The sequence below is a fragment of the Scyliorhinus canicula genome, chromosome 9, assembly GCF_902713615.1.
Source record: "Scyliorhinus canicula chromosome 9, sScyCan1.1, whole genome shotgun sequence".
Lineage (NCBI taxonomy): Eukaryota > Metazoa > Chordata > Chondrichthyes > Carcharhiniformes > Scyliorhinidae > Scyliorhinus > Scyliorhinus canicula.
Window position 1 is genome coordinate 188,382,138 of NC_052154.1, and position 144,179 is coordinate 188,526,316.

Here is a 144,179-nt window from a genome sequence, read left to right on the forward strand (position 1 = left end):
CAAGTGGCACAGTCAATCTTACATTCCCAAGATATCGACGTGAAAGCTTTCTGCATTGCCCTTGACAATGTGCTGCTATCGGCAAGCACTTTATGGTACATGTACATTTCAGGTTACTTTCATCGTTAATTTTCCTCGAGGATCAACTTAATAGCAGCTAATGTTTGAGCACTGACGTCAGCTAATAAGTGTTGGTCCATTTGTATCTCCTTTTCCATTTGCCTAACTCATCAATTAGTGACACAGAAATAGACCATTTGCCCCATTGAGGTTGTTTCAGCATTTTGCCAGCTGGAGGAAAGAAAATTCCGAATGTGGTTCAACCAATCTAGCTCCAGTGATATTTTCTTCAATTTGCCTGGTGAGGGTCCTTCCTTTTTATTCCCTCATTTCCCCTTTCTTTTATTTCTGCCATTACATTTTTGATCCATGGATAATTCATGGACATGTGACTTTAATTCAAGCAGAAGAATTAAGCAGCGCGGGAGGTCCCTGCGCTAGCCTGTGCTGGTTTAAACTGGAGTTGTAGGCTGACCGGCATCAGTGAGAAGAGGTGGACTAGGACTCGGTTTGATTGATTTGGCTGGTGGCCAACGAATTGGCCCAAAATGCTGCACTGTGCCCAGTAAAGGGTGGTGATTGGACCTATTACCAGCAGAATGGTTCCGGGTCCCGGGGTTTGCGGTTTGGTTTCAGTTTGATGCCTGGTAGCCCCGAGGAAGGTTCTGCCATCCTCTCCGCTCCGTCTTTCTCCAGAGAGGCCTTGTTTCCGAACTTGCAGAGCGCCTGGATGAATCTATTTACGGGAGATTCATTACAGACGGTGCAGGCAAAGTTCAGAATCTTCTAATTCTCCACAGAAAATCTGATGTGAATCGAACATCTCCCTCTCAAGAAGGCCTGTTGCCTACAAGTGTTGCATTTTCTAAACTACAGGGGCCTGAAGTCAAATCACAAACTGAAGGCCTGGTTTGATGAAATAAAGACCTTTGTATCTCCAGGAAAGGTGCGAACATGCTATTTTTAAACCCTTTTTTTCTATTCATTTACGGGATGTGGGTATCGCTGGTTAGGTCAGCATTTCCTGCCCATCCCTAGTTTCCCTTCAGAAGGTGGTGGTGAGCTGCCTTTTTGAACCGCTGCAGTCCTTGAGGTGTAGGTACACCCACTGTGCTGTTAGGGTGGAAGTTCCAGGATGTTGCCCCAGCGACAGTGAAGGAACAACGATATATTTCCAAGTCAGGGTGGTGAGTGACTTGGAGGGGAACCTCCAGGTGGAGGGGTTCCCAGGTATCTGCTGCTCTTGTCCTTCTAGATGGTAGTGGTCATGGGGTTTGGAAGGTGCTGTCTGAGGAACCTGCAGAAAGATCAGTACAGGCTGCAAAACAAAGACTGTAACCTATAGGCTTACCATGAAGAAAGCATGCTGAGAACATCATCTGAAGCAACGACTCCTTTTCTCTTTTACTTATATTATTTTATCCCTTTCCACCCTTACAGGTAAAACATTGGAGAATGTTCTCCCAGAGCTGAAGCAGATGATTGGACACAGCTGTGACATTCTGGAGGAGGTGTCAGCGACAGTCCTATGAATACAAGGCCACCTGGAGGAGTCCCAAATCCTCCAAGCGCAGAAGATGGTGTCAACAATGCGTGGCACTGAGTTCAACATTGCTCGGGTGGTGACCACTGTGCAAAACATGGAGCACGATGTCCACGCCTTCAGTGGTTGTGTCCAAGACATGGCTCAGTCTGTGACGACCACGGCTGGGGGCCTCGAGGTCATTTCCTAGTTGCTGAATGACGTGTCCCAGGTGCAGTTGGGCATTGCTGAGGCACTCCAGAGCATGGTCCAATCACTGAGGAGCATCGCTGAGGGCGTCGACACCATGGTGAAGACAATAAGGTGCCTCCAGGACTGGCAGTGCCAGATGACTCAGAGGCATCTCGATCGAGTTCACTCCAGCTGCCTTTCCATCCCAAGGAATCCCTCAGGGCCTTTCAGGCACCTTCAGGAAGGAAGGAGTAGAGGAGCCTATCTCAAGGCCAGCCACCGAGGACACTAAAGCAGTCTTCAGATCTTTTGAATACTCATTCTTGACACATGCCATCTTAAGGTCAGCGTGCAGAACAGGGTGGCACGGTGATGCTTGTGACGCCGATAAATCAACTGGGGCCCTCTGGTTTCCAGGTCCTCCAGACGGTGTTTGCCAAGGGCATTAATGGCCATGGGGCATGAAAAGCAGCAGGCTGCCTCCACCTCTGGGGACACAACTAGACATAGCAGTAGGTCATGAATGATAAAGAGGATTGAGGATCACCAATTGGGCATTGGAGGCGGGGGTAAGTGTAGGGGGTCCATTTTAGCTCAGTTGCCTGGACAACTGGTTTGTGATGTAGAGCGAGGCCAGCAGCGCAGGTTCAATTCTCGTACCGGCTGAGGTTATACGTGAAGGCCCCGCCTTCTCACCCATGCCCCTCGCCTGAGGTGTGGTGACCCTCAGGTTAAATCACCACCAGTCAGCTCTCCCCCTCAAAGGGGAAAGCAGCCCATGGTCATCTGGGACTATGGTGACTTTACCTTACCTTTACTATCTGTAGCTCGGGGGAATGGAAATCTATCACTTGAAAATGTTCACCATTAAACCATTCCGTGACGTGTGAAGCCTCTGACACTTTAATCTTCACTTTGGGCCTGACTGAAACTCCACCCTGCACAGTGGCCCAAGATCAAAACTCTCCGATGCAGAAATCATCATGAGAATGTATGTGAGCTCGCTGTCAGCAGAAAGACAGGAGTCAGATTAATCAGGCCCTCACGAGAACCCGAGCATTCCTCACAGTGCGTGATCATCACGCTCCTGCTTTGTATAATGACCCACTGACAGTGCCGACACAGGCCCATCACCCAGTCATGTTACACAGACCCTTGGAAGTGGGGACAATGGTGGTCAGGGAAAGGGTGGTGTGATGGGGGGAAGGCGTTGAAGGAAAATGGGGTGGGGGGGAGTGTTGAACTGACGGACACTCCCTCGTCTCCGGAGAATCCGGGGATAATGAGGGCCTCCCTGATCCTCCTGGCATGACGGACTCTTGAACCCTTATCCTCCATCGACCGTCTGCACCTCAGGCTCGTCCTCCAACCCCTCATGGTCCGCCGCCTCCTACTCATCAGGCAAGGTCGCATGTCTCTCCTCCTCCAGCATGTTGCCCCACTGCTGTGCCAGATTGAGGAGCACAGCAGACCACCACAAAGTGGAAGCCCTTCTGTGGGTTGTCTGTAGAGCTCTACCAGTGTGGTCAGTCTTTGGAACTGAAATCTGAGCAGCCCTGCACCACTCAATGACAGCACTGATGTCTGCGTGGGCCTCATTATAACGGGTCCCTGCCTTGGTCTTAGGCCTCGGCAATGGCATCATCAGCCATGACCTCAGCAGCTATGCCTTGTCCCCCACAAGCCAACCCATCATCTCAGGATGGTCCTCAAAGACACCGGATATCTACAAGTGCCCGAGGATGTAGCTATCATGTACATGCTCCCAGGGTAGTGGGCACACACATGCATGATCCACAGGCTTGGTCGCACATAATCTGAACATTTAGGGAGTGGGATCCCTTCCTGTTAATATAGGGCACTTCATGATGTACCAGTGCTCACAGGCCATCGATCGCCCGCTGGACCTCAGGAATCTCAACAATGGCGGCAATTCCTGCAGCCTGGGTACCTTGGTGGGCCAGGTCCAGGCTGTAAATGCCGGATGCCCGGACATACAGAGCTCGTCACCTCCCAGATGGGCCTGTGGGCTGATGTCTGCGAAACGACACAGATTTAAATACATGAATAGGATGGGAATAGACGGATACGGACCCTGGAAATGGAGTAGATTTTTGTTTAAATGGGCAGCATGGTTGGCGCAGCCTTGGAGGGCCGAAGGGCCTGTTCCTGTGCTTTTCTTTGTTGGTCTTTGTTTTGTCCCCGTCGAGCCCTGGAGTGACCCAGTGTAATGAAAAGGGTTCCCTTTACTCCACAACAGGCCGGTATTGGGTGTCACAGATAACTGTGGGTGTCTCTCTCCTGTAGGTGTTAAAACCACGACGCGGAAGTGTCGCACTGGGACAGCTTTGCAAGAGAGAGGGGGGCAAGTCTCACTGTTTGTACCTAACCAGTGGGATTGCCCTTATGCCACACCAGTTACCGTGACTGCCACCTACGCCTGTGTGAGTCTCTCTGCTGTGATGGTGAAATGTCACCTGGAAGTGCCCCACTAGAGCAACTTCACAAGAGAGAGAGAAAGAGGGACCACTGTTTATTCCTGACCAGTAGCCTCTCTTGAGTGAGCCTGTTCGAAGCGCTCAGATTCCCTTTTCCGGCCCTTGACTACGGGTTATGTCCTGACAATTATTGTGACTTGACCAGAGCGGACAGTGAAAGGAAGGTGAGAACCACAATAATGGGAGTTTTAAAATAATTGATTTATTCAAGAGAAATTAAGTCTTCTGCAACTCAGATTAGCCCACACACACACCAATTATGAAATACTGTGTAAAACAAGAGAATAAACGGCACATCGAAAATTCTTACACTTTATACAGATGTACTTTAGCGACGCAAACACAGATACATTCACTCACCCACCCCAAACCTCAACAAGCTATACTAATTGGGAGTTTTCTGTGAGCTGGAGGAATATACTCACCGCTCCAGGGACTGGATAGTTAAAAAAAAATGTTGACAGATTTCTTTAGATCATCTTCCAAGCCGGTTGGTCCTTGCGGCTGTTGCTCCTTCAGTTCTCGTGGTCTCTTTTCAGCCAGGCGAAGCGTGTGTCAGGCAAGAGAGTAGAGTTTCTTTCAGGAGAGTAGAGTTCTTGCAGGATGGAGTAGAGTTCCTTTTTCTATTTATTAGAGTTCCTCAGACTTGACTTTTTAAGGGCAAAACCCTGAATTTTGGATCAAACACTGACCCTCCCACTGGTGAGTTCCAGGACAAAGCAAACCTTTCTGATTTTTGACAGAATGGAAGTGATCAAGTTCCCCAATCACAAGGTGTCATAATGTAATCAGCGCCCTTACAAAAACTTGCAATGTCTCTGGTTTCTGCTGGTCTCTTGGCAATGGTCGCTGGAGACAACTTTAATCGTTATCTCATTAAGGTATTGTGCTTCCGTCTGGCCAGGACAATAAGTGATTTGCATTTCAACTGCCCCAAGTCTCTTGATGAGATTGGGCTGTTTCATGACTCATGGCCTGTTTGTCTTGAGTCCGTTGTCTGCCTGATCTGCTCATTTAAAGTGGAATGTGCTGATCCAACATGTCCAGTTTATTTTGGTCCTTTGATGAGTTTCATAGAATTTACAGTGCAGAAGGAGGCCATTCGGCCCATCGAGTCTGCACCGGCTCCTGGAAAAAGTACCCTACCCAAGGTCAACACCTCCACCCTATCCCCATAACCCAGTAACCCCACCCAACACTAAGGGCAATTTTGGACACTAAGGGCAATTTATCACGGCTAATCCACCTAACCTCCACATCTTTGGACTGTGGGAGGAAACCAGAGCACCCGGAGGACACCCACGCACACACAGGCAGAATGTGCAGATTCCTCACAGACAGTGACCCAAGCCGGAATGGAACCTGGGACCCTGGAGCTGTGAAGCAATTGTGCTATCCACAATGCTACCGTGCTGCCCAAAGTTTGCTACAACCTACACCCAGTGGCATTGAAATTTCATGCAGAAGTGACCTTCACACCCATCGGGAGTGGGTGTCTTCCTCCACAGAGTGCCATGTGAAAAATGAAAATTGCTTATTGTCACGAGTAGTCTTCAAATGAAGTTACTGTGAAAAGTCCCTAGTCGCCACATTCCGGCGCCTGTTCGGGGAGGCTGTTACGGGAATTGAACCGTGCTGCTAGCTTGCCTTGGTCTGCCTTCAAAGCCAGCGATTAGCCCAGTGAGCTAAACAGCCCCATTGCTAAACAACCCCATGTCCGCGAGAAAGTATCACAGGTGCTGCACTGACTCCCTGTTGAGATGCAGTCTTCTGCGGTATATACTATCTGTCAGCTCATTGAAGGACCAACGACTCCTGTCCATCTTGGCCCATCACTGGACTCCCCTTCTGGCCCCCTCCTCAGCCTCATGGGCAGCCAGGTCTTCAGGGTGTGTGGCGGCCTCCTGCACCTGTGATGCCACCTCCAACCTGCAATGGCCTTGCTGCTATCTTCAGCGTCTGCCCGCTTCGGCTGCGACAGGCACAGTGAGGTCAGCCTCCGCGGGATCGACACTTCAAACATCTCGAGTCCCCAAAGACGTGCTTGTCAGGTGAATTGGACATTCTGAATTCTCCCTTGGTGTACCCGAACAGGCTCCGGAGTGTGGCGACTAGGGGCTTTTCACAGTAACGTCATTGCAATGTTAATGTAAGGCTACCTGTGACACTAATAAAGACTATTATTATTTGTATCTGGAAGGTATTGGAAAAGGAGAGAGACCGACATCAATTCGGGTGAGGAAGAAGATAGCCCCCCCCCCCCCCCGGATTGTGGGCGCCCGCCGATTGGTGGCCCCCAATCGCGGGCCTGGCCGTTGCAGAGACCCCCCCGGAGTCTGCTCCCCTGCCCCCCAGCAGAACGGGAAGCGCGGCCGCGAGTCCGAGCTCCCGCTATGTGGAACCAGTTTGGAACCATGACGGCGGAACTCAGCGGGTACTCGGACAGTCGATCACGGAGAATCGCCGCGGGGGCCTCTTTCAACGGCCCCCGACCGGCGCCGCGTTGACCACGCACGCGTAGCCGGTGGCAATTTTCCATTCTCCACACCCGCGCTGAGCGTGATTTCGGAGCGGGGGCTCGTAAGAATCGCGGCCTCGGAACATGAAGCACGATTACAACTAACATGGCGAATCCTCCCTTTGAAATAGCAAGAGGCTGTGAAGCTAGAAGCTGCTCAGTGAAAGGGAGTGAAATTGACATTCAGGAGAGAAGCCACAGCAGGGCTCTGACCTGGAAGTGTTCTGCAGGACAGACAGGCTTCATTTGTGATTGCCCCTGTTAGGGGTCGCCATAATATTTAAAAATGGCTTGAAGGTCTCACAGATAAAATGCCCCTCACTCCCCCGGATCTGATTTCTACTTGGCTTTATTATCCTATGGAGCCTCTCCGTTGAATTCAGGCTTATCTCCAGCACAAATGTTGTACAATTGTGAAATTAAAACAACATTAACAAAAATTCATATTGATGATCCGGATCAACTAGATGTTTTCAAGAAAATTAATCAACAACGTGGGAAACAACACAGTTACTAGGACAGGCATTCAAAGCCGCTAAAACCTCTCATCGCAGATGATGTTGTCAAAATCAGATGTCCTGATGGAGGATGGTCTGACATTGCTATTGTTATTAGGCAAATCTCATCAAGATCCTATCTAATCAAAACTGCAGAAGGTGGATTTTTTAGTAGAAACAGATGAGATATCTTAAAAGTTCATGTTCCTCAACCAATCTTTCCAGATCTGAATTTAAATCAAACAATCTGTAGAACCAGAACCGCAGAACATCAAAGTTTCTACCCCTCCAATCAAATTGAGAAGATCTACCAGATGTAGAAGTAAACCGAATCATCTGAATTTCTGAACTTTTGACTGATTAATTCATATTGACGAGACAATACATATCAGAATACTACATTTCTATGTACAATTTTCTTTCCAATGTATATGGAAAAGTGTAACACAAAAAAGGGGGATGTAGTGATTCCTGTATGTGTTAATATATGTTTAGTTAATGTGAAGTCAGTACAGATGAGCACTAGATGGCAACACTAACATGACCTATAAAAGGACTTTCCCGCTCTTTCTTTCGTTAGTGTGTGTGGAGAACAGCTAGAGTGAAGACGTGATCAGATCAGAGTGCAGTGTATTATCATAATTGTTAGTTTAATCCAATCTTATTTATTTGTTTTACTAGTCTAGTATTAAAGTGAAAGAACTCACTAGTTTATTATATTTTACTCAATAAACATCTGGAAGACTTCGACTATTTCTCATCAGAATTCAACACAACTCGGCAAGACAAAAAGAGTAATATTTATATTCCAATGAATTAATATAACACAGCACAGCATGACTGTGTCCTCAGTGTGGGAGTTCCTATTGTTTCTTACTCTTCCTCATCATCCCGCTATGTTAGGTGTATCCCCGGGATCCACAGCTGAGTCTGAGGTGGCCTGCTGACTTCCACCCCCGTTGATTGAGATTACCTTGACGGGCGTCCCCTTGTGGGCTGGGAGCCTAAGGGTTCGGACCTGCTTTCGGGCAGCATGGGTGTTGCAGTGCTGCCTTCCTTGGTGAGCAGGGCTGGAGGTGTGTCACTTGTTTTGTTATGCTCTTGACGTAGCATAAGCTGCTTCCTTGATGTGCACTCTGACAAAGGAAGGTTCAGACTTCGAGATAGCTTCAACACATTTATTGAACTGTTAACGATTCTCCTACTTGGATTCGACTCTCCTATTAATCCTGCTATAGCTACTCAGACTGATTAACCAGTCTGCTACAATCCACGTGGTGGGTGTGATGTGTTTCAAATCAACCCTGTGTACTCACTAAGAGTCTCAACTGGAAAGAGGAAGATCATGTGTGCTGTGTCCTTTTATATGGGTTGGTGTAGTGCCCTCCTGTGATAGTGTCACCTCTGTGTGTGTCGTGAATGCCCATTGGGCGTGTCGTATCTTACTGGCCTATTGGTTGAATGTTTGTGTGTCATGTCTCTGGTGCTCCCTCTAGTGTCTATCTAGTCTCCATGTATTTACATTAACCCCTTGAGTATTTACAGTGATGCATATCACCACATCGCCCACAGGGAGGGTGGACGCCCCCAGTATCACCTGGGTGGAAAGCCCTGGTCTGTGCTCCTGCCGATCATTTTCCCTATGGGTGTCAGTGAGACTCTGGCCCCCTCCATGTGTTGGAGGGGCAGCCGGAGTCAGCTCCAGAAGCTCAACCGTCCTCTGGTGCTGACGCTCGTGGATTCCCACTCGTGCTTGCACCGTGCAGTTGAAGCCCTCAGCCATGGAGGTCCTGAGCTAAACCATGGTGTGGACATCACCGGCCATGGTGTGCACATTCCGCACCAGGGTCTCCACGGCAGACACCATCCTCGCAGTGTCGGCCTTGTTGTATCGGAGTGATGGCACTATCTCGTCACAGATGATGATGGGACTCCTTCAGTCAGCCTTGCAGTCTGAGGAGAGATACTGACATCCCTTCTGATGCTTTTGACTCTGTTTTTGCAGCTTTAGCAGCTCTGGGATGATTGCACCCAGGGACACGTCATCGGATTCAGGCTCGGCAAAGTTATGGGCTCCAGCATTCCTCCGAGTGCTAGATCCCTGAGATGTCCCTTCCTCCACCTGCTGTGGATCATCAGGTGTGGGCTGCTCACCAGTGAGTAACCCAGAAGCCTGCCTACTAGTTACTCCCACCGAGGTGTGAGTACCTGTGATGGTGGAGGGTTTGGGTGACAGATATGATGCCTCTTCAATGCTGGTCTCTGAGGTGTCTATCTCGGAGCTGCTCAGGTCCAGGGGACATGTGGATGGTCCAGGTTGGTCTGCTGATGGACCTGCAATGGAAAGGAGTGGGCATTAGTGCAAGACTGGGGAACAGTGATAGGAGAAAGATCACTCACATGAGGCTGCGCCCTGGCTGGATGTGCTGAGGGTTCTCACTTGTATCTTTGGACCCGTTTCTTGCCCTCAGCACAGGTGCAGTCCTGCTCCTCGACGACCAGCTCAAGGGGCTGTTCATCAAATGGGATTCGGGTTGTGAGCTCCAGCATCACTCTGCCTATCTCTTACCACTTACGTCTGCTGTGCTCGAGTTTGTCCTGCAAGGTGAGGGACTCAGGAACGACTAAATGGATTAGTGGGGGAGGGGTTGGTGCATGACAAGTGCTGTGATCCCGTGAGGTGAGTGGGGAGTGAGATCACCGAGGAGGTCTGAGGATTTGGTGAAGGGGCGCTGAGGGAGACATGAGGAGGTGGACTTACCCTGGCTGCATGAAGAAGCTCATTCATATTCTTCCTTCACTGCAGCCCGATCCTTTTAGGAGTAAGCAGGCTCTCACAATGGTGGCCGCAGCCTCCCATGCGGGCTAGGTCGCTTTACTGGCTCAACGCCTTCCCAATCGTGGGTGGAGGGTCTCGCTTCTCTGCTCAACCCCATCCAGAGGTTCCCTCGCGCACTCTTCCCGAATGGACTTGGAACACATGCTTGGAAGGTGTTTCAATGATGCACCCCACTGATTGCAGACGTTAAGTTGCTGCGGTGTGAGGCAGGACACCACGCAGACGCCGTGGAACTCGGAAAAAAATTATTTTCCTCAGAGGGTCGAAATATTCGACGGGCTTTCTTGCAGGTGCGCCTGTGGGATTCTCTCCGGGTTTCTCTCCGGGATCAACACTTAGAAACAATATCACTGCTACCTGTGGCCGGCACGGTGGCACAGTGGTTAGCACTGTTGCTTCACAGTGTCAGGGTCCTAGTTCGATTCCCGGCTTGGGTCACTGTCTGCGCGGAGTCTGCACGCTCTCCCCGTGTCTGCGCGGGTTTCCTCTGGACTATCCGGTTTCCTCCCACATGGCCTGAAAGACGTGCTTGTTAGATAATTTAGACATTCTGAATTCTCCCTCAGTGTACCCGATCAGGTCTCTGAGGTCATTAATTAATCCTGCCTCATTGAACATTGCCAGATCTACAATAGCCTTCTCTCTGGTTGGCTCTGGAACTTCCTGCTCTGAGAAACTGTCCAAAAACTACTCTATGAGCTCACCTTCTGCGCCATCTTTGCCAGTCTGATTTGTCCAATCCATATGTAGATTAAGCCCAGTCCACTGAGTGCTTTCAAGTGGCAGAGGTGGCCTGCTATTGGCCAGCTATTGGGATCTTCCGTCCCCGCCTCTGTTGACGAGGATTCCCGGTGTTCACTCCCCCCCTACCGTCGGGGAACCTGACGCAGGGATTGCCATCAGCCTGGAGCGGAAGATGACTCCGGTGGGAATGGCTGGAAAATTTCGCCACTTATTTTCCCCTGTATGCCCCAGCTTAGAGAGTAGTCAGGTGGCCATTGGCTATCCCGACAAGCTACTTCTCACATTTACTAATTCACATCTCTCCCCAACCTGAATCTACATCTTAAACTTTAGAACTTTGGTAGTCTCCCTCTATTGTACTAATATCACCTCTAATTAAAAGAGCTACCCCTCCACCTCTCCATTGCACTCTGAGATGTCAGCTACACAGCTCTCACCTTCTACAATCTTGCAACTGTTTCTTTACATCTTCTTTTGTGGGAAGACAAATGATTCAGATTTATTAACAACAATCTGTTAGGATATTAATACTTATTCATAGGGATTTTGAATCTATCGAGTGTAGTACAGTATACTAAAGCAATAACGGTCAATTTTCATAACAATGTCAACTAAAAACTGACTTGGCACCTTCTGCAGCAGTCAGCATAAGGGTCAAGAAACATGTTCCAGTTCAAGGGCAGCACAATAGCATTGCGGATAGCACAATGGCTTCACAGCTCCAGGGTCCCAGGTTCGATTCCGGCTTGGGTCACTGTCTGTGCAGAGTCTGCACATCCTCCCCGTGTGTGCGTGGGTTTCCTCCGGGTGCTCCGGTTTCCTCCCACAGTCCAAAGATGTGCAGGTTCGATGGATTGGCCATGATAAATTGCCCTTAGTGTTGGGTGGGGTTACTGGGTTATTGGGATAGGGTGGAGGTGTTGAACTTGGGTAGGGTGCTCTTTCCAAGAGCTGGTGCAGACTCGATGGGCCGAATGGCCTCCTTCTGCACTGTAAATTCTATGATCTATGATCAACCAGGTTTCAGTGACCTTAACAGTTGTTCTTAAAACATAATCCACAGCATAAAGGTTTAGAAACATATTTTTCTAACTCGACCTAAGGACCAGACACATCTATCGGGCCTGGCACTAAGCAGGGAAGTTAGGGAGGGATACATAGAAAACTGAAGGGCAGATAAAGGTGGATGACACTCACTCTGCACATACATAACGTGTTTCACGTAAAACTTAAAAAAGACATGATCCAATATAAATAATATTCTTGCCCACGTAACCACACTCTGTGTAAATCTTTTCTGATTCTTTATATTGCCAGGAGTCGGGCAGCACGGTGGCGCAGTGGGTTAGCCCTGCTGCCTCACGGCGCCGAGGTCCCAGGTTCGATTCTGGGTCACTGTCCGTGTGGAGTTTGCACATTCTCCCTGTGTTTGCGTGGGTTTCGCCCCCACAACCCAAAGGTGTGCAGGGTGGGTGGATTGGCCACACCAAATTGCCCTTTAATTGGAAAAAAGAATTGGGTACTCTAAAATTTTTATTTTTTTTTAAATATTGGCAGGAGTCAGCTCTGGGTGTCTATTTCTGAAGCTTGGCTCTCGCAACACGTTGGTCAATAAACGATCGTTCTGTGCCTGAAATTTCTCCGATTATTTTGTGTAAAAGAGAAAAACCACAACAACGGAAGTGGCTCATACATATTTATTTATATTTGAGCTGCCAATTTATACATTTTGTTATAAATGGTTCACACATTCAGATACAGAGCCTTTAGTTCTGACTTTATTTTTTTTTTCAAACTCGAGCACTCTTTAGTTTGTAACTACCTGCCATGCCCTGGTTATTATTAATCTTATTGCTCCCTCGCCTTATCTTTTACCTATAATTTACTACATCTTCCCTCACTTGATCCCTTGCCCCCACTATTTTGTTTTAAGCCCTTAGGGTAGCACAATGGTTAGCACTGCTGCCTCATAGCTTAACAGACCCAGATTTGATTCCAGCCTGGGGTGACTGCCTTTGTGCAGTTTGCACGTCCTCCCCGTGTCTGCGTGGGTTTCCTCCGGGTGCTCCGGTTTCCTCCCACAGTCCAAAGATGTGCAGGTTAGGTGGATTGGCCATTCTAAATTGCCATTAGCGCCCGAGATGCGGAGGTTAGGGGGGATATGACGAGGAGAGTGGGCCTAGGTGTTGTTTCAGAGGGTCGGTGCAGACTCAATTGGCTGAATGGCCTCCTTATGCCTCCCTGGTATACTGGTCCCTGCAAGGGTTGAGATGTCGAGCCTCCCAATGGAACAGCTCCTGCTTTTTCCTGCACTTACAAAACTTTATCCCAGTTAATTGAACCCCATTTCCCCGATACCAATTTTATGAGCCACGCAATCAACTAGCGAATCTTTTTTTAAAAATGTATTTTATTGCAAACATGTATCAAAACAGGTGACAGTGAACAAACACGTCAGGAAATAAACTTCCCAACAATCAACTATACAGCCTGTACTGATTTTTTCCCTTTTTCACTCTACCCTGAGGGACTAAATGGTGAAGCAGAACCCGCCCCCCCCCCCCCCCCCCCCCGAAACCCCACCACCACCCCCGCGACGAACAGCTCCTCAAACACGGTCACAAACATCTCCCACCTATTCTCAAACCCCCCCACCCCCCGCTGATTCCTTTAACTCATGCTTTATCTTCTCCAATCGCAGGAAGTCGTACAGGTCACCCAACCAAGCTGCTAGCCCCAGCGGCGATGCTGACCGCCACTCCAGCAAAATTCGCCCCCGTGCAATCAGAGAGGCGAAGGCTACAACATCGGCCTTCCTCCTCTCCATGAGCTCCGGCTTCACTGAAACCCCAAATAACGCCAACAAAGGGTCCGGGTCCACCTCCTCCTCCACTATCCTGGCTAAGACCGCGAACACTCCCGCCCAGCATCTTCCCAATTTTTCGCAACCCCACACCACGTGCGAGTGATTCGCTGGCCCCACTCACACCTCTCACACTCATGTCCTACCCCCTGAAGGAACCCACTCATTTTCGCCCGAGTCATATGCACCCTGTGCACCACCTTAAACTGCATCAGGCTCATCCTTATACAAGAGCAGGTCCCGTTTACCCTACGCAATGCCGCACTCCATACTCCCCAATTGATCTCCCCTCCAAACTCCGCTTCCTATTTCTCCTTAATCTTCACCACCTGATCGCCTCCCTGCTTCCCCAGCCACCTATATATATCCCCAATTCTTCCCTCCCCTTCCACAAACTTGCTAAATTATTTCCAAGATGCTAATTCGCTCATGGCTCAGGTTATAATCCACAGATTTAGAGGTTCTGCTTCCCCATTTAGTCCCTCACTGCTCATACTCCCTCAACAGCCCTAGACCTACCTATGTCGGACTAAATAACGGGCGTATGCATGGACCCTCTCACTTAAAGCTCCTCTCCTCCCCATTTCTTTGGGAAATCAGGGCTATTTGTATTCAGGTGGATAATATTTGTTGACTTCATCCACTCCAGGTCGAATTCTACGTGTCGCGCAACAAACATTTCCTGCACAGATTTCAACAGATTTTGTACAGCACTGCAAGGTGCAGACCTCTCATCAGGAACCAGACAGTGGCTGTTACAATTCATTTTGCTTCTGACCCTTCACTTTCACAAACAAGACGTAACCCTTCACCCTTTCTCTGAGCCAGATTTAAGCTGTCTCCGTAGATGATCATTGGTAATGGAAGCCACTATGCTCCTCAATTAAGGATTCATGGAAATTCTAAGGGAAGGACACATTATTTGGCTGAAAAAATACAAACTGTCACCATTCACTGCTTCCACAACTTTGAAAGCTCGCCAGTTCACAGGGTGACTCATTCGCACAGATTTCTTTATCATAGAAGCAGCAAAGCGTCACAGGGTCTTGTACGTCAGTGTCGTGCAGGCAGAATTTTAATGGGATACTTAATGTTCACACCAGTCACTAGCTGCCGGTTTAGCACAGGGCTAAAGAGCTGGCTTTTAAAGCAGACCAAGGCAGGCCAGCAGCACGGTTCAATTCCCATACCAGCCTTCCCGAACAGGCGCCAAAATGTGGCGACTAGGGGCTTTTCACAGTAACTTTATTTGAAGCCTACTTGTGACAATAAGCGATTTTCATTTCATTATTTTAATAAACACATTCTGCAAGCATTGGCGGCTAGTAAATCTGCTCTGCTGTAAGAATTTATTTCTTTGTTATCTACGCAGGTTTTATGTGTCAGGAACTAATCTGTTTCGGAATATCTTTTCTCTGAATTTTCACCATTGGTCTTCTCTTGTTAATAAATCTCTTTTCCCGCACTCAATCTGGCAGAGATCAACTTGTTGTTTCCAAGATATGGGCGGCACGGTAGCACAGTGGTTAGCACTGTTGCTTCACCCGCGCCAGGGTCCCAGGTTCGATTCCGGGCTTGGGTCACTGTCTGCACGTTCTCCCCATGACTGCGTGGGCTTCCTCCGGGCGCTCCGGTTTCCTCCCACAAGTCCCGAAAGACGTGCTGTTAGGTAAATTGGACATTCTGAATTCTCCCTCCGTGTAGCCGAACAGGAGCCGGAATGTGGCGGCTAGGGGATTTTCACTTCATTGCAGTGTTGGTATAAGCCTACTTGTGACAATAAAGATTATTATACTATATTAAAAGAAAATTCAAAACTATTTCACATTTTTTGACTTCACAACATAAAGATAAAGGGTTGGATTTTTCGTGACTGACTCAGGGGTCAGGACAATGGCACATTCCCGAGTGCTGAGTGAACCGCATCACAAAACATGGTTTTTCCACCCGGGGAGTTGGGGGGTGGGGGGGGTGGGGGGTCAGGCTGTGGTCAGGGCCGCTGTTCCCCCAAACAGGCCCAAGGTGGGAACAGAATCATTCACCGGGATAATAAAACTTACAAGTGTCATTCTACCCCTCAACCCATACATACCATCCTCTCCTTGCCTTCTCTATGCCTCCTCATAACAATCATGCTCTCCCCCATGCCCCCTCTTTATCCTTCATACCTCCCCACCCGCTATCTGCTACGGACTGAACTCATGAACTCTCGAATAAAACTGGAAAGTCTTTGAAAGTAACATGAAATAAATAAACAGTCATTCATTCAAAAGGCAATGCTAAAAAAAGACTAGCTCATAAAACTGTCAATCACAGCCGTTTAACTTCCAGCTGAAAAATCTCACTCGTCTTAAGAACCATGCATTTGTCAAAATAAACATACCAGCCGTTCAAAAACCTCTTCAAAGCATATTGAGGGGAGACTCTCTGGCCTCTCTATGGCACGTTTCTTGGAGGTTGGAGGCAGCGTGATCTCCTGGTCAATGGGATTTTCCATGAAATTCACTCCACATTGCTGGCAAATGTACGGCGGGGGCGCGCCATCGGCCAGACTGGAAGACCCCGCTGGCGTGAACAGCTGGAAGATCTTGCCATAAGCCTTTGAACTACTCATAAAACTGTCACTCAAACAATGTCACAGTCCCCCTTTCAGTTGTGTAATCTGGCCACCATGGGCTTTTCACACACCCCCCAACCCCCCTCTCTGCTTTTCCTTTATGCATTACTAGATCCCCCAAAATCTTTAAATTAAAGTTTTTAAAGAAACAAATCTGGAGATTTAGAGATCTGAAAAGAAAAAAACGTGGAGGTGTATTGCCTGATGTGAATACTTCCGGGACAGGCATAACAGAAATGATTGTGTTTTGTTTTCAAAAGCAGCAAGCAATGATCCATATTAGATTGTGTACCTGATCTTGTAATTGTTGCTATTTAAAATTCTGAGCGAAAAGTATCTTTATTCTTTGTTTGTTGATGGAGCGAGAAAAGCCAAGGTGTCCTTCTTTTCTCAATGCTGTTCGAGCGATGTCCTGGTGTTACAATCCCTGTGGGAAGTCCACAAATTCAAATAACCAAATGTACTGAATGAGCACCAAGTGACAAAATGGCCAACAAGATTCTACTTTTTGTAGCTTTTACTTATACTTGAATCAGTATCAATGTAAGTTCAACATGAATTAACGGGCAAATTAAAATGCAACAAAAAAGGTACTGCACCGGGCCCACATGACTGGGACGAGGATGAGTAGGTTCTTTGGGGATGAAGACAGGTGTGTCAGGTGCTCGGGGAGTCCAGCGAACCATGCCCATATGTTCTGGGCATGCCCGGCACTGGAGGAGTTCTGGAAGGGGGTGGCGAGGACGGTGTCAAGGGTGGTGGGATCCAGGGTCAAGCCAGGATGGGGACTTGCGATTTTTGGGGTTGGGGTGGAGCCGGGAGTGCAGGAGGAGAAAGAGGCCGGTGTGCTGGCCTTTGCGTCCCTAGTAGCCCGGCAAAGGATCTTGCTACAATGGAAGGATGCGAGGCCCCCGAGCGTGGAGACCTGGATCAATGACATGGCGGGTTTTATTAGGCTAGAGAAGGTCAAATTCGCCCTGAGAGGATCGGTACAAGGGTTCTTCAGGCGGTGGCAACCTTTCCCCAACTTTCTGGCTCAACGATAGGGTACTGGGACAGTAGCAGCAGCAACCCGGGGGGGGGGGGGGGGGGGAACGATGACTATGTTTGTTTACTTTATTTAAATTTGGTGTATTTAATTTTAAATTATTGTTAAGTTCTCTTGTTGGGGTTGGGGGGGGGGGATGGGATACATGCATTGATACGGTTTGGGGGGTGTAACGGTTGTTATGGGGTATTTTGTTGTATTTTATTGTTTGTTGTTTTTTTTTAATATTTTCTGTAAAAAATTCCAATAAAAATTATTGAAAAAATAAATAAAATGCAACAAAAGCTACTCCTGCGATTGCAAGTATTTTTAACACTTCCCTGCACGAATGTGACAGCGTGTGCAATCTTACAGCATTTCCAATTCAGACCCTGCAATGCAGGATCCCTCGCTTTTCGCACTCAATGTATTTTGTCGCCAAATCACCACTCCATCCAAATCACCCCGGGACAGTTGTCATCCAAACAGCAACATTCCTACAGAACCTCCTTTGCTAGGTTCACAAGAGTTTGGATGGCCCATATTCACCAGAGACTCTTTTATCTGCCTCCTTGTATAAATTTTGTATAAAAGGTCTGGTCGGTTCTGGCAAAACTGAAGAATGGGCATCTCTGCTCGAATCCTGACTTGGTTTTCTGCCCATTTTAAGTGTATTCAGCTGCTTGTAAATGTGCCTTCTCTGTTCTTCCTCTGGTGCAGCTCTTATTTGTGTCTGCCGAAATGGCTTCTGTATCTTAACCTCCTTCTTGTTGGTACTGGTTCAGGTCAAGGATTGCCAGGTCACATGGACTAGCAGTTTCTGTTCTTCAAGAAAATTACAACTGATGCAAATCTTACATTTTGTTTCACAAAAATTAGCAATTTCCCAGCCATTTTTAAGGAATTACAAATGTTACTTAGTGTACTGATTCTGGTTCAAAGGTCATCACAACAGGCACTTTTTTCCAAGCTGCTCCTGGGTGAGTACAGTGCTTGTAAACATATGAATGGGGTTATCACAGAAAGCCCATCTGCTCGATTAGACCTTTCTAAAAGGGGCCAGGATGGTAGGCAGACTTTGGGAGCTGGAGGGTCAATAGGAGTGTTCCACCGGTCCAGGAGGAGCCACAGTCTGCCGAGGCAGGTGAAGGAGAGAGAGGGTCAGTCAGAAAACAGGAGTTTGGGCAGCACGGTGGCGCAGCGGTTAGCACTGCTGCCTCACGGCGCCGAGGTCCCAGGTTCGATCCGGGCTCTGCATCACTAAACCGTGTGGAGTTTGCACATTCTCCCCGTGTTTGCGTGGGTTTCGCCCCCACACCCCAAAGATGCGCAAAGTAGGTGGATTGGACATGCTAAATTGCCCCTTCATTGGAAAAAATGAATTGAGTACGCTAAATTTTCATTAAAAAAAAGAAAACGAGAATTTTCAAGTCGGCCATGGTGGTGAGAAAGGATGCCCCTACTTGTCAGTGGGGGGAGCGAGGGGCAGGGCAGGATTTGCATTTTGGGGGGGAGGGGGAAGGGGGCAAGCCGCCACACCTCAGCATCCACCTGCCTACTCAAAATGGAGTCCGGACCGATTGTGACAGAATCCCGCAAGCTCCCCGCCATGCATAGGTTTGCACGGCAAGGGAGAAGGAATCGCCCCTGAGCGCCAGTTCAGACAGGAAAACTTAGTCTCCCAAACATAGAATCCAGCCCCTGACATTTTCCATCTATGTTGTAAATGCCTAAGGTTCAAAATGAAACAAAATAAATGGCCAAATATTTTTTCATGGAAGAGCTGTTGCCAGAGATTCCTGGGCGGGGAATTTTGATGGCATTGTTAAATCTGACTGATGTTTGCGTATCATTTTCTTCTGAGTGATCTGCCAATGAAAGGCATCATTTAGACAGGATATGCCCAACCAGAAAACAAACGTGAGACCAGTGAGCCAGAGGTAATCAAACAGCTTGATTATCCACCTCCGGTCTGCTTTAACGTCCTGAAGTAATATTGATTCTTTCCATTTAACCGAACCTTTTCACCATTCCTATCAAATCAAAATGCTGCAGCTGCAGGAAATCTTAAATGACAACAGAAAATGCCGGAAACACTCAGGAGATCAGACAGCCCCTCTGACGAGGGAAATCGGGCGAACATTTCAAGTGAATGGACTTCCATCAGAACCTCAAAAGGAAGTCTTGGGTTGAGCAGCTTTTAAGCAGGTAACAGAGGCAGGAGAAGGTGGGGAGGGGAAAGGAAAAAAATGGAGGGGAAGGTCCGTGAGAGGGTAGGAGATGAGAGTGATTAAATGACAAAAGAGACAAGGCAAATGGGCAGCATGGTCGCACAGTCGTTAGCATAGTTCTTTCACAGCTCCAGGGTCCCAGGTTCGATTCCTGGGAGGGTCACTGTCTGTGCAGAGTCTGCACATTCTCCCCGTGTCTGCGTGCATTTCCTCCAGGTGCTCCGGTTTCCTCCCACAGTCCAAAGATGTGCAGGTTAGGTGGATTGGCCATGCTAAATTGCCCTTAGGTTAGGTGGGGTTACTGGGTTATGGGGATAGGGCGGAGGTGTGGGCTTCAGTGGGGTGCTCTTTCCAAGAGCCGGTGCAGACTCGATGGGTGAAATGGCCTCCTTCTGCACTGTCAATTCTATGATTCTATGATAAAATCTATGAAATGGAGTTAGAGAATCATGGAATCACTACAGTGCAGAAGGAGGCCATTTGGCACATTGAGTCTGCACTGACCCTCTGAAAGAGCACCCAACCTAGGCTCACGGCCCTAGCCTATCGCCGTAACCCAGTACCCCCACCTAACCATTGGACACTGAGGGGAAATTCTGCATGGCCAGTCCACCTGACCTGCACGTCTTTGGAATTATAATGGGGCAAGTAAAGAAGCAAGGTATGGGCTTAGAAGAGATGTTAATGGGAAAAGCAGAATAGCAGAGGGGAGGAGGGAGAGCATGGAAAATCTTGGAGAAGAGGCAAAGTCTCCCATGATCCGGGAATATGGCAGGGGAAAGGAAAGGAAAGGAGGCCCAGGCGATGCGGGCCGTCTCTCATCCATGTACTCAGAGGGAATTCCCTTCCCCACTACCCTATGCCTCTACTCCCTGCAGCTGTGCAGCAGGTCATCCCCCATTCCCACCTGACTCTGTCTGAGAGAAAATGGAGTGATGATTCAGATCTAAAGTTGTTGAACTAAAGCTGCTGAATTCCTTTATATTTGAAGGAGCATTGGGAGCACGGAATAATCACAACACGCGTATCGTTGGATGCCAGGTTTGTAAGGATATGATTCCAATGAGAGACTAAACAATTGGACTGCGTTCACTGAAGGAATTTAAGGGAGAATTCAGTCAGTAGCGTTCAAATGTCTCAAAGGGTAAATAGTGAAAGGTTATTTCCGATGGCCAGTGGTTCAGCAGCAATCAATTTAGAATTTATTTTTTAAAATGGTACATAAAGGAGGAAGCTGTTTCTGGCCCAAAGGTTTATAAGACTATGGAATGCATTATTGTGGTTTAAGTCAGATCATCATTTCTTTTGTGTGGGAATTCGGTAGTCATTTGGAGAGGAAGAATATATTGTAAAATGGGATTAGAGTAGAAAGAACTGATGTGGTATGTGTCCAATTGATCCACTGACATCCTTTTACAGTCACAGCTCGATATTGCACGATCACAATTACCCTATAACCAATGATCCAATGACATCTTCATCGTACGGTACACTTCAACGTGATTTGCAGCCGATCAGCGTTTGGCTGAAACAAGGGACAAATATTCGCTGAGGATTATTTTGATGCAATGGAAGTCAGATATACTTACATACACGGCAACTTCACGCTTGCCAGTCAGTGCCTCGTTCACTTTGTTTGTGGGTCCTTGTTTGAGCTGTCCGCCCCCACCTGTAGCAGAGGCCAAGAAAGGATTTAGGAGAATAAGCAAAAGACGAAGAGGGACCCGAGGATGCCAACACACTGCATGTTGAAAAATGAGAACGAGGAGCCAGATAAATGGTTCACTAAATTTTGAGAAAGTATACCATTGGTCAATGTAATGAGAAAGTTAATAGAAACCATTTATCTCTCCAGCAAGTTCATTAGCATTGGGGGGAACGTTTTTCCTTAATTGTGTTAACCGGGTGTGGCAGTTTGTGGGAAATAGCTGCTGGTTCTTGCACCTTTGCTGCACAAATCCAGAATGTCCTTAGATTAAAAGGCACGGAAATGGATTGCAGTGATGTTCTGTGGTTTGCCTTGGACTTGCATTGACTTAATTTCACAGAGAATTTGCAATAATTAGAGCCATGTCTTGTGAGAAACCTTGAGAGCTTTCATTCATGGCATATCGCTCAAGTTTATTTGATGTCAATTGCAGTCGTTGTACTCTGTGCTTAGCTTATAATTTAAATCTGGAGGGTAATTAAATGTCAGCGTAGGTGACAGCGCCGAATGTTTTTACTTGAACACATCGAGGCACGGCTGTGTTATTGATTCCAATACGGCTCGGAATTTTTAGCTAAATTCTTTCTTCTCTCTGGTAAATACCTTCAATTAAGTGAGCTCAGTGAAGCTGAGTCCAATCAAGAGCCACAATTAATTTTACTTTACGTCGAATACATAAGTGCCTTGCCAGCCAGACAGCGAGTTATTTTCAGTGGTTGGATTGCAGGTACACAGTTGGTAGAATATGGAATCATTCACGGCAGTGGCGAGCAGAGTTCATCTTTTATTGGGCTGAGGAGGTGGCAAAAAAGATCATACACCCCAAATATCATTCATTAAATTCTCCAACCCCTCCATCGCTTCTGAAAATTCTGCAATTACCTCTGGGTTATCAGACTTCCTTGCTGAATATCAGCAACGGGGGAATATTCCTGGAAAATTAAACCTGAGTCCAGGCTGGAATTTTCCTGGGATTCTCTTTTCCCGCTGGCACTGCAACCCCACCCGTGGGTTTTCTGGCAGCGTGCGGCTGGGGGTACAGAGAATCCCGCCCCTGGTCTAATAATCCATAGACATGAGTTCATGACATGCCCTCTGACCTCAGCTGGCCCACCAGCTGCACGGGCACACTCAGTGCAACCAGTGCCATCTTGTTGGCTGGGGAGTGTAATGTGTAGATGCGGCTGCAGCTTGTCAGCCTCCCGAGTGTCAATCATGGAGCCGACAAATCCGACACCATTTTTCATTGGAATCGATTGTGTTCCACGTGGCTCCGGTGCTAGCCCCTCCACAGTTGCTGAATCGGTCCAAGTGCAGCGCCAATTTAGTTGTCGTGAAAGTCCACAAATCCTGCGCTGACGTCAACACTTAGTGTCAGGAGCGGCGAATCCAGCCCCAGTGTCTGTACAGGGGCAAAACCTCTTCACACCCGTGCTGGACCTGTATCATAAATTCATCCATTGAGATAGATCCGTTGAGAGAGAAGTTTGGTGACTGGCGTACGTTCACTGTCATCAACCATGAACATACGGAAGGTGAAATTTCTTAACAAAAGCAAACAACATTTTCGAGCATATGCTCAGCGGGTGGATTCTGGAGTGTGGAAGAAGCTATTATTAAAAGTGCCGCAATTTATTTCAATGATGGGTGTAATATTTTTATGTGCATTACAACAGTAAAGAGGATAGTCATGCTGTGGAGTGCAATGCGCAATTATCCACACAATCAGGTGGTCTTTCTGAGTGTAGAGAGGCGTGTTTACAGTTTTATTGCAAGCTATTATAGTTATACAGGCCATGTACGAGGAGTTGAAAATATACTGTCTTTGCAATCAATTGGTCATTTAATCGGCTTCTGCACTGTTGAGTTTCTGGCAGAACACTTGGACAGTGCTGTGGTTTATGGCCAGATCCGTATTTATGAAGCCAGCCAGTATGTCTTCTATAACAACTCTTATATAATATAATGATCTTGAAATAATATTTTTGTATTCGGGTCCTTTGTATCCTTACACGCACCATAAATCTATTTAACACCCACTAAGTTATGGCATAATAATGTACATATTATTGACATCCTTTAGGAAACTTGCCATCCTTCTCCAATCTATGGGCTGGATTTCAGAGGCAGGTCAGGGTTTGGATTGGAGCCAGACAGGCTGTGAATATCTCGTTGCCAGGCACCGTGCCAGTCCAGCGCCCCATTCCTTTTTTCAAATTAATTTACGGGAAGTGGGCGTCGCTGGTTAGGCCAGCATTAATTGCCCATTCCAAGTTGCCTTTCAGAAGGTAGTGATGAGTTGCCTTCTTAAACTGCTGCAGTCCGTGAGGTGTAGGTACACCTACTGTGCTGTTAGGGAGGGAGTTGCAGGATGTTGCCCCAGCGACAATGAAGGAACAGCGATATATTTCCAAGTCAGGATGGTGAGTAACTTGGAGAGGATCCTCCATGTGATAGGGTTCCCAGGTATCTGCTGCTCTTGTCCTTCTAGATGTTAGTGGTCGTGGGTTTGGAAGGTGCTGTCTAAGGAACCTTGACAGGTTACTGCAGTGCATCTTGTAGGTGATACACACGGCTGCCACTGTTCATCGGTGCTGGAGGGTTTGAATGTTTTGGAAGTTGGAGCAATCAAACGGGCTGCTTTGTCCTGGATGGTGTCGAGCTTCTTGAGTGTTGTTGGAGCTGCACTCATCCAGGCAAGTGGAGAATATTCCATCACACTCCTGACTTGTGCCTTGTGGATGGTGGACAGGCTTTGGGGGGGTCAGGAGGTGAGTTACTCACCATAGGATTCCTAGCCTTTGACCTGCCCTGATAGCCACAGTATTAATGTGGCTAGTCCAGTTCAGATTCTGATCAATGGTAACCCCCAGGATGTTGATTGTGGGGGATTCAGCGATGGTAATGCCATCAAGGGCAGTGAGTAAAATTTGGAGAAACCAGGTAAGGGGCGGATCGGCTGCCTGCCAACCTGCAAGCAATGGGTAGCTGACCAAGTGCAATTAGGGCCAATTACGTGGCCTGTCAAGGCCCGTTGCCGTGTCGACTGGGCAGCATGGACAAGAGACATCCGCCTCAATCACGGCCAAGCAACCGTGGCGGGTTCCCATCTGGAGAAGGCAGCCATAATTAACTCCACAAGGGACAATCCCCCCACCCTTCCCATCGCCCACCTTCACCAGTCATGGCCATCGGGCCACAGCTGTGGCGGATGGAGGGATCCTAGCAGCTGTGACCATTTTAATTGTTAAAAAAATTGGACCTCTTCTCCGTAATCTCTCTGCTGTGACTGCAGCACCCACCTTGTTTGGCTGGGTATCGATAAGTCGGCGACTGGAGGGTCTCCCATTTTGCTGTCCAGCCTCGCGGGGGCTGCCTGAAGTCCTTTTCTTCGGAGAGCGAGCTGGTTCCCTTCCGTTAGTCAGCATGGCCCTTTAGAAATCCGGATGGGTGTAATTGCAGCACCCTCTGCGTGGTCTGCACGAAGGACTGAACCACAGGCCAGGTTATTGACCCAGAATTGAAAATTCCGGCTTGTGGCAGAGTCAAATCCCAATCCGACGAGGCTGGATCTTAACATCTCCCTGAAGTGAGTCAGTAAGTCATTCATCTGTATCAAAATGCTTTCAAAGAAAAAGACTGCTGCTATCTACTTCGGGCATCTCTGAATAATAAATGCCAAGGTTCCCAAACACTGTCCAAGTTTCTAACTTTTTAAAACCTGTATTCTGTCGGCTCAATTGATAATGCCCCAAATGCTGGCTGAATGTCTCTGAGGGGTGCTGCCATATTAGCCATTTCATAATTGCCCAGGTAATAATTTTGGAAAAGTGGCCTTGAATTAGCTTTGCTTGCTACACTAGCGTACCACCCCCCCCCCCCCCCCCCCCCCCCGGTCAGTCAGTGACAAAAATCTGAAGTTGCAGTCTGCTGCCAAACCTTGATGGATGTTCAGAGAACGTCTTTGAAATTTTAGTACTAATAGCAAACCTGAAATCTCCCAGATCTGTGTTCGTAGTTTCTTGAACTGAATTTTCTTTGCCGAGCTGAATCATTCCAATGGTTAGCGTTGAGGAGCGGGCGCCCGGATGTGTGGGGAGGCACTGGGAAGCAGGAATGAAAAAGCAATGCTGTCTTTCAGTTCAACGGGAGTCGCATGCTCCAATGACCCGTTATCTTTGCACACCCGTTCCAACGTCACCTTCCTGTGCTGTGAGTTCTTGAAGCTTTAGCCAAATTTTGTTGCTCAGCAACTGCGGCAAAGTGTAATTTCTGCCAATGATGGTTCACAGTACTGCAGGTAGCTGTATTTTTGTTGCAACCCCAATGGAGGTCCCGGGATCAGGACTTCCCCGGAATATGAACTTCCCCTTTAAGGGGGCGGGACTTCCCCTGTTAGGGGGTGTGGCTTCTCCTCTACAAGGAGAGCCCCAGCTGCCCCATGTGTAGGTCTATTTTGTATGTATGTTGTAATGATATGTGTAAACTAAGGAGAGTAAAGGGTTAACAAGATGATGTTCATGTATATTAACACTAGATGGCATCACCGAGTAGTCTTACAAAAGACTGCATCTCTAGGCATTCTGGGTGAAGCTGTGCGAGAAGCTGATGTAGAAGGATAGTGTGAGGTTTAGTTAGAGTGTTGGTTGTATTAGAGAGAGATAATTAATTACTGCAACATAGATTCAATATTATTATTTTGTTAGCTGTTATTCAGTAGAGTGTGCGAACCATTTCAAGTAGTGTAAAATAAACTAGCTTTGGTTTAAACATATAGCTCTATGTTCTTTATAAACATTACGACTTTGGAGAACAATACAAGGAACATAACATAAATCACTGAGTGTCTTTAAGACAGAGATAGATAGGTTCTTGATCAATAAGGGGATCAGGGGTTATGTGGAGAAGATAGGAGAATGGGATGAGAAAAATATCAGCCATGATTGAATGGCGGAGCAGACTCGATGGGCCGAGTGGCCTAATTCTGTTCCTATGTCTTATGGTCTTATGGTTTCTATGTATGTCCTTTCGTCTATGTCATTCATATAGATCGGAAACGGTTGAGGCCCCAGCACTAATACCTGCGGCATCTCATTAGTTCGTTTACTGACCCCCCCAATACGATGAACATTCATCTTGTGCAGTGTTGCAACCCTCACAGAGGTCCTGAGGTTTGGACCATCAGGTTCACCCCAGCTGAATATGAACTTCCCCGGTGATGGTGGGGGGGGGGGGGGGGGGGGGGGGGGGGAGAGAGGGGGAGGGGGGCTCCCTTCCCTTAACAAGGGTCGCCTGCATAGTCTAAAAATCCAGGCCTAAATAAAGGTCGGAGCGGGAGAATCCTTCGGGAAGTGGCACAGAGAAATTGTGTGAGTCATTAAACCCAGCTTTGTATCCTACCTACCGTTTTCTTGTGGTCACTCCGTGCGGGTTCTACGCTGGGACGAGGATGGGATGTGGAAACAGACCACGTGCTACCTGGAAATCTATCAAAACGTTAACCCTATTGAGAAAAAATGAATAATACTGAGAATGAAAACTAAAATTATTCTCTTTTAATTACCAGCTAGCTGTTCTGGGCTGGGTGTATTAAAAAAAATTGCTTATTGTCACAAGTAAGCATCAATGAAGTTACTGTGAAAAGCCCCTAGTCGCCACATTCCAGCACCTGACCGGGGAGGCTGGTACGGGAATTGAACCGTGCTGCTGGCCTGCTTTAAAAGCCAGCGATTTAGCCCAGTGTGCTAAACCAGTCCCAGATATATGTTTTGTTGTTCACACAGTGAAAATGGGCTGATTGTTTTTCATCATAAAATATAGAGATAAAGATAGATAGAGATGGAGTTAAAAAGAGAAAAGTGAAATCAGCACTTAACTGTGAACAGATTGGATGTTGAAGGATCCTCATTAAAGTGGGGATTTTGTTTAGTACAATTAGAGTTATTCTACCCTTGGAACAGCATCTGCTGTTCTGCTCCAACAAAATATATTGAATTACATCGCACGCATGCTTTCACCCAGGTTCAAAGTCTTTCACATCACCCACATTAGAACACCATCCTCTTCGAGTAATCTGGTATGAATGGCACTTGTGCTGGAAATATTTTTCATGTTCCAATTCTCAGCTGACAAATCAACAGGTTTGACAGAAAGGCACAATTTTGAAATAAAAGCAGGAAGTAGAAACATAGGAGCAGGTGGAGGCCACTCGGCCCTTCGACCTGGCTTCGGTGTGAGCATGGTTGCTTCTCTATTTCAACACCATAGCCCTGCAATCTCCCCAGAGCCCTTGACAGCTTTAGAGTCCACATATCTATCTAGTTGCTTCTTTTTAAAAAATAAATTTAGAGTACCCAATTCTTTTTTTCCAATTAAGGGGCAATTTAGCGTGGCCAATCCACCTAGCCTGCACCTCTTTGGGTTGTGGGTGTGAAACCCACGCAAACACAGGGAGAATATGCAAACTCCACACGGACAGTGACCCAGAATCGAACCTGGGACCTCGGCGCCGTGAGGCTGTAGGGCTAACCCACTGCGCCACCGTGCTGCCCTGTAGTTGCTTCGTAAATATATTCATTGACTTGGTCTCCACGGCCTCCTGTGTTAGAGAATCCCGCAATGTCACCATCCTCTGAGTGAGGAAGTTTCACCTCACGTCAATCCTAAGTGGCCTATCCTGTATCCTGAGGCTGTGACCCCTTGTTCTTGACCCCCCCCCCCCTCCCCAGCCAGAGGAAACATCATTCGTGCATCCAGTCTGTCCAAGCCTGTCAGAATGTTACACATTTCACTGAGATCCCCTCTCAATTCTTCGAAGTTCCAGTGAATTGAGGCCCAACCGACCCAATCACCCCACATACAACAATGCAGCCATCCCAGGAATCAGTTTGTGAACCTTCGCTGCACTCCCTCTAGAAACAATAGGAGCAGGAGGAGGCCATTCGGCCCTTCGAGCCTGCTCCGCCATTCATCATCATCATGGCTGATCATCCAACTCAATAGACTAATTGCGCTTTTCCCCATATCCTTCACCTTAAGTGCTATATCTAACTATTTCTTGAAACCATACAATGTTTTGCACTCAACTACTTCCTGTGGTAATGAATTCCACAGGCTCACCACTCTCTGAGTGAAGAAATCTCTGTCCTAAATGGTCTACCCCGTATCCTCAGGCTGTGGCCCCTGGTTCTGTGGCAGGTTTGTTCGATACGGAGAACTAAAATGCACACAGTTCTTTAGGTGTCATCTCCCAAGGCCCTGGACATCTTCAGTAAGACATCCTTGTTCCTGTACTCAAGTATTTGTGCAATGAACGCCAAAATGCCATCTGCCTTCCGAACTGTTGGCTGTATCAGCATATTCACTTTCAGTGGCTGCGATACTGGGACAGCCAGGTCCCTTTGTACATCAACGTTTCCCAATCTATCACTATTTTAATATTATTCTGTGATTCTGGGCGCGATTTAATTGGACAAAATCAGAGTCCCGTTCGGGGCACTTGTTGCGGGGTGCTTTTTGGCGCCTGCTACGTAGTTTCCTTCGTTAAGTATCAGGACCCTAGTCTCAGAATCAACCATGTCACACTCAACCTTGATGAAAAATAATATTATGATTGCTGATCGCCAAGGGGTCTACACCCTCCCCCCTCTCTTGTAGGACTTTCTACGTACTAGCATAAAAATCTCTCCTGGGTGCATTTTAAGAATTCCACTCCCTCAAAGTCTTTCATACTTTGACTATCCAAGTTAATATTGGGGAAGTTGAAATCCCCGACTATTAATAGCCAATTTTTCTTACAATTCTCAGAGATTTGCCTACATATCTGCCCTTCTATATCTCCCTGACTGTTTGAGGGACTATGGTACACTCCCAGAAATGCAATCGCCCCCTTTTTGTTACTAATGTCTACCCATATGGCTTCATTTGAGGAACCGACTAAGATATCATCCCTGAGTACTGCCTTGATGTTCTCCCCAATCAATGATGCAATTTCCCCTCCTCTTTTACCTCCCCCTCTACCAAGCCTGAAACTGATATACCCTGGGACGTTCAGCTGCCAGTCCTGCCCTTCTTTCAACCAAGTTTCTGTGATTGCAATAATTTAATCACAATTCCATGATCAACACTCTGAGTTCATCAATCTTACCCGTCTGGTTCCTTGCATCGAAATAAATGCAGTTTAGCCAACCAATCCTTCCCGTGTGCCTTATCTTACCACTGTCTGCTCTGCCCTCTTGACTTTCCTGATTTACCCGTTTATTGATCCCATCTTCTCACCCACTGCACCTTTACTTTGGATCCCATCCTTCTACCAAATCAGTATAAACCCTGCCCAGTAGCATGAACAAACCTCCCTGCTGGGATATTTGTCCCCCTCCAGTTCAGGTGCAACCCATCTCGTGGTGCTGGTTTAGCTCACTTGGCTAGACAGCTGGTCTGTGATTGTTCTCCAGTAGCACGGGTTCAATTCCCGTACCGGCTGAGGTTATTCATGAAGGCCCCGCCTTCTCAACCTTGCCCCTCGCCTGAGGTGCGGTGACCCTCAGTTTAAACCACCACCAGTCAGCTCTCCCCCCTCAAAGGGCAAAGCAGCCTATGGTCATCTAGGACTATGGTACCTTTACCTTACATTATACAGGTCCCGTCTACCCCAGTAGCAAGCCCAATGATCCAACTATCTAAAGCCCTCCCTCCTGCACCATCCCTCCAGCCACACGGTTATCTGACCTAGCCTCCTATTTCTATATTCACTCGCCCATGGCACAGGAAGTAATCCAGATGCCACAACATTTAAGGTGCTGTTTTTTAACCTTCTGCCTAACTCCCTAAATTCACATTGCAGTACCTCAACCCTCTTTCTACCCATATCATTTGTACCAATGTATACTGTGACTTCTGGCTGTTCACCCTTCATTTTCAGAATGCCCTGTAGCTGCTCCATGACATCCTTGATGTTCGCACCAGGGAAGCAGCATGCCATCCTGGAGTCTCATTTATGGCCATCTATTCCTATCTATTACAAGTAAATCCCCAATAATATTGCGTTCCCACACTTTTTACTCCTCCCCTCTGCAGCAGAACCAACCGTGGGGCCACGGGTTTGGCTGTTGCTGTTTTCCCCTGAGAGGCCATTCCCCTCAACAGTATCCAAAGCGGTATATCTGTTTTGCAGGGGAATGGCCACAGGAGATTCCTGCACTACCTGCCTCGCTCTCTTGCTCTGTCTGGTGGTCACCCATTCCCTTCCTGCCTGTGGAGTCTGAGCTTGCGGTGTGACCACCTCTCTGTACATGCTATCCACAACACTCTCCACCTCGCGGATGCTCCCCAGCCACCAATCCATCTCCAAAACCCAGGCTTCCAGGAGCTGTAGGTGAAGACACTTCCTGCACACCTGCTGGATTTCATGATTATCTATATGTTTTGGTTAACGGGGGGAATTATCCCAATAGCTGGAAGAAAAAAGTCAAGCAAGATTGACTCTTGTTCAACTTCAAAGATCATGGCCGTCTCCTGGAAGAAGTGTTCAGTATTGGAGGTACAAACATCCAGCTAAGTCAGTGGAAGTTTTTCATTCTTCGCTAAAATTACAGTTTCTTACCCTGGAGAAGATGAGACCGGATCTTCCCTTCCTGCTAGTGCAGCAGGGAGTTTGTGCGACACCAGTCTGAGGCCTCTTTCCTGCATTGGAGCATTAGCTTTGATATCTGTTTCCAAGCCCTGGAATGGGGACTTGGACCTGCCTTGTATCGCAGAGGAGAGAGTACTGCCAGATCACCATTCCCAGTTACCAGCTGCCATTTCGCAGGTTTCAACATTGACCACTCTCTTGTCAGCGACAGCGTGAAGGTGCAACCCTGAAAGTTTCACAGTTCAACATACGATGCCACGAGAAATGATGTTAAGCACCAGTGGTTAGCATCGACACTCAGCAATTACAAATTGCTAAAAGCTTGCCAGCAAAGGCCGATGTTGATAGCTGGGAAGTCACTGAGTACAGTTGTCTATGAAACTGTAGCAACAACGTTTGACAAAGATGGAACCTACGTGGCAATTTGTCACCAAAGCAGGCAACAAAGCTTACAACATAAAAACCCAACAGCGAGAGCACTCCCTGATGTGGAAGCAGCCAAGGCAGTTGTGCAAAAGACGAGGAGGAACTGCAAAAATAAACACTGGACCAACCGATGTCTGGAAATCCAAACTGCCTGTGACAACGTAAGCCTCTGTGCTGTGTAGAACGGCATCGATAGGGCAGTTGACCTTTCACCTGCCTAGCTTCCCCTCTGAAATCCGACCGCGATGCTCTAGCCTCCGACTGGCAGTGGGATCGGGTTTTACACTTGCATATAAGGGGGAGAATGTAAATGAATGAAAATGGGTCTTAATGACCCATCTTCACCCACTTAGCAGGCCCAGCAACCTATTCTCCGGTCCTCCGTGATTTTCCAGTCCTCTGGGCCGGGAATCACTTGAGGGGGGAATCACAACAGGTCTCACCAGGCATGAACCTGAGGTGGTGGACCTGGTTAAAGGGCATGAGAGTAACTCTGTGAGGGAGTCCATCCGAGGGCCACCAGCCCCCACCCCCCGCAATGCGCGACCTGCCCACCCATCCTTTGCCAGACATCCCCTCACCTCCTCCCCAGAGATCCCCTTAATAAGGAGACACTCCCCAGGGACACCTTAATGAGAGCGACCTCCCCCAGGAACCCCCGAATTAAAGGGACCCCCCACTGGGACCCTCTTATTAGGGACCCCCTAACTCTAGGAACTCCAACAGGGATCCCCTAACTCGAGGGACCCCCCCCCCTACCCCCCCACAGATCCCCCAGAAAAAAGACTCCTGTCTGGAAGCTAGAGAGCAGTCCAGACAGGGACAGTGACATAAATTACAGTTGTAACTCTTACTTATAAGCACAACATGTCCATTCCTGGAGGGAGAGCAGCTGTGACCTGTGTTGGTGGGTTGTGACTGACAGCTTCCACAAAGCAGCTGCAGCCTTGATTCATTCACCTCCCATCATGGGCAAGTGACTCTAGAAGTGCTGAAACCCCAATGTTATACAAACATCAACCACATCAAAGAGAGGTGAGTGCATTGCAAACACTAAGTGCATTCCAATCACTCAAGCGTAGCACCCGGAGAAAACCCACGCAGACACGGGGAGAATATGCAGACTCGGCACAGACGGTGACCGAAGCCAGGAATCGAACACGGGTCCCTGGCGCTGTGAAACAACAGTACTAACCACTGTGCTACCTTGCTACCAAGAAAAATTATTCTTGTCTGGAATCTAGAGAGCAGTCCAAATAGGGACAGGGGACTGGATTCTCCACCGTCGGGATGCTCCATTTTGCCGGCAGCCCAGGGGTTTCCCGAAAGCGTGGAGCTGTCCCACAGTGGGAAACTCCATTGACCAGGCGGAGAAACAGAGAATCCCACCGGCGTGCTGAACCAGAAATCTGGCGCAGCTGGATGGAGAAACCCGCCCAGGGAATTTATTTTACACCGGTGTAAATTCACCCCCTCTTTTTCCACTTACCTCACTGAACTTGAAGTGATATTCCGGATTCACCAATTTGCACCAGTCAGCACATAGAATTTCCAAAGGCTAAACAGTTAATGGGCTTAAAATGTAATCCTCGTGCAGCAGCTTAGACCTATTCAAGTATAAACCACATATCAAGATAGTTTTACAATGAAACTGTTTAATATAACGAGGAGTCACAAAATGGCTTGCAGTGAGTGACTGTCATGCTCTGAGATTCACCTAACACAACCCATAGTCAATTCACTGCTGAAAGTAGCTGAATATCCCTAACTGGGCAGCACAGTAGCACAGTGGTTAGCACAGTTGCTTCACAGCTCCAGGGTCCCAGGTTCCATTCCGGCTTGGATCACTGTCTGTGCGGAGTCTGCACATTCTGCCTGTGTGTGCGTGGGTTTCCTCCGGGTGCTCCGGTTTCCTCCCACAGTCCAAAGATGTGCAGGTTAGGTGGATTGGCCATGATAAATTGTCCTTAGTGCCCAAAATTGCCCTTAGTGTTGGGTGGGGTTACTGGGTTATGGGGATAGGGTAGAGGTGTTGACCTTGGGTAGGGTACTCTTTCCACGAGCCGGTGCAGACTTGATGGGCTGAATGGCCTCCTTCTGCACTGTAAATTCTATGATAATCTATGAACTTCCAGTGTATTAGTTCACATAAACCTGACAAATAGCAAGATAGCTTTAATGCATATACTCCAAATCCTTAACTGCCCTGAGGGCAATCAAACTGATTGATAGCACATTTTATAATTTATACTGGATGGTGTTGCTCGTTGTGCTTTACCTAATTTGCTCTGTTTAATCACCTTGCTCTAGAGTCGCCAGGTATCTTTATGATACCACCACAAGGTTCAAGTTCAAGTGCTGATCCATAACCCAGTTAGTAAGTTTCAAATCAAAACACATTTATTATACACAGTCAATCACTACTCATGCATAAAACTCTACATACTAGACTATCTCTAACACTAAAAGGCCAATACTTAGCTTTGGTACTGGCCCACCAGGTCAGGGGAACAAATGGCCTTTCGTTCGATTCTGAGTCTGCAGGCTTCAAAGCTGGTATGGGCTAGTAGCTAGGAGCGCCTACCTCGTAGCGTGCGTTGACTGGAGACTTTCTTGGTTAGTACAGCTGCTAGGCAGGTCACGGTCAAGGGTTGTTTCGAGCTGCTGAGAGACCCTGCCAAGAAGGACGAAACTGAACTTGGGGACTCTATTTTATAGTCCCCAGGGGTTTTGTGCCCTTGTGGGCGGACCCTGTACCTGGTTCCAATTGATTGGACTAAGTCCCGATCGCTTGGATCGATTTCTCCAATACTGGAGCTGCTCCCTGATCGCTGGGCGGTTCCCAAATGTCCGTTGACCTTCCTTGGTCTTGGCTCCTGCTGGTTTGGTCTTGATTACTTCAATGTATCTAATTGTTCCTGGGGATTGCTTATTAATATGTAGATGGCTTTTGGTTTTGGTTCTGTCTGTGTTCTGCAAGTCTTAATACACAGGAAACCTTGCACCTGCTTGTTTTCCTGTCCTTGGCCATTTCTCCCTGCATTCTTAGCGGATCTCCATTTTGGAATCGGGAAGTGGCCAACCCAGGTGGCTACAATGGACACAACATTTTTATAAAAAACAATGAGAGATCTTTCTTTAAATGCTGAGAACACTACTCGTCTCCTAAATAGGGATCTAAACGTTAGCTTGATGTTTCGTTCATGTACCTTTGGTGACTTGACGAGAGGTGACTGTTGCTTTAAAGTTGATAGAAATCAATGGACCCAACATGCAATGAAAATAAACGACAATTGTGTTGCAGATCAAATGTTGACAGAATTGGAAAAACTGGCTAAAGCTGTTTCTGCTTACTTAATTTGCGATTATTCATAAGTATAATAATAATAATAATAATAAACTTTTATTGTCACAAGTATGAAGTTACTGTGAAAAACCCCAAGTCACCACATTCCGGCGCCTGTTCAGGGAAGCCAGTACGGGAATTGAACCCGCGCTGCTGACCTTTTTCTGCATTACAAACCAGCTAATATATTTTACTTGCAGTACCCGAACGCACAGTCTTTCCATTCTTAATTTATTTCTTTTGCTCCAAACATTGATAACTTTCATCTCTGAACTGGGGGTCAACATTGATTGTTGTTAGGAATTCATCGTTGCTAAAAGATTAGTTTGATATTGTGGGAACGTACACAACTCAGTGCAATGTCTAGCAATCAAAATCAATTCACCCTCATTGGTCTGAATCTATGAATGAAAGTCTGGGACAGAAGCATTAAGAACATATTGAACATACAAATTAGTAGGCCACTAATTGGTAGACAAAGGAGTAGGCCACTCGGCCCCTCAAGACTGCTCCGCCATCCAGGAAAATCATGCCTGATTTGATTGTAACCTCAGCTCTACGTTCCTGTGTACCCCCAATAACCTTTCATCCTCCTTGTTAATCACATTAACGAAGCGTTTTTTCAAATTAATGTTAAATATACAAAGAGTCATGGCTCCAGACTCATGTATGCACATTTCTACTTGATATATAGCATTAGTACCTGTTGATTAGTAATGACTAATTAAAGGGTTGCAAGAACAACTGAGTATAATCATAATTACTGCAATGATTGATTATTGGCCGATGTCATTTCTAAAGAAAATCCTGGTAAGAATTGCAGAGAATATATTTAATATATTAAACACCTTTTGCCCACGCTTGCTGTCAACTTTTTCTATGAGAAGTTGCTAAGCCTATTTTATAATGAAACCTGCCTTGGGAAGGCTGTCAACCCATCCCCAGCCAATGGAAGTGCTGCAACACCATTAGTGACAGGAAGCAGAACCTTCACTGGGCTAATTGTGTGAGTCAAATAAACACGGAGTGGCTTCACGAGCAGGTCAGAGGTTGGGAATTCTACGGTGAATAATTCACTTGCTGACTCCCCCCAGCCTGACCACCGTCTACAAGGTCCATATGCTTGTAATGCAATTCTCTCTGCTCGCTTAGAAATGAATGAAATGAAAATCGCTTATTGTCACGAGTAGACTTGAATGAAGTTACTGTGAAAAGCCCCTAGTCGCCACATTCCGGCGCCTGTTCGGGGAGGCTGTTACGGGAATCGAACCGTGCTGCTGGCCTGCTTGGTCTGCTTTCAAAGCCAGCGATTTAGCCCAGTGTGCTAAACAGCCCCTAAACAGTAAGTGAGGGCGGCTCCAACAGCCCGTGACCATCAGGACACAGCGACCTGCTTGACTGACACCCCACTCATCACTTTAAACATTTGTTTTTACACCACTGGTACAGAGTGGCAGCAGGGTGCACCACCTGCAGGTTGCACTGGAGCCACTTACCAAGGTTCCATTGACTTCTACCGCCTTGAAGAGCAAGGACAACAGGCAGCCAAGGGGAGCACTGTGCCTCCAAATCTCCTTCCAAGTCACATCCAACCAGATTTGACACAAAATCACCGTTTCTTCACTGTGTTATGGAATGAGGTGAGATGATGGGAATAACTTTTCCCCTTTCCCCTCGCCCGTTGGTTGTACGTAACGAGATGTGCAATTTAAAGGGCGTGTTTAAAAGACCTTTTAGTGTTGTGACTTTTAATAATAGACAAGGGGCCACGCTCACTGGTAAGTTTAAGTTAGAGGAAAAGATAAATTTTATTCACACAGCACCCTGAGATGTAAATGCAACAAAACCCCGCGTTGTGTTACGCTTCTTCATGCAGCATAAGCTGCTTCCTTGATGTATGCTCTGACAAAGGAAGGTTCAGACTTGGAGATAGGTTTAACACATTTTTTGAACAGTTAACAATTCTCCTACTTGAGTTTGACTCTCCTGCTAATCTTGCTATAGTAACTCAGGCTAACTAACCAGTCTGCTCTAAGCCATGCGTTGGGTGTGATGCTTCCGATCTGCCTCGTCCTTCTCTCTTGGTGTCAACTGTGGAAAAGAGACAGAGCATGTGTGTCCTGTCCTTTTAGATGGGTTGTGTAATGCCCCATTGTGGTAGAGTCACCTCTGGGTGTCTTGACTGCCCATTGGTCGTGTCCTATTCTAAGTGTTCATTAGCTGTATGTCTGCATGTCATGATGTCTCTGGTGCTCTCTCTAGTGTTTCTTAGTCCTAGTGTATCTACATTAACCCCTTATGTATTTACAGTGATGCATATCACCACACCCACTCTCTTAAAACACGCACACATGCACACAGGAAAAGATGAATTCAAGAAACTTATTATGGAATTAGGTTATTAACGGAAAAACAAGAGGCAGGAAAACAATGTGTTTTAATCAGTCCTTTTTTAAGGTGCAGCACTGCAGACCTGGTTGGGTTCCTCCCAGGGATCTTCAAGGATAAACGTAAGTCTGACATCTCTGGGTTTCCACAGGAAGTTGTGGTTGAGTTTATGCACAGATGAATTCTTCCAATTAAGGCAAATTAGACTAAGCTCGCCGTTTGGGTTGATTGGTTGTATGAGGCAGCATTCCTTTACCCTTGTCAGAAGGAATGTCCCCCTTCAGTCCAGTTGGTTTCCCAATGGATTTGTCTCTGGCTGTTTCTTGGAGTAATAAACTGTTATATAAGACCATAAGACCAGAAGACATAGGAGCAGAATTAGGCCACTTGGCACTTCAAGCTGCTCCGCCATTCAATCATGGCTGATATTTTCTCATCCCCATCCTCCTGCCTTCTCCCGATAACCCCTGATCCCCTTAATAATCAAGAACCTATCTATCTCTGTCTTAAAGGCACTCAGTGAATTGGCCTCCACAGCCCTCTGAGGCAAAGAGTTCCACAGATTCACCTCCTCTGGCTGAAGAAATTCCTCCTCATCTCTGTTTTAAACGATCGTCCCTTTAGTCTGAGATGGTGTCCTCTGGTTCTAGTTTTTCCTACAAGTGGAATCCTCACCACATCCACTCTAACAAGGCCTCGCCTGTTCGGGGAGGCCGGTACGGGAATTGAACCCGTGCTGCTGGCATTGTTTTGCATTACAAGTCGGCGGTCAAGCGGTCTTGCATTTTGAATGTCTTCCAAGGAAGCATCTTGCACAAACTAACATTTACATTTTAATGACTTTTCAAAAGCACGCTCAGATGGGCGGGATTCTCCCGTACCCGGTGGGCAGGGGGTCCCGCCGGGACGGAATGGCGTCAAGCACTCCGGAGTCGGGCCGCCCCAAAGGTACAGAACCCTCCACACCTTCAGGGGCGAGGCCCGCCCCGGAGTGGTTGGCGCCTCGCCGGCTGGCGGGATAGGGGCTTGGTGCCACGCCAACCGGCACCGAAGGGCCTCCGCCAGCCGGCGCGAATTGCCGCATGCTCGGGAGCGCCAGCGCGTGCTGCCGTCAAACCCGCGCATGCGCAGAGGGATTCACTTCTGCATCGGCCATTGCGGAGGACCACAGCTCCGATGCGGGAGGAATAGAGTGGGCCACCCAGGTGGGCCCCGATCGCGGGCCAGGCCACCGTGGGGGCACCTCCCGGGGCCAGATCCCACTGTGACCCCCCAAGAAATTATGGAGCCCGCCCGCGCCACCAGGTCCCGCCGGTAAGAGACCAACTCTAATTTACGCCGGCAGGACCGGCACAGAACGGGCGGAACTTCGACCCATCACGGGCCGGAGAATCCAGACAGCCCCAGGGCCCAGTGAGTGTCGCCGGACACCCCGCCATTCTCCGAGGCGGGTACCGCGACTCACGCCGGGCCGGTTTTTGGGGGCGGAGGGAGAATTGGGAGGACAGCGGGGGCGGGATTCATGCCAATCCCCGGCGATTCTCCCACCCGGCGGGGAGTCAGAGAATCCCGTCCAAGTTAATCCTTGTCTGTCCACAAATCACAAAAGTTCGCCTGACTTTCGGTGGCCATCTTTGGAGCGCATTCTTCATTTTTTTTTAATGAAAAGTAGGTTTCAAAGAATCACATTGAATAAAGTCTGTATCTAGAAGTGTTCCACGGGACTGAATGGCGTGTGATTAGCACTTACATTGGGGGCGCTATGTGGTAAGCGAGTCAGGACATCCAAATGAGCCGGCACTCTGCCAGCTTGAATTGAGAGAAATTGGCCGCCCAGCGGGGGCCAGAGTTAGCGCCAAGGAGCCTGACAGCTGGAGCTGCCTTTGACCGCTCCATTTACCACACACTCACTGCAGCCACGATGATGGCTAACAGAAGGCTTGCCCCTCTGAGGCCGAGGGTCCAGGCTGGACCACAACTCCATGGCAGTGAAGGGAGGAGGAACACCCTCTTCTCCAGGGTGATCCAGTCTCATGCCTACCCTCCTGAACAGCGCATGGGAGGTGATGGCAGAGGGAGCCGGCGCTGAGAGCCTCTCTGGGAGGAGACAGCTGGTGATGCAGAGGGGTGGGGGTCACTGGTGCAGCCTCTTCCCCAAGAGGGGCAGAAAACCAGGGAGGATTCAAAAGGCCATGGTACAGGTGTCCTCTGGTTGGGTTGAGGCCTGCTGATCACCTGCTTCCTCTGCAATGGGGCAGCGCTTCTGAAGAGTGTCAACATCTGGTGGGCCCCTGATTGAGCTTGGCTGCGGCCATTCCCCTGATGAAACAGCTGGGGTTTGAGGGTGTCCAGAGGGGCAGCCTGAGTGGATACCAGATGATCCGATGCTCTCTGAGCTTTCGAAGGACACAGGCAGCACTCAGCAGTGTGAGCAGACGGGAAATAGACCAAACGGGTGTATTTAACGCACAGACTGCAGCAATGTGAGTCTGAGTCAGGTCACCCAATCCCTTGGGGGCCCGGGCAGCAATGCTCCAGCAAGCCCCACAATGTTTGAGGCTTGGTCAGAGTTTGTTTAGCCTGCTGCTCCCCCCCCCCCCCCCCACACCCCTCCCACCTCAGAACCACGACACACAAGCCCTGCTTGTAAATATTTGCACCAATTCGTACCCGTGAGACGTCTGCTTAAGAAAGGCGGAGCATCATGCAGGGGTGGAGCATGAAGTGTCCAATTCATTAATGATATTAAAATGCATGCAATTGGTTTTTCATGGATCCGTCGGCGCGGGGCACAAACCTTGATGTCGCCGCCAACAAGGGACCGAAGCATAACGTTGGAGTTGGCGCCGGATGTAAAAAAGATTTTTTTTTTTCCATTTCATGCGATTCTCCGCCCAATTGCGCTTCCCGCTTCCGTTGTGGTGAAGCAGAGAATCCTGCTTGTGATTTATTGTTATTGAGCATGGCAACCATCAGTGGGTCAAAATCCTAGAACTCTCTCCGAGATCACTGTGACGGTGCCTACATCTCGTGGACTGCGGCGGTTCAAGAAGGTGACTCGCCCACCGCCTTCTGAAGGGCAATTCGGACTATGCAATAAATTCTGTTCTTACCAGTGATGCCCCAATTCAGGATATGAGTGCAGAAGATGACAGATGTAATAAGTAAGTGCGACACTTCTACATAGAAAGTATATTCTTTAAATATGGATGTAGGATTGAATCGTGCAACTTAATAAGCAAGGACAGAATGCACAGCTTTAAATTGGGGACTGAATTACAACTCCCTGCTGCCCATAAACATTGTGGAGGCCTGGGATCAAGCCTTCTGCTTTGATCATGATTTTATACATCTGTGTCATGACTGCCACCGCCTGCTGAGTATACCTCCATCAGCAATAAGGCACCTGCCATAAATACACAGGATGCTTCATGGTAGTATTCATTTCAGAGCCTGTCAGTGCTAAACTCTATTGCCCACAGTTCTGACAAATAAGATGCCTGTCGTTAGTTTTCAAATGTCTGAAAGAAGCACACAGAATTGTTAGATGATGGTAAGACAAGCTATAGGTAAGTGTATTTTATCTAATTGTTCATCATTTTCTTTCTTATTCACTGCTTTGTTTCCCCAATTTTTTTTATTTCAAGAACTCAATTCTTTTTTTTTACAATTTAGCGTGGCCAATTCACCCGCATATATTTTTGGGTTGTGGGGGTGAGACCCATGCAGACATGGGGAGAAGGTGCAAACTCCACATGGACTGTGACCCGGGGGCCGGGATCGAACGCCGTGAGGCAGCGGTGCTAACCACTGCGCCACCGTGCCGCCCTAACTTTGTTTCTCAGTTGGCTTTCATTTACCCATGAGCCTTTTGTCAAATTGGAGGATCACAGAATTCCACAGCAGAGAAATTATTAATTTTTCCACTGTTCCCATTATGATTCTCTGAAAGTGCCTTTCATTAGGTTGCAACTCCCTCTCGTTTCTCCATCTATGTTAGAAATTCGGTGCACAATTCCTGTTGTCCTTATTTTTATCCATGCTTTTTATTTTAAAGTATAACGTGGCAGAGGTTTGTGCAATTAGATCTAATGGGAATCTCATATGTAAACAATTCTCAGTGATACTATAGATTCAGGCTGTGGGCCATTAGGTACTGTCATAATTTTGTTGCCACGGGAAATTGACAAGCCGCCATTCACATTTTTTATTTTACGATTTTTACCTGCTTCTCTTTTTAAAGCTTTTCTCTTTCCTCTCCGAGATGAATTCCCTCCATCCTGGTTTCAGTAGTTCTGAGATGGCTGACAAGTCCCACGTGTGATCTGCAGGTTGTGATTGAAAGGTATAAGCTATTCTGGATTCTGCTTCCGCCATTATTTCTCAGCTAAGATTCTGGGCGGAAATCTCCACCCCTGTATTATTATTATACCATAAGACCATAAGACATAGAAGCAGAATTGGGCCACTCGGCCCATCAAGTCTGCTCCGCCATTCAATCATGGCTGATATTTTTCTTATCCCCATTCTCCTGCCTTCTCCTCATGACCCCTGATCCCCTTATTAATCAAGAAAATTAATATTTTTAAAATACATTTAGTGTACTCAATTATTGTTTTTTCCAATTAAGGGGCAATTTAGCATGGCCAATCCACCTAACCTGCACATCTTTGGGTTGTGGGGGCGAAACCCACGCAGACACGGGGAGAATGTGCAAACTCCACACGGGCAGTGACCCAGGGCTTGGATTCGAACCCGGGTCCTCAGCACCATAGGCAGCAGTGCTAACCGCTTGGGTCACTGATTGTGCGGAGTCTGCACGTTCTCCCCGTCTCTGAGTGGGTTTCCTCCGGGTGCTCCGGTTTCCTCCCACAGTCCAAAGATGTGCAGGTTAGGTGGATTGGCCATGATAAATTGCCCTTAGTGTCCAAAAAAAAGGTTAGGTGGGGTTATTAGGTTACAGGAATAACGTCAACCGGTATGAGAGTTGAACCCACGCTGTAGGCCTCACTCTGCATCACGAACCAACCATCCAAGCAACTGAGCAAACTGACCTAATGACCCTTCAGTCTCTCTTTACAAGTGCTCTCAGTACTTAATTAAATAATGCCCCTCACCTGTTTCTCTTTAAATACAATCAACACACCATTAACAATAGTATCTTAGCGGATCTTTTCTGTACTCTCTCCACGGCTTCTCTTCCGAAAGCAAGGTGTCTATAATTGGTCATGATATTGCAACTGCAGGCAGGTCAATTGCTCCTATAATTGATGTTTTATTTCACTCCCAGTATCACTGCTGAGTTTTCCAATGGGAATTCTCCAACCGGGAAGAGGTCCAAGGCCTGTAGAGCAATGCTAGGCTTGTAAATGTGTGCTGTCTACCTGGCTATGCCTGCACACCATGGGCGAAATTCTCCGACCCCACGCAGGGTCGGAGAATCGGCCTGCGGCGGCGTTATTCCCGCTCCCGCCGGGTTTTGAATTTTCCGAGCGGCCAAAAACCGGCGTTGTGCAAATCCCACCGGCAGCCTCTGAGAACAGCTGGCGCCGGCGGGATGTCATTTAATTTTTAATGTCAACAAATCTCCGGCTCGGATGGGCCGAAGTCCCGCCGACGTGGCCACGGGTCACGTTGGCGAAAATCACAGTAGCTTTAAAACGTCGTCAACCATTGATGATGGGTGACGCTGTTCAGTAATCTACATCGAGTGTGGGGGTAGCGGCGTTGGAGAGGGGTGGATTGGGGGGGGGTTGCGGCGTTGAGGGGGGGTTGCGGCGTTGAGGGGGGGTTGCGGCGTTGAGGGGAGGTGTGGCGTTGAGAGGGGGGGTTGCGGCATTGAGGGGGGGTTGCGGCGTTGAGAGGGGGGGTTGCGGCGTTGAGGGGGGGTTGCGGCATTGAGAGGAGAGGGGGTTGCGGCATTGAGGGGGGGTTGCGGCGTTGAGAGAGAGGGGGGTACCGCTGTTGAGAGAGAGCGGGGGACGGCGTTGGAGGGGGGTAGGGGTGGTGGTGGGGAGGGGGGTAGGGGTGGTGGTGAGGGGGGTAGGGGCGTTGGAGGGGGGTAGGGGCATTGGGGGGGGTTGGGGTAGGGGCAGCGGTGTGCAGAGGGGGGGTGACAGATGCCCGGGGCCAACGTACCGTCGCCCCCCCTCTGCACGCCGCTGCCCCCTACCCCAACCCCCCCTCACCACCCCTACCCCCCTCCAACGCCGCTACCCCCGTCCAACGCCCCTACCCCTCTCACCACCTCTCTCGCAACGCGCCACTTCCGCAGCGGGTGAAACTGACGCGTATCGCGTCAGTCCGCTGCTGGCCCTTTCAGGAACGGAGATTGACGGCTTAAAAGAAGGCCCTGACGCCGGAGTCATCCGCACCGTTTTTGGCCGTCGGAAATGGGCGTCACGCAGGTCTTCAGAGAATTTTGCCCCATATCTGGAGGTAGAAACAAAGATCGTTCATTTGGAACAGTTTGTGCTGTTGGAAAGGACTCTGGGAAAAACGAACAATGGGCACATATGTAGATACGTAACTAAGTGTAATTGGTTGCTTCCTGCCCCACCCACAACATAAGGGGCTGCACAGTGGGCTAAATAGCTGGCTTGCAATGCAGAACAAGACCAGCAGTGCGGGTTCAATTCCCATACCAGCCTCCCCGAACAGACGCCGGAATGTGGCGACTAGGGGCTTTTCACAGTAACTTCATTGAAGCCTACTTGTGACAATAAGCGATTATTATTATGTCCTGCTTTCAGTGGTATTGGATGAGAGAGGGTTTGCTGGAGTGATCGAAAGCCAGTATTAACTGTCTGGTTCCACTCACTAAGATGGCAGCAACAAATGATGAAGGTCTCATTGAGGGAATTGTTTTCTCAGGGTCTAGATCGCCACACAGACCTGTGCCCAGCAGCAGCAGCCCTATCTGAAAATGAAAATCGCTTATTGTCACGAGTCGGCTTCAATGAAGTTACTGTGAAAAGCCCCTAGTCGCCACATTCCGGCGCCTGTCCGAGGAGGCTGGTACGGGATCTGGTCCTGGCAGCAACAATAACTTGTATTTATATAGAATAAACATTAAGAAAAAGGACAAATGACTTTGCACAGATGCAATCAAAACATGGAGGTATGATCAAAGTGTTGGTTAAAGTACGGGAAGGGCACCATATGACATAAGAATGACATGCATTTTCCAAAAGCCATACATTTACCATCAATATTGATTCTCTTTTCTTCAATTCTGATGCACTGAATGCTTTAGCTTGGGATAAAACATTTCCTACCATGCTGCACAATCCTCATCTTGCCGGCTGGTATACTCACGTTAAAGACCTGACCCTCAAGTTCAATGCTCTTTACACATACCCCTTGACAAGACCACAATTCAGAAGACCTGCCTCTACTGTGGTTAGGGAGGCCAGAGTGTTTTCATCCTCCTAATTTGAGTGTCAAAGTTGTCAGGGTAGCAGCTTTTACAGCTTTGATCTCCACTGGCAACTGGGAGTTTTGAACTCAGCCTTCACTCATCCTCTTCCTAACGCTTTGCCCCGACGAACTCCCTCACAAATACGGAACCAAGGCAACGGTGCTCGCTGACGCTCTGCACCAAGACCCTGCAGCAGCCCAGCCATCAAAATGGCTTATGCCGTGTTCTGCTTTCTTGTCTAGCAACGATTCAACAAAACTGCTGGTGACTAAGTGAGAACAATGTTTTATTTGTGTACATGATTGGGGCAGCACGGTAGCATGGTGGTTAGCATAAATGCTTCACAGCTCCAGGGTCCCAGGTTCGATTCCCGGCTGGGTCACTCTCTGTGCGGAGTCTGCACGTCCTCCCCGTGTCTGCGTGGGTTTCCTCTAGGTGCTCCGGTTTCCTCCCACAGTCCAAAGATGTGCGGGTTAGGTGGATTGGCCATGCTAAATTGCCCTTAGTGTCCTAAAAGATAAGGTTAATGGGGGGGGGGGTGGATTGTTGGGTTTCTGGTATAGGGTGGATACGTTGACTTGAGTAGGGTGATCATTGCTCGGCACAACATCGAGGGCCGAAGGGCCTGTTCTGTGCTGTACTGTTCTATGTTCTATGACGTTTAATAACAACATGAATCTTATACAGACCAAGTTATTACAGAGCTTCTCTAGACTCACCTGGAACTTGACTTATGTGCAACTGTGTACACCTTACAACCTTCTGGTGAGAGTCACTTGTCACATGACCACTGTCTTGAGACCGCATGGTGGATCTGTACCGCCACCTGATGGTTGGAGGTCGCACCAGCAACTATACACAATATCATCTGCAGGTATATCACCACAGGCCGGCTAATGCTTTGGCCTTTCCTTCTCATCTTTACAGACTCCATGTTAAGCATGAAGAAGAGGGAAGCCTGCGGCAATTCGGAGACGGCAGTGCTAATTATTCAGAATGTTGTTTACCTGTTTTTGTTTGACTTCCCTTCTCCCTGGAATCTACGTGTAACATCCCTCTGCAAGATTTTGAACACGCAGCTAATTAAATTTGTACCAGGTCAATAGATATCACAAGTGGATAATATGCAAATGAAACAGTATCTTGCCAATCTGTTACCTGAACAACAAGCTGACAGGTCAATGATATATCGGGTGACAAAGCCAATCGCTGGATAATTATCTAATTTCATTTTTTCTGCTCATTGCTTTTAAGAAGACTCCACAGGCAAAACCGTTGGGCCTGTCTGACTGTGGAGCCTCAGCAGCTCAGGAGAAAAGTGACTGAATCTGGAACCCAGAAGTAGGGAATTGGGCAGAGCACCGGGGGCCGCTGAGGGGCACGGGACGTGCAGGTTCCGCAACATACAAGCAAAACCTCCTCAGCTTTAACCTGAAACAAAAACTTTCAAGGAAACAAATTCCCGGATGCAGGCGTTCGTCTTTAAAATAAATTACCCCATTAGTGTACTTAATCTAACTTGACCATTAGTTGTTTGTGAAAGGGGAACATAAAATAAGAAACTAGGGGCAGGATTAGGCAATTCAGCCCCACTAGTGCGCTCAGCCATTCAATACGATCATGGCTGGTCTCATCTCGGCCTCAGCTCCACTCCCTTGCCCATTCTCCATAACCCTTCAGCCCATTACTCATTAAAAATCTGTCTATCTCCTCCTTAAAATTACTCAATGTCCCGGCATCCAACGTTCTCTGGGGGTAGTGAATTCCCCAGATTCACAACCTTTAGAGAGAAGTCATTTCTGCTCATCTCTGTTGTAAATCTGCTGTCCTTTATTCTAAAGCTGATGTCTCAATCAATCTGATCAGCATTTATTCATGTAGAGAAACCAAACCTTTTCTCTATGTCCAGCCTGGGAAAATACTTCCCCTCTGGTTATTTACCACGGCACTTTCAGATCCTCAAATCTAGCCATTGATCCATAATTCATTGTGATATTTCTGCAGCTACGTAACGCCCCCTCCAACAACTTTGTTGCTTTCGACCCCCCCACCACATGAAAAATAGTGGGTGGGATTCTCTGACCCCCCCCCCACCGTCGGGTCGGAGAATCCCGGGGGGCGGCACGAATCCCGCCCTGCCGCTCCGACGGCAGCTGCCGTATTCTTCAGTGCTGGCTTTCGGGCAGGGGCGGGGATCACGCCACGTCGATCCGGGGCCGTTGGCAGCACCCCCCTCCCCCCGGCAATTCCCCAGGCCCTGATGGTCTGAGCGAACGTCAGTTTCTGGCCTGTCCCGCCAGCGTGGATTGGACATGGTCACACACGGTGGGACCTGGCTGGTAGGCTTGGGGGAGGGGGGGGGGGGGCGCGGGGGATCCGGCCCCGGGGGTCCCCCACCGATCTGCGGGCGGGCCTGTGCCGTGGGAGCACTCCTTCCTTCCGCGCTGACCCATGTAGGGCTCCGCCATTGTCATCGTGGAGAAGTCACCCCCCTGCTCATGCGCTAGAATACACCAGCCGATCTGCGCATGCGCTAAACCACGCCGGCGGTTCTGCGCATGCGCTAACTCGCACAGTCACTTTGGCACTGGTTGGCGCAGCGCCAACCCCTCCGGCGCCGGCCTAACCCCCAGAAGTGTTGGAGAATTCCGCATCTTCCGGTTGGCCTGACGGCGGAATGGTTCGCGCTGTTCTTGGCGCCGGCGTCGGGCCAATTCGCCGATTGCGGTGAATCCCGCGTAGCATCCCTCTCATCCGACAAACGTCCTGCAGTTTACTATTTATTTCTGCTCCATTAAGTCCATCGAATGCAAATTTGAACATCTTTGATGGCTAATACATTGAACAATCCATTCTCAGATCTAGCTGGAGCACACAAAACATTATCGAGCCCTTCACTAAAACTGCTCACTATTCAAAGATTATCCAGCAGTACAAAGATAACCCCCGGTTTCTCTTCTCCACAAACCAACTTCTTAAGTCGCCATGATGTGGGCCATCAGCAGCAGCAGAATTTTTTACAACCACCATCTATAATCTTATGGCTCAGCATATCCCCAACTCCACCAATACCATCAAGTTGGGGAGTTAACCCTGGTTCAATGAGGCTGCAGGACGAAATGCTGGAGACGTACCTGAAAATGAGGTGTCAACGCAGTAAAGCTACAACTCAAGAATACTTGCGTGACTCACAGTGGAAGTAGCAGGCGATAGACAGCGCTAAGTCAACCCATAACCAATGGATCAGGTGTAAACTCTGCAGTCCTGCTATATTCAGTCATGAATGGTGGTGAAGAACTAAACAAGGAGGAAGCTTCACAAATATTCACATCCTCAATGATGGGGCAGCCCAGCGCATCAATGCAAAAAGGTAAGGCTGAAGCATTTGCAACCACCTTCAACAAGAAGTACCAAGTGGATGGTCCATCTCAGTCCCCTTCTGAGGTTCCCCGCATCACAGATGGCAGTCTTCTGTCAATGAGATTCACTCCACCTGATATCAAGAAATGACTGAAGGCACTGGATACCGCAAAGGCTCTGGGCCCTGTTAACATTCTGGCATTAATACTGAAGACTTGTGCCCCAGAACTGGCTGTGTCCCGAGCCAACTATTCCAGTACCAGGTATGTCTGGTTCACAGGAAAGACAAATCCAACTCAACTAACTCAAATGTGCTCCTTCGACAGCACATTCCAAACCAGCGACTAAAACCTAGAGGGACAAGCGCAGCAGACGCAACGTAAACACCACAAGCTGCAAATTCCACTCCACGCCATACACCATCTCGACTCGGAACTGGAACAATGTTCCTTCACTGTTGCTTGGCCAGAATGCTAGTACTCCCTTCCAGTCAGCATTGTCCATGCCCCCTGCACCACATAGACTGCAAACGTTCAAGGAGGCTCACTACCTCCTTCCAGGGCAATCAAGGATGGCAATAAATGCTGGCCGAGTCTGTGGCACCCGCAATCTTTGAACGGATAAATTAAAAAAATCCTCCTCCAATATCTCTCCTCCACTGTCAAGTTGAGTGGAGCTTCCCTAGTTTGTTTCCAGCTTTATGAGTTCAACCTTTACCAGAGAATTGTTTGTAGTGACTTCTGTTCTACTCCTGAATCCTCCAAGGAACTATCTTTGACCTCCTTCTTTCTCCTCCACATGTTGTGCTACGCCGACCTCAACGGAAACACGGTGACAGTTTCCACGTGCACACTGATGACACCCAACTTCACCTCACAATCATCGTTCTTAATTGTCAGATTGTTTCCTGACAGCCAGTGTAGGATTAGCAGAAATCTCCACCCACTAAATATTGGCAAGGGAAGCCATTATCTTTTAATTTTGCATTTTTGTGAATACATGTCATGCATATTGTGAAGGAGCTGGCATGCTGCTCATGATTTGCCATCCATTAAGTTGTGCCTTAATTGGTGGCTGTGGCCTAGATCCTACGTTCTAGAATTCCTTCCCGAGACTTCTCTCTCCCACTCTTGACATTCTTATTCTGAGGCAGTTCTTTGCTTCCGTTCTGGTTTGAAGGGTTCTGAGTGGCCGTTAAGTCCAATATGTGATGTGCAGACTCAGACACATGGCAGTTGGTGCTGCAACAGTCGGTCAGTCGATGTTCTTGGAGATTTGCCTATTCCCTCCAAAGCCTTGACTTTGCCTCTGCACATTCCCCTTGAAGTCTCCTGATGTGCTCGGTTCCTTCCTGAATAAACCTTTCCATTTTGACTAGTCACAAACTGGGGATTTCCATGAATTGGCGGGAATGCTTGATCTCTTTGGTGAGGCCTTGCGGATGTCCCTAAAGCTGTCCCCCTCGGAATCTCCAGCCTTGGCTGAGATCGGAGTATATGGGGACCTCATGTCAGGTCTATGGATGATATGTCCCACCCTGTGGAGCTGGTTTTGATATTGGGAAAGTTGGCTGAAAGGAGACATTGCTGTTTGATCATGTCTCTTGCCACTGAATTTGGAGGATCTTATGAAGACACCGCTAATGGTACTTCTCCACTGCTTCAAGGTGCCTGCTGTAAGTTGTCCAAGCCTCTGAAACATATTGGATTGTGGGGATTACAATCACCAGTAATCTCAGGTTTGAGATCCCAGTCCCAAATACTCTTAGAAAATCCCTTGATATTCAACACTATTCCCATTGTTGAATTCACCCTCACCAATATCCTAGTTGTTACCACTGACAGAAACCTAACTGGACTAGTTACATAAATACTATAGCTACAAGAGCAGGTCAGAGGCTGCGAATTCCGTGTAAAGTGACTCACTTTCGGACTCCCCAAAGCATTTCCACTATCTACAAAGTTTAGAGCAGGAGTGTCAGGGAATACTCTACATTGGCCAAGAGGAGTGCGGTTCCAACAACACCCAAGATGCTTAACACCACCCAGGACAAAGCAGCCCACTTGATTGGCACCCATCTACCACTTGACCAACACCCCAACCAACACATTAAACCCTCCATCTTGGCACAACGTGGCAGCAGTATGCACTGTGTACAGGACGCATTTCTGTAACTTGGAAAGGCTCCTTCGATAGTAATACCCAAATCTACAACGAGAAGAACAGGGACAGCAGATGTATGGTGACGCCACTTCCAAATGCTTCACCAGCCTGACTTGGGAATGCATTACCATTCTTTCAATGTTGCTTGGTCAACATCCTGAAACTCTCTCCCTAACAAGTGCAGGTGTACACACATCACATGGACTGCCGCAGTTTACCAAGTTTACCTTCTCAAGGGCAATTGGGGAAGGGTAATAAATTATGGTTCTGCTGGTGATGATCACATCCAGCGGATGAATAAAGTTTAAAATTCAACCCGTTCCTTTTTTCTCACTTGCTCTTCCTTGGTGACAGAATGCACATGTGAAAACAGAGTTGTAATAATGGGAGGCTTTGATTTTCCCATAGATTGGGTTATCGCGAGTCTCGAAAGCAATGAATTTTTTGAGTGCATCCAGGGAGTTTTCTGGGAACAATATTTTCCTGAAGCAAAAGGCCACCTTAGAATTATTAATCACCCTCAATCAATCAACAATCTAATAACAGGAGAACACCCAGCTCACCCAAGATCACCTAGTATTCATAACAACATTGAATTTTATCCTTGGTTTGCGAACGAGAAGGGTGAATCATGAACTAAAGCTTTAGAATTTGACAAGGCTGAATTTTTTTTTTTTTTATAAATTTAGATTACCCAATTATTTTTTCCAATTAAGGGGCAATTTAGCGTGGCCAATCCACCTACTCTGCACATTTTTGGGTTGTGGGGACGAAACCCACGCAGACACGGGGAGAATGTGCAAACTCCACACGGACAGTGACCCAGAGCCGGGATCGAACCTGGGACCTCAGCGCCGTGAGGCGGTTGTGCTAACCACTAGGCCACCGTGCTGCCCTACAAGGCTGAATTTGGTGGCATGAGGCAAACGTTGATGGCTAAATCTGGATCTGAACAGTGGGTGGAGTTCAACAAAACCTGTGGTAGGATAAAAGGTGTGCCCAGATAAAAGGTAATTAAGCAACGTTTCCAACAAAGAAAATGAGAGGCAATTATTTCGAACACGTGAGGAGGTCTGACTGACTGCAGGTCTGACAGTAACAGTTTTTTTGTGAATCTATAAGGACAGACGTATCAATTCAATGCCTGTGTTTAACCATTTATGTGCTGATTAAAACAAAATCAATCGAACAGATGTCCTTTAGTTTAAAATTCCAGGGGCCTTGTTTCTTTTATTGAGCTAAAAATCCACCCAGGTAAATATTTAATTATATTTTTATAAAAGTAAACCAATGCCCTGAGCTTTGCAACACACACACCCACACGCATGCAAGGTTACAAGGCATAAAGGAAGAAGTTTAAAATTAAATTTAAAATGTATAAAAATAGGGAGTTCAATGTTCACGAGTCCGTTGCTGGTGTCCGTGACTGTGGCAAAGCTTTGGCATGGTCTTGAAAAGGGGATGAGGGACAAAAATAAAACCTGTCAGCGAGAACCAGAGCATGACTAAAACGCTAAATGTTTCCAGCAATATATGAAGAGAATGCTAAGAATGTGATCCCTTTAAAGACAGATTTAGATGACAGTGTCACTAGAAATGGGACGATATACTTTGTGACTTCCTGTTGAAAATAGTTTGTTCACAAATTGTAGACTTCCTTTGCGTCTATGAATGTTTCCTCACTCCTTTCCCACTGTGTAATTTCCCACTGTGTCATAGAATCACAGAATTTACAGTGTTGAAGGAGGCCATTCAGCCCATCAAGTCTGCACCGGCCCTTGGAAAGAGCACCCTACCCAAGTCCACACCTCCACCCTATCCCCGTAACCCAGTAACCCATTTAACCTTTTTTTTTTGGACACTAAGGGCAATTTAGCATGGCCAATCCTCCAAACCTGCACACCTTTGGACTGTGGGAGGAAACCGGAGCACCCGGAGGAAACTCACGCAGACACTGGGAGAACGTGCAGACTCCGCACAGACAGTGACCCAAGCCGGGAATTGAACCTGGGACCCTGGAGTTGTGAAGCAACTGGGATAACCACTGTGCTACTGTGTCCTTCCACATTTCTTCCTGTTGGACACTTTGGGGGAGAGAGCGAATAACAGATAATACACCCTCTCTACCAGTCTGTTATACATCTCCACTGAGGGGGGGGAACTGGGGGAAGGGGAGGGGGGGGGGGGGGGGAACTGGGGGGGGGGGGGGGGGGGGATAAAAAAGTCAAGATCTACTCCAAATTCTTCTTCTTCCCCTTATCCTGTGAGGTTGTCACATGCATACTTTTCATCACGGTGTCTCTTTCTGCTCAGAGTCCTATTCTTTTCCTCCCCATTTATTCAATTGAAAAGCTGCTGACACCAGAAGTCGCAGTGATGTGAACCCAGTCCTTGCTGCTTTCATTACACGCCAGAAGCAACATCTCAGTGTTAGAATGAGGTGGCCCCACATTGTCTGATGAGATCAACTCACTCAAGCACAGGTGCAGACAGCACCTTGGAAGCAGTGGCATTATCAGACATCAATAACGTAGATTTACGTAGCCGCACGTCTGTGGAGTAAAATGCTTTTCATCTGTCAAACTGGCATGAGCCAAGTGAACCACCGAATGCTTTTTTTCTTAACAAGTTACCAGCCATTACAGTTTGATAATTGACCATAATACATTATTAATCTTTCCAATTTGCTATCCTAGAATTTTACAGCGTGGATGGAGACTAGTTACTCCACCGTGCCTGTACTGTTTCTTTTAAGGAGCTACCTAATTAGGGTCACACCCTCCCCCTCCCCCACACCGTTTCCATAGCCCTGTAGATTTTCCATTTGAAGTAATATCCAATTTTGTTTTATTTTTTTTTGTAAAATATTTTATTGAGGCATTTGTGATTTTATAACAGTCACAGTAAACTATATACAAACAAGTATAAGAATAGTGCAAAGATCCTGTACCACCCTCGCAGGTCCAAACTTCCTAAAACAGTCATCTAGATTAACTCTCCCCCTCCTCCCCCCTCCTCCTCCTCCCCCCCCCTGCTGACGGTTAATTTTCTCTGAAGAAGTCGGCGATTCCCTTTTCAACTGTCCGCTCCCTTCACCCTTTCAGCATTCCATTCCAGATCGTAACAATTCAGGCCGTCTAAAAGAAAAAAAAACCTCCTAATTTCCCCGACCGTAACCAGAAATACATTTAATTGCTTGGCAGCAGAAGGTTATGCAGTGGTGTGTCATTGCGTCAGCTCACTTCTCGAGTAGCATTAGAGGCAGCGTCGTTGCGCACGGGTTAAAGAGGGGCTTTTCATGAGTGAATGTACAGCCTGAGTGTTGTTTTTGCTGATGTAGTATTGTATAGGTTCTATGACTGCTGTGATCATTTGAGGGGAACAAAACTGATAAACTTCCCTTTACCCGCACAGAGTGATTTTAAATGTCTTTTGAGATGCTGAAAGCACTTTCACGGCAGCTGATTCACTATATGCTGCATTGCCATCATGATGTTCCATGCTTTCTGAGCTGCAATTTGTCTTCGGATTCTTTTGCAGTGATTTCTATTTATTTTTTCTGGCATTATGCTGATGTGAATTGTTTGTGTTGCATAAAGAAAGCACCAGACACAGCACTTTTGAAGGAATAAACTTTACAAAGGCAGAAATAATTTCCTATTTATTTATATATGAAGTTTCAAAATCATCATGGTGTATTGGGGCATGAATTTAATGCAAGTATGTGGCAAGACCACACCACAAAAGCATGCCAGTCTATCGTTTTGAAAGCTAGAGTCTATCCAAACCTGGCTACGGTGAATAATGGGAGCATTGTGCACCATCAGTGACTTTGCCAAGTCAGTGATCAGGCAATTGGATAGAGCGAAATCACTATATTGACTGGAAGCACAGGGGAGCTGTGTGGGCAGTTAATGAAACACCTGCAATAAGTTGTGTGCCGATGTGTGCAGAGTTTAGGAAGTGCAGACCCCCATGGGAGAGTCTGCATGATGACCCTATATGAGGGACCATGGGCTGAATTCTCCAATTTTGAGGCGTGGGAATGATGATGTTTTACTGCAGAACAAATGGCGTAAAACGGCCACCGATCCTCCGTTTGGCTGGGGGCTAGCTGCAAGGCAGTGGAGAACACCCGGCTCTAGCTGCCGATACGGCCCGGTGAATTTCCGGGTGCGTGGCTGTGCATGCGCATGGCTGCGGTCTGCAATGGCCATACCTTGCAACATGACGCCGGCCTTCGCAGACCCGGCCTGCGAAGTAGTGCCCCCTCTTTGGCAGGCTTGCCTGCCCTGGACCACCCTCCAACAGTGCCCCCAGCCCCTGGCAAAGTGACCCCCTCCCCTGACTGTGGTGGCGCTGAACTGAGACCGCAGCCGCCACGCCGAGTTCCCAACGGATGAGACCACGAGAGTCTCACACCATCGGGAACTCGGCCGGTCGGGGGGGAGGGGGGGGGGGAGGGGGAGCATCGGGGGGGGCGGGCCTCAGGCAACATTCTGAGCCCTGTGGTGATAACCACTGTAGTTATGTGTACTTGCAGTAGGGGGATGTATGGCTGTACCTGTAATACAGATTCCTCCGGTAAGCCCCTGCCGGCTAGCTCCGCGCACAGGGAGCTTGTGTATAAATATGCGTGTGAGTCACTCAGACTCCAGTCTACAGTTGCAGCCGGAGGAATAGCATCACACAGCAATAAAGCCTCGATTGAACTTGTCTCCCATCTTTGACTATAATTGTTAGCGCCACAATTTATTGCTGTGTGATTTTCCGTACACCATGGACATCAGAATCAAGCCTGACCGTCTGCACTGGATCCACAGTCGCCTCACGCCAGGAAAGAGTTCATTCACTGGCCTGCAGTTTTCAAGGCCTACATCTCTTCAGCGGACCCACCCCCGACGGAGGCTCAGAAATAGCAACTCCTGTACTCCAGACATAGCTCCAGTGTCTTTCCGCTAATTCGAGATGCGCCTGACTACACCAGAGCTATGGAACTGCTCAAGGAGAACTATGCACGGTCGGCGAACACCCTGTTTGCGAGGCATCTACTCTCTACTCGCGTCCGGCAGCCGGGTGAGTCGATTGAGGACTTCTGGAGGGCCCTTATACCTCTGGTACGAGACTGCGACTGCCGGGCCCTCACAGCCACAGAACACTCTGATTTACTCATGCGCGATGCCTTTGTTACAGGCATTGCATCGGACCCCATCTGGCAACGACTGCTGGAAGGGGCCGCCCTCGACCTCGCGGCCACAAAGACTCTGGCGCTTTCCATGACGGCCGCCTCCCGTAGTGCGCGAACGTACTTCGCTTGCCGCTCGGCCCACCCGTCCTACCCCTGAGGACCCCGCAAACGGCCCCCCAGGCTCACCCGTCCCACCCCTCGTGGACCCCGCAACCCCCCCCCCCCCCCCCCAGCAACCGCCCCCGCGCACTACGCCTGTGCTGCTCGCCGCACCGCACTCCCTGGGGGTCCCCACTGTTACTTCTGCGGTCAACAGAAGCACCCCCGCCAACGTTGCCCGGCCCACACCGCAACCTGCAAAGCTGGTTTAGCTCACTGGGCTAAATCGCTGGCTTTTAAAGCAGACCAAGCAGGCCAGCAGCATGGTTCGATTCCCGTACCAGCCTCCCCGGACAGGCGTCGGAATGTGGCGACTAGGGGCTTTTCACAGTAACTTCATTGAAGCCTACTCGTGACAATAAGCGATTTTCATTTCATTTCATTTTCATTCGACCGTTTCCGTCTGTACATTCTCCCCAACCTCTGCACGTCACTCTTACTAAGCCTGGATTTCCAGTGCAATCTCCAGAGCCTCACCCTCAAATTCGGCGGACCCCTACCTCCCCTCACCGTTTGCGGCCTCACGACCCTCAAGGTCGAGCCCCCCTCACTCTTTGCCAATCTGACCGCAGATTGCAAGCCCGTCGCCACCAGGAGCAGACGGTACAGCACCCAGGACAAGGACTTCATCAGGTCCGAAGACCAGCGGCTGCTTCGGGAGGGTATCATCGAGGCCAGCAACAGCCCTTAGAGAGCCCAGGTGATAGTGGTTAAGACCAGGGAGAAGCACAGGATGGTCGTGGACTACAGCCAGACCATCAACCGGTACACGCAGCTCGACGCATACCCCCTCCCCCGCATTTCTGATATGGTCAATCAGATTGTACAGTACCGGGTCTTCTCTACTATTGACCTGAAATCCGCCTACCACCAGCTCTCCATCCGTAAATCGGACCGTCCCTACACTGCCTTCGAGGCAGACGGTCATCTGTACCAATTTCTTAGGGTCCCCTTCGGCGTCACGAATGGAGTCTCGGTATTTCAACGAGAAATGGACCGAGTGGTTGACCAGTACGGACTGCAGGCCACCTTCCCGTACCTCGACAATGTCACCATCTGCGGCCATGACCAGCAGGACCATGACGCCAACCTTTCTAAATTCCTCCACACCGCATCTCTCCTTAATCTCACGTACAACAAGGAGAAGTGCGTGTTCCGCACAGACCGCTTAGCCATCCTCGGCTACGTAGTCCAAAACGGACTACTGGGGCCCGATCCCGACCGCATGCGCCCCCTCATGGAGCTTCCATTCCCCCACTGCCCCAAGGCCCTCAAACGCTGCCTTGGGTTCTTTTCTTATTACGCCCAGTGGGTCCCACAATACGCGGACAAGACCCGCCCACTTATCCAGTCCACACATTTTCCCCTCACGGCCGAGGCAGAACAGGCCTTCGCCCGCATTCGATCTGACATAGCCAAGGCCGGGATGCACGCAGTAGACGAGACACTGCCTTTCCAAGTACAAAGCGACGCTTCAGATGTCGCACTTGCCGCCACGCTGAATCAGGCAGGCAGACCCGTGGCATTCTTTTCACGCACCCTCCACGCCTCCGAAATTCGACATTCCTCTGTTGAAAAGGAGGCCCAGGCAATCATTGAAGCGGTGCGTCACTGGAGGCATTACCTGGCCGGCAGGAGATTCACTCTCCTCACTGACCAACGGTCGGTAGCCTTCATGTTCAACAACACGCAGCGGGGCAAGATCAAGAATGACAAAATCTTGCGGTGGAGAATCGAGCTCTCCACCTTTAACTACGAGATCTTGTATCGCCCCGGCAAGCTCAACGAGCCCCCAGACGCCCTCTCCCAAGGTACATGTGCCAGCGCACAAGTGAACCAGCTCCGTGCCTTGCACAAGAGCCTTTGCCATCCGGGGGTCATTCGCTTGTACCATCTAATCAAAGCCCGCAATCTGCCCTGTTCCGTCGAGGAAGTACGGACAGTCACCAGAGACTGCCAGGTCTGTGCCGAGTGCAAGCCGCACTCCTACCGGCCAGATCGCGCACGCCTGGTGAAAGCATCCCACCCCTTTGAATGCCTCAGCGTGGATTTCAAAGGCCCCTCCTCTCCACCGACCGTACACCTACATCCTTAGCGTGGTCGATGAATTTTCTAGGCTCCCCTTCGCCATCCCATGCCCGGATATGACGTCTGCCACCGTCATCAAGGCCCTGGATTCCATTTTCGCTCTGTTCGGTTTCCCCGACCACAGCCACAGTGACAGGGGATCCTCGTTCATGGGCGATGAGCTGCGTCATTTCCTGCTCAGCAGGGGTATCGCCTCCAGCAGGACGACCAGCTACAACCCCCGGGGAAACGAGCAGGTAGAGAGAGAGAACGGGACGGTTTGGAGGGCCGCCCAGCTTGGCCCTACAGTCCAGGAACCTCCCAGCCGCTCGCTGGCAGCAGGTCCTCCCTGACGCGCTCCATTCCATTCGGTCACTGCTGTGCACCACAACTAACAGTACACCCCATGAACGTGTTTTTGCCTTCCCTGGGAAGTCTACATCCAGGGTGTCGCTCCCGACGTGGCTCACGACTCCGGGCCCACTCCTTCTCCGTAGGCATGTCCGGCACCACAAGGCGGAACCCCTGGTGGGCAAAGTACGCCTTCCCCACGCCAACCCTCATTATGCCTACGTGGAGTTCCCCGACGGCCGCCACGACACAATCTCGCTCCGGGACCTGGCTCCCTCAGGTGCCAATCCCATGCCCACGCCCCTTTTCCCCCCCCGCGCCACCCTTTTCTTCCCCGGCGCCCCCCTATTTGACCCCACCAGGTCCATCCCTCGTTCCCCTGCCCACACTGGAGGACACGGAAGATTTTGGCTTGCTCTCGGAGTCATCCCGCCAGCAGCCAGCACCAACACCGCCAGCACCTGCACCGACGTCTCCACCACAGCTTCGGTTCGGCTCAACCTGTAACCTGCTAACCAGACGGACTCTTGGTTTACTTTGTTTGGGCCCTTTTGTAAATATTTCATCCTTTGTATCATAGATACACGTCACCCCCGCCGGACTTATTTTTTACAGGGGGTGAATGTGGTGATAACCACTGTAGATATGCATACTTGCAGTAGGGGGATGTATGGCTGTACCTGTAACACAGGTTCCTCCGGTAAGCCCCTGCCGGCTAGCTCCGCCCACAGGGAGCTGTGTATAAATATGCGTGTGAGTCACTCAGACTCTAGTCTTCAATTGCAGCCAGAGGAAGAGCATCACACAGCAATAAAGCCTCGATTGAACTTGTCTCTCGTCTTTGACTGTACTTGTTAGCGCCACAAGCCCGTCGATACATGGCGCGGTGCCCTCGGAGAGTACGCTGCTTTGGAGGGGACAGAGTATCGCAAAAGCGCGCCGCCCCCGATTCGGTCGTGAATGGGGATTCTCCGGCCAATCGCGGAACGCGATTTCGGCGTCGGCTACCAGAGAATCCTGCCCCCTGGTGTCGGCTAGCAGAGAGGACTGACTTTGCCACGCAGTCTCAACTCTCAGTGACATGTATCATAAGGAGGAAACAAAAATTGGTTCTTGGTTCTTTCGGGAACTATGAGCAAAAATAATAACAGGTTAATGCAATAACTCATCTCTGAAGAGGTAACCTTGTGTGCAGTGCCTGCTCAAGGAGAGGCTGTAGAGGCCACAAAGTAGCTAAACACAAAAAATAAGTCGGTGGGAGTGGAGTTGTTAATCTGGGTAACTGTTGAACAGGGAGTTGAGACTGCAGACTCCTTAAACAGTTCTTAGGAAGGTCTCACCAAGCTTTGTGAGGCCAGTTGTCTGAGGGGACAACCTGTGCAGCTTTGAAATGGACTATAATCCTAGCCCCTTTTGGGATTGTTCTAAATCATGTATGTTCCGTGGATGATTACTCTCACTCAAGGTTGAGAAAGGCAGGGCTCACAGACACTTAAATGGGGCTTTAGAACTCATCTAACTCTCCCCGAAAGAAAGGAAGCACTACAGACTGTGGTGTTCTTTGTATTGCTTATTTCAGGATGGTTGGCGTAGTGTTCACAAAGACCACAAAATAGCTTGAACTTGAAGAAAGCTATAAATTTATTAACACTACTAATTTGGATTCAACACATACTCCTAAAGAATACAGTTGATTATTAACAGATAAACTACACTCAAACTACAACTAATCTCAATACTGTTATAAACTATGATTTGCTCTTGCTTCTCCCTGTCTCTAGCTAACTCCTGCACTACTCTGTCCCACAAGGCTTAGCATCAATGCCTTATATATTTGTAGCTGCAGCTCCCTCTACCACACAGTCCTCAAGGTAGCCTTTTTACAAATTTTAGCTAAATTATAACAACCTGGATATAAGAATCATAGAATAGAAACATAATATCATAGAATCCCTACAGTGCAGAAGGAGGCCATTCGGCCCATCAAGCCTGCACCGAGCCTATGAAAGAACACCACCCAAGCCCACTTCCCTGCCCTATCCCAATAACCCCTTAACCTCACCTACACATCCCTGGACACTAAGGGGTAATTTAGCATGGCCAATCCACCTAACTTGCACATCTTTGGACTGTGGGAGGAAACTGGAGCACCCGGAGGAAACCCACGCAGACACAGGGAGAACGTGCAAACTCAACACAGACAGTTACCCGAGGCCAGAATTGAACACGGGTCCCCGGCGCTGTGAGGCAGCAGTGCTAACCACTGTGCCACCGTGCCGCCCATTATTAGGGTTCAAGCATCTCTCCTCAACAATGTGCTGCTCCACTGAAAAGTGCACGGAGCTGGATTTTTGATTTCAGATATAGAAGATTATATAAGACATTTCCATAACCTCCAGACCATCTTCACACCAGTATGTAGGGACTATGCGGAAGTCCCAACACAGGAGCATGTGCTCCACTTTTAAACACTCGACCTGTTTTTTTTATGTGTTTTCATGGATGCACTGTACTGAACCAGCTGAATGGAAATGAATGGGTCAGCGCTCCTTTGGCTGCTTGCCTCGATGTTAGATAAGTTTTTTTACACTTGTTTATTTGCACTTTTTGTTTCCCATACAGAATGAATGAACAGAGACGGAAGACATCGGAGATAATCTTTTCAGTGGGTTTTATAATAGTGCATATCAATATGTTTAAAATGCAAAGTGAAAGAAAGATAATTTTATTTATTTATTTTTTTAAATTTAGAGTACCCAATTAATTTTTCCAATTAAGGGGCAATTTAGCATGGCCAATCCACCTACTCTGCACATCTTTGGGTTGTGGGGGCGAAACCCACGCAGACACGGGGAGAATGTGCAAACTCCACACGGACAGTGACCCAGAGCCGGGATCGAATCTGGGACCTCGGCGCCGTGAGGCAACAGGGCTAACCCACTGCGCCACCGTACTGCCCCAGATAATTTCATTTTAAACTTTGGTTCGTCATGAGGCTTTAATTCCATTAAAAGTACTTTAATGTATAAAGTGAGGTTGGAGTCACTGAAAGTGAAAGGAATATTTTTTTAAACTTTGGTTTGTCATGAGGTTGTTAATTCTATTGAAGAAGCTACAATGGATAGAATGGGTTTGGGGTTTACCTGATCACTCACGAACGAGTATGATTGTCCATATAAGAAACTCCGTGTCACTGGTCACGGGTTCTGGGGGTTCTTGCGTGGCTGATGAGCCTTGTCCTAGAGCCGCATCTTCAACTGCACACTTGGCCGGTGTTTGCATGCTGCCCGTTCATTATCATGATCGTACCATGCTAGCTCTGAGCGCTGTTGAATGGCTCCGTGCTTGGTCACCGGTATTCCTTTCTCGGACTACTTTTCCGGGCCTCCTCTTGCCATCGGGTGTTCCCGGAGAATTGTGTCCCTTCATTCAGGAGGTTCCTCCCAGTGGGTCTCTTCTGAGCAAAGGTCTCCCAGGCATTGATGTCTATGTTGAATTTCCTGAGGTAATCCTCCAGAGTGTTTTTGAAGCTCTTCTTTTGTCTCTTGTTCAGGATCCTTCCTTGAGCTGGGTGAAGAAGATTTGCTTTGACAGTCGGTACTCTGACATCCTAAGCACATGGGACCAGCGGCGTAGGTTTTGGATAATAATGGCCTCGATATTGGCGCTACTGACTCCCTCAAGGACACTAATGTCAGGACACCTGTCCTCCCAGCTGATTCAGAGCTAAAATACATTTGGATTTTGCAATCTATTTTAAGCTGTGTTGTTCAAGAGTCTCCCTGATGTAATGTTGATCCTTACAAGACTCAGTAATTACTTCAAATACTTTAGCAATGTTTAATGCCTCAGTTGACGTATGCAAACCTCCTGTCAGCTTATGTGAACTCTCTCTCTGACAGGTATTGCAGAATCCCCTGCAGTTTCAAATCCTGGAGTCAGGCTACATGATGAGGAGGTGATTCAATTACCCACCCCTTAGAGTGTACAGGCAAAGGACATCATATGAGATGTGTGCCAGAAGACTGCGCTCAAGCAAGGAAGAAATGGGACGTCTTTGTGAAATGCTGAAGTAAGAGCTGGAAGCTGAACTCTAACTGCCTCACTGCCTTAATTGGGAAGGTGAAAGACACGACAGTTTAGTGTGTTACGTATTGCACAATCTTTCCCTTCAACATGGGCCAAACATTCACCTGGAAGATGATTTGCAAGCAGAAGTGGGGGAGCTGGAAGAGGGCAATAGGCTGCTTTCCCCTTTGAGGGGGAGAGCTGACTGGTGGTGATTTAACCTGAGGATCACCACACCTCAGGTGAGGGGCAAGGTTGAGAAGGCGGGGCCTTCATGAATAACCTCAGCCGATACGGGAATTGAACTCACACTCCTGGCCTTGGTCGGCATCACTAACAAGCTCTCACCAGCCAAGTGAACTTATTCGGCGAGCCTGCACAAGTCTGCAAAATCCTCTGGAGTAATCTGGTCACCATGTGTACTGCTCCTCAGGGGCGCGGAGGCAACTGACTTTGGGCCTACAGATGCTGGAGGCAAGACCTGGAGCAGCCCTCCATATGCATGGTCACCCCAGAGTCCCAACATTTCCTTGAGATTTCCGGCTTGCTCTTCCTCCTTCTCCTCTTCCTTTACTCACAGCCGAGGAGCCAGGATGGCACCTTTCTGGAGCGCTGGGCTTCGGAAAGTTTAAAAGCAGAAAGAAAGTATCGGTCAATAAATTGCAGTCAAAAGATTTACGAAGAAATGTGATTATCGAAATTACACGTGGACCAATGGCATTTGGAAATTTGTGTCCCTGTAAATAACATTTTCCCGTCCAATCCACTCGAATTGTGCTGTCTGACTGATGATTGGTCTCACAACCATGAATCTATTTGCGCAGTACATGGCCCGTGTCAGATTAACTCCTTCCTGATTAAATCTCTCCAAGGTTGGTTCAATCATTAAATCAATCACGAGTCGGCATAATAATCAAGGACAACAAAATACACAATCAATGACTTCAAGCCATTTTTAGGAGGAATTTTGCCACAAGTTTTATTTGCAGCAGACTTCAACCGAAAAATTTGGTGAGATCTGAAAATAGCCATGGGACAGAAATACGCAATGTTGCTTCGTGCTGCCCATTCATTATCATGATCGTACCATGCTAGCTCTAAGCGCTGTTGAAAGGCTCCGTGCCTGAACTGGGTGTGCAAAATCATGAGAGGCTACCACCATTTAAAGCCAAACTTGTACCTCTTACAGAGGTGATGCATTTTGACTGCAAGCAGGTACTGGAACTGATCGGGGGAAAGAGTGTCCAAATGGTAAAAAACCCCGGAATACTTCAAGGGGTTGGTTTAGCAAGGGGCTGGTTTAGCACAGTGGGCTAAGACAGCTGACTTGTAATGCAGAACAAGACCAGCAGCGTGGGTTTAATTCCTGTTCCAGCCTCTCCAAACAGGCGCTGGAATGTGGCGACTAGGGGTTTTTCGCTGTAATACTGTAACTTCATTGAAGCCTACTTGTGACAATAAGTGATTATTATATTATTATTATCCAACGCAGCAGGGGAGGTGTTAAAGGGAGGTTTTCTTGGAGTAAGTATACAAGAAGAGAGTGAGCCTTTAACCATAAAGGTTGTTACGTCTCTCCAGCCCCACTTGACCCGGAGTCTCAACACAATTGAAATTAAGAATTAATTCTCAGAAACTACCCAAAGTCTCTTTGGCTGCCCAATAACTACAGTCCTCAGGTTTGTAAATTTGAACACAATTAATTTTTATTAATAACAATAATTATGATTAAATAGGCAACAAATACAACTCGTTAACTATCATTTAGTTCCTACTCCCCCCCTTAACTCACCCCCACCCCCTACAAGCTCACGAGACAGACAAACACAGAGAGGAAAGAGGGGTGTGGAAAACAAAAGATAAAAGTCTCTGTTTCAGGTGGACATTTTCTAGCCCACCTTTCTTCAGTCTAGGGCTTCAGTTGGAGGTTTTTCTTTCAGTCTGTAATGGTTTTCGCTGAAGGTTCATCCAGGTCTCAAAAACCTCTCTGCAGGTTCGGAAAACATTGGATAATAATAATCACTTATTGTCACAAGTAGGCTTCAATGAAGTTACTGTGACAAGCCCTAGTCGCCACATTCCAGCACCTGCTCAGGGAGGCTGGTACAGGGATTGAGCCCGGCCTGCTGCCTTGTTCTGCATTACAAGCCAGCTATTTGGCCCAGTGTGCAAAACCAGCCCCTGATTATTAGGGAGAGGCAGATAGGCAGAGAGAGAGACAGACAGACAGACATCAGGTCACAGCTGCTCCTCTTAGTGTCCAGGGTCTGGCTGTCCCTTCCTGGGTTCTCTGAAAACCATCCCACATGGGTAGGACCCAATCACCACCTATTGCCGGGCAGAATACGGCCCTTGGCCAATTCATTGGCAACCAGCCAACCAATCGAACCGAGTCCCTCCGATCTCTCGGGTGGCAGAACATCTGAACTCTGCTGTTAAATCGCATATGAGGTGTATTACGATGAGGCCCCTGTACTACAGGTATGGGGGTAGATCTCTGCCTGTTGGCTCCGCCCAGTAGGCAGAGTATAAATGTGTGGGCTCTCCGAGCTGCAGCCATTTCAGCAGCAGCTATGGGAGGCTACACATCTCTGCATAATAAAGCCTCGATTATACTCTACTCTCATCTCGTCGTAATTGATAGTGCATCAATTTATTACGCAGAGATTTTACAACAATGAATCACCAATTAAGCCTGATCGCCTGCAGCTGCACCCTCAAGAAGACAACGCCAAGTCGGCCTTCGCACATTGGCTAGCCTGCTTTGAAGCATACATCGGATCTGCGACAGAACCATCCTCAGAGGCACAGAAGCTCCAGATCCTGTTCACGCAGCTGAGCTCTGATATCATCCCCCTCATCCACGATGCGCCTATCTACGCTGAGGCCATGGCGCTACTGAAGGAGAACTACACTCAGCAGACCAACAAAATTTACGCCAGGCACCTCCTGTCCACCCAGCATCAACTCCCCGGTGAGTCTGTGGAAACTTTTTGGCGTGCCCTGCACGTCCTGGCGTGGGACAGCGATTGCCAGGCCATTTCAGCCGTTGAACATTCTGAACTCCTAAATAGAGACGCTTTCATTACGGGCATAGGGTCAGCGTACATCCGCCAGCGCCTCTTAGAAGGGGCTATGCTCGACCTCGCAGCGACCAAGTAACTCGCAATCTCACTCACAGTTGCCTCCGGCAATGTCCAGGCGTACGCCCCCGACTGCACGGCCCCCCCTCCTGGACATCATGGACCCCGCCAGCGAACACCTCATTGTGGACCCCACCAGCGACCGCCCCCAGCCAACCCCAAGCCTGTGCCGCGTGGCAGCCAACCAACCCCGGGGGACCGAGGTGCTACTTCTGCGGGCAGAAAAAACACTCCCGGCAGCGCTGCTCGGCACGGAGCGCGTTCTGCAAGGCCTGCGGGAAGAAAGGACAATTCGCTGCTGTGTGCCAGGCACGCTCGATCGTCGCTATTGTCCCTGCACCCCCCACATGTGACCCGTGGGCGCCGCCATCTTCCTTGCCTCAGAACACATGCGCCCCATGGGCGCCGCCATCTTCCCCGCCCCAGGACACCTGCTCATCGAGCACCTCATCGGGCCGCTCATCGCCTGCAACTGCCGCCGACCGGCCAGGGGCCTTTTAACACCAGCCGCATCTCGCCTCCATCACGATCGACCAGTCCCGACCGCACAACCTCGCGACCGCGTCGATAACAGTGAAGGTCGATGGGCACAAGACATCCTGCCTTCTGGACTCCGGGAGCACTGAGAGCTTTATCCACCCCAATACGGTAAGGTGCTGCTCCCTCATGATACACCCCATTAACCAGAAACTCTCCTTGGCCTCGGGATCCCAATACGTGGCGAGCCGGGGGTACAGCACCACCACCCTCACCATCCAGGGCGTAGAGTTCAGCGGCTTCCGACTTTATGTCCTCCCCAACCTCTGCGCTGCCTTGCTACTCGGCCTGGACTTCCACTGCAACCTCCAGAGCCTAACCGGAAATTTGGCGGGCCCCTACCACCCCTTACTGTCTGCGGTCTCACGACCCTTAAGGTTGACCCACCTCTCTGTTTGCAAGCCTCACCCCATAAACCCGTCGCCACCAGGAGCAGATGGTACAGCGCCCAGGACAGGATCTTCATCAGGCCTGAGGTCCAGCGGCTACTACGGGAAGGCATCATTGAGGTCAGCAACAGCCCCTGGAGAGCCCAAGTGGTCGTTGTAGAAAACTGGGGAGAAAAACAGGATGGTTGTTGACTACAGTCAGACCATCAATCGTTACACGCAGCTCGACACGTACCCCCTCCCACGCTTATCTGATATGGTCAGTCAGATTGCACAGTACCGGGTCTTCTCAACAGTGGACCTGAAATCTGCCCACCACCAGCTCCCCATTCGCAAGGCGGACCGCCCGTACACCGCATTTGAAGCGGATGGCCGCCTTTGCCACTTCCTTAGGGTTCCCTTCAGCGTCACTAACGGGTCTCGGTCCTCCAATGGGAGATGGACCGAATGGCTGACCGGTCCGGACTGTGGGTCACCTTCCCGTACCTGGATAACGTCACCATCTGCGGCCACAACCAGCAGGACCACAACGCTAACCTTTTCAAATTCCTCCACACCACTAATCTCCTCAACCTAACCTACAACAAGGAGAAGTGCGTGTTCAGCACTAACCGATTAGTCATCCTCGGCTATGAGGTTAAAAATGGAGCTCTAGGGCCCGACCCCGATCGCATGCGCCCCTTCTTGGAACCCCCCCTTCCCCACTGCCCCAAGGCCCTCAAACGATGCCTGGGGTTCTTCTCGTACTACGCCCAGTGGGTCCCTAACTATGCAGACAAGGCCAGCTCACTCATCCACTCCACCGTTTTCCCACTGACGGCCGAGGCTCACCAGGCCTTCAACCGTATCAAGGCCGACATCGCCAGGGCCGCGATGTATGTGGTTGACGAGACGCTCCCCTTCCAAGTCGAGAGCAATGTATCATACGTCGCTCTGGCCGCCACCCTCAACCAGGCAGGCATGCCCGTGGCTTTCTTTTCACGCACCCTCCATGCCTCCGTGATTCGGCACTCCTCCGTCGAGAAGGATGCCCAAGCCATCGTAGAAGCTGTGCGACATTGGAGGCATTATCTGGCTGGCAGGAAATTCACTCTCCTCACTGACCAACAGTCGGTGGCCTTCATGTTCAATAACACACAGCGGGGCAAGATCAAAAATGATAAGATCTTGAGGTGGAGGATCGAGCTCTCCACTTACAATTAAGCTCAACGAGCCCCCGATGCCCTATCCCAAGGTACATGTGCCAGCGCACAAGTGGACCTACTCCGGACCCTGCACGACGATCTGTCACCCAGGGGTCACCCGATTTTTTCACTTCATAAAGGCCCACAATCTGCCCTACTCCATCAAGAAAGTTAAGGCTATCACCAGAGACTGCCAGGTCTGCGCGGAATGTAAACCACACTTCTACCAGCCCCTTTGAACGCCTCAGCGGGATTTCAAAGGGCCCCTCCCCTCCACCGACCGAAACACGTACTTTCTTAACGTGGTCATACTTCAGGTTCCCCTTCGTCGTCCCATGCCCCGATATGACGTCTAACACTGTCATCAAAGCAATCAACACCATCTTCGCTCTGTTCAGCTTCCCTGCCTACGTCTACAGCGACCAGGGATCCTCATTTATGAGCGATGAGCTGCGCCAGTGCCTGCTGAGCAAGGGCATCGCCTCGAGCAGGGCGACCAGCTACAACCCCCGGCAGGTGGAGCAGGAGAATGGGAAGGTCTGGAAGGCCGCCCAGCTGGCCCCACGGTCCAAAACTCTCCCGGTCTCCCGCTGGCAGGAGGTTCTCCCCGACGCCCTTCACTCCATTTGGTCGCTCCTGTGTACTGCGACTAACGAAACACCCCATGAACGTCTCTTTGCCTTCCATAGGAAGTCCACCTCCGGGGTTTCACTCCCAACATGGCTGGCAGCTCCAGGACCCGTTCTCCTCCGTAAGCACGTGCGACTCCACAAGGCGGACCCGTTGGTTGAGAGCGTACAGCTACTCCATGCAAACCCACAGTACACCAATGTGGCGTACCCCGACGGCCGCCAAGACACAGTCTGCCCCAGGGACCTTGTGCCAGCTAGATACCGACATCCCCCCTCTGCCCCACCGCCACCCTTCCTCCCCCCAGCACACCTCACCACGGTCCCCACTCCAGGACGATCCGTCCTCCCCTTGGTCCCACCCGGGGATGAAGGTGAGGACTACACGCTCCCGTAGTCACCGGCGACCGAACCGACGCCTGCATCGCCACCAGGATTGTGGCGCTCGCAACGGAGGATCAAGGTGCCCGATTGTCTGAATTTGTAAACTTTTTCTAAACTGTTAACCTGTGCATGTAAATAATCTTCCACCACCCTGCTGGACTCTTTTTGAACAGGGGTGAATGTGGTAGTCACCACTGTTGTATATATATCGCATATGAGGTGTATTACGGTAAGGCTTCTGTACTACGGGGGTAGATCCCTGCCTGCTGGCTCCGCCCAGTAGGCGGAGTATAAATGTGTGGGCTCTCCGAGCTGCAGCCATTTTGGCAGTCGGTGCAGGAGGCTACACATCTCTGTGTAATAAAGCCTCGATTACTCTCTACTCTCGTCTCGTCGTAATTGATAGTGCATCACAATGTAGCCCTGTAACTTGGATGGAGTGCTGCAAGAAGCTCAACAACCTCACACAGGTAGTTAAGGTCAGCAAACACAAATTCAAATGGCAAATAAAACCAACAGCTTCACTCACTGCTCAGTTCATCACCCATCTCCATTCATCCACCAAAAATCTCTAGAAAGCCACAACTCATAAACTCTGCAGCTTCAACTCATCCTTACGTTCTTAACACTGCTGCAAGTCTCAACCTAAATCTCACAGCTTGCATTCATTGTCAACTACTCAACCATATCAGATACCAAAGCACTGCCATCCAACCAGGCAGCGGTGAGGAAGTAAGAAGTGGGAGGGGAGGAAGAGACTGTTGTCAAAACCTCGCCATTTGATCTCCCATTTACAGCAATCAACTCAGATACAGTGTGTACTTTAGAATAGCTTAGAGGCATGCAGCGAGTCAATCAGGCATAAGAAGACAAAGCAGCAGAGAAAGGTATCATAGGTGCCAGCTCACAAGAAGGCAGGCTCACACACAAGACTCCATGGGGCAGCCTGCGGAAAACGGCTTGGTGTATTGGCCGGTCTGCCAGAACGGCTCTAGTATCTGTCTGGGAGAAGTCTAGCACCAACTTTCACATGACTCTCTTCATAACTTGGAGCGCATCCGGAGGTGGCGCTCAACTCTAACACCACAGTTGTGAACGCAACCATGATGCAGTGTTTGATGGCCGATGTTGCAGCTTCCATTGCATTGCAATACGTGGAAGCCACACAATGGTTTGGAGGCACAGTGGTTAGGACTGCTACCTCACAGCGACTGGGACCTGGGTTCAATCCCAGCCTTGGGTGACTATGTGGGATCTACACTTTCTCCCCGTGTCTGCATGGGTTTCCTCTGGGTGCTCCAGTTTCCTCCCGCAGTCCAGAAATGGGCAGACTGTAATCATAGAATCATAGAGTGCAGAAGGAGGCCATTCGGGCCATCGACTCTGCACTGGCCCTTGGAAAGAGTACCCTACCTAAGCCCACACTTCCACCCGATCCCTGTAATCCAATAACCCAACCTAACCTTTTCGGACACCAAGGGCAATTTAGCACAGCCACTCCACCTAACCCGTACATCTTTGGACTTGTGGGAGGAAACCGGAGCACCCGGAGGAACCCCACGCAGGGACGGGGGAGAACGTGCAGACCCCGCACAGGCAGTAACCCAAGCCAGGAATCGAACCTGGAACCCTGTGTGAAGCACCAGTGCTAACCACTGTGCTACCATGCTGCCCAAAGCAAATTAGTGAACCAGATGGGTTTTTCGACAATCAACAGTGGTTTCATTGTTACCATTAGACTATTAATTCCAGCTAAGTGGGGCTACGGAGATAGGGCAGGGAGGGGGCCTAGGATGCCCTTTCAGAGGGTCAGTGCAGACTCATTGGGCTGAATGGCCTCCTTCTGCACTGTAGGAATTCTATAATTTGAGTGCCAATGTCGAAGCTCAGAGTGAATTTATGCGTGCTTAGACCGTCTCCGTGTAGTTCATTACTACACAAGGTCAGACTGTTCCCATTGTGGTTTCACACATCAGTGTCCACAAGGACTTGCTGAGACCCAACAGCAGTGCAGCAATCCGTCCTCCAAGATATCACGACGCTGTTGTGCTGTCCCCCCAGGGGAGTAGCAGGGTGAATGAGCACCCTGACCTTTCTCACGCTGAGAGAATTTGTCTTTCCACAGCTGCCACTCTGCCAGTGCCCTCGCTCTCGCCTCTCAGCCAGCTCAGGCTGCCACCACCTACATCGAACTGGTCCAATCCGAAACTGGGTCTTTTCAGACCAGGGCTGCTCAAGGCGGTCCTCCAAAGCCATCTTTAGTCTCCTGCGCAGGAAGTCAGCGAGCCGTGCAGCAATCATGCTGCAATCATTGGGGCAATAACTGCACGAGAGCACTGGGAAAGGAAAAGGTGTGTGGAGACCTGCAGTAGGGAATGCGCAAGGAGGATTATTTGACTGTTGTATGGTAGATTGGGCAGTTCGATTTATGGTTAGTTCGGAAAGTTTGTTGATGGTGTTTTTGTTTTATTTCAGCATTGTGACCAGGGGGATGGCATTCAGTAGCATTATGGAAATTAAGTTGTGTTTAGTGATACCACAGACAGATGATGCAATCATGGACAGCCCGGCCCTTGCTTTGATAGAGTCATCCACACTCGGAACATTAGCTCCCTTCTCTCTCCACAGATGCTGTCAGACCGGCCGAGATTCCCCTGTATTTTCTGTTTTTGCTGTTATCTTGGCCGTTAAATGGGTTGTACATGTGGTGTCCCCTCTTTCTACTCTTTTTTTCCCTTCTTCTCTTCTTTGTCATCCTCTCGCTCCTGCCTCCTCCTCTGCAGCTGCATGCTTTATATGTGATGACAAGGCCTGTTCTGGCACGTTGATGAATTTGAGCAAGATTCAACAGACCATGCCGCACGATCACGCGCATTCTGGCAAGCACTCGAGAGTGCTTCAGCCGGTAGAACTGTTGCCTAAATATTCCATTGGTCTGTTCAGATGCGCCTGGCCGCATGATGCTTATATATACTATATGCACACTGCCAATGTGGCTTGCACACCAATAATGAATCAGGAAGTCAGCCTTGTCGACCAGTATCCAACCAATGGTGGAAGCTGAAGTACTGATGGTACAGCAAACCACTGCACAATGAAAGCATCATTATTCCTGTTAGGACGCTGGGCGCAGATCTGCATGATACACAGAATATTGTCGCATACCAGCTGAACAATGAAGCAATCCCTGCCAGTTGCCGTGTCCTTCTGACCTTTGTGTGTGTTGATCATAAAGCAACGTTTGTGCTGATTGAGGCACCGTCCACCTTGGGGAAGCCTGCATTCCGATGAAGCTGTATGTTTGCTCTGCCTCTTTCTCTCTGTTCTGATGTGCATGTACCTTTATGGAAGCGTATCTTAAAGTGCTGTCCATCATTATTGACCATGGGACAGGATGTGATGCATAATCCCATGGAATCAGCAGACAGAACAGAGCAGCAGTTCTACAGATCTGTATAACCTCCCAATTCCCATTGTAGTACATACAATGTACTCCACAATAGTCCTCAATACCGGTGCCCCGCAAGGCTGCGTACTTAGCCCCTACTCTATTCCCTGTACACACACGACTGTGTGGCAAAACTTGGTTCCAACTCCATCTACACAAAGAGCTGGTCATCGACTTCAGGAAGCAAAGTACTGTACACACCCCTGTCAGCATCAGGTGGAGATGGTGAGCAGTTTCAAATTCCTAGGGGTGCACATCACCAAAAATCTATCCTGGTCCACTCACGTCGACGCTATCACCAAGAAAGCACAACAGCGCCTATACTTCCTCAGGAAACTAAGGAAATTCGGCATGTCCACATTAACCCTTACCAACTTTTACAGATGCACTATAGAGAGCATCCTAGCGGGCTGCATCACAGCCTGGTATGGCAACTGCTCGGCCCAGGACCGCATGGAACTTCAGAGAGTCGTGAATACCGCCCAGTCCACCATACGAACCTGCCTCCCATCCATTGATTCCATCTACACCTCCCACTGCTGGGGGAAAGCAGGCAGCATAATCAAGGATCCCTCCCACCCGGCTTACTCACTTTTCCAACTTCTTCCATCGGGCAGGAGATTCAGAAGTCTGAGAACACGCACGAACAGACTCAAAAACAGCTTCTTCCCCACTGTCACCAGACTCCTAAATGACCCTCTTATGGACTAACCTCATTAACACTACACCCATGTCTGCTTCATCCGATGCCAATGCTTATGTAGTTACATTGTATATATTGTGTTGCCCTATTATGTATTCTCATGTATTTTCTTGAATTCTGTTTAATTCCCTTTTCTTCCCATGTGCTGAATGATCTGTTGAGCTGCTTGCAGAAAAATACTTTTCACTGTACCTCGGTACACGTGACAATAAACAAATCCAATCCAATCCAATCCAATCCTAATCTTCTCTTCAAATAAAGAGCCATTATTGCTCTGACAATCCTTGTATGTTTGTGCTTAGCAGTAGAACGCAATACTCTCTAGCGATGGAAATTAAATGTATTCAACTCTCAGGTCATTGAGAGTCTCGATCAACACTCACACAAAACAATGGACGGCAAAATGAAAGGTGTTAGAACATAGAACATAGAACAGTACAGCACAGAACAGGCCCTTCGGCCCTCGATGTTGTGCCGAGCAATGATCACCCTGCTTAAACCCACGCAACCCATATACCCGTAACCCAACAATCCCCCCATTATTGCCTGAGCCCATCGAGCAGCCTCCCGCCATGAACAATATAGTCACCTTCACAGCCACTGGAAATGCTGTCCTGATGCTGCTCTGAGGCTTCAGTAATACATGGAAGAAACATCGTACAAACCTCAATGTAACCTCCTCCTTCTTACACTCTGTGCCCACATTACTAAAGCCTAACCTTTAAGGGGGCAGGTTCCACAGACCAGGTGACCGGCTTGGGGCCAGTCATGCAGGAGCGCGTCCAATGGAGAATTTGCGCAGGGTCCTGGGAGTAAGACCCCAGACAGTGTGGACCAGGGAACAGAAGTGTTAAGGCCTGTTGAATAGAATTTGTTACTTAACAGCCTTTACCTTTTATCAATAAACTCAAAGTGGTTAGCACTGCTGCCTACGGCACTGAGGACCAGGGTTCGATCCCGGCCCTGGGTCACTGTCCGTGTGGAGTTTGCACATTATCCCCGTGTCTGAATGGGTCTCACCCCCACAATCCAAAGATGTGCAGGGTTGGTAGATTGACCCTTAATTGGAAAATAAATTGGGTACTCTAAATTCTAAGGAAAAAAAATCCCTGCTGCCTCACAGCTCCAGGGCCCCGGATTCAATTCCGGCCTCGGGTGACTGTCTGTGCGGAGTCTGCACGTTCTCCCCGTGTCTGCGTGGGTTTCCTCCGGGTGCTCCCGTTTCCTCACACAGTCCAAAGATGTGCAGGTTAGGTGGATTAGCTGTGCTAAATTGCCCGTTATTCCAGGAGTATGAGTGAGGTTACTGGGATAAGGTGGAGGCGTGGGCTTAAGTGGGGTGCTCTTTCCAAGGACCGGTGCAGACTCAATGGGCCAAATGGCTTCCTTCCGCACTGTAAACTCTACGATTCTATGATTCTAACTACTGGAAGCCTCCAGTGTAAGTCTCGAGCCACCACAGATACTATCTGCTTTATTAACTGCTTTTTCGTCCTGTCCTACCACCAGGTCCCTCCGCTACTGCACACCATTCTGAATGGTACCTTTTATTTTATATCCTCTCTCATGTTCTTATTATCGGAACGAATCACCTCACATTTCTCCGCATTGAACTTCACCCGCCACCAGTTTATCCATTCTACCAACTTGTCCACGCCACTTTGAAGTTCTACACGGGCCTCCTCACAAGTTTTCAATGTCACCAAGTTTCATATCACCCGCAAGTTTTTGAAATGGTGTTCTCGAAGATTTAGTCAGTAATGTGTAATCAAGAAAACCACAAACTGACCACCGCCCCCCCCCCCCCCGCCACCAAACCCGCACTACCCCCATCGGAACTCCGCTACGAACGTTCTTCCAGTGTAAAAAGCACCTATTAACCACTGCTCTCTTTCGTGTCACCGTCTGTGTTGTCCTTACTCATTCTCCTTGTCATGTGGCATGGTCAAGGGGAATAGACCTTGCCCAGGACTGGGAACAAGCCTTCTGAGCAGATCATTGAAGCCAGAACATTCACCAAGGGGCACATCACTCGCTGCATGCTTTCTGCAATAGCAGTACGAACCACGATACACTTCCACCAACTCAGCAGCAGGCAGTAGAAATCAATCAGCGACTAACCTGAAAGCAGTTGATGACCCCCTGAAAGGGAGTTAGTGGGGAGTTTTCCTCCTGCTGACTGCATGTTCAGCTGCAAGAGGTTAAGGCATCAGCTGAAGCATTCAGGTCGAAAGTGGCACCACGGGGAGGGTTCAAACCAGCCTCGGCGCTGCCTAACATCACAACCTTAAGAAAGGTGAGAGGAGAAAACTGGGATTTATGGATCAGTTAACCTAACATCTGTTGGCAGGAAATTACTCGAGGCTCTAATTAAACGTGGAGTGACTGAACACCTTGAAACTTTTCAGCTGATTAGACAGAGTCAGCATTGATTTGTCATGGGCATGTCAAGGCTGAAGAAACTGACTTTTACGAAGAGGTGACTAAAGTAAATGTTTTGCGAGATGTATATAAATGTTATTTATAAAGACTCCCATAAGATATTTGATAAAGTCTCTCACAGAAGATAGTCAGTAGAAATGGAAGCTCTTGGAACTGACGGCAAATTTTTGAGCAGGTTAGGACATGAAAATGGCTTATTGTCACGAGTAGGCTTCAAATGAAGTTACTGTGAAAAGTAACTAGTCGCCACATTCCAGCGCCTGTTCGAGGAGGCTGTTACGGGAATTGAACCGTGCTGCTGGCTTGCCTTGGTCTGCTTTCAAAGCCAGCGATTAGCCCTGTGAGCTAAACAGCCCCTGACTATCCCACATGTGGATAAGGTGGTCAAGAAGGTAAATGCATACTGGCCTTCATCGGTTGGGGCATTGAATATAAAAATTGGCAAGTCATGCAACAGCTGTACAGGACCTTAGTTAGGCCTTATTTGTAATATTGTGTATAATTCTGGTCGCCACACTACCAGAAGGATGTGGATGCTTTGGAGAGGGTATAGAAGCAGTTTACTGGGATGTTGCCTGGTACGAGGGTATTAGCTATGAGGAGAGGTTAGATAAACTCGGTTTGTTCTCACTGGAACGACGGAGGTTGAGAGGCGACCTGATAGAGGTCTACAAGATTGTGAGTGGCAAAGACAGAGTGGATAGTCAGATGCTCTTTCCTAGGGTAGGAGAGGGGACACAGTTTTAAAGTGCGTGGGGAAAAGTTTAGAGCAGATGTGCGAGGCAAGTTTTTTACACAGAGGGTGGTAAATATATGGAACGCGCTGCCTGGGGAGGTGGTGGGAGCAGGTACGATAGTGGCATTTAAGGGACATCCAGACAATTATATAAATAGGGTGGGAATGGAAGGATATGGACTCCATAAGTGCAGACGGTTTTAGTTTAGGCCAGCACCGTGGTGCGCGCAGGCTTGGAGGGCTGAATGGCCTGTTCCTGTGCTGTATTGTTCTTTGTTCTTTGACAGGAATCAGAGATAATAGGCAGGTACTCCAATAGCTTAGTCGCTCGATCTTACTAGTGGTGTACCAGAAGGATCTGTCATTTTTACCTCAACTATTCAAGCAATCCCGATGTAATATTACGCTCTATAATAATAATAATAATTTTTATTTGTGTCACAAGTAGGCTTATATTAACACTGCAATTAAGTTACTGAGAAAATCCCAAAGTCGCCACACTCCGGCGCCTATTCGGGTACACAAAGGGAGAATTCAGAATGTCCTAGCAGCACGTCTTTCGGGACTTGTAGGAGGAAATGGGAGCACCCGGGGGAAACCCACGCAGACACAGGGAGAACGTGCAGACTTTGCACAGACAGTGACCCAAAGCGGGAATCGAACCTGGAACCCTGGCGCTGTGCTAATCACTGCGCTACCGTGCCGTAGTACTGCGGTGGCCGGAGGAGGCACTGCAGGAAGCTGCTTGGGAGTACGTCCAGGGACCCGGAGGGCAGGCAACCGGAAGGGGTCCCAGAGTGGATAAGGTAGGGTAGGGTAGGGAACGTTTGGGGTTCGGGGGCGCGATTCAGTTGGAGTCTCGTTGGGGTTGGAGTGGTGGAGGTGGTGTAACCTTCTGGCGGATGAATTTCACAGCAGCCTTTGCCTCTGAAGTTGGGCACGCAGAAAGAACCAAGGTAAAGGTACAAAGTTTCCGCACATTTATGTGAAGAAGCAGGTTTCAATTTGGTGGATTTAGTGGATTGATCCAATGATATCTAATGGAAAGTAAGCACTAAATTCTAATAATCTGCATCTCTGATTAACCACAAGTCTTTCATTCAAAGAGAGAGAGGAGTAGTTTTAATTCCCTCAAGGCAGATTTCATTACTCATCTGTTTCTTGTGAACACACAGCAATAATTGTTTAGCTGGTGACATAACCTGAGGGTTGATGTCCTCCAGAGATATTTTGTGCAGTTTCCGAGAATGCGCAAGAACTAATACACAAGCAAACTGGTTTGAAGGATAGGTCTTATTAGGAAAGGTTGAGGGAGCTAGGGCTTTTCTCATTGGAGCAGAGGAGGATGAGAGGTGACTTAATAGAGGTCTATAAGATGATGAGGGGGATAGAGAGAGTGGACGTTCAGAGACTATTTCCTTGGGCGGATGTAGCTGTTACAAGGAGGCATAACTATAAGGTTCAGGGTGGGAGATATACGCGGGATGTCCGAGGTAGGTTCTTTACTCAGAGAGTGGTTCGGGTGTGGAATGGACTGCCTGCTGTGATAGTGGAGTCGGACCCTGTGTGTCGACGGATAGCATTTTAAACTTTAATCATTGCCAAGTGAGGCATTCAAAGGTTGTGGGTTCAAATTCAAACAGAGTCAACTCTGGGGGAGGTGGTGGCGCAGTGGTATTGTCACTGCACCCGTATTCCAGAGTCCCAGGGTAATGTTCTGGAAGCCAGGGTTCAAATCCCACCATGGCAGATGGTAAAATATGAATTTTTTTAAAGTCAGGAATGAAAAGTTTAATGATGGTCATTTCCAATTGTCCTAAAAACGCATCTGGCTCACTAATGTAATTTTATGGAATGAAATCTGCCAGCCTTACCTGGCCTGGCCTACATACGACTCCAGACCCACAGCAATGTGGTTGCCCCTTAACTGCCCTCTGAAGTGGCCGTGCAAGCCACTCAATTGAAGTGCAATTAGGGATGAGCAGTAAAAACTGGCCCATGTCCCATTAATGCATTTAAAAGAATCAGAACTTTTGTCACTGACCTGAAGCATTAACTCTATCTCTCTCCAAAGATGCTGCACCAAAGTGCCCACTGTCTGTGCGGAGTCTGCACGTTCTCCCCGGGTCTGCGTGGGTTTCCTCTGGGTGCTCCGGTTTCCTGTCTGTTGACAGAGTAGCAGCGTGCTTTCAAGCTGTTCAGACTTGTCTGATTAGAAGGTGAGCTGAAACACGCCGATGCAGCTCCTGAAGAAGTACTGCCAGAGTTTCTGCCTGGTTCTGACAGGGTTCAGATCTTCTCTTTAAAACAGTCTCAGAGAACATCTCTGTACAGCAGGTATTCCTGAGGGTCAATTGTATTTAACAGTGGATTGAGGGCTGAGATTTCTTTTTTGATTGAGTGGGAATAAAGATAGCAGTTAAGGATTATTGTATTCACTGTATTAATTAGCATTGTTTAAGGGATAATTTTATTGGCTATTTTCTGGTGAGATGATAAAGATAATTTAGCATTGTGTTGCTAATAAAGATTGTTTTAATCTACCACATCCATATTTTTCGTTAAATCAATCCTTTCCTCACACCCTTAGAAAATTAATATAAAATATTGGGGTTTTTGCCCTGTATTCCAGCCACTGTTGGGGTCTGGTCTGGGATCATAATATACGCTTGAACTCTGAATCTTGCTACTGAATCTGGCCAAAAATAAAAGTGCTCCACATTACGCCTAGATCGCACTGCTCCGAAAGATATCAGTGCCGGTAATGTGGCCCCAGCATCTCAGCACCAAGATGGTCACACATTAGACATAAGAGACCTCACACTGACATTGTCACATTGTCAGAGGTTAGTTCATTTAGCAGAGACGCTCGGTGAAGAGCGGGTGATGAGCTGGGAAAGCAGTGAGAGCATTGACGGGCTGTAGCTGTCCTTCAGCAACTGCTGTTTATCCCTCAATCTGAGCCTGTTTTATTTTTGCACAAGTGAACAATTGGTCAGGGGATTCAGTCTGATTTACAGCTGGACCGACGACGGCAGCAGTTGAGAGATTCAGCTCTGAAGGGAAGAAGAAGAACATAGAACAATACAGCGCAGTACAGGCCCTTCGGCCTTCGATGTTGTGCCAACCTGTGAAACCCCTCTAAAGCCCATCTACACTATTCCCTTATCGTCCATATGTTATCCAATGACCATTTGAATGCGTTTAGTGTTTGGCGAGTCCACTACTGTTGCAGGCAGGGCATTCCTAGTCCTTACTACTCTCTGAGTAAAGAATCTACCTCTGACATCTGTCCTACATCTATCTCCCCTCAATTTAAAGCTATGTCCCCTCGTGCTAGACATCACCATCTGAGGAAAAAGGCTCTCACTGTCCACCCTATCTAATCCTCTGATCATCTTGTATGCCTCAATTAAGTCACCTCTTAACCTTCTCTCTGACGAAAACAGCCACAAGTCCTTCAGCCTTTCCACGTAAGATCTTCCCTCCATACCAGGCAACATCCTTGTAAGAAAGAAACTCGGAAACCAATACTTCAAATCCAACCTCATTTACAGGGTTTTGGCCAGGTACTTTAGACGGAATGCGATTAATTTACCCAAATATTGAGGTCTCATTGCATGTTTTGCACAATCATCTCCAAAAGTGTAAAGTGGTCCTCAATCACATAAAAATGCGCCTTGCATTGCAGGTGTGGAGTAGACCCTAGCACCTGGCCTTCCCAGGCACAGGAGCAGAATTCAATCCTGGAGGTTACACAACTCTTCATGTGTCCCAGTAATTCATGACTCCCATTTCCTCCCTCAGTGATCCTCGCTGTCCTCTCAAACGTACCTACGCCGTATATTTTCCCCAGTCTTCCACAACCTTCTCAGGGTTGGCTTCTCCGTTTGGGAGACTATGTTCTCCCGCTGCCCCTGGATTGCACCAGTTTTACGATCCCCTTGTGGTCGCAATGCGGGGATGCAATTCAATGTTCCACGCCATGCAAATATAGACATGGTGTGGAATACGGGGGATTGCCAGGGAATCGCACTGTCAGACCATCACCTTGAGCGGGCAGCCCGGTCGCGAGGTCCGGCATCTGGCACCACGCCCCCACCCCCACCCCGCGCATCGCAAATCGGCCCCAACACCCCCACCGCAACTCAGCACCGACCCCCCACGTACTGCAAATTGTCCCTTACGCTCCCACTGTAAATTGGCCAAACCCCCCCCCCAACTGCATGGTGCCCCCCACATCCTCGGATTGCCTGGGCACCCCCACCCCCCCCCACCCTGAGGTCAGAGTGACCTGACCTACCCCCACCCCAGGGACCCCTGTAAGAGGGGGACACCTCCCAGGGTCCGCTGTAATAAAGGGTTCCCCTGAAGGGTCCTCTGTGATAAGGGGGGGGCTATAATAGGGGGACACCCAGAGGGCCCCCCTACCTAAAGGAACCCTCTCCATAGAATCTCCCACCCCTCCAGAAAAGGGACCCCCTGGATGGAAGGTAGCGAGCAGTCCCTACAGGGGAAGCATTATAACTGTAATACTTACCTTGCAGCTCCACGTGTCCATTCCTCGAAGGAGAACAGGAGTGCCTGCGTCTGGCTCCCACAGATCCACTATCTGCAGGCTATTCATAGCATTCCAGTGGTGGTCTGTCACTGACAGTTCATAAAAAACGGCTTTGGTCCATTCATCTCCCTTCACACTTCCGTGGTCTAAGTGGTGAAACCTCAATGCTTGTAAATGTTGACCCCCATCAAAGAGATGTAAGTGCAGTGAACTTACAGGATCCAGGCACCTTTCACCTTCTCCCTCGTGCTCCGCGGCCTCACCCTAACTCCTTTATATAGTGCCAGAAAAAGCGACAGCCCTGTCCTCCCCGGACCGCAGGCGACAATCTCACTCAGTGTCCCAGGAATCCAGCACTCCCAGGATTTATCCGAGGACGGCCTTTGTAGGCTTCACTCCAAATCACAGAATTATAAAGGTCTACAGCACAGAAAAGGCCCTTCAGTCCACCGCGTCTGTGCGGGTCGAAAACAACCACCATTCTAATCCTATTTTCCAGCACTTGGCCTTGCATCGACATCAGAAGGGCCCATCTAAATACTTCCTAAATTTTATTAGGGTCATTGTCTCCACTAGCCCTTTGGGCTGTGAGTTACAGATCACCACCGCCCTCTGGATGAAAAATATTTTCCTCACATCCCCTCTAAACCTCCTGCCCCTTACCTGAAATCTATGCCCCCCTGATCATTGACCCCTCCACCAAGGGGAAAGCTTCCTCTGCTCACTCGCTTCTGCAGTCCAAACCACAGCCCCAACCTTTTGCTTCCTGAAGGCCCCGTTCTCTTAAACCTGACACTCAGCTCTACTTTCTTTCTCAACCACATATATTTCAACACTCCTCCTCCACCCCTTCTCTCTCTCTCTCTCTCTGTGCCTAAATGCTATTTGGTATACGTCACCTTGCATTCCCTGGAAATACCCTGCCCAGGGGCAGCACGGTAGCATTGTGGATAGCACAATCGCTTCACAGCTCCAGGGTCCCAGATTCGATTCCGGCTTGGGTCACTGTCTGTGCGGAGTCTGCACATCCTCCCCGTGTGTGCGTGGGTTTCCCCCGGGTGCTCCGGTTTCCTCCCACAGTCCAAAGATGTGCAGGTTAGGTGGATTGGCCATGATAAATTGCCCTTAGTGTCCAAAATTGCCCTTAGTGTTGGGTGGGGTTACGGGGTTATGGGGTTACTGGGTTATGGGGATAGGGTGGAGTTGTTAACCTTGGGTAGGGTGCTCATTCCAGGAGCCGGTGTAGACTCGATGGGCCGAATGGCCTCCTGCACTGTAAATTCTATGTAATTTCTATGTAATTTTAAAGGGGACCATTTGGTGAATCGGTCAAGGAGTGAGAGCAATACAGTGACAATAGGAATTTATGAGCGAGGAGACCAGAAAGAAGATAAACCTCTTGGAAGGCACGAGACAGAAACACTTTTAAAAAACTAGTGATACAGAAACACTAATGGGATCTATGTATAATGGTGACTGGGAAAGAATAGAGGTGGGAAACAAAGTGAGAGTGACAGGCAAAGAGATAGACGCTAAGAGTTATTTACAGATTAAGTCATCCGTATGCCTTTCTCTGGCAAGTTGCTCTTGGCGTTGTCTATCCAACACTATTGGTTTTCCTCGAATTCTTGTTTAATGTAATGTATTCCAGCTGGTTCCATTCTTGATGCATGCCCAAGACCTCACAGTCGCATATCTTGGATCTTTCGCACAAACGCTGTTTCCAGGTTCCTGTCATATTGCCACTCAAACATCAGCCAGAAAACCCCGAAAGTGCTGTTACAAAATACCAAAATGCTGGAAGTGCAAACTAACGTGTAACCTTGCACAGCGTATTTGCCTTTGTGTTATTATTATGTGTAATGCATTCTGGCTTTGAACGGTTTGGTTGTGCATGATTGCGCAGATGAATAATAAATAACAGTCTCTTTAGTTTGTTACGAAAGCCACTCCAGGTTAAGCTACTGCTGCAAAAACAGCTGCTGGACAACAAGTATAAACCGTAGCTGTGTTGTTTAATCAAATTATTTTTATCTTCTCTTCCTTTGCCATTTGTTTCATTGGTTAGCATTCACCCTGAATTGTAAAACTTAAATACTTCAGTAGACATAATAATGGAAAGCCAATTGTGTAAATGTTTCCTACTTCCTCGGTGGACGTGTTCTCAAACAGTTTCATATTGAAAGCTGCACAATTAAAGCAAATAAGCCTCTAATAATTGCATTCATGCGCAAACATAATACAATGAATCATGTCATTGTTTTTTCTGTTAAACAGCTGTGGACGTCTGCTCTGCAAGTGGAATTTTTAAAATTCTTTCACAGGATGTGGGTATCACTGGCTAGGCTAATATTTGATGTCTATCACTATTTGCCCTTGAGAAGGTCAAGCTGAACTGCCACCTTGATCCGCTGCGCTCCATGTGGTACGGGTACATCCTCAGTGCTGTTAGCGAGGGAGTTTCAGGATTTTGACAATGAGGTGATATAGATTCAAGTCATGATGGTGAGGATGGAACAACTGCACCAGCTCTACCTTCTTTATAGCAATGCATGTTTGACACCAAAGGTCTCAGCAAATCAACAAATCCTGCGAGTGCAAAGCAGCTGTCATCACCACACTGTCATTGGCAGCATGGTGGCTCAATGGTTAGCATTGCTGCCTTACAGCGCCAGGATCCAGGTTCGATTCCGGCTTTGGCTGACGGTCTGCGTGGGCGTTGCACGTTTTCCTGCGTGAGTTTCCTCCGAGTGCTCCGGTTTCCTCCCACGGTCTAAAGATGTGCGGGTTGGGCGGATTAGCCATGCTAAATTGCCCCTTAGTGTCCAAAGGTTAGGTGGGGTTACAGTGTTGTGAGGGAGGAGGCCGATGTAGAGTTCGCTTTCAGAGCGTCGGTGCGGACCCGATGGGCTGAATGGCCGCCTCCTTCTGCACCGTTGGGTTTCAAAGTGCAGCCCTAACAATACATGAGTGATGGGGAATCCCATCAACAATGCCTCTGCCAAATTGTCTTGATTCAATGGGAGGCAAGTTGAACCAATGTTGTCCTTCCTGGAGCTATATCCACAAGCATTCAGGCAAAATGCCGAAAAATCACTTGGATGGACTTGATCATTGTGTCTGGATGACCCAGAAGTGTCTCCCCACCAGGTCCTGTTTTCTCAATTCTCAAATGACCAATCTCCTGGAGGACAATGAAAGCACTTCAAAGACATTCAGAAGCTCCCCTTGAATTCACGGCAGCTTTGACATCAATGACTGGGAGGAGCTTGCTACCAACCATTCAAAATGGCGGCAACTTCTCCACCAAGCTGCATCACGCTTTAAGTCTCAAAATATTAATGATAAGTCAGCGATGCGGAAGGGAAGGATAGAATGGGAAGCAAATCCAGCACTCTGAATCTCATTACCTCGTGGGACATCCTGCCCCATGTGCACAAAGACTGAGGAGGACTGGCCTGCCCTGTCACGTGACGACTCATGGCAGAAGCTCACATGGCTGAATGGGTATCATTCTCAAAGCGAGGGACATACATTGGCCCAAACTCCCCAGTTCTTCTTCAAAGAATGACATGGAATCTTTTGTGTCCACCTCTGAGGCTTTGGTTTAACATCTTGTATGAAAGATACCGGGCAGGATCATCGCTCCCGCCGCTCCCGTTTTCAGGTGCAGTGCGCCCTCCGACCCGCCAGCTGGCCAATGGGGTTTCCGATTGTGGGCACCCTCACGCCGTCGGGAAATCCGCGGGCGTGCGTGCGCAGCCGGCGAAGCGGAGGACCCCGCCAAGGAGAATCCAGCCCACCGTCTTTGGCATTTTACACCACGTTAAACAGCTGCTTGCCTCTAAGGTTTATACGAATAAGGTGAAATGCCTTAATGATCGTGGCCCTAAGTAACCATCATCCTCGAATCGCGTGGCAGCCAAACATGAAGATTACACCAGTACATGCAATCTCTGCTGTGCAGTCATACGAAGTATCAGTCTGCAGAATTCAGTTCGGTGAATTATTATTTGACCGTTGCAGCTCATGCTCCAGCATCCAAAACAGGTCTTAATTGATATGTCTTTGCGAGGGCGGTTAAGTATGACATTTGCAAAGAAAGAGGTTTGCTCACGATCTGCTATAGCCTGCGTCCTGGGGAATTGTGCAATCAATTCTTCCTGGTGAACTGCAATGCCAAATATGGGTTGCAGGAAGCGTTACTTTTAAAAATTATTTTGGGAATCCAATCAAGCCTTGCAGGGTCATAGAATGTACGGAGCAGGAGGGGGGCTGTTTTTACAAGGAGGCAAAGAGGAATCTGGAGACAAATGACGAGATGACCATCCACACATACTCGTCCAAGGCCATTCGTTTCTCAGACAGCCTATCAACCATTTCTCTTCTCAAGGATCACCCCACAATGGAACGAGCTGTCAGAGTCATAGCCCCATCGCACAAAACCTTCAAGACCCACCTTTAGATTACTTACATTGATAGATTTTTCATTATCAGGATCAGCAGGTCATGCCTGGTTTAGCTCGGGACACCTAGACCAATGCTGGTAGAATACATGTTAATCTGTGATTCGCAGACAACTGAAGCAGATGCAGAAGGAATGACTGTCAGCTGCTGGGGAAACTGAAAATAGAGGAAACGCTGGTGTCCTGAAGGATTTAAAGACAGGGGGCGTTTGATTTTTCTTTTTTTAACTCAGTTTCCCAACCAGCAGCCAGCCAATTACACGGCCAGCTGGCTGATGGGTGTGGAAGTCTTGTGTGTCATTAGGGTCTTAGCCAGTGACCAAAGAGACCAAAAAGACCACTGAGAGGTCACGGGGCCGGATTCTCTGTCCAGCGACACCGGAATCGCAAAGCACGATCGGGCGGAGAATCGCCCTTCATCGAGGCTGTAGCCAGGCGCCCAATAAAATACCATGCTCCAGTGCCTCAACGTGCTCTTCTGCATCGCACAGACAGCAAACACCATTGGCATATCATTAATGTGCCCGCCCCGGTATTCTCTGGGCAATCGGTGATGCTCCGCCTCCACCAGGAGGAATCACCGACGGCGAGACTCACTTGTGATATTTAAAATCGGGAAAGAAGCACAGTGGGTGCTGAGAGAGCGGAGGTAGGAGATGATCCCAAAGCTGCAGTCATGGGCTGCTGGTCCTGCTGCTGTCTGGGGGTGTGGAGAGGGGTGGCATCTGCCGGGGGGCGTAGTGGGGGTGACCTGGGGCTGGCCCATGGGGTTGGGGTGTCCCACCGGGATGGGTGTGTCCAGGCACGGACAGCCATTGCTGCTGCCTGCAAGACAGACACTTTGCTGCGCATCCCACTACCTACCATGGCCCGTGCTTGCACAGAGAGGCACCGTGCATATGGGTGCTCCCCCACCCACAGCCGGGCACAACCCTGCCAGCTGGGCATGTCCCTCTGTAACTGACACCCGTAGCCATGACCCATTGTGAGCGAGCCAAGGCCTGCCTGTGACAGGGCCACCCTAGCTCGACAAGAAATTAAGAATAGTTTGAGTTAGTTCTGGAACTAAGAACAGGACAAATAACTCATGCGAGTCGAAGGAGAATTGGGAAATATGTATTTCTTTCTTTATTCTTTCTTGGGATAGGTGCATTGGCCATGCTAAATTGCCCCTTAATTGGAAAAAATGAATTGGGTACTCTAAATTCATTTGAAAAAAGGTGGGCGCGATTCTCTGCTGCCCACGACGGGTCGGAGAATAGCGGGAGGGCCTTCCCGACAATTTTCCCCCCTCCCGCTATTCTTCTCCCCCCCCCCCTCCCCACGGCCGCCCCATAACACGAATCGCTGCTCGCCATTTTTTACGGCGAACAGCGATTCTCCCCAGGCCGATGGGCCGAGTTCCCAGGCCTTTACGGCCGTTTTCACGAACGCGATCACACCTGCTCTCACCGTTCGTGAAAACGGCCGCAAAGTGCCGTCCCGGACAACCATGGCACCGATTGGCACGGCCGCACCATGGCCGTGCCAATGGTGGCATGGGCCTGCGATCGGTGGGCACCGATCGCGGGCAGCGGGTCTGATACCCGTGCACTATTTGTTCCTCTGCCGCCCCGCAGGATCAGTCCGCGGGGTGGCTGAGGGGCATGACGGCCCGCGCATGCGCGGGTTTGACGCGTCTGCGTGATGACGTCATCCGCGCATGCGCGGCTGACGACATCGTGCGCCTCACCCGCCGTGATGCTTGGCGCGCGGACTTAGCGCCGGTCGCTAAGCCCGCGATGCCGTTCTTCATGGGGCCGTGCTGCTAGCCCCGTCTGGGGGGGGGGGAGAATCGGGTCCTGGGAGGGGGCGCGGAGGCTGCCGTGAAACACGTTGAGGAGGTTGAGGAGTGACCTGATAGAGGTCTACAAAATTATGAGGGGCATAGACGGAGTGAATCGTCAGAGGCTTTTTCCCAGGGTAGAGGGGTCAATTACTAGGGGGCAAGGTTTAGAGGTGATGCACGAGGCAAGTTTTTTACACAGAGGGTAGTGGGTGCCTGGAACTCGCTGCCGGAGGAGGTGGTGAAAGCAGGGACGATAGTGACGTTTAAGGGGCATCTTGGCAAATACATGAATAGGATGGGAATAGAGGGATATGGGCACAAGAGGTGTAGAAGATTTTAGTTTAGACGGGCAGCATGGTCGGCACAGGCTTGGAAGGCCGAAGGGCCTGTTCATGTGCTGTACTTTTATTTGTTCTTTGTTCTTTGTTCAGATGGGTTCCTTGTTTCATGGCCATCGATGATGGGAACTTTTTTAGAATAATTTTCATCCTGTTCTTAAAGATTCGAAGCCAATGCACAAAGTGGCCAGGGCAAGTCCTCAATCCATTTCATTGCCTGCTCCAAAAGCCAATACAAATTGAATCCAATTCATAGTCTTCTCAAGAGAGACATACAAGATCCAAACTGCCAGGAAAAGGCATTGCACCTCACCTTGAGTAGATGCACGATGCACCTCACCTTGAGGTGCAATGGTCATTCAAACTGAGATGTTCATTACATTCCAGATGTTATTAATTTAATTAAATTCCACCAACTAACACAGTGGGAATCAAACACCTGTCCCCCAGGGTATTAGTCTGGGCCTTGATGGGGTACTTGAACACGCAGTTCTCAGTATCGTCGGTGTGAGTCATGGAGAACATCCTGCGAGCTTTGCTGCGCGTTACCATTTACTTAGCTGACATGTTCGTCGTGGGGCCACAGAACAAGAACATTCACAGAACCTCGAGGGGGTGTTGCAGCGGTTTTCCAAATATAGAATAGAATAGAACAGTACAGCACAGAACAGGCCCTTCGGCCCTCGATGTTGTGCCGAGCAATGATCACCCTACTCAAACCCACGTATCCACCCTATACCCGTAACTCAAAAACCCCCCCTTAACCTTACTTTTAGGACACTCCGGGCAATTTAGCATGGCCAATCCACCTAACCCGCACATCTTTGGACTGTGGGAGGAAACCGGAGGTCCACCTGCGCCGTGTGAAGTGCATGTTTCAGGCAAAGGAAGTGGTGTACTTCGGAGACGGTCTCGAAGGTACGGGTGATCAAAATGGCTCCCGCCCTGCAAGACAGCACTGAGTTTCATTCTGAGATAGGTAATCACTGTGGGCGATTTATTCAAAATCTGCCTCCCATCCGAGCCCCCTCCGTTTGTTTTTGATGAAGCACCAGCCTTGGGCCTGGGGCCAAGACCAGGATACGGAGCTTCCTGTTCGGGGGCTGTTGGCAAATGTTTCTTCACGGTACGGCATTGGAACAATTCTGTCCCATCGGATGAGCAAGAACTGTGACCGTCCGATCGCTTTTGCCCCCCGGACAGTGGCTGTGGGAGACAGAAAATCTGCCCAGATCGAAAAAGAAGGTCTGGCAGTCAAATTCGGTGTAAAACGGTTTCATCAATACGTCAATGGTCGCCATTTGTTTATTGTCACCAATCACAAGCCATTGGCTGCTGACAAATACTCTTTCGAGCACCATCCAGGGACCCAGGAAGCGCACGCGGAAGCGCTGAGCCGTCTTCCCCGACAGATCAAATTCACGAAGCCCCCTACGGCGGATAAAGTAATTACTGTCCAGAATTTCATGGACTGCTTTCCGTCACTGCCCCGTGTGTTCATGACTGGATACAAATCGACCCAGGACTTGCCAAGGTGCAACATCTGATGCTATGCAGTGGGCAGCAGTGACAGCTACCAGTGGAATTGAAGGCTTTCTCCTCCACATTGTCAGAGCTGACCGCGGAGGATGGTATCCTGCCGTGGGGCACGAGGGTTGTTGTTCCGGCGAGGGGTCAGGCAATCATGTTGAAGGACCTTCACAATGGGCATCCTGGAGTGTCCAAAATGAAGATGCTGGTGAGAAGCTACGTCTGGTGGCCGGATTTGGACGCGGATAGCAAGATGTTGGCTCAGCAGTGCTCCATCTGTGAAGAGAACCAGAGGTTCCCCACAACGCAGCCGTACACCCTTGGGAGTGGCTGGGGCGCTCTTGGGCTTGCATCCATGCCAATTCCACCAGTCCCTTCATGGGTTTGATGTTTCCCGTCCTGGTGGACGCCCACTCAAAGTGGCTGGAGGTCAAAAAATGGGGTCAATTACATCCAGGGCAGCCTTCGAGCAATTTTGCATGTCTTTTTCCGTCTACGGACTCCCTCAGGTACTTGTGATTGTTAACGGGGCTTCTTCACAGGCAAAAAAGCAAAGGGACTCACCATGTCCAGACTGCCCCCAATGGTCCAATACCGAATGGTTTGGCAGGGAGGGCCACGCAGGCAGTTAACCAGGGCCTCAAGAAACAAACGTCTGGCTCAATGGACACAAGACTGGCAAGAATTTTATTCTCGTCCAGGACCACGCCACACGCCACATGCCCCAGTTCAACATTGACCACTCAGCACCTGACGACCCGGATTTCATTTATATCTTCAAATACGGTTCTCGCTGGCTCTCTGAGATTGTTGTCCGTCAAACAGAACCAGTCTCTTACCAAGTTTGGGTTCAGGGGCAACTAATGAAATGACACCTGGATCACATTTTCATGCAGGTGTTGCTCCGGCGAGAAACACCTGGGAAGACACCTGTCCTGGATCCTCCAGCCTCCTGAACCAGCCTGCTGTGACGCCTCCGGTCTCTCTCGATGCTGACATTCCCAACATTGCGTCTTCCGAATCGGAAAGGGAGACGCAGATCTCTGAGGTCTTGGGTGGCGACACCGTAATTTAGCCGCCTGCTGACGATCGTCAGCCACAACATTTCTGCCACAGAAGACACTCGCCAGCGTGGTATACATCGACTGATCTGACGCATCAGCTCCACGATGACTTGCCGGAGCAGAAGAGACTCCAACCTCCTCCGCCTGCTCCTCCCTCTCATTGCTCGTTCAGGGGGTCTTCGGATTTTGTGGGGGGAGGAATTTCATATCCCGCAAGGAATCTATTGGGCGGGAATGCTTGGCCTCTCCATTCTCCTGTGGGAGTAAGAGCTTCCCCGCTGGGGCGGGGTATATGAGGTCGGCCAGTAAGGCACTGACAACGAGAGAGAGGGGAACCAGGTGGGGATCTACCGGGCAGGTGCTGTGTAGATAAAACATTATTCCTATTATACGCAATGTAGACTCCCTGTGTCCTTAATAAAGGCAGGTTTGATAAAGTCAGGTTTGGACGTTAGAGAACAGAGCGCAGTAAGTTCAGAAGGGGAAAGATAATAATAATCTTTATTGTCACAAGTAGGCTTACATTAACACTGCAATGAAGTTACTGTGAAAATCCCCTCGTCGCCACATTCTGGCACCTGTTCAGGTACACAGAGGGAGAATTCAGAATGTCCAATTCACCTAACTGCATGCCTTTCGGGACTTGTGGGAGGAAAGCGGAGCACCCGGAGGAAACCCACGGGGAGAATGTGCAGACTCCGCACAGTGACCAAGCCGGGAATCGAACCTAGGACCCTGGCGCTGTGAAGTAACAGTGCTAACCACTGCGCTACCATACTGCCCATTGGAGTGGGCGAAAGGAGCAGAGAAATTGGGACGGCCCAGGCCACGCCAGTTGTTCTCAATTAAAAGGTCAAGAGCAGGTAGGAGACCAGAGGGAGGGCTCCAAGTAGAAGGGAAAGACTGCAGGGGGAGGGGAGGGACGCAGGTGAAAGGATCCATTGAATGGTAGGGGCATGGGGGGGGGGGGGGGGGGGGGGGGGGGACAGGACTCCTGCCACACATCAGTTGCAACAGCCATGTGCCAGAAATAAATCCTGGCTCCCTGAAATATGTACGCATCACACCGTGAATTTATAGTCTACATGGAGCACTAACTGCATGTTACCTTGTTGCATTTTATTTGGTTACAAGGCAAGACTGCTGTTGTTAAAATTGTTATTATAAAGCCTTGGGGTAAACTTTGCACAGTGATTAATGCTAATGAAGTGATTTTAAAAATTGTGTTGAGTGAGTTCAATAACAAGAAGCAGCCAAATGCTGAGTGCCATTGGGTGGAGTCAGAATAAATCTGCAATAATTTCCTCAGGGCAATGGTATTATTTACAGTGAGGGGCAGGATCATGTACTGCATGAATTGTAATATACCTTCCTGTAGTCTAGATACCATATCCAAGAACGTGAGTTCAGTTAATATATTTTATTTAAAACAAGAGTTTATACAGCGTGCCATATTCATGCTTTGACCACAGCATGCTTAAGCAAATAATAATGGACAATTGGCGATACAATATTGCAGAGCAGAAAGCTACTGGAACCACAATCACAATATCTACGTTATTCTTTTAAGCTCAGTGTAGAGAAAATCACGGAGAACCCTTTTCGATTATTCTCAATATTTTATTCCCCTTTTCAGACAATACTTTTTAAAAATACATTTAGAGTACCCAATACTTTTTCTCTCCAATTAAGCGGCAATTTAGCGTTGCTAAACTACCCACCCTGTGTAATATTCTTGTCGGTAGAACACTTGCAGCTAAAGCTATAAATGATTTATTAACATTAACTGTGGGTAAACCATATACAAAACAACTGATAAATAACAGGGAGGTCATGCATAAGCAACTTCTCTCCTGCTTCCTCTAGCCAGTCTGAGGGGGTCATCTGACTCTAACATTCACTGATATGTTAATGAGACTCCTAATGGTCAGTTGGTGAATTATAACACATCCAGGATATCACTATACCCTGCACATCCTTGGGTTTCTGGCGGTGGGACCCAGGCAGACACGGGGAAAATGTGCAAACTCCACGGTGACAGTGACCCGGGGCCGGGATCGAACCCGGGTCCTCGGCGTGAGGGAGCAGTGCTAACCACTGCGTCACGGTGCTGCCCTTTTTCAGTCACTACGAACAGAATTGGTCCACTGTAACTTTCTGCAAGTGGCTCAGCAGAATTTTCTTTCTATTCATTTTGAGGATGTGAGCGTCGTTGACGAGGTGGGGGGGGGGGGGGTGGTCAAGATTTATTACCCGTCCGCATTTTGTTTTTCCAAAAATATACTTTATTGATAAAGTATCTGAAAGAAATATTACAAAACCTTCCAAGCTGTCATAACAGGAAAATGCAATAGCATTCACATTCTCTGCAGAGAACGCAGTGCACCCTGAGGTGCTTCAATGCAATAATGAGACCATTGCAAACATTCTAATATTTTTGTTATCGAGTACAATGCTGTAGGAATTATATACATTGGTCATGTCGTACGCTTGAGGTGCTACGCAGTTATGTTTACTGTATAAAGTCAGGATTAGGCTGTATACAACGGTTGGCCCCTCCCAATCGCACCTTGTGGGCGCCTACCCCAAGCTTGAGTGCGTCGCTCAGCACGGACATTGGAATGCGCCAATTTACTAAACACGTTCGAGGACAGGAAGACCGGCGCGTTTCGGGCAGACCAAAGATCATCTTTCACCGAGTTGTCGACCCTCCAGCAATAAACCACGTCATCACATTTTAATACTAATGTTGAATTTGTTGAGTTTTGTCTAGAAAGCCAAAAAAAGTTTAAGTTGAAAATATTTTCCTGCAATCGGATAACAGCGACATTGATTTGCTGACCAAGGTCTCTTGGAGAGTGAGCTGGTGCAGAAACAATGGTCACACAGACTTCGCCGCGTCTAATTGAAATAATGGATTAAAAATCAGGGTCTGTAGGATTGATGGCTTCTTAACAGCACTACCTACAAGAGTATTTCTTTACCAAAAGAACACTTGATTCACAAATCCACCCTCTGTTTTTCTTTTGATGCTTACATTGCCTTTTGTAACCTAAGGCAGGGAATAGAATCATTGAATCCCTACAGTGTAGAAGGAGGCCATTTGGTGCATCGAATCTGCACTGACCCTCTGAAAGATCACCCTACCTAGGCCCACTCCTACCCCGCCCTAACTCATACCTCCACCTAACGTACACATCTTTGGATAAGGGGCAATTTAGCATGGCCTATCCATCTTTGGGCTGTGAGAGGAAACTGGAGCACCTGGAGGATCCTCACGCAGACGGGAGAACTTGTTACTCCACACAGTCACTCAAGGCCGGAATCCTCGAACAACAACGGGTCAGAATACAGGAGGGAGATAGAGAACCTAGTGGAGTGGTGCAACAACAACAATCTCTTCTTCAATGCCAGCAAAACTAAAGAGCTGGTCATTGACTTCAGGAAGTAAAGTACTGCACACACCCCTGCCTGCACTGTCTGCATCAACAGGTCCGAGGTGGAGATGGTTGACAGCTTCAAATTCCGAGGGGTACGCATCACCAAACTCTGTCCTGGTCCACCCACGACGACGCTATCACCAAGAAAGCACAACCGTGCCTTTACTTCCTCAAGAAACTAAGGAAATTCGGCATGTCCATACTGACTCTTACCAACTTTTACAGATGCACCACAGAAAGCATCCTATCGGGCTGCATCACAGCCTGGTATGGCAACTGCTCAGCCCAAGACCGCAATAAACTACAGAGAGTCGTGAATACCGCCCAGTCCATCATATGAACCTGCCTCCCATCCATTGACTCCATCTACACCTCCCGCTGCCTGGGGAAAGCAGGCAGCATAATCAAAGTCCCCTCCCACCCGGCTTACGCATTCTTCCAACTTCTTCCATCGAGCAGGAGATACAAAAGTCTGAGAACACGCACAAACAGACTCAAAAACAGCTTCTTCCCGCTGTTACCAGACTCCTAAACGACCCTCTTATGGACTGACCTGATTAATACTACACCCTGTATGCTTCACCCAATGGCAGTGTTCATGTATTTGCATTGTGTACCTTGTGTTGCCCTATTATGTATTTTTGTTCTTTTCACGTACTAAATGATCTGTTTGAGCTGCTCGCAGAACAATGGGCGCAATTCTCCGCACTCACGACGGTGCGGAGAATAGCGGGGGTCGTAAATTTTTACGGCAATGCTAGTCTGACGCCCTCCCGCTATTCTCCCCCCCCCCCCCCACGCCCGACTCCCGACACGAATCGCTGCCGCCGTTTTTTTACAGCGAGCAGCGATTCTCAGCTGGCCGATGGGCCGAAGTCCAAGCCCTTTGCGGTCGTTTTTACGAACGGCAAACACACCTGGTCTGGCCGTTCGTAAAAACGGCCGTAAAGTTCGGATCTTGGCAACCATGACACTGATGGGCCAAGGGTGCCATGGGCCCGTGATCGGTGCCCACCGATCGCGGGCAGCGGGTCCGATTCCCGCGCACTCTTTGTCCTTCCGCCGCCCCGCTGTATCAATTCGCGGGGCGGCTGAAGGGCATCCCGGCCCGCGCATGCGCGGGTTTCTCGCAAATGCGCGATGACGTCATCCGCGCATGCGCGGGTTGGAGTCTTCCAATCCGCGCATGCGCGGCTGACGTCATGTGACGCGTCAGCCGTCGCAAACTCTGGCAAGCGGGCTTAACGAAATTCGTTAAGCCCGCGATGCCGGAGTTCACGGCCGCGGCATGCTAGCCCCGACCGGGGACCAGAATCGGTTCCCGGTCGGGGAGGGGGAGGCTGGCGTCAAACCCGCCTGTTTTTGACGCCAGCCTTACGATTTCTCCCTGTTTGGGAGAATCGCGCCCAATACTTTTCACTGTACCTCGGTACAATGAATAAACAAATCCAATCCAATCCCTGGCGTGTGAGGCAGCAGTGCTAACCACTGTGCCATCGGGCCGCCGTATCTAGGAGAATGTCAATATTTCTAGTGGATCTCCAAGATAGTGTTCATATTTACAGGGGGATCTATGGGGAGTTTTGTTAATATTTGTAGTCAGGGGATTTTGGGAGTGCTTTAACATTTGTACAGAGCATCCTGCAGAAAATCTGAAAGCAAATGTTTCTGCAGCAATTAGCATTAAAGTCATAAGAAAAATTTCTGTCACTTTGAACTGAATTGAGTGAGACTGCAAATCTCATTTGATTTCAGCTGAGGGCGAGAACATTTTGATCCTATTAAGTTTGAATTCAGATCCAGGTTTCAGAGGTGACAGTATGGTGTTCTAATACATGGAGTTACACAAGCTTCTTTCCAGTGATGCTGAACCTGATTAATTCGCCATACCATATCACAGCCTCAGCTAAAAATTTAGACACAGACCACGCTGAACACTGTCAAAGCTGAATTTACCTCTGCAGCATTGTCACGAGCAGAAGTGCAACAACACAGGAGACAATGAGGATAGATGCTGCTTCAATTGAGTATTGGGAGCTAGTTCCAGGCATTGGAAACGGCTCTCATCGGGTACCGATCTTTTTTGAGGTCAGCAATATTGTTGTTGTGTGAATTTCCTGTCCCAGCTTAAAGGGCCCAGGCATCGTCAAAAGGATTAGAACATTCCTCGTTAGAAAAATGTCACACACATCTATCTGCAGGGCAGATTTCTTGCCACCACTACCCCCCCCCCCCCCCCCCCCCCCCCCCCCATCTCCTCACCGTCTTCCCCATACATCATAAATTCATATGTTGTCTTGCTCCTGCAGGGATCAAGGGGGTGGTATGTTGCACAACAACAGGTGGGTTGTGTTATATATTTTATGTATCTCAGAGCATCACAGAGATGGCATTAGTTTCTAAGTGTGCCACGGGCCGCACAGTGGTTAGCACTGTTGTTCCATAGCGCCGGGGACCTGGGTTCGATTCCTGGCATGGGTCACTGTCTGTGCGGAGTCTGCACGTTCTTCCTCTGTATCTGCGTGGGTTTCCTTCGGGTGCCCCGGTTTCCTCCCACAAGTCCCAAAAGACATGCTTGCTAGGTGAATTGGACATTCTGAATTCTCCCTCTGTGTACCCGAACAGGTGCCGGAATGTGGCGACTAGGGGCTTTTCACAGTAACTTCATTGCAGTGTTAATGTAAGCCTACTTGTGACACTAATATAGATTATTATTAGCAAAAGTTTAAAAATATCTCTGCAATCACAAAATATCTGTGCTTGTGCTCACAGTTCAGTTTCTGGCAGCTTCCTTTGATGTCTGTTTACTTTAGCTCTGAGTCCACACCCAGACTTAACCAATCCAGCACAGTGAACATGGATCAGTTACTGGACCCTCATTGTCGAAAACATTAAAAATGGGCTGTTGAACATTACAGGAATTTGGAAAGAGGAAACAAGGACACTCTATGCCTATTTCAGTATTTGTCATACAACCACCCCCTGACCAGGCAGGATAAGAGGACCTCATCGAACATTTCATTGCATATATTGTCAATCACACTCAGGCAAGAGGGAGAATCTCTGATACTTACTGGGGTGAGATTTCCAAGCTGGGGAGGATCCCTTGGTCCCCCTGGACAATGTGGAGTGGCTAGGATTCCCGCTGCTCCGAATAGCCAGTACAAAGGATGGGTTGCACACCGTACCACGTGATTTGGAGGATCAGAGTATATTTACGAGAGGTTGGATAGAGAGAGAGGGAGAGAGAGAGAGAATCAACGGCAGGTATGAGCGATTGTGTATGGGGTCAGTGATCATGGGTGGGGCTTGAGGCCGGTGATCCGATTTGGTGGTGAGAGGCAGGGGAGGGGTGGGTGGAGGATCAAATTAGGGGGCACTGAGATCTGATCACGTGGAACGAAAAACATGTTTGCATGTTGGGCTGAGGTGAAGCATTCCTGCTCCTCCTGCCACGCGACCAGTGCTGGAATAGCACATACCAAAAATCCTCATCTCCCTTTAACTGAGGGGCTGGTTCTGCAAGGGGCTGCTTTAGCACAGTGGGCTAAACAGCTGGCTTGTAATGCAGAACAAGGCCAGCAGCGCGGGTTCAATTCCCGTACCGGCCTCCCCGAACAGGGGCCAGAATGTGGCGCCTCGTGTCTTTTCACAGTAACTTCATTGAAGCCTACTTGTGACAATAAGCCATTATTATTATAACTGACGGATTTCCTCAGGCCAGGATAGGCCCAGCCGAAAGAGACATAAAATCTACAGCAGGTGGCCTTGTTAAAATATTTAAATAAGTAGCTGTTACTCCTGAAAGTGGATTGGTCATCCAACCCTCCATTAAAGACACTTGAGTTCAGGATTTCTAAACTTTTTAACAGCCCACTGGAATCAGATGTGGCAATCACGGCACATAATTAGCCTGCACTAAGTCCATCAGGTTGCAAGCGGCATGTTAAATTGGCACTGTCTGCTCTTCTAAATAATTGCTGTGTGTAGCCACCGCTGTTCATGCTATTCATTGATGCCTACAGCAGCAGGAAGCCTGATATCGTGGCTAACACCAATTAATAGCAGCCAGCATTTCTGAAAGGGGAGGTGCATTGTGGCTGCAAGAAACAGTGGGAGGTTTATTTTTCTCCAATGTGAGCAGCAGACAGACAGAGAAATAAATTGTATCACTTGGGGTTTCATAGATTAGCAGGTAACCTTAGTCAAACCTTTCGACCCCCATTCTCGCTGCGAAATGTTTGGAAAATCTCAAGATCTTTATGGGCCATCTCCCGTGAATCCTGTCATTGCTAATTCATTATGACGTGACAAAGGTTATTGTGAACAAAACCTTCCTCCCTAAACCCTTCCAAACACCCGATACCAACTTGATTATCGCTTGAGGTGTGTCCAATCGTTCTGAGCTCTTTTGTCTCAATCCTGTCCCAAATATGCTTTGGTGATCTCATTTCACAATGTGGTCAAAAAAACTCAAACGTCAACAGGCATGGATCACATGCGCTGACTCCCAACAAACGCTAAACACATTCAGCCAAATTGCATCCCACCACGTTCAGTCTAAAGCATCCGGAAAATGAATAACTTTAACCATTTCATTACTTCTACCTGCATAGAACATAGAACATTACAGCACAGTACAGGCCCTTCGGCCCACGATGTTGCACCGTCCTGTGAAACCCTTCTAAAGTCCCTCTACACTATTCCCTTATCGTCCATATGCCTATCCAATGACCATTTGAATGCGTTTAGTGTTGGCGAGTCCATTACTGTTGCAGGCAGGGCATTCTCTGAGCAAAGAACCTACCTCTGACATCTGTCCTATATCTATCTCCCCTCAATTTAAAGCTATGTCCCCTTGTGCTGGACATCACCATCCGAGGAAAAAGGCTCTCGATGTCCACCCTATCTAATCCTCTGATCATCTTGTATGCCTCAATTAAGTCCCCTCTTAACCTTCTTCTCTCTAACGAAAACAGCCTCAAGTCCTTCAGCCTTTCCTCATATGATCTTCCCTCCATACCAGGCAACATTCTTGTAAATCTCCTCTGTACCCTTTCCAAAGCTTCCACATCCTTCCTATAATGTGGCGACCAGAACTGCACACAATACTCCAAATGCAGCCGCACCAGAGTTTTGTACAACTGCAACATGACCTCATGGCTCCGAAACTCAATTCCTCTACCAATAAAAGCTAACACACCATACGCCTTCTTAACAACCCTCTCAACCTGGGTGGCAACTTTCAGGGATCTATGGACATGGACACCGAGATTTCTCTGCTCGTCAACACTACCAAGAATCTTACCATTAGCCCAGTACTCTGCCTTTCTGTTATTCCTTCCAAAATGAATCACCTCACACTTTTCTGCATTAAACTCCATTTGCCACCTGTCAGCCCAGCTCTGCAACTTATCTTTTTTTTTAGAACAGTACAGCACAGAACAGGCTCTTCGGCCCTCGATGTTGTGCCGAGCAATGATCACCCTACTCAAGCCCACGTATACCTATCCCAGTAACCCAACAACCCCCATTAACCTTATTTATGCCCCTCTGTAACTTGTAACATCCTTCTGCACTGTCCACAACTCCACCAACTTTAGTGTCATCTGCAAATTTACTCACCCATCCTTCTACGCCCTCCTCCAGGTCATTTATAAAAATGACAAACAGCAACGGCCCCAAAACAGATCCTTGTGGCACACCACTAGTAACTGGACACCAGTCAGAGCATTTCCCATCAACCACCACTCTTTGTCTTCTATCAACTAGCCAATTTCTGATCCAAACTGCTAAATCACCCTGAATCCCATGCCTCTGTATTTTCTGCAATAGCCTACCAGTACTGCAATAGCAGTAGAAATCTACCAGTCAGCCAGAAGTAAAAAGAAACCAAAAAATGTTAGTTCGGTGAGAAGCTCATTGGAAATGTCTCTTGATCAGTGAATTTGTCTTCTTCCTCTTCAAATGGTGCGATAAACCACTGTATTTTATTGTACTGTTGTAACATGCCTGGGCTTGTCCCTGCTGGATCCGAACCACTGTAGTATATAATATGTGTGTTGTGGCAAACTGCCACTGTATTATATGTAATGTGGTAAACTACTGCCTGCTGGCTCCCCCTCCACTAGAGCAGGGTATAAAGGTGGCTAGTCTCTGCCGCTGCCTCACTTCGGGATCCGAGGCCCGGAGGCTTTCTGTTTAGTTTATTAAAGCCTCAGTTACGTTCACCACTCATTGTGTGTTCATTGATGGCATATCAATTTAATAAACACAGTGGTTCGGACCCAGCAGGGACAAGCCCAGGCATGTAACGGTACAACAGTACAATACAATAAGAAGTCTTACAACACCAGGTTAAAGTCCAACAGGTTTGTTTCAAACACGAGCTTTCGGAGCACTGCTCCTTCCTCAGGTGAATGAAGAGATATGTTCCAGAAACATATATATAGACAAATTCAAAGATGCCAGACAATGCTTAGAATGCGAGCATTTGCAGGTAATCAAGTCTTTACAGATCCAGAGATAGGGGTAATCCCAGGTTAAAGAGGTGTGAATTGTCTCAAGCCAGGACAGTTGGTTGAATTTTGCAAGCCCAGGCCAGATGGTGGGGGATGAATGTAATGCGACATGAATCCCAGGTCCCGGTTGAGGCCGCACTCGGGGCAGGCAAACATGCAAACTCCACACAGACAGTCACCCGATGTCAGAATCGTACCTGGATCCCCAGCGCTGTGAGGCAGCAGTGCTAACCGCTGTGCCACTGTGCCACCCTCACTGCCTGAGAGTGTGGTGGAGGCAGGTTCAATTGAAGCATTGAAAAGGGTATTCGCCTGTTATTTCAATAAGGGGAAATATGCAGGGTTACATGAAGAAGAGAAGGGAATGGGACGAGTTGAGTTGTCCTTTCAGTGATTCAGTACAGGCACGATCGGCCAAGTGGCCTCCTTCTGCAACGGAGGAATTCTATGATTCTGTGGAATAACGTTCCATGTGTCGCTAAAAAAAGAGAATTCCTGAATCTTGCAGAATTTACCCTCCTGAGCCATTCCCTCACAGACAAGCAGTGAATGGATTCCGTGCTGCGAATATATCTGTCCCATTGTGATGGAAATAACTAGTCACTTGTCGGCTCATATTGGCACGAGTAATATATTTATAAACACATAAAAATCCAGAAATGCAATCTGGTTCATCAGTTCATATAGTTTTTAATCAATGGTGAGTAAAACTATTCATGCAAGTGACAATTGGAAATTTCAATAAGTGAGGTTAAATCACAGAAACAAGAAAAAGAATTAAGGGCTCGGAGTTCATTCGAAGGGATGCCTGAGAATTTAATGAGAACTCTGGGGTAAAGGGGTGAACTCTTACCTTCATGTAATGCCCACTGGTATTTGGCATGTTGAGATAATGTAATTCTTAATCCCATTCTAATGTTTTGGGAACCATCCAACATATGGTGAGCCTCACTAAAGGTAAAGAATCAAAGTGGTTAAACCGTAATTCAAAATAATGAGGAGTTTGGATGGAGGAGAGAGGGAAAATTGTTCCCATTGATGGAAGGACCAAAAACAAGAGGGAAAAGACGTAAGGTACTGTAGTTGGCACCGCAAATGATTAGGAATGGACTGCCTGAGAGTGATATGGAGGCAAATTCAATTGAGGCATATCCAAGGGAATTGGGTTATTATCTGAAAAGGAAGAATATACAGGCTTGGAGGGAGAAGGTAAGAGGAGTGGCACGAGATGAGTTGTTCCTTTGGCGAACCAGCACAGACGATGGGCTGATGGCCTCCAACGGTTCAATGGAGATGTGCGGGGGAAGTTTTTTACACAGAGGGTGGTGGTGGCCTGGAATGCACTGCCAAGTGAGGTGGTTGAGGAAGATACGTTAGCGACCTTTAAGACTTATCTGGATGGACACATGAACAGACGGGTTATAGAAGGATACAGGCGGTTGGTCTAGATAGGACACGTGATCGGCGCTGGCTTGGTGGGTCAAAGGGTCTGTTCCTGTGCTGTACTGTTCTTTGTCCTACGCTGTATTCATTCTGCGATGAGGCAACTTAAGGGACTGGGTAATGCCAATATCATTAAACCTAAAATGAAATGTTTTCTTTTGTTCAACTTTCGGACTCACTGCTGGTAGAACATGAGGACTTGCCTTTAATTTGCTGCCAGCAAGAGGTGAGACTTGAACGATGTGTGTCTGGCACTGAGATTGTTTCTGACGAAGACCCTGTGCAGCATATTGATCACAGAAATTGTACCTGCTTCATCAATCCACACAGGGAAGCGGATTATAACCCTAACATCTTTTCGAGGCGATTCCAGGCCAGGAGCACTCCCTTCAACTGAGTTCAAAATAGCCTCCTCCTGTTTTGGGTCCGAGTAAATGAACTAATTCTCCTTTGGGGAATATAACCACCAAGTGATATTATTTTCAATTCATTATCAGCTGGGTTATAATTTCTTACAAAAAATGTAGCTCCCCATTACGGAGCATACAGAGAACGGGTTCTTTAAAGTTGTGTACAGAACAGTACCCAAGATCTGGTCCAGAACTCCCCGGCTGTGGCGATTTAATTTTCACGCCGGCAGCGCACCACAGGGTTCCCGGGGTGGTTACAATTGGGAATCCAAATTGGCAAGTGGCGGGAAGAGAGAATCCCCGAGGGAGGAGGAGGTGATGGGGACCGTGCTGGTGAATCCCGCAGGGAGTTGCTGGAATACCCACCACTCCTCGAGCCCCCCCGCCCCCCCATTCTCCCCCCCCCCCCCCCCCCCCGCCCCCGCCCCCTCCGCACTGCTCATATCCCTGGCCCATCCAATGGGCACCGGACTGAACAGGGTGGCAGCACACCACCTGGGACACCCAATCAATTCTTGGGCCCGTCCAGGTGCAGTCTGTCTACAGGACGGCTGCCAAAGGGGTCCCAGGTCATGGGGGGGGGGGGGGGGGGGGGAATCACAGCAGACCGCCTCCATCCATGATGTACCACCTGGGGAATCCACCTAGACATAGCGTTAGAGCCCATAAGGCCAGAAACGTAGACACCGGTTAAGTTTGAGCGGGTGCAGCACACAAGATAGCATTAGGGGCTGAGGCACAAATCATCATAGAGATGTTCACCTGTTATGTTCAAAATAAGCACCTGTGCACAAAGGTCCCAACCTGCCTCGGTGCTCTGACAGAATGGTGTGAGGGAAGGGCTGGATTGGACGCAGAGGATGCACTCGAGTTGGAGAGGAGTCAGGGGGAGAGATGGGCCGATGGTGGAGGTGGACACGGGCCGGGTCCCCAGGTCAGACACCTCACATCACCCCCGGTATCCCTCCCTTGGCAACCCCAACACCCCCATCCTCACCTCTGCCAACCTAAGGGTTCAATGGGACCGTGTGATGGAATGGCCATCTCGCATGCAGGGATCAACCAGGCGGAAGGTGGAAAGTACTACTGTGGGCAGGGGTCAGACATTGTCAAACGATGCAGAGCACCAGAGCTCATCACAGATTGGATCGTCATCTTCCTCCATCTCATGGACCAGATCCACTATTACTGCCAACCCAGGGCCTGCACCCCAATATGAGGCAGGTAGGAATCACAGTGCGGGTTGCAGGAGGCGAGGGGAGCGTGTGTACAGTGGGATGGATCTTCGCGCCATTGGCCAGGCCCCCCGGTCAGTGAACCTGGAGGTGATTAGAGCATCCCATGGTGCCTGCCCACGCCCCATTCCCTGGCCATCATCCGTATCCTCTTCGTCAAATGAGGCCTCGCGTTCATCCTCCTCCTCCAGCATGTCGCCCTCTGCTGCACGATGTTGTGCAGGATGCAGCAGGCCATCATGATGTGGGAGACCCTGCTCGCACAATACTGGAGGGTACCTGCAGAGTGGTCCAGGCACCTGAGCCACATCGTCTGGATGGTGATACATTGCTCCATAACGTCCTTGGTCGCGGCATTGGGCCATTGTACATAGAACATATAACATAGAACAGTACAGCACAGTAAAGGCCCTTCAGCCCACGATGTAGTGCCGATCATTTATCCTAATCAAAGATCAACCTAACATACATCCCTTCAATTTACTGCTGTCCATGTGCCTGTCTAAGAGTCGCTTAAATGTCCCTAATGGCTCTGACTCCACCACCTCTGCTGGCAGTGCATTCCACACACCCACCACTCTCTGTGTAAAGAATCTACCTCTGACATCTCCCCTATACCTTCCTCCAATCACCTTAAAATTATGTCCCCTCGTGACAGCCATTTCCACCCTGGGGAACAGTCTCTGGCTATCCACTCTATCCATACCTCTCATCACCTTGTACACCTCTATCAAGTCACCTCTCTGCCTTCTTCGCTCCAGTGAGAAAAGCCCTAGCTCCCTTAACCTTTCGTCATAAGTCATGCCCTCCAGTCCAGGCAGCATTCTGGGAAATCTCCTCTGTACCCTCTCCAAAGCATCCACATCCTTCCAAAAATGAGGCGACCAGAACTGGACACAATATTCCAAGCGTGGTCTAACCAGGGTTTTATAAAGCTGCAGCAAAACCTTGTGGCTCTTAAACTCAATCCCCCTGTTAATGAAAGCCAACACACCATACGCCTTCTTAACGACCCTATCAACCTGGGTGGCAACTTTGAGGGATCTATGTACATGGACCCCAAGATCCCTCTGTTCCTCCACTCTTCCAATAATCGTGCCTTTAACCCTGTATTCAGCATTCAGATTCGACCTTCCAAAATGAATCACTTCACATTTATCAAGGTTGAACTCCATCTGCCACTTCTCAGCCCAGCTCTGCATCCTGTCAATGTCCTGTTGTAACCTGCAACAACCCTCAACACTATCTACAACTCTCCCAACCATTGTGTCATCAGCAAACTTACTAACCCACCCATCCACTTCCTCATCCAAGTCATTTATAAAAACCACAAAGAGCAGAGTCCCAGAACAGATCCTTGCGGGATACCACTGGTCACCGACCTCCAGGCAGAATACTTTCCATCCACTGCCACTCGCTGTCTTCTTTCGGCCAGCCAATTCGGTATCTAGACAGTCAAATTTCCCTGTATCCCATGCCCTCTAACTTTCTGAATGAGCCTACCAGGGGAATCTTATCAAATACCTTACTGAAATCCATATACACCACATCCACTGCCCGACCTTCATCAATGTGTCTCATCACATCCTCAAAGAATTCAATGAGGCTTGTGAGGCATGACCTGCCCCTCACAAAGCCATGCCGCCTATCTTTAATAAAAACTATGTTTTTCTAAATAATCATAAATCCTTACTCTCAGAATCCTTTCCAATATTTTGCTCACCACAGACGTAAGACTGATGAGTCTGTAATTCCCAGGGATTTCCCTATTCCCTTTCTTGAACAGGGGAACAACATTCACCTCCCTCCAATCACCCGGTACTACTCCAGTGGAGAGTGAGGACGCAAAGATCATTGCCAACGGCGCAGCAATCTCCTCCCGCACTTCCCGTAGTAACCTTGGGTATATCCCGTCAGGCCCAGGGGACCTATGTATCCTGATGCTTTTCAAAATTTCCAGCACGTCCTTCTTCTTAATATCAACCAGTTTAAGTCTATTAACCTGATTCACACTGTTCTCATGAGCAACAAGGTCCCTCTCTCTAGTGAATACTGAAGCAAAGTATTCATTTAGGGCCTCCCCCATCTCTTCAGACTCCAGGCACAAGTTCCCTCCACTATCCCTGATCGGCCCTACTCTCACTCTGATCATCCTCTTATTTCTCACGTAAGTGTAGAACGCCTTGAGGTTTTCCCTAATCCTTCCCGCCAGGACTTTTTCATGCCCCCTGCCAGCTCTCCTCAGTCCATTTTTGAATTCCTTCCTGGCTCCCTCTCAAGCCGAGTCAGATCCATCCTTCCTCAACCTTACGTAAGCTCCTTCTTCCTCTTGACTAGAAGCTCCACTTCTCTTGTCATCCAAGGCTCTTTTACCTTACCATTCCTTCCTCGTCTCAGTGGGACAAAACAATTCAGCACTCGCAGCAAGTCCTCCTTAAACAACCCCCACATTACTGTTGTGCATTTCCCCAAGAACAATTGTTCCCACTTTATGCTCCTCAGCTCCTGTCAAATAGCAGTATGATTTCCCCTCCCCCAATTAATTACCTTCCCATACTGTGTATTCCTATCCTTCTCCATGACTATGGTAAAGGTCAAGGAGTTGTGGTCACTGTCACCAAAATGCTCTCCCACCGAAACATCTGACACCTGGCCTGGTTCGTTGCCGAGCACCAAGTCCAATATGATCTCCCCCCCAGTCGGCCTATCTACATATTGAGTCAGGAATCCTTCCTGTACAACCTGACAAAATCTGCTCCATCCAAACCATTTGCATTAAGGAGGTTCCAGTCATTATTTGGGAAGTTGAAGTCACCCATGACAACAATTCTGTTACTTCTGCAATTTTGCCAAGATCTGCCGCCCAATCTGTTCCTCTATCTCTCTGTTGCTATTGGGGGGTCTATAGAAAACTCCCAATAAAGTGACTGCTCCTTTCTTGTTTCTGACTTCCACCCATACTGACTCAGTAGACAAACCCTCCTCAACCACCTCCTTTTCTGCAGCTGTGATGCACTCCCTAATTAACAGCGCCACTCCCCCTCCTCTTTTACCTCCCTCCCTATTCTTCTGAAAACATCTAAACCCCGGAACATTTAACAACCATTCCTGCCCCTGTGAAATCAGTGTCTCTGTAATGGCCACGACATCGTCGTTCCAAGCACTGATCCATGTTCTAAGTTCATCTCCCTTATTCCTGACACTCCTTGCATTGAAACAGACACACTTTAACCCATTCCACTGAGTGCAATTTTGCCCTATCAACTTCCTCACAGACTCGCTGCATACTATTTCTGCCTGTTCAACAGCTACCCTATCCTCTGATCCATAGCTCTGGTTCCCATCTGCCTGCCAAACTACTTTAAACTCTGCCGAAGAGCTCTAGCAAACCTCCCACCCAGGATATTGGTGCCCCTCCAGTTTAGGTGCAATCCGTCCTTCATGTACAGGTCCCACCTTTCCCAGAAGATATCCCAATGATCCACATATCTGAAGCCTTCCCTCCTGCACCAGCCCTGTAGCCACGTGTTCAGCTGCACTCGCTCTCTGTTCCTTGCCTCATTTGGACGTGGCACCGTTAGCAATCCTGAGATTACTACTCTGCTCGACTTGCTCTTTAGCTTCCAACCTAACCCCCTAAAATCACTTTTTAGATCCTCATCCATTTTCTTAGCTATGTCATTGGTGCCTATGTGCACCATGACTTCTGGCTGCTCACCCTCCCCCTTAAGAATCCTGTAGACTCGATCCGAGACATCCCAGGCCCTGGCACCCTGGCAACATACCTTCTGGGAGTCTCGCTCGCGACCACAGAATCTCCTATCTATTCCGCTAACCATTGAGTCTCCTATCACTATTGCTTTTCTGTTCTCCCCCCTTCCCTTCTGAGCACAGAGCCAGACTTAGTGCCAAAGACCTGGCTGCTAAGGCCTTCCCTCGATAGGTCAACACCCCCCCCCCCACACCAGCATCCAAAACGGTATACTTGTTTTGAAGGGGAACGGCCACGAGGGATCCCTGCACTGTCCGCCCGTTCTTTTTCTTTCCCCTGGCTGTAACCCAGCTACTCTTGTCATGTACCCGTTGTAGTGGGTCTCCGCGTTGGTCAGTGGCCTCCGGATGGGGGTCATCAGCCACAACTGCAGAAGATAGCCCCTGTCACCCAAGAGTCAACAACTCACCCGGGAGTGTGCCTTGAAGGTGTCAGGAGCCGTAGAGTGTGTCAGGATGAAGGCATCGTGCACTCTGCCTGGGTATCGGGCTGATGATGTGCATGATGTGCAGCTCGTAGGAACATACCAGCTGCACGTTCATCGAGTGGAACCCCTTTCGGTCTGTGAAGGCCAGTCCGTCATGGACCATCCCGGCGATGGCAGTGAACCCCACTGCTCGGGCATCCTAGTGGGCTTGGTCCACATTGACGCTGCAATATTGTGTTGACTGGGCCTCTGTGATGGCGCAGTCTGAATGGAGAATCACGCCCTCAGCACCTCTGCTATTGTTCTTCAGGTAGATTTGAGCATTGCTTTATGAAACTATGATGCAAACGACAATTCATCCCAAACCCAATTATATGATGGGACTGCATTATCCCTGCAGTTAATTGTTTTACAGATTCTCCGCCGGCGGGATGCTCTGTTTTGCCGGCGCCCAGGGGTTTCCCGAGGGCGTGTGGCTGCCCCACAATGGGAAGCCCCATTGGCTGGCTGGCGTAACAGAGCATCCCGCCGGCGTGGTGAGGCAGAAATGTGGCGGGGTGGGGCACCTCGCTTCTCTCTTCTATCTCCTGCACCATCAACAACAACACCTTCCCCCCCCCCCCCCCCCCACCCCCCTCCCAACCCCCCTTGTCACACCCTGGCCCATTCCTACTCCACACCTTCACCCCATACCTGTGCCAGTGCCGTAATATACCTCAAACTCACTTTGTGTATTTTCTGCTGGCCTCACCTCTTCTATTTTGCCATCTGCCGTGCTGACCTGATCTGGCCTACATGTAACTCCAGAGCCACAGTAACCCCCCTCTGAATTGGCCAAGCAGGCCACTGGGCAATTAGAGATGGCATGTTTGCCTTGCCCGTGAACGTCCAGTTCCCATTAGAGAATCAAGGTTTTCAAAAAATGCTGTGATGGTCAATTACCTCACGCAGTAGGGAGCCATTCCTTCCTTTCTGATTGCAGCTGGTAACGTCTTAAAGGCTAAAACCATTACTGGCAATGACACTATCTCGGCATTCCAACTGCGTGATCATGGACCCGTGGTTGGCACTGATGATAAGATTTGGCACGGCTTTTAGTTTGAGATGATTGGTGAGATGGGGTTGATTGTCAGATAATCTTCTGAGGCTAATTAAAGATAAAGAATGTTCTTGTTAAAACACAGGGGGAAAGTCTTGCTTGCCTCGAGAATGAGTGTTAGCTCGTAGCTGCTAAGGACGGTGGCAAAGCGGTGAGAGTAGAGCTGGATCTCTTCCTCCTGTGGGTTACAGAAGTGGAATGATTGATGGCTTGTATCTAACCCTGTCATTGGAAGCAAAGACATTTTCTGTAAAGCACATGGTGCCAGTCCCATGTTAGATGTAAAAGGTTAATGCATTGTTTTCAAGATTCATTGCGCTTATATATTGTTTTCCCCTCAGTGAAACCTGGTGCATCATGACTATCAAAACACTAAATAACCTTTTGACCAGCTTTTCAAATGATAATCAATGCATAATGTGTGATGAAATTACAAACTCATTCTTTATACCAGGTTTACCATTCCACGGGACGTATAGCACACTGAGGAGATCATTCTCTCTATCCATCTGAAAAAGATAATCACTGTTTTAACAAGAGCATTCATTATCTTTAATTAGCTCGGAAGAATATCTTACAATCCCTATTTCATCAGCTCAACTGATTTAATTAATGTCTCTGGTCCTGAAAAATGATCATATCATAGCTCATCACACTACGTGAGAATAATGTTGCTGAAACAGTGAACGGCTAGGTTTGAAGGAGAGGATTGCATTTTGTCTTCTTAACAAATCTGTCTTTAGTTTCACGTTTGCATTCATCCATCTATACCTGTCCTCGCCTGCACCAGCCGGCTGCTATGTCACATTATCATAATCATAGAATTTACAGTGCAGAAGGAGGCCATTCAGCCCATTGAGCCTGCACCGGCCCTTGGAAAGAGCACCCTACCTAACCCCACACCTCCAATCTATCCCCACACCTCCACCTATCCCCATAACCCACCTAACCTTTTTTGGACACTAAGGGCAATTTAGCATATCCAATCCACCTAACCTAATAATTGTCACAAGTAGGTTTCAGTGAAGTTACTGTGAAAAGCCCCTAGTCGCCACATTACGGCGCCTGCTCGGGGAGGCCGGTACGGGAATTGAACCCGCGCTGCTGGCCTTGTTCTGCATTACAAGCCAGCTGTTTAGCCCACTGCGCTAAACCAGCCCCCTACCTACACATCTTTGGACTGTGGGAGGAAACCGGAGCACCCGGAGGAAACCCATTCAGACATGGGGAGAACCGTGCAGACTCTGCACAGACAGTGACCCAAGCCGGAATCGAACCTGGGACCCTGAAGCTGTGAAGCAACTGTACTAACCACTGTGCTACCTTGCTGCCCCAAATTTTAAAAATAATTCTCACTACCTTCTGCGCTGTTCCATAAATGCAGCGGTATTGTAATATTTAATTCAACAGTTTCATTGAATAACAGATGTGTTCCTTTTATTCTGCGAGTTTTCATTCTAACCCAAACAAATTTGATTTATGTTTCGTTCTGAGTAATTGCCATGCACAGCACCTTTTCAGGTCAATATTTACTCAAATGCACTCAAAATGATTTTTGACAGTTCCTGCATGATTCAGATAAGATAAAATTGCCGTTGTTTTGAGAATGCACCTAATGGGTGAAAATTATTGTTTGGCCCACCTCTGGCCTGTCTCAGTTTAGCATCAATAAGATTTTTAGCTGCAGAAATATTTCTAGTTGCATATGAGTGAATTCTTACAGGTGTTCTGTTTGTCCTTGTCTTGATAATATTGTCACAAGTTGGCTTGCATCAACACTGCAATAACGTTATTTCGTTCCCTGTTCAGACTAACCACTTTCAGAGGCTTTTTTCCTGCCACTTTCCTAGTGTCCAATACTTGCTTTCTATTCCCTTTTAAAATTCTGCACAGTGACTTTTTCTCTCTCCGTTTGCTTTGATTCTGAAGATAAATATTCTCTGAGCTCAACCGATGAAGCCACTGCCACAGTGAACCTCCGTATAGTAAGTACTGGAGCCTAGAACAGTGCTTCGACATGGCACAGTTTTCTTGTGTTCCTTTTCCATCAAAGTGATGAATCCGCATAGGAAACGAATAAGGAAAAGAGGCTTCAAAAGAGCATTCCCTCCCCCGGCACTCACTACGGATCAGTATGTCTGAAAACTAGTGAGATCAAGGAAAACACAAAAACATGCCTCGTGCATGTGCAAGTGCGGATCTAACACATTGCCATGTTATTCATATGGTCTTGTGCGTATCTTTACAATAGTGCAGGAAATCCTTTTACAAAACCTCAATGAGCGGTTGCGTTTAAAATCATTCTTGTAATAATAATCTTTATTATTGTCACAAATTAGGCTTATATTAACACTGCAATGAAGTTACTGTGAAAATCCCCTAGTCGCCACATTCTGGCACCTGTTCGGGTACACGGAGGGAGAATTCAGAATGTCCAATTCACCTAACCAGCACGTCTTTCGGGACTTGTGGGAGGAAACTGGCGGAAGCCCACACAGACACGGGGAGAACATGCAGACTCCACACAGACACTGACCAAAGCAGGTGAGAAGAACTCAGTATTATGACTCTTAAAAAAAAATTTGAGTCAAAATGAAATACACCAAAACACACACAATCTACTGCTGGGCGCATTTTACAATACCGCAGACACCAACCAAAGTACTGATATGAAATACTGATATTGCCCATTGTTATCTCTATTCTACTCATTGATATCTTGGCATGAGCCTCTAGTATAGGTGTATCAGCAGTAGGAGTGAAAGGTTGGCAGTGTTACATCAAAAGAAAGGCTCATTTAAACTTTTTAATTCCTTGATTATAAATATGTGTGATTATGTTTTCTCTACGCCTACATTACTTCAGACACTACTCCTTGAAAGGACTTCATTTTCCATTCTCCCAGTTTCTCTGGCTCCATCACACATGAAATGAAAATCGCTTATTGTCATAAGTAGGCTTCAAATGAAGTTACTTTGAAAGCCCCTAGTCGCCACATTCCGGCACCTGTTCGGGAAGGCTGGTACGGGAATTGAACCGTGCTGCTGGCCTGCCATGGTCTGCTCTCAAAGCCAGCAATTTAGCCGTGTGCTAAACCAGCCCCATGTTCTGTTGATTCCACCTTCCACCCCAGCACTTCCCACGGTAGCATTGTGGATAGCACAATCGATTCACAGCTCCAGGGTCCCAGGTTCGATTCCGGCTTGGGTCACTGTCTGTGCGGAGTCTTCACATCCTCCCCGTGTCTGCGTAGGTTTCCTCCGGGTGCTCCGGTTTCCTCCCACAGTCCAAAGATGTGCAGGTTAGGTGGATTGGCCATGCTAAATTGCCCTTAGTGTCCAAAATTGCACTTAGTGTTGGGTGGGGTTACTGGGTTATGGGATAGGGTGGAGTTGTTGACCTTGGGTAGGGTGCTCTTTCCAAGAGCCAGTGCAGACTCGATGGGCTGAATGGCCTCCTTCTGCACTGTAAATTCTATGATTCTATGATATGTGTTTGTTGTCCTCAACCAAGGATTCGCACCCAGCACGGCAAATGTGCCCGATCCATTTCACACAACTCTGCTTTCAGCCTTTGCCTTCCCTCCCAGGACCATGTTAGGGTTCCCCTCAGAGTTCTCCTCATCCTCACTTTCCACACGCCAGCCTCTGTATTCAACCGAAGATCCTCTGCCTTTTCCAGCATGATGCCTCCACCAACGCATCTTTCCCTGCCCCACTCCTTCAGCATTGCAAAGGGACCATTTCCTTCCTGACACCCTGGTCTGCTCCTCAGTCATGCCAGAGGCCCCTCTCCTTCCTTGTGGCGCCTTCCCATGCAAGCGCAACAGATGCAACACCTGCCCTTTGGCCTCCTCCCTTCTCAGCACCCAAGGCCCCAAGCACTCCTTCCAAGTGGAAGTGATTTACTTAGATTTCTTTCAATTTAGCCGACTGTATTTGGCGCTGGTGATGTTCACTGAGGAGACTAAGTGTGGATTGGGTGACCGCTTTGCGGAATACCTCTGTTCGGTCCTCAAGTCTGACCCTGAGCTTCTTGCCACTTGTCATTTTAATTCTCCATCTCGCACCCTCCCTAACCTTTTTGGCCATGGCCTGCTAGAGCGCTCCAATGATGATCCAACACAGGTTCAAGGAACACTACTTCCTCTTTCATCTTGGTGCTTTATAACCTTCTTTAATAATAATTAATCATCTTTATTATTGTCATGTAGGCTTACATTAACACTGCAATGAAGTTATTGTGAAAAGCTGAAGTCAACATTGAGTTCAAACAACTTTAGATCATGACGCCTGCCTCCACCTTGTTCTGTGTGGGTTTTCTTAATAATAACAGCTCATTGTCACGAGTAGGCTTCAATGAAGTTACTGCGAAAAGCCCCTAGTCGCCACATTCCGGCGCCTGTTCGGGGAGGCCGGTACGGGAATTGAACCCGCGCTGCTGGCCTTGTTCTGCATTACAAGCCAGCTGTTTAGCTGACTGTGCTAAACCAGCCCGAAAATACTTATTCCTTCGCTGGCTTGTTTCGTTTTGAATCCCCTCATACTGGTTTAGCTGGTTGGTTTAGCTCACTGGGCTAAATCGCTGGCTTTTAAAGCAGACCAAGCAGGCCAGCAGCATGGTTCGATTCCGTACCAGCCTCCCCGGACAGGCGCCGGAATGTGGTATCTAGGGGCTTTTCACAGTAACTTCATTGAAGCCTACTCGTGACAATAAGCGATTTTCATTTCATTTCATTTCACTACCTTCAGATGGTTGCACAAACCTCATCTGGACACATCTCTTCTGAAATATTTTGTCAATTAATCTTTCCTGCCCTCCACATGATCACAAACCTTTCCTTCTGTTCTCCCATTCCACTCCCACCCTCTCCCCCCACGAGCTTAAGAACTCTTCATTGAAAAATGATTTTGCCAGCAAAATGTAAATGCACCAAAATGCACAGTGTAGCAATCAATAAGCTTCCTGGTTTCTTTCTTTTCAAAGAAAAGGTCTACACAGATTGGAATGAATATTTGAAGGCGTCTTTTAACTAAAAATAAGGGTAGCACAAACATGCATCAATGTTTGTCACTGCAGTGTCAAGCAAGCCTTCTATTTGTTACAGGCTGGTATAACGACCACCCATCTGCCCACAAAACAGAAAAAATGTTCACTGGATACTTCAGATTGTGACCATTCAAGGCTGGTAATTGAAAACCATTAAATTACTCTTTTCAGGAAAAATTATTTCACGCACCTGACTGTTGATTTTAATTTCAACATAATTAAGCGAAAAGACAGTTTTGAATTTTATTTTTGTTGACCACAATGTGACATTTTTCAGAGTCAAGGATTGCTGTAACAAGTCAAATTCATTAATTATCAAATTCAGACAGAATTTTCAGTGTTAATTGTATTGAGAAACTAGTCGACAAACCTGTAATTTGTGTGCTTACACAGTGGGGAAATCAATGCGTTAAAACCCTGATTCTTTGTAATTTACCGGCAGCTGACAGGAGGTACTGGGTGCAATTTAACCAAAGAATTTCCAAGTGTCATTCAGGGCGAGTTTGGCGAGATATTTCCCACCGGCATTTTGGGTCAGATCCACCAACCTCCCAAAGCCCCAATCTTTCAGTGGGTCCTTAGGACCCCCTCAATGCCCCACATCCAGGGCAGGGCACACCCAGGCACGATCCACAGCGTGATAAAAATGCCAGCTTGGCACCCTGGCAGTGCCCCTACCACTGACGGTGCCATCTGGGCATCTTGACAGGCTGGCCATGCAGTACCAGGGTGCCACCCTACCAAGAGGGCAAGTACCAGGGGGCCTGCGATCACCTGGGCGACCCCCACAAGTGTCGTTCTATCTGGTCCCCGTTTGTTGAGACCGCCACTGAACAATGCTCGCCAAGATCTCCAAGGGGAAAGGTTTAGATCCCATCACGTTGGGTAGATTGGGGGAGAGCATATTCGAGTCAGAGTAGCTGTCTGGCTTTAATATGCAGAGTTTCCAAAAAGTGATCCACCAACAATGAGCGGAATCCACACCACAAGGTCTCTCTTGGCATCTACCGGCACTGCCACACTGGCTTTCGGTGGGGGGTGGGGGGGGGGGGGGGGGGGGGGGGGGGAGACCGTGGCCGGTAGATCGCGACCTTAGTCATGTTTTGGGCCTTGGGGGGGGGGTTTCTTCCCAGTCTCACCCAAACGTAGAAATTATTTCAGCAATGGGGAGCTGAGTTCTCCAGAGAGTCTGGCTCCGCAGAGATTGGGACGCCATTATTAAGGGGCAGCCCGATCTCTCGGTGTGTTTGAGGATCCTCCACCCTGGGCAATGTCACCTCCTGCACACATGCGCATTACTACACACCATCTCCAAGTGAGGACACCCCACTATGGGGTCGCTGATGGTCCCCTTTCCAGGCACCTGCACTCCCCTTTCACCCCCACCCCCTCTTTCAGGACTCACACGCTGTATACCCTCAACATTTATGAGGCCCCCTTTTACCCCCCCCCCCCCCATATCCTCTCTTCACAACCCCCCCCCCCCACCCCCCCCCCCACCCACCCCTCTTTCATGGCCATGGACCCCTCAGGATCCGACCCTTGGTAGTGCCACTCTGGCACCTGGGCACATTGGCATTGCCACTATGGCAGCTGAGCAGTGGCCCTTCCAGTGTGGTCGTGGCACCCAGGCACCTTGGTGCTGCCAAGGGTGGCAGAGCCAAAGTACCAGGATGGAAGTGCCAAGCTGTCCGGGTGCCCGAGGGAGAGCCAGGGTGCCAACCTCCCCTGTGTCCGATCACCCAGAGGTCTCCAATTGTCTGGGAAACCCCGGGTGCTGTTACACTGGGTCCACGTTTGTGTGGAGCAGTACTGAACCTCGCCCTGTCGAGGTCACACTGGGGAGGTCGTTAGTTCCTGGGAACCCGGAGAATCCAGCGCAATAATGGTCCATTTAAATAAGCTGACCTGGATCTCTCAGCACGGGCGCTATGCGGATCACAACATCTCGCAAGATTCAACGGCCTCATCGCCACACCACGTTGGGCACGACGAGACCGGTAAATCGTGCCCGTCAATTTTTTTCACGGATGGTTCGCAAGGTTGGAATTTGTTGCCCACCCCTAATTGTCCTTGAAGTGATTGTCCTGCTGGGTACATTTTGGAGGGCAGTTACAAGTCAACTGTATTGCTGTGGGTCTGGGGTCAGATGTCAGCCAGACCAGGTAAGGATGACAGATTCCTTTCCCGACAGGACCTTAATGAACCAGATAGTTTTGTTACAACAATTGCTGCTACCTTTTTGGTCACCATGGGCGGAATTCTCTGCCCCCCCCCCCCCCCCCCCCCCCCCCGGGGTTCGGAGAATCGCCGGGGGCCAGCGTCAATCCCGCCCTCCGCTGTGTCCCAAATTCTCCGCTCGCCGAGGTTCGGCGAGGGCGGGAATCGCGACACGCCAGTCGGCGGGCCCCCGTGGCGATTCTCCGGCCCACGATTGGCCGAAGTCCCGACGCTGACAGGCCTTTCCCGCTGGCGTGGTTTAAACCACCTCTCTTACCGGTGGGATTGGCGGCACGGGCGGGCTCCGGGGTCCTGGGTGGGGGGGGGGGCGCAGGCCGATCTGACCCTGGGGGGGTGCCCCCACGGTGGCCTGGCCCGTGATTGGGGCCTACCGATCGGCGGGCGAGCATGTGCCATGGGGGCACTCTTGGCGGGGGCTGAAGTGACCCCCTACCCTACGCATGCGCTGGGATGACGTCAGCAACCGCTGATGCACCGATGCATGCACGGACTTCCGCTGACTGGCGAAGGCCTTTCGGCCCCGGCTGGCGGGGCGCCAAAGGCCGTTCGTGCCGGCCGGCGGAGCTGGAGCCACTCCGGCGCAGGCCTAGCCCCTAAAGGTGCGGAGAATTCCGCACCTTTGGGGAGGCCCGATGCCTGAGTGGTTCACGCCACTCCGTCCCGCAGGGACCCCCAGCCCTGACGGGTAGGGGAGAATCCCGGCCTATGACTGAGATTGATTTTCAATTCCAGAGTTTTTAAAAAAATTAATTGAATTGAATTCCCACCAGGTGCCACAGTAAGATTTGAAGCCATATCCCCTGAGTATGAGCCTGACGTGCTGGATTACAAACCCAGTCACTACACTATCATCTCCCCCGGATTTAATCACTTTCTTCAGGATTTCTATGCCTCTCTCTCAAGCTCGTCCAGTAAATATATTGCTTCTTCGGGTTTTCCACTGTAAATAAAAGTTAACAAAGCTAAAACTAAAAATTAAACAGATTTCCATCATCTCCCTAAATGTATTCCTCTACGGAACCAGACCAATGTAAAAATTCCTCCCCGACTCTCTCTTTATTTGCATTCACTCCCTTTCCTGGTCTCCAATTGATTCAGCTGAGCCTCCCTCCAGGCATTTTTTAGCATCTACGATTGGACGATATTCTCCCATTCACGGCCTCTTGATGTGGCCCACCACATGCAGCATTGACTGAGTCATTAACTCCTACCTCCCCATTCCTGCCACTGACAATTTGCAGTGATCAAGCCACTCGAGCAGGACCGTAGCCCATTGGTTGCGCTCACTCTCAAATGTTGTTGGTCCTCCCCAAGGTTGGCTTCATTTCCATTGAATTCTTTTTTGCCAACCAGTTCCACACATTACCCGAGGATATCCTCAGTCTGTTGAGGGCCTGTTCTGAATGTGATTACAATGCTTTTGTCATCCAAAGGTATGGCAGGACCCACTGCTCGGGTGACCTTCACATTAACACCCTGATCTTCCTCCAATTCTCCATTTACTAGCTCGCTTGACATTGCAAAGCAGCCTATATATTGATTTATTTTTAAAGGTAGCAATTAAATTAAGTTACTAAATGCAGACTAAGTTTATTAATTATTAATTGTATTTGAAAAATTACAGTGCGTGAGTTTATGAAGTTTATGCAGAAATGTTCGCTATTCAATTCAACAAAGCTTACTAAATAAAGTAAGTAAAGTAGCCATTACCCCAGATGACCATTGTGGTGATATGCATCACTGTGGATACACAAGGGGCTAATGTAAATGCACATAGACTAGCTAGACACTAGAGGGAGCACCAGAGATATGACACACAGACACTCAACCAATAGGTCAGTTAGATAGGACACGGCCAATGGGCATTCACGATACACACAGAGGTGACACTACCACAGGGGGGCATTACACCAACCCATATGACCAAAGATGTGCGGGTTAGGTGGATTGGCCATGCTAAATTGCCTGTAGTGTAAGGTTAATGGGGGGATTGTTGGGTTACGGGTATACGGGTTACGTGGGTTTAAGTAGGGTGATCATTGCTCGGCACAACATCGAGGGCCGAAGGGCCTGTTCTGTGCTGTACTGTTCTATGTATCTATGTATCTATATATAAAGGACACAGCACACATGATCGTCCTCTTTCCAGTGGAGACACTCAGTGAGTACAGACACAGGGTTGATTCAACATCACACCCACCACGTGAATTGTAGCAGACTGGTTCGTCAGTCTGAGTAGCTATAGAAGGATTAACAAGAGTGGCAAACCCGAGTAGAGGAATTGTAAATAGTTCAATAAACGTGTTGAAGTTATCTCCACGTCTGAACCTTCCTTTGTCAGAGTGAACATCAAGGAAGCCGCTTATGCTACGCCAAGAGCGTAACAAGACAACCATGTGTTGTTCCTTGTGTCTTAATAAAGCTCGCAGTCTTAAAGTTGAAGTAAATAGATGTTTTATTGTAAGTTCGTTCTCTCTTCAGTGCTTAACTTAATGTTACATCGATGCTGCTTGTCTATGTCTTGCTACCAGTTCCTGTTCTGTGAAGTGTGCCCTGACTTCCTGTTCGTCTGTATTTATATCTCTCCCGTGCTCCCTCTAGTGCTTGCTCAGTTGTATTGCATCTACACAGATATACAATCACCACAAACCATAAGCTGCTTTCCCCTTTGAGGGGGAGAGCTGACTGGCGGTGGTTTAACCTGAAGTTCACCCCACCTCAGGCGAGGGGCAAGGCTGAGAAGGTGGGGCCTCCAGGAATAACCTCGGCCGGTACGGGCATTGAACCTGCGCTGCTGGCCTCGCTCTGCTAAGTTACTAACTTTACTAATTTACTAAGTAACATTTAGGCAGTAACTTTGTTGACTGTAAAATTAAGCAGATAACTTAAGAATGGATGGTGAGATTCCAGATGACTTACTATTGCATTGAACTTTCAAGACTTGGCGGAATTTTGAGCCCGCGTTTGGCGTGACCGGGAATGGCGAGGTGGGCGCGGCATGAATCGGGAAATCAGATTCTCGCTGGCGAGATCACGTTTTCTGATTTTCTAGGTCCCTCGCTGGTGGTGTAACAGGAATCCCACCAAGGGAAGACCGGGAGCATCATTTAAATATGTTATAATACCGTTGGCATACTTCCCTGCGACTTCCCCCACCCTCACAGAATATTAATTGACGTTCCGCCAGCGAGATTTACAACAGCTGTATTAAAATAAGTACCTGCCGATGCTCAATCTCCAATACCCTCCAGGGGGCAGCGGAGAGCATAGGGAGAACCCAGATAAGTACAACTCGGGTTTGGATTGGTTGGGTAGGATTCAGTATCGCCATCTCGGGGGGGAGGGGGTCGCTCGTAGGCCTTATCAATCCTTCAAGGCTGTGAACCTCGAGGTTTAAAGGGATCTGGGGGCTGGTTTGCAGGCAGTGCTTCCTGTGCCCTCCTTTCTGGGTTTGTGGCAATATCACCGCTGAGGGATTGCCCTTCCAAAGCGGCAGCTGGAAAGTGGGTAGGAGCGGGTGAATCCACACGGTCAGCTCACTGGGGGTGCCAGTGAGGTTGTTGGGTGGTGCCCAATGAGATGCCAGGCAGGGCACTGTGGGGGACTCTAACAGGGGGTGTTTTCCATGGTCTGAAGACTCTTATATAGGTGAGGGGTACGACTGCAGTGAGAATGAACCCACCACACTCAGGCCGCACTTGTGAAGCCAGAGGGCATGAGGTGTCTGGAGGTTCAAGGCACTGGTTATGGAGGCCGTGCTGTCAGGGATTAGTGGCTGGGTGGGTGGCTGTTCTGGTTGGAAGGCTTATTTTGTCCACAGCCCTTGAGAGCTGGGAGAATGAGGATGAAGTTGAGATGCTAATTGCAGTATTCCCACGCATCAGGTATGTCTCGCCTGCCAAAAAAGAAAGCCAGATGCCTAATCAGGTCTCTGACCCTTCCTTGACCGGTCAATTGTGCCAATTTATGTCAGCATTGCAATTCTTGAGTGTGCCACTGATTGGCGACCAAAATATTTCTGTGATCAAGGGAGCCGCTACTCAGGAATCGGAACCTGGACATCCGGATCCAGGGGCACATCGCCAGGCTGGGGCTCAGCAGAGTCCTGGGCCCCAGCATCCCTCCGAGTGCCGGAGCCCTGGGACGTCCCTGTGTCTGCCTGCTGTGGACCATCAGATGTGAGGTGCTCACCAGTGAGTGACCCAGGAGCCTGCCTCCAGTAATTCCTACTGAGGTGTGAGTGTCTGCGCTGGTGGAGGGTTTGGGTGACAGGTGTGATGCCTCTTCAACGCTGGCCTACCTTGAAGCTGTTTGGACCCGTGGTGTCCAGGGACTGCGAGGATGGTCCGAGTTGGTCTGCTTATTGACCTGCAATGGAAGGGAGATGTGCTGGAAAGGGAAACACTGACAGGAGAAAGATCATACACATGAGGCTTGCACCTTGGCTGGATGTGTTGAGGGCTCTCATTTGTGTCTCTTGTCTCCACTTCACCCTCTGCACAGGTGGGGCCTGGCTCCTCGCTGGACAGCTCAAGGGCTTGTTCCTCGAATGGGGTTGGAGGCTGGAGCTCCAGTATCACTCCAGTTATCTGTGTCCCCTCACACCTGCTGCCCTCAATGAGGCAACCCCTCAGGTTTGCCCTGCAATGTGGCAGATGTGGAGAGTATAGGCAGATCTGCGCCACGTCAGGGGAATTTACAGTGCAGAAGGAGGCCATTCAGCCCGACAAGTCTGCACCAGACCTTGGGAAGAGCCCGTACCTCCACCCTATCCCCGTAACCCAGAACCCCCAGCTAACCTTCTTTTGGACACCAAGGGGCAATTTATCATGGCCAATCCACTGAACCTGCACATCTTTGGACTGTGGGAGGAAACCGGAGCACCCGGAGGAAACCAACGTAGACACGGGGAGAACGTGCAGACTCCGCACAGACAGTGATCCAAGCCGGGAATCGAACCTGGGACCCTGGGGATGTGAGGTAGCAGCGCTCACCACTGTGCGACCGTGCTGCCAACCATCAGATAGAGAAAGAGCTTTGGAGAATAAAGATATTGGACCAAAAGTGCAATGCATGAGTGGTGAGTGAGAGCGGGTATTTGAGGGGCACCAATGCTACTGGGGGGATTAGGGGAAGGATCACGACGTGACAAGTGCTGTGACCCCGTGAGATGGTTGGGAGTGGGATCACGGTGATGGTGTGAGGCCTCTGTTATGGGTTGCTGAGGGATTCATGAGGAGGTGGGCTCACCATGGCTTCACGAAGAAGGTTGTAGAATCCGACGGGCGAGGAATGCTCAGAGGACACAAGGTAGGATACAAAGAAAGAGATTTATGAAGATACGCTATATGGTTTTTATAATGTGGAGCCTTTCCTGTTAAGGGGGAAGCTCCACCCACAATTAGCGGGGAAGTTCATACTCATTATAGGTTAATGGGATTCGGATGGTACACACTCCCCTACTTCTCAGGGGTTGACAACAAAGGTCACTCATCTTTGGGAGCAGCACGGTGTGTTGTTGAAAACCCACCACTATTCTTAGAATTCCCCCTATACCAAAAAGGGCCGACATTCTGGTCGAAACCGTACCCTGATACATTCCTGATATTGCTACTGCATTTACTTTAATTACTTTATTTTGATTACTACCGCATTTTTATGAAGGTAAGTTCCAAACATGACATTTTAACTTTATCATCTGTCCAATCAATGCTGCCAACGGGTTTTAATTCACTGTCTTCCCACCAATTGGGTCATGTGCTTTAATTGTGATACAATTTATTTTGCTCCAGACACCATGCTTCTCTAATTCAACTGTATGTTTACCCAGATTCTGAATGATCTTAGAACATAGAACATAGAACAGTACAGCACAGAACAGGCCCTTCGGCCCTCGATGTTGTGCCGAGCAATGATCACCCCACTTAAACCCACGTAACCCGTATACCCGTAACCCAACAATCCCCCCATTAACCTTACACTACGGGCAATTTAGCATGGCCAATCCACCTAACCCGCACATCTTTGGACTGTGGGAGGAAACCGGAGCACCCGGAGGAAACCCACGCACACACGGGGAGGACGTGCAGACTCCACACAGACAGTGACCCAGCCGGGAATCGAACCTGGGACCCTGGAGCTGTGAAGCATTGATGCTAACCACCATGCTACCGTGAGGCCTAATGTCGAATTCACCGAACAAGCACATCTTACGGGACTTGTGGGAGGAAACCGGGGCACCCGGAAGAAACCCACGCAGATACGGGAGAATGTGCAGACTTCGCACAGACAGTGACCCCAAGCAGGAATCGAACCTGCAACCCTGGCGCTGTGAAGCAACTGTGCCAACCACTGTGCTACCATCCCTACCTTATAATATCTTATCTTATCTCTACATTTATCTCTACATTAATATCTTATCTTTACATTTTACAGCTTCACTGATTATTTTCCCTGCAGTCTTAGTTGGCAGCTTCACCCAAATTTCCTCTGTATTATCTATTGGTTTTAATATCTTAATTTTTCCTGCAACTATTTTTATTAAATCTTTTCCTGCCATCAGATTCTCATTTCCTGATACTGCAAGCAATTCTCCTAATCTAACTTTTGGTCCAATATCTTTATTCTCCAAAGATCCTTCTTCAACGTATTTGATAGTCTAAACATCATTATTTTTGCTTGTGACTTTTTGTTATCGTCTGGCACTAGGACCCTGCGGAGCTATGCAGTGTCAATTTCAAAGCATCAGTTTCAAAGTAATTTCCTGCAAGCAGCTGACCGCTGCCCAGTAAAAACTTATGTATCTGTTTATTCTGAGACCAATTTAGTTCTGAACATACTGATTTATCACCTCATAATACTGATCACATTTCTGCCTGCCGTTTATAACGTCCAATTGATGTGAAACTCGGTTTTGCAAAATACAACATTTTTTAAAATACAAACACCGAAGGAAATTCACAAATCCTTATGAAACATACACACACTCATTCATCCACTCAGACCTTGTATCTATCTATACTTTGCAGGGCTTCACAAATCCTGATTAAACACATACTCATTTATTCACTGAGATCTTGGATTTCTATTCTGTAGGGTTCTAGTTACTCTTAACAAAAATGGAGACCCCCTCCGTGCTGATAAGTCTCTCTTATGCAGGAGTTTTTTGCCTCTGTTAATTTCGTCCACTCTTGTTTCTTTGCTTCAACTCTCTTGACCCTGTTTCAGAGCAAGAGGGTTATTCTAATTGCCATTTTTCGGATTTCTAACCTCTGGAACTGGTTGTCCCTTTCAGTTGCAATCTGAAATTAAGGATAAGTACCCTTTCTGGGCCCCATCCAAGGTTAACTAAGGCACTATCTTCCCATTTTAGTTAAGGGTCGATTGGTTATTAGCCTCTAACGATTCTAGGCATCCCTATTCCTCTAGGATGTTCCCTCGCAATCTGCCTTACTCTAAGGATTATTTATTTTTTGGCCTCTTTTTACCAGTAATGGATGCAAGATTTTTAGTGCTGTCACCAAGATGTCTTGCAGACTTTTTCTCAGGGTCAGCATCTTCTAGTCTGCTGATTTTCACACCCAACCTGAGTTTTAGTCCCCTCGATCCACAGAATATCCTTACAAAAGTCAATCACACATGACTTTCCAGACTAAACTCGGCAGGTAAAGTCTGACTCACACATAGGCTAGAATCTTCTATTTTCTAGCCTTTGTGCCGGTTAGAAACTTCTAATATTCCAAAAGTTTCTTGGGAACTAGAAACTTCTAATATTCTAGCCCCCACTCTAGCCCCCATTCTGCTCAGCTAGAAACTTCTTATATTCTAGCCTCACTTTACCTAGAAACTTCTAATATTCCAGGCCTCCACGCTGGGTGCCATGGAGAAAGCAAAACAACCGGCTGGGCGTAATTAACACGGTGATAACACGTCGGGTGCCATGTAGAAAATAAAGCAACCCGCTAGGCGTAATTAACACGGTTTTAATTAAACGTTGGGTGCTATGTTGTTGAAAACTCACCACTATTCTTAGAATTCCCCCTATACCAAAAAGGGCCGACATTCTAAATGGTGAACAGGGATTCTCACTCCCCGACTCCTGTGCATGCTTCGGTGGGTGCTATTCAGGTCAAACTATGTTTTCAAGTTATCCCCCGATATAACCCATACCTTCACAGACGTTTTCATATACTTACCACTTAGTAGCATCGATCCTGGGTCCCGCATTGCTAAGTAAGTAAAGTAAACTTTGGAATAACCACTGTTTTAGGTTAAAACTTTTAAGTTATTTTATTATTATATTTTTTCTTTTAAAAGCTGCAATCACTGTCTTTACAAAAAAGTAAAAAGATCTTGCTTCTGGATCCTTCTGGTTGTTTGAAGGGACCTTCAGGCCCACCTTGACAATCAATCTTCTTTAAAGACTGGTCTTCTTTAGATGTATTCGCTGGTTAGCTCGGTTGCTATGTCTTGTCGAACCCATGTACTGAGCTATGAGAGCTGGCTCTGCTGACTCTGCCCTCTGCTTCCGAGCTGACTCTGAGATGACTCTGCCTCCTCTTGAAATTGTGGTCTTAGATGTATTAGATGTTTTAGCTCAGCTACTTGGCTCTGTCATGACTGAGTTGACTGTAAGCTGACTCTGAGCTACTTGTTCCTTCTCTGCCTCTCTGAGTTCTGGTAGTTCCTGCTCTGGTCTCTGGGTTTATATTCTCTTTCCACAGTTATTACGTTTTTATGACTTTATTGTAAAGTAACTTTTATTTCACTTGTATTATAAAAAGTATCTTTGATCTAAACATTCGAATACAACTAAGTATTCATTTTGACATGACCTCACCTCTCAGGTCTCTGATTACATTGTTTCCTTTGTGATGTTCAAAGTTCCTTTGTGATGTTCAAAAAGGCTTTGGTTTCAATAGGGGTGTGAAGTTTGGTTCCTGCATTTCCTATAGTTTTATTTTCCAATTGTGTACCCAGCTCATAATTTTGACTTTGATTTTAGCTTTAAATTATGTTTCTCGGAGACTGATAGACTCCAGTTTTCTTTAATTTACTTGGTGTTAGCAGACTTTCACACCAATATATTTGTCTCCCTAGTCATTCTTTTCCAACTGCTGATTTTACTTCAATGAAGGTGTGAATCATTGCTTTTAGCTGTATGCTAAAATGCACTTGGTTATAACTTGAAAGACCTGCCTGTTTTAAACAGTCGTCAGCTAATTCAACTGAACCTCATCCTTTCCTTTCCAGCTGCTTACTAAGATAGTTAATTTCAATGAAGATGTGAACCATTGTTTTTAGCTTCATACAAAAATCTTGTGTCTTTGCTAAGCCTGATTGACTAAGGCTATCTGCATTTTACAATCCTGCTCTTTGCAGCTGCTGTTAACCCTTTGTGGGATCTTGCCCTGTATCCCCTCATGTTTCTCTCAGACCAGATATTGCCAGACTTCCATGTTTCAAATGACACATCTTTCCATATTTTCAATTACATCCCGTCTTGACATTTGAAACATAACTATATTGATTTGGTCAATTATCCCCCCCATCTAATTGTACTAACTAACATTTATCCTCGATCTTTCCTCATTTTGTATGTATGTGTTGTGATTTTAAATTGTGCACCGAAATCAATTCGGAAATCTATCCACATCACAGACCAGTGTCGATCAGAGTCTTTTTTCATTCTTAACTCAAGTCCAATTACTTTGTGCTCGACCCCATCGAGAGGTTTGTTGGGGGCTCTCTCGGTGAAACATGGTGTGTCTTTCTTGCAGCCAACCCCCCCCCCCCCCCCCCCACTGTCATTCTGAAAGAAACTTGTCCGGTTGGGTTGATGCGATCAGTGCTCAGAGCAATTCCATTTCTCATTTATATCCAGTACTTGAATAGCAATCCATCCCCACATGTTCTGCCCAAGTTTGTCACATTAGGAAGAGCCATGTCCATATCCTCCAATTCAATTTGACCATCCAACTTTCCATCCCGACATATGCGATGTGACCTTATAAAGATCCCCCTCAATTTGAAAACGAGAGGGAACCGGCAGGCAGTGCAGGGATCCCCTGTGGTCGTTCCCCTTAATAACAAGTATACCATTTTGGATACTGTTGGGGGGGGGGGGGAGGGGGGACTTACCAGGGGTAAGCAATGGGGCACAGGTCTCTGGCGCAGAGTCTGCCCCTGTTGCTCAGAAGGGAAGGGAGAAGAGGAACAGAGCACTTGTCATTGGGGACTCCATAGTTAGAGGAACAGACAGGAGGTTCTGTGGGAATGAAAGGGACTCACGGTTGGTGTGTTGCCTCCCAGGTGCCAGGGTTCGTGATGTCTCTGATCGTGTTTTTGGGATCCTTAAGGGGGAGGGGGAGCAGCCCCAAGTCATGGTCCACATAGGTACCAACGACATAGGTAGGAAGAGAGATGGGGATTTGAGACAGAAATTCAGGGAGCTAGGGTGGAAGCTGAGAGCTAGAACAAACAGAGTTGTTATCTCTGGGTTGTTACCCATGCCACGTGCTAGCAAAGTGAGAAATAAGGAGAGAGAGGAGTTGAACACGTGGCTACAGGGATGATGCAGGAGGGAGTGTTTTGGTTTCCTGGATAATTGGGGCTCATTCTGGGGTAAGTGGGACCTCTACAAACAGGATGGTCTTCACCTGAACCAGAGGGAACCAATATCCTGGGGGGGAGATTTGCTAGTGCTCTTTGGGGGGGTTTAAACTAATTCAGCAGGGGGATGGAAACCTAAATTGTAGTCCCAGTGTACAGGATGTTGAGAGTAGTGAGGTCAGGGATAGGGTTAAAAGCTCGAAAGAGGGCACCGGCAAGCAAGATGCTGGTTTGACGTGTGTCTACTTCAACGCCAGGAGCATCGGAATAAGGTGGGTGAACTTGCAGCATGGGTTGGTACCTGGGATCTCGATGTTGTGGCGATTTCGGAGACATGGGTAGAGCAGGGACAGGATTGGTTGCTGCAGGTTCCAGGATTTAGATGTTTCTGTAAGAACAGAGAAGATGGTAAAAGAGCGGGGGGGGGGGGGGGGGGGGGGGTGGCATTGTTAATCAAGGAAAGTATTACGGTGGCAGAAAGGACGTTTGAGGACTCGTCTACTGAGGTAGTATGGGCCGAGGTTAGGAACAGGAGAGGAGAGGTCACCCTGTTGGGAGTTGTCTATAGACCTCCGAATAGTTCCAGAGATGTAGAGGAAAGGATTGCAAAGATGATTCTCGACAGGAGCGAGAGTAACAGGGTAGTTGTTATGGGGGACTTTAACTTTCCAAATATTGACTGGAAATACTATAGTTCGAGTACTATAGATGGTTCAGTTTTTGTGCAGTGTGTGCAGGAGGGTTTTCTGACACAGTATGTAGACAGGCCAACAAGGGGCGATGCCACATTGGATTTGGTACTGGGTAATGAACCCGGCCAGGTGTTAGATTTAGATATAGGTGAGCACTTTGGTGATAGTGATCACAAATCGGTTATGTTTACTTTTGCGATGGGCAGGGATAGGTATATACCGCAAGGCAAGAATTATAGCTGGGGGAAAGGCAATTATGATGCTATTTGGCAAGATTTAAGATGTATAGGATGGGGAAGGAAACTGCAGGGGATGGGTACAATCGGAATGTGGAGCTTTTTCAAGGAACAGCTACTTCGTGTCCTTGATAAGTATGTACCTGTCAGGAAGGTAAGAAGTTGTCGAGCAAGGGAACCGTGGTTTACTAAGGAAGTTGAAGCACTTATCAAGAGGAAGAAGAAGGTTTATGTTAGGATGAGACATGAAGGCTCAGTTAGGGCACTTGAGAGTTACAAGTTAGCCAGGAAGGACCTAAAGGGAGAGTTAAGAAGAGCGAGGAGAGGACACGAAAAGTCGTTGGCGGATAGGATCAAGGAAAACCCTAAGGCTTTCTATAGGTATATCAGGAACAAAAGAATGACTAGAGTAAGATTAGGGCCAATCAAGGATAGTAGTGGAAAGTTGTGTGTGGAATCAGAGGAGATAGGGGAAGCGTTAAATGGATATTTTTCATCAGTGTTTACACTGGAGAAAGACAATGTTGTCGAGGAGAATACTCAGGTACAGTCGACCAGGCTAGATGGGATTGAGGTTCACAAGGAGGAGGTGTTACCAATTTTGGAAAGTGTAAAAATAGATAAGTCCCCTGGCCCAGATGGGATTTATCCTAGGATTCTCTGGGAAGCCAGGGAGGAGATTGCAGAGCCTTTGTCCTTGATCTTTATGTCGTCTTTGTCGACAGGAATAGTGCCGGAAGACTGGAGGATAGCAAATGTTGTCCCCTTTTTCAAGAAGGGGAGTAGAGACAACCCTGGTAATTATAGACCTGTGAGCCTTACTTCGGTTGTGGGTAAAATGTTGGAAAAGTTTATAAGAGATAGGGGGCGAAATTCTCCCCCCCCACGACGGGTGGGAGAATAGCGGGAGGGCCTTCCCGACTTTTTTGACGCCCTCCCGCTATTCTCCCCCCCCCCCGCCGAAATCCCGACACGAATCGCTGCCGCCGTTTTTTTTACGGCCGGCAGCGATTCACAGCTGTTAGAAGGGCCGAAGTCCCAGCCCTTTACGACCTTTTTACGAACGGCAAACACACCTGGTCCTGCCATTCGTAAAAACGTCGTGACCACCTGGAAAAAAATAACCATGGCACCGATTGGCACGGTAGTACCACGGCCGTGCCAAGGGTGCCATGGGCCCGCGATCGGTGCCCACCGATCGCGGGCAGCGGGCCCGATGCCCGCGCACTATTTGTCCTTCCGCCGCCCCGCAGTATCAATACGCGGGGCGGCTGAGGGGCAACCCGGACCGCGCATGCGCGGGTTTCGCGCAAAAACGCGATGACGTCACCCGCGCATGCGCGGGTGGAGTCTTCCCACCTGCGCATGCGCGGCTGACGTCATATGACGCGTCAGCCGGCGCTAAGTCCGACAAGCGGGCTTAACGATTTTCGTTAAGCCCGACTTGTCGGGGCCTCCGACGTCGGGCTGCTAGCCCCGACGGGGGACCAGAATCGGTCCCCCGTCGGGAAGGGGCGCGATGCCGTAAAACCCGCCCGGGTTTTACGGCAGTTTGACGATTTCTCCCGTTTTGGGAGAATTTCGCCCAGGGTTTATAATCATCTTGAAAAGAGCAAGTTGATTAGCGATACTCAACACGGTTTTGTGAAGGGTAGGTCATGCCTCACAAACCTTATTGAGTTTTTTGAGAAGGTGACCAAACAGGTGGATGAGGGTAAAGCAGTTGATGTGGTGTATATGGATTTCAATAAGGCATTTGATAAGGTTCCCCACAGTAGGCTATTGCAGAAAATACGGAAGTATGGGATTGAAGGTGATTTAGCGCTTTGGATCAGTAATTGGCTAGCTGAAAGAAGACAGAGGGTGGTGGTTGATGGAAAATGTTCATCCTGGAGTTCAGTTACTAGTGGTGTACCACAAGGATCTGTTTTGGGGCCACTGCTGTTTGTCATTTTTATAAACGACCTGGAAGAGGGTGTAGAAGGATGGGTTAGTAAATTTGCAGATGATACGAAGGTCGGTGGAGTTGTGGATAGTGCTGAAGGATGTTATAGGTTACAGAGGGACATAGATAAGCTGCAGAGCTGGGCTGAGAGGTGTCAGATGGAGTTTAATGCGGAAAAGTGTGAGGTGGTTCACTTTGGAAGGAGTAACAGGAATGCAGAGTACTGGGCTAATGGCAAGATTCTTGGTAGTGTAGATGAACAGAGAGATCTCGGCATCCAGGTACATAAATCCCTGAAAGTTGCCACCCAGGCTAATAGGGCTGTTAAGAAGGAATATGGTGTGCTAGCCTTTATCAGTAGGGGGATTGAGTTTCGGAGCCACAAGGTCATGCTGCAGCTGTACATAACTCTGGTGTGGCCGCACCTGGAATACTGCGTGCAGTTCTGGTCACCACATTATAGGAAGGATGTGGAAGCTTTGGAAAGGGTTCAGAGGAGATTTACTAGGATGTTGCCTGGTATGGAGGGAAGGTCTTACGAGGAAAGGCTCAGGGACTTGAGGTTGTTTTCGTTAGAGAGGAGAAGGCTGAGAGGTGACTTAATAGAGACATATAAGATAGTCAGAGGGTTAGATAGGATGGACAGTGACAGTCTTTTTCCTCGGATGGTGATGACCAACACGAGGGGACATAGCTTTAAATTGAGGGGTGATTGATATAGGACAGATGTCAGAGGCAGTTTCTTTACTCAGAGAGTAGTAGGGGTGTGGAACGCCCTGCCTGCAACAGTAGTAGACTCGCCAAATTTAAGGGCATTTAAGCGGTCACTGGATAGACATGTGGATGAAAATGGAATAGTGTAGATCAGATAGGCTTCAGATGGTTTCACAGGTCGGCGCAACATCGAGGGCCGAAGGGCCCGTACTGCGCTGTAATGTTCTATGTTCTATGTTCTATAAAATAGTCTTTCACTCCCCCTGTCAAAACAAACAACCCTCAATCCCTCACCAACGGTTGTTGCAACTCCAGTCTCCCTATTATCTTCAAAATCCTTGAATATCTTATTGCTTTAGAATCATACACTACAAAAGAAGGCCATTCAGTCCATCATGTCTGTGGTAGCTCTGGGAGAGAGTTACCAGTTAGAACCATTGCTGATCCTTCCTCATGGTCACAGAAAGTGCTCCAGATGCATGCTCATCTGCCCTGTAACTTCCTGTTTGCATCTCTCCAATCTATATCCTGCAGAACTGAAACAACATTGAACAAAGTAATCAACGACATTCTACATGCCCTGTTTTGTTATCCATCTTCATAATCCCCAACCTCTCAGCAAACGCAATCAATCACATTGTCCTCCCTCACTGCTTCTCCTCTTCTACCTAATTCAGTCAGACATCACACACCTAGTTCCACTTCTAACTGTCCATTCTACTCCGAGCATCTCTAACAATGGCTTCTTTATCTGCACCCATCCAGACGCCATTACCTTTGGTCCTTTTCAATGATTTAATACGGTTATTTTACTCTTCATCATCTGTAATTTGTCCCTTGGCAACATCATCTGCAGCTATAATGTCAGTTCCCGCATCGTGTGCTGATGACACCCAGTGCTGCATCGCTGCCACCTCTCGAGGGCTGGTTTAGCTCAGCTGGCTGGACACTTGGTTCATGATGCAGAGCGAGGCCAACAGCGCGGGTTCAATTCCCGTACCAGCTGAGGTAATTTGCCCCTAGCCTGAGGTGCGGTGATCCTCATGTTAAGTCATTGCCAGTCAGCTCTCCCCCCTCAAAGGAGAAAGCAGCCAATGGTGCTCTGGGACTAGGGCAACTACATTTTATCACCTCTCTTTAACCTTTCACTGCCTCTATGCTGTCAGATTGCCCAGTTATGAATGAACTGCAATTGCCTCCAGATGTTATCCTTTTCAGCCTGTGCCCCAAACTACAGACCCTCAAAATTCAATCAATGACCAATACAACACCTCAGGCTCAACCTCTACATTTAGAGTATGTATTGACTGTTGGTTGGCTACCATGAGCCCACACAGGCCTCTCCACTCAGAACTCCATTAAGAAGAATTTGACCTTTTTGACTGATTTAAAAATGGTTATTTCTAGCCACCTGGACTATTGTCTGCCCTGAAGCTCACCTGTAACGGTAACAGCCACTGAATAAATGTACAGTTAGTTTGAACTTGTCAGCCTGACAGGAATACCAGCCGCCATCTGGGGCGAGGGATGAGCGCGCGTTTGAAGCTTCTTTATCAATGGCAGAACTTTCTTTCCGTTGTTTCAAGAAGGTACATTCATGCTTCTGAGTTGCGTTTAAACTCAGCACTTACTTCACACTCCAAATCGGTTCATTCATTTCATTCAGGGTAAAATGAGAAGACCATTGTACAGTTTGAGGGAGGGGGGGGGTAACTGAAAGGTTGTCACCTCATGGACAATATATCACAGCTATTGTTATCACACCGCCATCGCCCCAGATTGGCAGGGTTATTGTCACAAGATTAATAATAATAATATTTATCATCATATATAAGTTTGCAATGAAATGACTGTGATAATCCCCCTGGTCGCCGCACTCCGGCGCCTGTTTGGGCACGCAGAGGGAGAATTCAGAATGCCCAAATTACCTAACAAGCACATCTTGAGGTACTTGTGGGCGGAAACCGGAGCACCCGGAGGAAACCCACGCAGACGCGGGGAGAGCGTGCAGACTCCGCACAGGCCGTGACCCAAGCTGGGAATCAAACCTGCGACCCTGCCACTGTGAAGCAACAGTGCTAACCACTGTGCTACCGTGGAGGGATTAATCTACCCTCCTAAAGAAGCACCCCTTTTTTGTCCAGCACTCCAGTAGTCCATAAACATATTTTAAATTCTCCATGCTGGCAGCATGGAAAGCAATAGCTTTGATCTATTTGAAGATCTATTGCGAAGGTACAATGGGATAACACTGCGCAGTAAAATTAAACTGAGTTATTTTATCCTTCAGTAAAATGAGAGGAGTTGCAGCATAATCAAAATTATTGCGGCTTCAAATTCCAGCTCATTACATTCAGTCTTCCTAGAAGTGTAAAAGTTATCTATCATTTCCAGCTCTCACTGCAGGGAACACAAAGCTACATTTATTCTGCTTTGCTGGAAGGCAGACATCAAGTAAAGCAATTAAGATACTAATAAGGAAAAGTCAGAAGTTTTAAAATGTCGAATTTGTTTTTTTTTTTGCTTTGTGCATCACTTCATTAACATGCTCATAATGTCAATGTTTAGAAATAAGCCAGGTGAATCATGTCTTTTTAATTGAATTCTGACGACGTTGAGGGCATTCTGTGTATCACAATGGTGCGCATTAACAACTTGCATGAATATTGCGTTTTCAACTATAGCAGAGGGACAGATTTTAGCCCATGGACATGCAGCCAATGTTGCAAGGGTAACAATCCTCTGGGTCTGCATGGCCTCACCTGTGGCATTGTTGGCAGCTTTAACTATCAGTGACCTGGGAGGACACTAAACAACGCTATCCCGGGGTTTGCTGCACTGGAAGGATCCAAAGGTGAGGAAATTCAAGGCTATGATGACCTTGACAGTCACTGGCAATGTGTGGCCAGCTGGTCCTTGTGGTATTCTGTGTGACTCAGATCCTCGGATGGTTGGTGTAGTGTTCCATGACTACATTTCGTATTAAACAAAGCTAAAGATTTATTTACACTACTTAATTGAATTCAACCTCTTACTTCTATATAATAAACAATTGACACTAAATATACAATTTACACTCATCTACCCACTAATCTCTACACTAATACACTAACTATGATCTGCTCGCACTCACACTAGCTTTCCTACAGTCTTTTTTCTCGCCTTCTCTTCAACACTCTCCCAGAAGGCTTAGCATTGATGCTTTCTATAGTTCGGCATCTAGCTCCATCTAGTGGTTGATTTGGACATAACATTAACCCTGACAGTTTTGTACATTTCTCATAATGTCGCAGTCCTCCCAGGAGGGGGTCTGGTTCCAGGAAGCTGCAGCTGTCCTCCTTGGGCTTCAGCAAGAGCTTGAGCCCCCTGAGGTTCTGCTGCTCGGACATTTTGAGGAGGCTCAACCTCAGCCATTGTACCCTGTGCTGGGACGGGTGAGGGTGGTGGGGGACGGGGCCTAGGAGGACGGGGTGCTATCACCTCCTTTAAACTGAAGCTGTCTGCCCATCCCCTCTGCCCAGTGCGTGGAGAAGGCAGCTGCTGCTGGTGTTGGTGATAATGTGGTCTTTGTTATTGTTGATGCTGTTGCGGTGTCCCCCTCCTGTTGCTCCGGGTGACTGCTGCACAGGTCACTCCAGTGCTGCACACATTGCTCCATTGCTGATCGCATTGCTCCAATCCTGCACAGGTCACACTAATGCTGCATTGCTCCATTGCAGTACTGGATTATTCCAATGCTGCATGCAATGCTCCAATCCTGCACAGGTTACTCCAATACTGCATACATTACACCAATCCTGCACAGATTGTGCCAATGCTGCACAAACAAATTGCTCCAGTGCTGCACACATTGCACCAATACTGCACACATTGCACCAATACTGCACACATTGCACCAATACTGCACACATTGCGCCAGTGCTGCACACATTGCACCAATACTGCACACATTGCACCAATACTGCACACATTGCGCCAATGCTGCACACATTGCTCCAATACTGCACACATTGCTCCAGTGCTGCACACATTGCTCCAATACTGCACACATTGCTCCAATACTGCACACATTGCTCCAGTGCTGCACACATTGCTCCAATGCTGCACACATTGCTCCAATACTGCACACATTGCTCCAATACTGCACACATTGCACCAATACTGCACACATTGCGCCAATGCTGCACACATTGCTCCAATACTGCACACATTGCTCCAGTGCTGCACACATTGCACCAATACTGCACACATTGCGCCAATGCTGCACACATTGCTCCAATACTGCACACATTGCACCAATACTGCACACATTGCATCAATACTGCACACATTGCTCCAATGCGGCACACATTGCTCCAATGCGGCACACATTGCTCCAATACTGCACACATTGCTCCAATACTGCACACATTGCTCCAATACTGCACACATTGCTCCAATACTGCACACATTGCTCCAATGCGGCACACATTGCATCAATACTGCACACATTGCATCAATACTGCACACATTGCTCCAATACTGCACACATTGCTCCAATGCGGCACACATTGCTCCAATACTGCACACATTGCTCCAATGTGGCACACATTGCTCCAATACTGCACACATTGCTCCAATACTGCACACATTGCTCCAATGCGGCACACATTGCATCAATACTGCACACATTGCATCAATACTGCACACATTGCTCCAATGCGGCACACATTGCTCCAATGCGGCACACATTGCATCAATACTGCACACATTGCATCAATACTGCACACATTGCTCCAATACTGCACACATTGCTCCAATGCGGCACACATTGCTCCAATACTGCACACATTGCTCCAATGTGGCACACATTGCTCCAATACTGCACACATTGCTCCAATACTGCACACATTGCATCAATACTGCACACATTGCATCAATACTGCACACATTGCTCCAATGCGGCACACATTGCTCCAATGCTGCACACATTGCTCCAACGCTGCACACATTGCTCCAATACTGCACACATTGCTCCAATGCGGCACACATTGCTCCAATGCTGCACACATTGCACCAATACTGCACAAATTGCATCATTACTGCACACATTGCTCCAATACTGCACACATTGCTCCAATACTGCACACATTGCTCCAATACTGCACACATTGCTCCAATGCCCAGTGCGTGGAGAAGGCAGCTGCTGCTGGTGTTGGTGATAATGTGGTCTTTGTTATTGTTGATGCTGTTGGGGTGTCCCCCTCCTGTTGCTCCGGGTGACTGCTGCACAGGTCACTCCAGAGCTGCACACATTGCTCCAATACTGCACACATTGCTCCAGTGCTGCACACATTGCACCAATACTGCACACATTGCATCAATACTGCACACATTGCTCCAATGCTGCACACATTGCATCAATACTGCACACATTGCTCCAATGCTGCACACATTGCTCCAATACTGCACACATTGCTCCAATGCGGCACACATTGCTCCAATGCTGCACACATTGCATCAATACTGCACACATTGCTCCAATGCGGCACACATTGCTCCAATGCTGCACACATTGCATCAATACTGCACACATTGCTCCAATGCTGCACACATTGCTCCAATACTGCACACATTGCTCCAATGCTGCACACATTGCTCCAATGCTGCACACATTGCTCCAATGCTGCACACATTGCACCAATACTGCACACATTGCATCAATACTGCACACATTGCTCCAATGCTGCACACATTGCATCAATACTGCACACATTGCTCCAATGCTGCACACATTGCACCAATACTGCACACATTGCTCCAATACTGCACACATTGCTCCAGTGCTGCACACATTGCGCCAATGCTGCACACATTGCTCCAGTGCTGCACACATTGCACCAATACTGCACACATTGCACCAATACTGCACACATTGCACCAATACTGCACACATTGCTCCAATACTGCACACATTGCTCCAGTGCTGCACACATTGCTCCAATGCTGCACAAATTGCTCCAATGCTGCACAGGTTGCTCCATTGCTGCACCATTTTATCTGCCATTCCTTGGCTGACACATTTAAAACATTTGATAGTCTTTGGAAAGCCATCAATCTTCCTTGTATTGCCCACATAGGTTTATATCAGCAGCAAATCTACTGATATTATCAGAAGTACCATTCACTTATGAAGGCTGCAGTGTTGCTGAGCACCTGAAACAAATCACTGTGAAATTTCTCTACTTTTGGCCCATATTATTTAGTTGGCCGAGTTTCTCTTCTTGTAATCCGCGGGATCAGCGGTGAACATATTGCTGCCATTCCTGCCCGTTCTTCAGCCATTTAACGCTCCACTTCAGTGGGAGGCAGTCCTGCCTCAGGGAGTTGGCACCAATCAGACTGGCCAGCAGCTCCCTGGGCTCAGCAGTGCCAGAAAGCTCCAGTGGTCAAGGTTGGAACTGTCAGCAGTCACCTGGGTCTCGGTCCTGGGAGTCCAGGCCCGGGTAAGTTGGCGGGTCTCAGGGCAGGGAGGGGAATTGAGGCGAGGCCAGTGGGCTGGGGGAAGGGAGCACCCCAGGGGCCAGACCTTTTGAGGGCGGCCACGCCTGCCACTGAAAGGAGGCTATTGGTGGAGGCATCCTCCCTCCTTCGCGTCTAAGACCTGAGCAGGAGAACCTTTCCGGCTTTCCCCCAACCCCTGACCTCGAACCTCTCCCTGCAGCCTGGAAATTGAGGCTGGGCTGGAAACCCAAGTGGTCATTAATTGGCCACTTAAATGCCTCAAATGGGGCAAGGGCAGATGGGTAGGCCTAGGCCACGCCTGCCCCACGTAAAATTATAGAAAGGCAGAGGTGGGTGAGAGCCCACTGCGGAGGCCATGTGAGGAATTTTACACAGTAAGAAGTCTTACAACACCAGGTTAAAGTCCAACAGGTTTGTTTCAAACACGAGCTTTCGGAGCACGGCTCCTTCTTCAGGTGGATTCACCTGAAAAAGGAGCCGTGCTCCGAAAGCTCGTGTTTGAAACAAACCTGTTGGACTTTAACCTGGTGTTGTAAGACTTCTTACTGTGCTCACCCCAGTCCAACGCCGGCATCTCCACATCAGGAATTTTACAGACACCTCTGCCTGCAACCCACCAGTAGGGGAACGTAAAATGTGGGGCTAACTGACTAAATCGTTTAGAATATGCCATCACCCTACTTTCAACTATCAAAAAAAATCTCCTATCAGCTAGCTAATTTGTCTTCAACTTAGTGCTTCTCCCATTTAATCGCACCCTTAATTTTACTCACAATCACGTCATGAACATGCCAAAATGAGAATACTATACTTGTGAATACTAATGGACTGCCTGGAGTGAAGGAGATTATTTTTCTTGAACGTTACAGTAAAGCACATTAGTGCAACATGAAACACTTCAACACAATGGAGTGACGTCCCTTAACAGGCTGTGGTAAAGTTACAGGATGTGTTTGTTGTTATTGATATTTACTGAAAACCCCGATGGAGCATGAGGATGTTTGGTGCAGTTCCTAAGAAGGAGGTCTCTAGCGATTAACTACAAGTCCAAACCATAATTGCAGCTGGCAGATGTCAATGGAATGGCTGCATTTGAATATTGCTTGTGGCCATGAATGTCCTGTCTTAAAAAAGACATTGCTAATTGAGCTGGATTTGCAAATTCTGTTCTCTTAACTTCAGGTGTTTTAAATGTACTTTCTGTCCCAATTCCCTGGTTATCTGAACTGTCACTTGTACTTCAGGAATCCTGCCTCTTTGTAGCTCCCACCCTGTCCAGTGTTTCTTCTGGCAGCTAGAAGTTGTTCACTCCTCGAGATCCTGTCTCAAGCTGCCCATAGATTAAGCTAAAACTTGAAAGCGTTTCTACTTTAAAAGGCTGCAGTTGCTAAGCAATGCCCGCATATCCCTGCTGGCCTATTTACTCTTCACGCTGTAGCTCTTTCTAAGCACAATAGAACACAGCTGGAACTTAACCAACCCATCACACATACAAACACCTTTGTCCAGCATTAATCTAACTGTACGTTTTCCCCTTCCAGGCACATATTAAATAAACCACACTTAAAACTATACTCTATTCCTAATGTTTACCATTACAAATAAAGATCCATTAAAACTACCTTCATTTTCCTTGCAAAGTGAACAAATGAACATCTGTCTCATAATGTTGTCTCTGCCTACTGCAGGAGGATGATAAAGAAACAAATGTTGCTTACATAGGAAAGTTACATAAATGGACACATGCTTTTGTTCCATACATTAATAAATTAAGGGATCATCACTAATATATTGAAAAAAGTAAATCTCGGAATGTTGTCTGCTTCTGAGCCTTGTTCTTTAATCACCAGGAATAAAACAACTTAACAGGAGAGATATCACGGTAAAAATAGCATGTGCGGCACGGTAGCCCAGTGGGTAGCACTGTTGCCTCACCGCGCAAGGGACACGGGTTCCATTCCTGCCTTGGATCACTGTCTGTGCGGAGTCTGCACGTTCTCCCTGTGTCTGTGTGGGTTTCCGCTGGGCGTTCCGATTTCCTCTCTCAAGTCCTGAAAGACGTGCCTGTTCGGTAATTCAGAAACTCTGAATTCTCCCTCTGTGTACCCGAGCAGGCGCCGGAATCTGGCGACTAGGGGCGTTTTGCAGTAACCTCATTGCAGTGTTAATGTACGCCTACTTGTGACAATAAAGATTATTATTATTCATTATTATATTTGCACTTACGTGCTTGAAACCCCCGAGGCTATTTTAAACCTCCAGTTACCTTTCACCTCCCAATTCAACACAAACCAGACTCACTTTCCAAAAAATTCCGTCTTTGGTTTTGTTTTTGCAAATATCTCACCTTTCAAATTCCTGCCTTGCAAAGATATGAAGAAACCAAGTTGTGCCTGCTTCCTTTCAGCGGAATGTGGGCAAAGCAAATTGAATAAAATTGCAGGTTCCTTTGAATGTGAGCAATAATCAAGTCAAATAAACTAATACAATGGACTATTTGATGAATAGCTAGATGTCCCCTTGAAGGTTCTGCTTAATAATAATAATAACTTCAAATTTAATCAGCGGAGATGCAGAGCACACGCCCACACAATTCCCGAACTCCACAGCTACTGTACCGCTGTCTCGACACCGGACTGCACACTCCGGGTGCAGGCGTTGTGGGGAAAGCTGGAAGTTCTCTGCGAATTGTTGGTAATGATAATGATAGATGTGTTTGTTGGAGACAGCAACTGATTTCTCTTTGATTCAACTCTACATGTGGGCGTTGCTGCCAATTCCAGCATTTATTGCCCATCCCTAATTGCCCTTGCGAAGCTGATGGGAGCCACCTTCTTGAATTGCTGCAGTCTCTGTGGTGTAGGTACCCCTGTAAAGTGAAGAACAAGGAACAAAGAACAATACAGCACAGGAACAGGCCCTTCGGCCCTCCAAGCCTGTACCGGTCATGATACCACCCTTGGCCAAAGCCCTTAGCATTTCCTTGTGCCATATCCCTCTGCATCCATCCTATCTGTGTATTTATCAAGATTTATTTTGAATGCCGCTAATGTATCTGCTTCCACAACCTCTCTGGCAACACGTCCCAGGCACTCACCACCCTCTGTGTAAAAAAACCTGCCTCACACATCTCCTCTAAACTTTGCCCCACGGACCTTAAACCTATGCCCCCGAGTGACTGACCCTTCCACCCTGGGAAAGAATGCCTGCCCATCCACTCTATCAATGCCGCTCATAATCTTGTAGACATCTATCAGGTCACCCCTCAACCTCCGACATTCTAATGAAAACTGTCCGAGTCTATCAGCATCGTTAACACCCTCCACACCAGGCAACATCCTGGTAAACCTCCTCTGCATCCTCTCCAAAGCCTCCCCATCCTTCTGGTAGTGTGGCGACCAGAATTCATGGAATCATAGAATTTACAGTGCAGAAGGAGGCCATTCAGCCCATCGAGTCTGCACCAGCCCTTGGAGAGGGCACCTTAATTAAACCCACACCTCCACCCTATCCTCATAACCCAGTAACCCCACCTAACCTTCTTTTAGACACGAGGGCAATTTAACATGGCCAATCCACCTAACCTTCACATCTTTGGAGCACCCGGAGGAAACCCACGCAGAAACGGGGAGAAGTTGCAGACTTGGCACAGACAGTGAATCAAGCTGGGAATCGAACCTGGAACCTTGGCGCTGTGATGCACAATATTCCAAGTGCAGCCTTGCCATGGTTCTATACAACTGTCGCATGACTTGCCAGTTCTTATACTCGATGCCCCATCCAATGAAGGCAAGTATTCCATTTGCTTTCTTGAAAGGGTGGTAAATGTGCCCCGACTAACCTTGACCAGTTTGCAGTGACCCTCTGCAGTGAGAGAGACAAAGGGGACAAGAGTCAGGTGAATGTCCGGCACAACTTTATTGAACACTTCAAGGAAAAGCAAGATTTATCAGACTCTACTATTGTACTTTAATTAAACTCAATCAAACTCTGTCAATCTGTTCACAGGTTTCTTCAATAAACAGTCTTAAATCCCTTAGTAAACAGTCACAGATCTACACTAGCTATCTACTTCTGACAAGCGCTTCCGAAGATTCGCTACATTTTGGGCAGGATTCTCCGACCCCCCCTGTCGGGTCGGAGGATCGCCGGGGGGGGGGGGGGGGGGGGGGGCGGCGTGAATCCCGCCCCCACCGGCTGCTGAATTCTCCTGGGCTGGGGTTACGGCGGGGCCGGAAATTGCGCCGCACCGGTCGGCCTTCCCGGCGATTCTCTGGCCCGCGATGGGCCGAGTGGCCACCCGTTTTCGGCGGGTCCCGCCAGCGTAAATCACAATAGGTTCTTACCGGCGGGACCTGGCTGCACGGGCGGCCTGCGGAGTCCTCGGGGGGGGGGGGGGGGGATGCGGGGTTGGAGCGGGGGGGGGGGCGCGGGGGGTCTGGCCCCGGGAGGTGCCCCCATGGTGGCCTGACTGCTGTCAACCTCCGCCATGGCCGGTGCGAAGAACCCGCCTGCGCAGGCGCTGGCGCTCCCGCGTATGTGCAAACTCGTGCCGGCCGGCGGAGGCCCTTCCATGCCGGCTGCCGCGGCCCCAAACACTCCGGCGCCGGCCAAGCCCCTGAAGGTGCAGCGGATTCCGTCGGGGCGGCCCGATGCCAAAGTGGTTCACGCCACTCCTCGGCGCTGGAGTGGATCGCCCAGCCGGTTCGCGGAGACTCCCACCTCTTATCTTTAGGTCGCGATCTCTGCATTTGAACTGTTTGTCTGAAAAGGCTGGTAATACCCATTCAGTTAGGCTGGGACAGGCTGTTCCTCAGTCTTTGAGGATTGGCTGGTGTTTCAGGGTCTGCAGTCGTCAATTTGGGCTTCCCTTCTCGTCTAGGGCTGGTTCTGGTCTTTAGACCATCTCTCCGGGGTGATCTTCAGGGTCTGGTCAGTCTGATGATGCTCACCATGAGGTGCAAAAGCAGAGCTGGGCTCCAGGTTGCCTCTTTTATCCCCCTCTTTGCGCTGTCGGGCCCTTTTCGAAGATTCTGTGGCCTGTATCCAATACTAGTATCAGGTGGGGGCAGGTAGCTCCAATGAAGTGACTAATTTGCATATCTGGAGGTCACAGGACATGGTTTTGAACCTTCAACTGCCCAGAGCTGTCCTTGTCACGCTCTGCCTCTAGCCTCCTCTACTCGGCTTACATTAACACAGCAATGTAGTTACTGTGAAACGCCTCTCGTTGCCACATTCCGGTGCCTGTTCGGGTACACGAAGGGACAGAATTCAGAATGTCCAATTCACCGAACAGCATATCGTTCGGGAATTGTGGGAGGAAACCGGAGCACTTGGAGGAAACCCACGTAGACACGGAGAGAACGTGCAGACTCCGCACAGATCGTGACCCAAAGTAGGAATCAAACCCAGGTCCCTAGTGCTTGAAGCAACAATGCTAACCACTGTGCTACCCGTGATGTGGAGATGCTGGCGTTGGACTGGGGTGAGCACAGTAAGAAATTACAAGTTACAGTTAAGAAGAGACAACGATACTACACCACCTATATGCACACCAAGAACAGGAAGCTTAAGAAACACGGCATCACCACCAGCCTCAACAAAGCCTCCCCGGTACGACCAGAGAACAATACAGGGAAATCTATTTTCAACTTGTCGGCCTACACACTTCAACCAGACGAAATCGAAGTCCTCAGCAGAGGCTTCAATTTCTGCACCACCACCAAAATGGACCTCATCAGTCTTGCGGCAGACACGGAGGAATTCATCAGGCGAATGAGGCTCTGGGACTTCGTCCACAGACCACAAGAGGCCAACAACGAACCCAATGAGACAACCAATGAACCGGAACAGCGGACCGAACGATCTGCAGTGCAGCAACCGAAGAGGAAAGAGTCGAATTGGACCCCTCCGGAAGGCCGCTGCCCTAGACTCGACACGAATGCGCAAGCCGTCAGGAGTCGCGTCAATGCCAGATTCATCAGTGGCATTCACAAGATAGCCCCACAAGTCACCCAAGCACAACGCAACGCCATCCGCGCTCTCAAGACCAACCGCAACATCGTCATCAAACCAGCAGACAAAGGAGGGGCCACCACCATACTGAACAGAATGGACTACTGCAAAGAAGTATACCGACAATTCAACAATCAGGAACATTACAGACAGTTCCCCGCAGATCCGACCAAGGAACACACCCGCCAACTCAACAGGCTGATCAAGACCTTGGATCCAGACCTTCAGGGCACCCGATGTGCTCTTATCCCACGTACTCCCCGCCATGGAGATCTCCCCTGCCTCCCAAAAATACACAAGGCCAACACACCAGGCCGTCCTATCGTATCAGGCAATGGGACCCTGTGTGAGAACCACTGCACTACCGTGAGCTTGGTATCACCAAGTCTACATAGAATTCTTAAAACAAAGCAGGTTCAATGGAGGGGGAAACAACAGTTAATTCTTAAACAGTATGGCCGCTGGCACCTGGCCAGGCAGTTCCAGGCATCTCTGGTTTCGACAGGAAGTTGATTGTGTCGATCTGGCTGCATTAACACTGCCTGCTCCAGCTCTGCAGTTTTCAAATTGCAGAGTCCGGCTGGGTTCTAACTTGGCTTCAGCATTTCAAGTTTATATCCATGCTCATGAAAAAATATCAAACTTTCTCTGTCAATCCTGGAGGCACGGTTCACCTGACCACAGTACACCCGCAGTGCTGTGAGGGAGAGAAACTCAGGAATTTGATCAAGCTGTAAATGAAGTACCAGCAATATATTCCAAGCCCCGATGGTGTGCCAATTTGAGGGGAACTTGGATGAGCTGTGCTAATTTGACCTTCTAGATGGTAAAGGTTGCCAGTTAGGCTGGTGCTGTCGAAGAAGACCTGACAAGTTACCGCAGGGCATCTTTCGATGGTACACACTTGTGCCACTGCGCACAAGTGGTGGAAGGAGTGAATGTTTGAGGTGATGTATGGGGTGTATGTTATTCTCTAAGCCTGAATTAAGACTGTAGACTTACATTTAAGAGAAACACTTTATTCAAAGGGGTTGTTCTGCTTCCAGAGCTCAACTAGATGTAAAACAGTCAAGAGGTATGACCAGTGAGCCTAAGGTAAACTGCCTATGCTGAGCTGTCTCTGTGTGCTGCTGCTCACTAGCTCTGTGCTTCTCAAAAAGGCAGCTCCTGCCTTGAGCTCGACCCTTTATACCCATCTCTGATGCTGCCCTCTAGTGGTGCTGTGGCTGTTACATCTGTGCTGCAATCCCTGGTGTATGTGCAGATGTATGTACAGATGTACAGGTCACTACAGGGTGGTGTTGAGCTTCTTCAGTGTTGTTGGAGCCGCACTCACCCAATGAAGTGAAGAGTGTTGTATCACACTCCTGGCATGTGCCGTGCAGGTGGTGATAACTTTTTGACAAGTCAAGAGGTAACTGACTCTTGCAGCTGTAGGGTTTATGTGGCTGTTCCAGGTAAATTCTGATCAATTATGACTGTTGGGGGAATTTTTTGATGGTGACACCATTGGTTAGACTCTGTCTTGTTGGGAGACGATCTGTTGCCTGGCTTTAGCACAATTGGTATAACCACTTATCAGCCCAAGCCTGAGTGTTATTCAGGTCTTGTTGGATGTGGGCTCTGAATGTAACAGAATAATATGCAATCTTCAGCATACATCATCGCACTTACTTTCAGATTTACATAGAATTTACAGTGCAGAAGGAGGCCATTCGGCCCATTGAGTCTGCACCGGCTCCTGGAAAGAGCACCCTACCCAAGGTTAACACCTCCACCTTATCCCCATAACCCAGTAACCCCACCCAACAGTAAGGGCAACTTTGGACACTAAGGGCAATTTAGCATGGCCAATCCACCTAACCTGCACATCTTTGGACTGTGGGAGGAAACCGGAGCACCCGGAGGAAACCCACGCACACACGGGGAGGATGTGCAGACTCCACACAGACAGTGACCCAAGCCGGAATCGAACCTGGGACCCTGGAGCTGTGAAGCGATTGTGCTATCCACAATGCTACCGTACTGGAGGGTAGGTCATTATCAAGCCGTTGAAGATGGATGGGCTTGGACAATAAGCTGAGAAACACATGTCCTGGGGCTGAGATAATCACCCTCCAACAGACAGGTCATCTTTCTTTTTGCTGGTCAGGCTTCAGCCTTTGGAGTTTGCCTCCCGGTTCCCGTTGATTGTGATTTTTCTCCAGTTCCTTCATGCCACACTCTGTCAAATGTTGACTCGATGTCAAGGGCAAGCACTCCCGCACCCAGCTCTTATTTCCACGTTTGGCCCAAGACTGTAATGAAATCAAGAGTTAAGTGATCCTGCGGAACGCAAACTGAGCATCGTGAGTAGGCAAGTGCTCCTTGATAGCAACTGCAGCAACCAGTGTTATTACTTTGCTCATGATTGTGAATGTGTCCTCCTTTTTACAGACAGATTTAATCTGGGAAATTTTCTAATTTGTCTTTTGATGCTAATACTGTAACTGTGTTGAGTATCTGGGCTGGGGTTGCAGCTAGTTCTGGAACACAAGCCTTCAGTCCGACTGCAGGA

General features: G+C 48.5%; 1 long non-coding RNA gene across 1 annotated transcript; it reads right to left on the reverse strand.

Annotated features, from left to right (window-relative positions):
- Positions 1–16,653: 16,653 nt before the first annotated feature.
- On the reverse strand, positions 16,654–74,527 carry LOC119971027. The gene is made up of 3 exons (XR_005461726.1): positions 74,422–74,527; positions 21,198–21,277; positions 16,654–16,777 (listed from the first exon to the last, which is right to left on the reverse strand). It is a non-coding gene; the product is annotated as an uncharacterized LOC119971027 (long non-coding RNA).
- Between the last annotated feature and the right edge of the window lie 69,652 nt (positions 74,528–144,179).